Here is a 144,179-nt window from a genome sequence, read left to right on the forward strand (position 1 = left end):
AGAGGAAGTTGTTTTCACTGTATGCACTAACAGACGCATGGCTGTGCGGTAGAACGCCCACTCACCACGCAAGCGAAATGGTTTTCATCCCCACTCGGACCCAGAATTCTTCATAATTTATTTTATTTGCATTAGGCTTGCTTTTTCGGTCATGCACAAAATGACTTCTCGCCCACAAACAACCACGTGGACGCTGATGCCAATGCCCGCGCCGTCGCCGGAATTTTCGCGGAACAACCTCCTAAACGCTATCGCGTTAAAACAAGCCTATCAACACTTTCTCAGTAATCTTTCTGTAAAGCGTGCTTTTCTGCACTTTGTAAAGTATTGCAACAAAGCAAACCGTGGATCACTTGAAGTTTTAAAGGAAGATCGGTATTCTTTATTGCCCTTTCCATTGTTGTGCATCTTTTATCTCCTCTATTTATATTTGTTTCGAGCTGAAATTTTATGACACCTTGTTTGTTCTGTTGTTTTTTGTTCACTACTCCTTCAAAACCTCCGTGATACACGGATCTCGCTAGAAGCTAGTGCAATAAGAAGAAGCTAAAGAGGTACACCTGAGAAGCTTCAAGATGATCTCCTTTTTAAAGACAACAATCGGGAAAGGTTAGCAACGCTGTTTCCCAAGAGGATCAAAAAGCACTTTTGGGTAGATCATACGGCCAAATAATTCGCCCTTCCACTCAGCTCTTCTGTGACACCCTCACTACATCTCTCACCCTCCACTGTTGTAAACATGGCTTGTGCAATGTAAAGGAGATGTAACATTAGTTGTGTGCTCAGGGAGAAGTGTGTTGATTCAATACGGCAACAACTGAAACACGCAACACTTTTTGGAGCGCAGGGGGTGATCTAAAGCTTTTACTACGCTTCCCAACAGCCTTTCCAGTTCAAATCAATCCCTAAAAATTATTTTTTTACTGTCCTCGGCACAGCCGTTAGAAGCTGTAGGATCCACTTACGACCAAGCTACCGAAAAGCGCTGAAGTCTTTTACGCAGCATGCTTGCGCCATTCATCTGAATCATGCGTACGAACTAAAAATTAGCCGCCATTCCACGCTCAGAACGCGAATATGCAGCGACGCTGGACATCCACGTTCACAGCGCACAATTTCACACATGCCGATAAGTGGGCGCATGTTTCAGTATGACTTTACAGTACTTGTAAGGATAATTTCTTTGTGGTTGGCCTGGTAGCAGGCTGCGATTGGTTCCGCGATAACTTCAAGCAATACGAATAAACCTTTTCATTGAGAATTGTACTTTCGCTGTTCAGCTGGTATTTTTAATTTCCATGGTCTGACTACAGCTGTATTAGAATGAAGTAAATGCATTGCTAGATTGGTTTTCCTACTTGACATGATAGTGTAGAACACACACGATAGGATGGTAGAGCCGTATGACATTATTCGAAGCCTTTTGTGACGCGCAAAACAGACGCAGTCCAATCATCACCACGAACGCTTGGAAGGGTATTCCCATAGTTCATAGGTGCTTTCTCATTCATCAAGAAGTTTTTATTTTATTGCTAGCGGTGTGATTTTATTTATCGAAACCAATAGTGAGCTTTGTGTCGTCCTTGATTGCAAAAAAAAAAGATATCCTTTTTGCCTTTGGTTGTGAAAGTGCCCCTAAACTACGCAGAGGTCGAAGTTGAGGGGTATTTTTGCAGTTGTGCATGAGTCTGTTCAACTCTCCGCATTCCCTTTCTAAGCGCCTGAAGTGCAATTACAAGAGTAAGTATATGCTAAACATGAACCATGCCTGCGTCTGTTGTTGGTTTGGGTCTGTCGAAAGTGGTGTTTTGTGTTTACGCCACAAAATGTTCGGACCAACGAGAGGTACATAGTTTTGCTGGAGTAGAAAGCGAAGACATTCAACAATTCGTACCTTCCCCGTTGATTTTTGCAGAAACAACGCATGTGTAAAACATGGACGTATTCAAAATTGAGATGTGGCAATATGCTCGAGAACTAGCAAACCTAACGCAGAGAGTTATTCTCACATAATAACTTCCATTCCACGTGACTGATTGTTCTTGCCATGGTGCAAAACGGTGAGAATCTGAACTTCTGCAAAAACATCTACCCTTCCATACCGAATGGCGTGTTCCCCCATTACACTATGTTTTGTGCCGGTTCTTGCCTCCAAAATCCATTGCTTATTTCTGCCTCTTAAAACAAATTTTTCGTTTTGTTGTTAGAGAAAAATCTGTAATATTATGATAAATCACTAATTTCAGCCTGAAAAAACGCATATGCAGTACTTAAATATACAAAGGCGACTGCTATAAACTCATGATAACCCCCGCTGAAAATATGTCCTCTACTGGTAGTGTTTCCATGATGCAAGTTCCCGAGCAAAATATCACCGCCATATCCACAGTGTGATTGATGTTAGTGCAGCTTGCTCGGAGGTGTGCGGAGTGTTTCTTGGCGATATCATTTGTGCAGGAAGGCTTATTAACGAGCCGGCGCACGTCGAAGGAAGCGTTGTCGGGCATGTTCCACGGCCGGCACTGCACAGTGTTGGCCACGCCGACCAGCACGTTAAGGAACTGCCGTTTTATGCCATACTGGGCGCTGCCATGAGTCATACGCCTAATTGTCATAAATGGCAGATGTCAGGTGTTCTTCAACAGGGTTCAAAGCAGGCAGGTGAGAGGGCTTGGGAGGATATAGGTAGCCGGAGCGTAACACTCATCGTAGGAACTTGTAATGTGCTGCCATGCCTATGAAAAGACGAAAATGAAGTCGGCGAAGTCGCGAGGAGGCCAGTGCATGGGCCATCAAAAATCGGCGCCTTCGGTGGCGGCGAGCCATATAGTGAACATTGTTGGAATCACCGGAGAGGCAACCGGAGCTGCGAATTTGAGTGGCGATCCGAGAAGTGTACACAGGCAACACTGGTGTAAACGCCGCGGCTGACGTACAAGGCGCGAGCACAAGAAGCTTGCCGAGCTATCTCCGAAAAATGCGCCAGTGTTTCACGGACTGCAGTGGCTAGAAACGTAAATACGTGTACTGCTTGGGTCTAAATTTTCCCGTTTCAATCCATGAGTACTGTAGTTGGTAATTAGCCACATGTCCTATAGATTGAACACAAAGTTGCATGGTAAAGCCGACACAGCAGCGTTGGCAATAAAAAAGGGGGGATTCTGTTATTTTTACGCATGACTTTGCAAAAGCTTTTGCAGCTTTTACATCACGCAGGCAACTTGAGGCCTTCAGATAGAAATGGATGAAAACAGCCCATCTTTCATCAGCAATATCTACGAGTGAAACGACGACCGAAACAACGCCTCTTCATCTCGAGCCCCCATACTTTTCAAAAATAAAAAAAATTTGATTGATTGATTGACAGATTGCTTTTTATTGATCGACATATTGATATGGTCTGTATGCCGGTTTTAAATAAAGAGGTGCTTCTGCGAAATGCGAATACGGAGTTGTTAAAGACGGCGTAAGCATCAATATTTACTTATTTAAAAAAACAAAAGAGCCATTGCAATGACCAGACATATTCAACGGTTAGAACAAGTGATTCAAGGCCATGAGCGACTGGCGATAAAGTGACTTCCGAGCAAGGGGCATTTAGAAAATGGGGTGGTCATAACGGGAGATTCGTGTCCCGCTCGCATTTGAGTCATTCGGGACGTCTTTCGCTGGGGTGAACACATCTGTATAGATGGAATATTGACGAAAAGTTGGCATACACACAAAACATAGGCGATAAATTTATGGTGCAATAAAAAATTGTACTATCATAACGCGTATACAGTGATGAGCAGAAAAGTTGGCATACACACAAAATATAGGCGATAAATTTATGGTGCAATAAAAAATCGTACTATCATAACGTGTATACAGTGATGAGCAGAGGCCTTGAAAAAAATAAAGTCTGTAGTTCAGCATTTCGGAGAAACTGTAGCGCTGTACCATGTTCCCGACTATTTGCAGGCAATATGAAGGAATGGATTTTTTTTCTATTTGGAGAGTTATAGTGAAGCCTTTTGTGGATTTTATTTTAAAAAACAGACCCACAACACGATGACAAAGAAAAAAAACAACGTAAGGGCCATCCCTCCAATATCTTAGTTCTCATGATTCGGCGCTGTTTTCAACAAAAATCTCAAGTAAATTTCCCAAATTTTCGTTCTTGTAAATTTTGCACATTACGCAGCAGTATTTCGTTTGAAATTTCAAGGACTCAACATGCGTGATAATGAAGCGAGTTTTTTTTTTTTACAAAAATAGGCCGAACGTTAAACGATGGGTTATGTCATATTCGAAGTATTCTTAATGTCGTAGTGTTGGATCACCCCCTTCTTTTAGCGCTGTTTGAAGACGATTTAAAATATTTTGTGCATGCTGAATATAATGATACTGAAAGCGACGACTTGCGTTCTATTATTACTATTGTTACGGTGCATTATCGACAGAAGCAAGCGTGGCACTTTGCGAAGATGAAGAAGACGCCTGTGCGTTAGGCGCTTGCGCGAGAAGCAACTCAGCCATCTTGTTCGGCTGCCGATTCTCGGTGGACGTTATCCTATAAGCCCAGACCTCGCCCCGTCACAATATCATCCCATATTAATAGGAGGATAATAATCAAATGAGAGTTGCCTCACAACACAGATGATTTTTTTTGCGTCCGCCGCGAGATTCTGGAGAACCGACGACGGGGATAATAACAACTACAGACTGTGTCTTGCACCATGTCCTAAAGCAGAAAGGCTGCTTGTTCTGCAGTTCGAAATAACGATGTCGAAGCTCAATTTATCGTGCCACTTGATCCGGCGTAACGGCAGGAAAGTGCTCCGGGGTGACCCAGTTAGGCACGTGTGAGAAAAAAAACTATAGCGTTTCATATTTTTTCCCAAATGATACCCACCGGAGGATCCCTCTTGTTCCAAGATTTAGAGGGAGTGAGCGTAGAAATCGCCACAGTGGCAGTGATTAGTTCATGCTCTAGATCTCAAGGCTTGACTTTTAGGGGAAAAAACTGTAAAGCAAAGAATAAGATTAAACAGCGTTAAGCTTTCTCTCTCTTGACGTAGAACAAAACCTTTTCAACCGTGTCTCAGAAGTGTAGGGGAAAAATACAATCATTAGAGAAGTGCGCTACAACAGAGGAAGTATTCGTGCCGCACACGCAATTGTCAGCACTTCACAAAGCTGCGTACCCAGTTGAAGTCACGTAGAGGGCATTCTCGCTTAGTACGAGGCAGTTAGCCTGTTTCCTAAGTTTTTTATAGGTTTCACAGATACCACTAGCATACGTTTTTTTTCCTGCTCGGTTTCTTTCTTAAGGTTATCTTTTTAAACAAAAAAAAAACAAGGGTGGGCGAAAGAAGCTGTACTGAATGTCTAATGAAACAAAATAAGTTTCTACTTACCTTTTTCGCTTTAGTGCAGTGTACTGAAGCACCGACATTTCAACACTGGCGATCGGAAGTATAGCATGTCAGAAATCAGAAAAAAGTTTAAGTTAGCTATGTATTAGGTGCACATCCGTAGTCGACAGCTTGAAAACTTTCGAATTGAAAGTTGTAGAAAAAAAACTGGAACAAGCCGTGATGTATACATATATATTTTTTCTTGACACTTTACCGAACTTCGAGAAGTCGCTGAGCGGACCTGTCAAGATTGGAAAGACTCGCTAACATAGTTTGCTTTCGTAACCATCGGGGGCCAGTGTCCTATTCAAGTTAGCCATGGAACAACGGATATATAGGAAAAGTAAAAATTTGTTTTTCAAGATTTGGTCGCACAGCTTTTCCATTATGTTGATTTATATCAATATAACATTAAAAAGGTGATTGGGCGACTTTAGGTACTTTGACCTTTATGATTCGAAAGCAAGCTACATAAAACAGCCTATATTGCATCGACATAGCTCCGGCTTCACGAGCAACAGCACACATTTATCGAAATGTGACTGTCATTTTAGGACACGTTAGCGCTGTAATTAAGCTGGTGACAATAGTGGTTAGCTTGAATCACGACTATGCATATGATGGACTTATTGTAACCGCAGCTAATTTAAATACTTTCTGGCAGCCAAGAGTAACAGAGAATCGTGAAAGTATTCATGTTTATGTTGAATTCCAAACCAAGTTGATATTTCCGCAACAATAAACTATTTTTCCAGTAAGAAAGAAGTAAATTCTCCACTATGTGAATTTATTTATTCATTATAACAACCCAAACGACCAAAGTAAATTCCCAGTCTCGACCATGGTGTGCGAAAAAACTAATTTGCAAGTTTGAGCACAATAATATATCAATGCTCGGCAAGAATGAGGAGGCAGGCTACAAGTAAGTATTTTGCCCGAGAATCAGTGTTCTACATATTTATTTATTTGGATACGCTAAGGGCCCGGAAGGCATTACATAGGGGGGGGGGGGGGGGTTATAAAGAATGAAATATAATCACATATCAGGCATACAGCAATTGAAAAGGAGAACTGGAAATATAATGCAGGAACAATAACATTTCACAAACAACCAATCACATTTACCAATAACCAATAACCTTTCACAAATGAACACAATCAGTGATCACATGCAGTATAAAATACAATGCAGGGATCTAATGAAAAGTGTTATCGCTCTCGAACGCGAGTGGAGCGCTAACTGAAAAAAACTAATGATGGTTGATAGTGGCAATGCTAGATGACAGTAAATTCCGTTGATCTATTGCTAGTGCAAGAGGTGAATTCCGGTATTTTATTGAATAATAAGTGGGGTTTAACGTCCCAAAACCACCATGTGATTATGAGGGAGGCTGTAGTGGAGGACTCCGGAAATTTTGAGCACCTGGGGTTCTTTAACGTGCACCCAAATCTGAGCACACGGGCCTACAACATTTCCGCCTCCATCGGAAATACAGCCGCCGCAGCCGGGATTTGATCTCGCGACCTGCGGGTCAGCAGCCGAGTGCCTTAGCCACTTGATCATTACGGCGGGGCAATTCCGGTATTTTTTTCTGGTATTTTTTTTCAGTGTGAGCAAAAACTACCTTATCTTTATTATAGGCGTGGTCTAATCTAGACGAGATGTGGTTCGCGGGTATAATATGCGATCGCGAAAAAGACGCGCTGCTATGGTAGAGGGCGGGAAAAAAAGAATAACCGGGCGATTATTCGACGCAAGATGAATGACTGCATATTAAGAGTGCTATTTAGTTTTGCGAAACTTTGAAATCGAGACTAAGATCATAAGACCAACCGGGCTGCTTTGTTTTGGACCGCTTCGAGGTGATTAGACAAAGTGACATGATGTGGATGCCAAATAATAAATGCGCATTCTAATGCAGTACAGACGAGGAGGAAGTCTAGAACCGCAGGGCGCGCTGGGAGGCGGCTCTGCTCAGCTCCGCATTAGAACAAGTATGGGCCGTCCAGTCAGCTGAGGAAGCCGCCCGAGACCAAGGGCTCACGGCCGATGCCCAGGACGGGGTTCAAGCCCGCCCCGATTTATCATCGCTGGACTCTTGATAAATGTTGTTTCTCTCTCTCTCTCTCTTTCTAATGAATGATGAATGAGTGAGTTATAGGCAAATAACCTTGTGTCCCGGTTCGCGAGATGAAGGCGTCGTTTGAAGACGCCGAGCTTCCTTGGGGCGTTAGAAGTTCTGTACTTTATGTGGTTATTCCATATCAAGGTCGAAATAAATATTACACCTATGTATTTATGTGTAGACAGTGTGCCCATTTTGATATTGTCAATTGTGTATTAGTTGGTCGGAGAATTAGCTGCCGTACTAAACCTAATGTGCTGTGTTTTATCTGTATTAACTTGCATCTGCCATACAGAGCACTAATCTGTTAGTTTACTAAGGACCTTAAGTGAATGATGCCGGTGCGAGACGTTATTTTCTTGCATATTACGTAGTCGTCTTCAAACCATCTGTTAACGTCGGTTGATATCCCGTTGATATACCGTATAACAATCAACGTCGGTTGATATACCGTTGATGTAGATCAAGAACAAAAGAGGACCTAGCACTGACCTTTCTGGTATTCCTAATAATAAGTGTTCGCTGTTTGAAATATGATTTTGAATTTCGACAAATTGTTTTCGGTTTGTTAGAAAGTGTTCAATCCATTTTGTTGTTTTGTGGTGAAGCTGGAGGTTACGTACTTTTAAAATCAAGCGGATGTGAGGGACGCGATCGAATGCCTTCGAATGCCCGAGTTTCACGTGCGTGCGCTCACGCTTCTTGAAGCGACGCGAACTGTTCAGGCCTGCTTCTAGGATGGGCATTGACTTACATCTTTTGGCGGCTGCACAAACGTGGATACCTTCTGTACCGTACCTTGAGCGTCTGTTGCCACGATGGCGTGTTTGGCAAGCTATTCCTTTGTTGGTATTTCCTATTGTTGTTGTTGTTGTTGTTGTTGTTGTTGTTGTTGTTGTTGTTGTTGTTGTTGTTGTTGTTGTTGTTGCGGAATCAACCGTATGGCAAAAGTGGGCGTATTAAAAACTTCCTCGAGCGCCTAGACTCATGGGGTGTCATACGGATGTGATTCTTTCTGAGATAAGTTTAATTAATACATTAAGTCATGTCACCACAAAACACTTGAACTAACCAGACACCGTGGTGGACTGCGATGTATTATTTAACCACATACACCTGTTTTTATTTAAGTGAGGAGAACTTAAGGCGCCCGCAATGTCGTAAGCTGTCGTGTGCGGTTTTCTATCGTCTCACATTAGAAACGACTTCTGGGGCCTCCTTTCTTTTTTCTTCATGTTATCACTTGGCGACACACCAGCTAAACCATGTATATATACGCATGTATAGCGTAGCTACGAAATATATAGTATAGAAAGGAGGAAAAAAAGTGATGAGGAATGATTTGAGACTGAAGGGAAGGAAAAGGAGGAAAAGAAAGTGAGCATAGCCATGTAAAGGGTCACCCTAGCAAAGCCATGTATAACATTGCTACGTTTTGAATACTACAATTAGGGGACGGGCAAAGAAAGTGGGGAAGAGAAGGAGCAAAATCAGGAGGTTACAAGCTAAAGCAATGCATAGTAATGTGTGGCGTCACGCAGGCAAAACGTGTGGAATACAGCGACAGAGAAAAAGATAAAAGAAAGCCAGCGAGCTTAACCAGACAAGGACTCCGGTTTGCTAGCGTGTGCTCGGAAGGTGGAAAAGGAATGTAAAAGAATAAATGAGAAGAGGAAGAGCTTTTTTTACAGTAGGGGAAAAAAGTAGTGACTTGAACACTATCCCAGCACTAAGAAGCAACGTTCTCCGCAAACAGTCACAGTTTGTCTCTAAGTCCGGTTGCTTGCAGGAACCGCAGCACCCTCACAGCGGCTCGTGATGCAGACTGGGTAGGCCAGGACCCAAGGATTTCGTTCCCTGTGAGGGGGCTGATAGCAGAACCATTCAGAGTGTAGAATAAGAAGGTGGATATTATTTTTACTTCAGTTTTGGCAGAAAAAAAGTGTCTTCCCTCAATATTAACCGAATTGTTGATACCTTGTGCCATCGCGGTCCCTAGCATTCGCGTACACATAGTCTAAGCTTATCGAGAATCTCGTGTTTAGAGCTCCTGAGTTAGAATTTGAATTTGGTGGTTTATATTACAGGAAAGAAGACGCATTTTGATACGTTGCGGAGGACCACTGAAAGCACTCTGAATCCCGGACGCTCTGCACTAATCAAAATTAGAAATAGGATATCCTACTAAATGTCTATGTTGTTGCGTTTATTTAAGCGCGTAGTTGCACTACGAAATATTATCTGCGTGGAATTCGTCAGCACGTGAAAAACAATTGCTAATTTGAAAAAAATGCATGCCTCATCGTAGCGATTGCAAATTCAAGGGAGCGCATGCAGTCATCAATTTCTTGTCGCAAGAGGAGTGGTACTTGTACTCCTCTTGATGATGTTATTTATGCAGCAGCACAGAAAAGCAGCTTTTGTCTGGCAAGCCTGGCAGACGTTGCACCCTAAAGCATTTACACCTGCTAACGACACATTGTTGCTAAGCTCCAGCAAGAACCAATCTATGCATTCACAATATGCTAGTGGTGCAATAAAGAAGCTTTTGCCGGCCGCTGTTCCCTTCATGCAAAAGATCAAAACATGTATCCTCGTGGCTTTTCATAACCCTCAAACATGTGGCAGCAATCGCACCGTATAAACCACGGCACTTACATTGCAGTATAGGTGACTCTGCTTGGTACATTGAGGAAGTACTATAGGTTTCGTGCGTTAGGCTCTCCAAGGTACTTATGTTGCAAGCAATAGGAACCATGTAATTACACAAAGGCGAGTATTTGGGCAGGATATAACCAACAAGAAACCTACCCATCACTTAAAAATGCTAGAGCCTCCCCCCCCCCTCATCCATTTTTTTATCAGATAAAACTAAGAATAATGATCAAAACAAATTTTGTGGCACCATCCTAACTTGTAGTCACGCTTCTGCGATGAGGGTGACGAGTCGAATGGTGCCGCTGTAATCCCGCCTCATATGACGCAGTAGCAGCCGAGTGTCTTGTCAAAGTGCTTCTCTGCAGCGACTTTTATACCCTATCCTTTCTCCCTTTATGCTGCATTGCCAATAATATTGTTTAACTAACTCACTGTGACAAAACCTGCAATAAAACGCAGCTCGTTGAAGTTTCTGCGAAAAGCCTGAGGACGCCGCTAATAAGCCGTGGCCCTCATTAAAGAGTGAGAAAATTATTATCTCACGTTTATACGCCATATGGCAGTAGTAAAGTTACGAGTTCAATAGAAAGCAAGAAATTAAAAACAAAATACTCGAATAGCATACACACACACATGCCCGCACATTCAATATCCTCTACCTCAAGCATGTCCTAGCCTACCTTTTGCCGTCTTTATTCGCACAGGGGGGACTAAGGCAGCATCGCTGTAATAACCCTACATCCTCCTAGATTATGTCATACAACGTTCCCGCAGCTTTCACTTCTTGTCGGTTGTTATGCACATATGCACAACCAGTGTCTTCAAAAAGCAGTGTTGCTGGTGGGAAGAGTGGAAGCCGCGGAGAATTTTTCGACTGCCTTGGCCGTACACTGAAATCACAAAGTCTACCTGTGCACAATACTGTGTGAACAGGGGACACAATCTCTATTTGACACTGCCGGAGTCATGTACAGTCATTTCTCCTCTCTTCCGAACTGCTAAGGTATACGCAGGCTACACGGCAGAGGGGCCAACGTTTCTTTTCCTGGTAATAAGGGCTGCAGCGCGAGCACGGAGGTGCTAGAAGAAACGTGAAGCGAAAGGCGAAAGGCGAGGCAAGGAAAGCGAAGAGGACAACATGAGCGCTGATTAGCAAAGAGGACAACACGAGCGCTGTGCACCATGAATTCCAACCAACTAGCCTAAATAGCCGTTCTTCTTCAATGCGTTTCTTTTCCCTGTTTCTTTTTTGATGTCTGCATATTCATGAGTGCGCGCGCTTGAAATTATTGTGATCATAGAACACGTTAATCAGTTATTGGAGAAGGTAATACTGTGACACTAATTGTTTCTCTGTTTAGAATCTCTATCTACATATAATCACCTTTCTAATATAGGAATCGTTCTCTAACAGTATATTTATTTTATTACCGTGGTCGGAGGGCACTCCTCGCAGTAGACGCGCCATAGTAGGGAAGTTCAAGCGGAAACAATACTGATTGTTGGCCTAGTTGGTACTTGCTTAATGACATGCTTTGGCCGCAAATAACACACACACACACACAGAGTAAAGGAACACTCAACAACAAGCACAAGCGGCACTTCCAACTAAGAGATTGTTTGATAGCTGGATAGCATAATGCTGTGTGAAGACTGCGCATGTCTGTATGTTATTACTTATGTCTGAATTTGCACCCGGTATACTTTAGTTGGAAGCGCCGCTTGTGCTTGTCGTTGAGTGTTACTTTACTTTGTGCGTGTGTTATTTGTGGCCAATGCATGTCATTATGCAAGCGGGAAGTCGCAGAGCACACCACTGCGAAGCACATCTCAAAATACAAGTTGATTAGAATTCACGCCTTGAACAACCGCCTAACTTTGCAAGACTCTTCAAAATCCACAAAGGGTCACTGCCATTTGATCCGCCACGTCGCCGCTTCTGAATATAGATATCTACTATTCTTTTCGCATTGATTCATTCGTGACGAAAGTAAACATGGTGAAGCAGTAAACATGGTGAAGCAGTTCCAAGAAAAGGGACCAATTTTTCCTGATGTGGCACATCATCTCCGCGTCCCAAGTTTACTTTTGCATATCATATGAAGTCGCAAGCGGGGCGAGTGCATATTTGCCCGTTGGTGAAAGCTATTGAAATGTGATTACCAAAAACGAATTACCGATCTCAAGGTTCACCTCATAGCCCGTTTCAAGAAGTAGCAGCTGACTTCTTTGTGTAGGAGCGACATTTTGCGATGCCGTTCTCGGCTTATCCCTAGAGACGTTCAGCCACTACTTTATTTTTATATTCTTCCTTTTTTTCAGGAACCCTTCTGAAATATCCCCATTCATCAAAACATTTCGTCGCCAGACGGAGGAAAAAATGTATATGCGACACTAGAATAAAAAACTGCGACGAATTTCTCATTTTTTTAGCCCAACACTCCAATATACTTCAGTGTTCGACTTTAGCTCTCGCTCAGTGTGAAAAATGTGGCAATTTATTAAATCATGAACTGCATAAAGCATGGTCGGCTCTTACACTTTCTAATCCCCATCTTCTCCATCACGTTGACGCACCCATTGCGCTCCTCTGTTTTTACTTGTTTGTTTTTTGCTCTCGTTTCCTTTGATTCCCCTGTCTTGTGCTGAATGCACACTTTGCAAAATATGAAGCAGCCGCTGCGACAAACTTTTTTTTTCCCAGAACGCGCTCGTGCGTGCCAGCATTCCTTCGCTCGACCAAATCGCCTCTGACAATAAAGCCTCGTCTAAGAAACAATTCTTTAGATTTTTCAAATGTGTGCCTTTTCCCCCTTACTATATTATGTTTTTTTTCTGATATGTTTTTTTCTGAGGACGGCAGCACCAGTGACATCACTGAACTGTACAGGGCGAGTAGTGAAGACAGCGACAAAGATTTCATCCGTGCAGTGAAGCGTAAAGCTAAAAGAAGAATGGTCGGCGCGTCTTCGCCAGCTAGCGTCTCTACCGTGAAGGCGGCGTGCAGTTCTGAACGCCATACCATACTTTTTGTTCCTGTCGACTCTTCGATCAACCTGAAGAACATGAACAGGCAAGTGATATCAGCGCGTCTCGAAGCTATCGTGCCTAAGGAGATAAAGGATATTAGACTCAACCCACGGAACAATATCCTGGCCATAGACGTTGAGCACCCGGCTGCGCTACATACCCTGCGAACTGTCACTGAGCTTGGAGGCATCTATCTCAGAACTTACATTCCGCAGGATAGTGACACGACGACAGGCGTCATTTATGACGTTGATGTTTCCATACCGAACGCAGACCTTCCTGTTCTGATAAAGCCAGCTACTGGGGCAACGGACATATTGCAAGTATGCCGGCTTGGCAAATCCCGTTGCATCAAGGTGACCTTCAAAGGTGATTGCATCCCATCACATGTAAAGGTTGGTCATTTTCGTCACGTTGTCCGACCATACATCCCAAGACCACTACAATGCCACAACTGTCTAAAACTGCGTCATGTTAGTGCTGTATGCAACAACAAGCAAGCATGCCCACGTTGTGCCGGACCCCACAAAGCAGAGGCTTGCCAAGCAACTCTCCTAAAATGCAGCAACTGCAACGGCAACCATGAGACCTCGTCCAAAGACTGCCCAGTACTGAAGAAAGAGAGGAGCATTCTGAGACAAATGGTTAAAGACGAATCCTCACGAAAGGAAGCGGTAATGGTTGTTCAACGACGGCGTTCCCGTCAACGGCGGTGCTCGAAGAAAAGAAAAAGCAGTCCTGTGCCGAAGGTGCCTTCACTAATGCCGCCACCGCCACCACCACCGCCGCCACGACCACAGAGGCCTCCCCCGCCCCCGCCACCAGGTGGGGTACGTCCAGAGGTACCGGAAGACACTGTGGCGCTACAGAGAACATCCGGCTCTGACTGGCCCACTTTACCGCGGGTACACGTGTCTACGGAACCGCAATATCGACAGTCAACAATGAATATGCCCCCAGCAGGCAGTCTGTCCGCCCAAGAGGTACAAGTCTTTTATGTACTGAGGTCGTTCATGAGTGTTATTCGCACTCTATTGGATAGTCTACAGATCCCTGCCGCTAAATGCGTGCTGCAAATCTTGGACACACTAGAACCAGTTCTTGCCGGACTTCAGTAACAAGATGGCGCACCATAGACCGCATCAGCCTTTCCGAGAAAAGTCAAGCGTGCTTCCATGATTCAGTGGAACGCAAGAGGTCTACAGTCAAGAATGCCTGAGTTCCAACAATTCATTTTCAAAAATAATTTTCCCGTCATCCTCATTTGTGAACCGCATTTTTCAAAAATACCTCGTCTGTCGGGCTATGAATCATTCGTTTTTTCAACGTGCATTGAGCGAAGTCAAGTTGCTGTGTACATCCGTAAAGAACTCACTTACGTTCTCCAAAGAGTACATTCTCACAATGGAAATCACTACGTGTGTCTATATGTTAAAAAGAAGAAGTTGTCGTTTACACTGATAGGCGCATATATAGCGCCGTCAGGTCGACTAGATCAACAAATCTTGAATGGTATATTTGCAACGACTCCAGCGCCTTGGATATTGATGGGTGACTTCAACGCCCATCATCCATTGTGGGGAGGCATCAGGACAAATCGAAAAGGCACGGACCTAGTTGATCTCGCATCAGAGCACGGGCTTCAGGTGCTGAACGACAGCAGCCCTACTTATCTCCGAGGAGTAACTCACAGCAGTTGCCTGGACTTGACATTAGTGTCGCATAGCATTGTCACGAAAGTCCAAGGGTTCACAGATATTGAAACACGTGGCAGCGACCATATCCCCACGTACGTGACAGTCAGAGGTTTGGACGATTCTCTTTCCCTTGGACATTCAAGACTTATTGACTGGGAAGAGTTTCAGATATTAGTGGAGAGCAAGTGCATTCACGGACCACCGGAATCCATTGAAGAAGTGATTAGTTGTGCAATGGAGACTTCCACGAAGATAAGTTCGAAAGAATTGAGACGCACGGCAGTCGACCAAGAGTTGGAACAACTTAGAGCGGTCCGCTGACGTGCCGAAAGACGATACAGACGCACGAAATCTATCTCTGACCTCAGAGAATCCAGACGCATTCAGAAAAAAAATGCAGCGTCGAATGCACAAACTTCATGAACAACGGTGGAAGAATTTTTGTGACTCGCTAGACCCTCGAAAGCCGTTGTCTCCCGTATAGAGGACTCTTCGAGGTATTCACTCGCATCCGCAACAAAGTCACCCCTTCGCCGCTCTGGCGTTACATCAACGTCGCTCACAGCTTGATGTTTCTGGGGAATTTTGTGCAAAGATCGCCGGCGACATCTCTATACCGATTGATCTAATGCCACAGGATGTTCCAGTCGCACGAGATCAGCAAATGGAGGTTGCGTTCACCATTGAAGAACTTCATGCGGCATTGAACACATGCAGACGCTCATCGTCCCCAGGTCCGGATGGAGTGACCTATACTGCCCTACGTCACCTAGGCCCGAAGGCACAGCGCTGTCTCCTGGACATTTTCAATAAGTCTTGGCATGATGGAATGGTGCCTGATGAGTGGAAGTGTAGTCACCTGGTGCCTTTGCTGAAGCCCGGAAAGTCTTCGATTTGGCATCATACCGGCCTATAGCACTAGCAAGCTGCGTTGGCAAGGTCATGGAGAGGATGCTGCTTACACGCATGGAATGGTACCTGGAACATTATAACATCTATCCTGATGCTATGGCTGGTTTTCGACGAGGTCGGTCCTCAGTTGATAGCGTTATTGACTTAGTGACCTCTGTTCAGCATCAGAAAGCTCAGAAGCGGCTGTCGGTAGCTCTGTTCTTAGACGTGAAGGGTGCTTATGACAACGTGACCCACGAGGCTGTTCTCAATGCTCTTGAAGCAGCTGAACTTGGAGGTTGTGTCTTTCGATGGGTAAGAAGCTACCTCACAAAGAGATCTATGTTCGTTTTAACTGAAGATGGGTCTACGAATAAGTATTTCACAAGTCGTGGGGTGCCACAAGGCGGTGTTTTGAGTCCTACACTTTTCAATCTGGTTCTCGTGAGGCTCACTGAAATGCTGCCACAGACGGCTTATGTATCTCTCTACGCCGACGATATCTGCATTTGGGCCTCCGGCGTGACACGACCTCAAGTGCGCGCAAGAATACAGAAAGCGGCAACAATGACATCGACATACCTTTGCCAGCAAGGTTTGACTATCGCCACAGAAAAATGCGCAGCGGTGGCGTTTACACGCAAACCGATGTCTTTCTACTCATTGTGCATCGATGGCAGATCAATCCTATATAAGAGCACTCATAGATTCTTAGGCGTCATCGTAGATCGTGACCTAACCTGGAGCCCGCATGTCACATACCTGAAGAAAAAGCTCATTGGCATTGAGAATGTATTCAAGTTCGTCGCCGGAAAATCATGGGGCCCATCCGTGCACTCCATGTAGCAGCTTTATACAGCCCTCTTTCTCGGAACTCTCCGGTACAGCCTTCAGGTCCTGTCCAACACGTGCAAGACTAACATCCGTGCACTGCAAAGCGTACAAGCCCAAGCACTTCGGACATGCCTTGGCCTTCCAAGATGCTCATCGACAGTGTCAACTATTGTTATTGCACAAGAACAACCAGTCACAACGCACATCATTGTCGAGACGCTGAGAGCGCACATTCGGCATTTATCACGGCTACCGTCACATCATTTAGCGTGTTTGACAGCTCGGAGGCCCCATTCTTCGTACTGCGGTATCGTGACAAAACATCAGGACATACTACCGCCTGGCTTCAAACTTACCATGCATCCAGCAACTGCGCCATGGAGTCTTCGTCAACCTGACGTGCGCTTATCAGTTCCTGGAATCTTTAAGAAGGCACGCATGTCAACGCTAGCCCTGAAGCAACTTACTTTGCGTCTGTTGGACGAAAGGTACTTCGACCGCATACATGTTTACACCGATGGCTCCACTAATTCCAACAGCTCCACAGGAGCAGTGGTTGTTCCATCTGAAAATGTGTTGCTTCAGTACAAGTTTTCTCACACCACGACGTCGACAGCAGCAGAACTTGCAGCACTTCAAGGTGCAGTAAAGTACATTCTTCACCAGGAACCTAACCAATGGGCCATCTTTTGCGACTCCAGGTAAGCCTTACAGTCACTACGGTTTGTTCTGCAGCACGGGCTACATGAACAATCAGTATATCAGATAAGGCACGACTACCACGAAGCGCTCGCGGAAGGTCACGATATTGTATTTCAGTGGTTGCCGAGTCATTGCGGAATCGTTGGCAATGCCCGCGCAGATGAAGCTGCTCGATCGGCTCATGACCAAGACCAGCGCACGCCCATACCACTCTTGAGAACGGACGCTGCAAAGCTACTACAATCACTTGCTCGCCGTATATCTCTCCTACAATGGGATACGCAGGGTTTTTCCAACACGCACCTGTATTCGATCGACCCAAACTTGCAACTTCGTTTGCCATCCGGGTTCCCACGATGCGCTGAAACTTTACTGTGTCGCATGAGGTTGGGCGTGGCATTTACGAATTCGTACTCTCGTCTCCTTGGAATGGCGGGCACTTCGGCATGCAACATCTGCGCCTGCGAGGAAACGCTTGAGCACATTTTATGTCATTGCCCAGCATACCAGACTGAACGACGTATTATGGAAGCCAAGCTTTGTCAGCTGGATTCCCGGCCGCTTAGAGAAGAGAAGATCCTGGGACCTTGGCCGACGGCTTCCCATACGCGCAAAGCCACGAAAGCCCTCTTGTACTTTTTAAGGAACACCAAACTTCACGACCGCTTGTGAAAGAACTGTGCGAGGCCGTGCTGTGTAGTTTCGAGCTGACTATTTATGCTTCTCTTTCTTACTCCTCTTCTTTTCTGTCTCTTTTCGTTCTATTATTCCCCTTTTCCCCCACCCCAAGTGTAGGGTAGCCAACCGAGCCAAGCTTGGTTAACCTCCCTGCCTTTCCTCTCTATTTATCTCTCTCTCTCTCTTTTCTGATATTGAAGGTTTATTCATTTGGTAGTTCTGATGACAATGCGAAGTCTGGGACGTTCGTACAATCACAATCTTTATTTAGGCGTTTAAATACCGGAATTTTGTCCTTTGAAAACATTCAGATTGGAAAGTATAGCGTAAACAGGCGCGTTCAAGGCGGGGACAAAAGAAAATGAACGGACATGTATGAGAGAGGCGTCGGACAAGAACGACATACAGGCCGTTATTATTTATTGTACGCAAGTGTGTATTGTCCTTCATTGTTGCTTTCCCTTAGCTACCTTGTGGTTTCGGAACGCTTTACAACAGACACATCCTTTCATTTTTTTAGCGAGCATTACCTGTTCTTTTGCTGAGCGTTCTTCTATCTTTTCTTTCTATGGTTCTACGATTCGAGCGTAAAAGTTTATACATTGGAAACCCTCAAAAACGAAAGTTTTCAAGAATGATATGCTCGCGGCAACGAAGAAATTTGGTCTTAGGTGAACGTTCATAAAGTTCAAAAGAATCACCCCATCTCGACAGCGAAGAGATATTCAAAAAGCACCCGCTGTAGCGAAAGTTTCAAGTAGGAATATGCAACATTCTTTTAACCCACGAGAAAGCTAAGAACTTATTAAGTTGGACAATTGCAGCCCAACTCACTCAACTAGTCGGGCACACACTTCTCCACCAACAAGCATTGCTTGGTGGGACCTGTACATTCGGGCGGATGATGATCATAGCAACGAGACATAAATTTTTTTCGCTGGGTACAGTTATTCTGCGAACGCTTGAGGTAGAAACTACATCGGCACACGATGTTTCAAGCGACGGCACCCAGATAAAAATGAGGTTATGCCAACAGAAATTCTGAAAGTCACATGCACTTCTTTCTGGCACACATCTCCGCGCGTGCACGCCGAAATCTCCCATGCTTTGCTTAACGTGTCGCTTATTTGGCTCTTTGAAATGATGCTGTGTCTTCTTGAAACACGTAAATTTTTGGCGCTTCAGGAGAAGTGAAGTTGTTCAACCAGCGCTTGTCCTGTTTTCTTCTCTTCTGTGTTTTCTTTTGTGCGCTGCCCTAGTATTTAAATGTGTTATGTGCATCTCTTTTCACACTTCCCATGTGCTCACAAAAACGTTGTATTTCACATTGCTCTTTCCCTGTCTTCTCTCTCGCCTTCTTCACAGTTTTCTGCGCAGGCCTATTTACTGTAGCTGATCGCTTCTCAGGGCAGCTTTGAAGAGCTTCTTTCTCACGCTTATTTCTTTTTGAGTTTGTCCAACCTTCTCGCCACCGTTAATTTCCTTTCTTTGCAATATCTGCAAGACCTCATTGCTGCGACTCCTTTGAAAGAAGATTAGGTGTGCTTGCAACGAGAGAGCGGAGCGAGAGCTGCTTTCGCATATTGTCTTCAGAGACCGTATGCTGAACTTGGCACAGACTGATGCTACCGCTGTGCTCGACGGCAGGTTTGTTGCCGATTACGGCATGAAGCCGGCTAATAGGAGCAAGGATCGATTTCCTAAGAAAAAGCTTTTCGGGAAAGCATGCATACAGTTCATTACCCCCGAAAAGAAACAAAAAATGAGCAAGAGACCAGCACAGCCATGTATAAATTATACAATTGTATAGGAATGATTCGGTAAGGGTCAGATAAAAGGGTAAAAGCCTAGTCAATCCAGGGTTAGATGGGTCCTCACCAGCGCTGCTGCGACTCAACTACGCACGACTTCATGTTTGCTGCGCTATTTTGTTTTTGTGCTGTGTTGCGACTAAGCAGTATTTATTTATGAGTATAAAACGAACACCAAAGCAAAAAGCTTTGTTAAGCCATGTATATGAGTTTAAGTATTGCGCTAATGACGAATATTTGAAAGTTAATCTGTCAGTGGCACCATGGAAGTTCTGTAAAACGAAAGTACACCCTCATAAAAATCGAATGCAATCTCAAAAAACAAAAAGAGGCCAAAGTTGCATTCTTGAGCTATTTCACATCTGTCCTGTCTGAGATACAATTATAACTTCACGAAAAACACTCCTTTGCCGCTCTTTTTATTCAACCAACATGCGTGGTGGCTAACAAACTACCGACAATCCACTCCGTGTAATTTTCTCTGGGCTAACTCATCTAACGCTGGAACAATACAAAGAAGACTACTGAAAATCATCTGACGCAACAAGTTAGCGTAATCAGCGGTAACCCTCTTGCTCTTTTCACTTGTGTATTGTCGCCGGTAACACTGACACATATTGAGAGGTTCAATGTCCCTGATTTGTGAAATCATAGAGGTGACAAGTGAGGAACCGTCATGAAAAAGAAGAAGACTACTTGCTTTTTCTGATACAGATACAAAGCGAGATAGATTAGGAATGGTCAAATGTAAACAGAACTGCAGACACGCTGCGCAGACTCAGCGCCTATGGAGCCATACCGCTGAACACCACCGCATAGATTCAGTTCTCGGCCACGGTGAATCTATTGCGTTGAAAGCGTAGTTCCATATAAATCGTATACCGCATCCGTTTTTGAAACAGCGAAGCAGTTTCACTTTGGCGTTCTGTCGTTTCGTGTCAACAAGAACGATCATCGTCGTGAACGACCTCCGTCTTTCTAGCGCGTGCAACGCAGGAAGTCGGCCTTCTCACGCTCTCTTCGTCAACTTTTCTGTCGTCTCCTTCACTCTCGAACACATGCGTTGTGTGGAAGCTCTCCCGCATTGCCACTTTGCCCGACGCGAGCTAGAATAACTTGGATTGGCGAAAAAACGAGTGCAGAGAAAGAGAGAAATGATGAGACAGAAAAAAACAGAGAAACAGAAAGAAAGAAAATAAAGAAGAAAAGATAGTATACCGAGAAATAAATACAATAAAAACACAAAGATAGATAAGAAGAAAGAAGCAAACACAAAGTATAAAAACGAATGTGGGAGCAAGACTAGCGAAGGAAACGAACAGCAAATAGAAAGGAGAAATAGGGAGAGGAAGAAAGAATGGTGAGAAAATAAAAGCATAAAAGGAGGGATACAGAGAGAAAAAGAAATATATTTAGAGAAACAGACAAGACAAAGACAGGAAAGCATAGAGAAAAACGAAAGATGAAAGAACAATGCAAAAAGAGATAAAGAACAAGAAGAAAGGCCGCCCAGCTCCGCGATTCTTTGAGAAGTAGAATAACTAGTGCAAAGGTGCTTTTTTTTGCATGTCTTATAAAAAACGCTTCGTAATTATTTAGCAGCTCCCGAATAAGACGTGCCGTGCAACACATACCGAATGTCAAACGTTGGAACGTTTCATTTAAATAAAAAGAAAGCTTAGCCTGCGAAAACGTATCTACTCATTGAACCAGCAATGCTCCCCGTGTATAGTTGCTTGTCATTGAGCAGCGCGGATTCCCCTTATGTTGCAGTGTCACCTTTGTTCTCGAAGGGCTCACGATGCTAACGCATCTTTTGTCTTAAAATGCCATACGCACCATGTGTTTCGCAGTTTCCCTTTTATGTGTCCTCCCCCCGTTAGACTGGAGCTGACGTCCTGTGACGCCGAGGGTGGCCATCGACGCGAAACGACGCCAAATAGTCGAGTATACGCGGTGAAACAGTAGACTGCTGATGCATTCTTCAGATCTCCCAGCGTGCATGCGAGCGTGGCGGAGAGCAAACATTCACGCGTTTCGCCTTCCGTAATGGCGCAGATGCACGCTGCCAGACAGGCATCCATGGCCGTCAGTCTCGCTCGTCTCGTGACACGCAGGTATTGCTGTCGATTTTCGCGTATTCCAAAGATTCTTTCCTTTTCTGTTGCAGCATGTTTTCTCAGGTTTCTTTTCCCGAATATATACCGTGCCACCGTATCGCCCTCTCTATCTAGATGCGAAGCTGCACGCACGACGTCACGCTCGGGCAAGCACACGCATCTGTAGCTCCTCACTTTCGATTATAAGCATCACATGTTTGGCATTGCTGTTTCAGTTCATTCGCCCCTCCTTTATTTTAATTTGAAAGCTCGCTAATTTTTATATCAATTTTTCTCTTCTTTATTCATCTGTTGGCATTGATGACTCACAATCGTGAACACTTACGCTGAAAAGCACTTCCATAATTTTCTGTCACGTAAGCAGTTAGTGGGAGTACGAAACTACCGAACGATCATTGACAAACAGACGCGCAGTATAAGAGAGGCACACGTGTAACCGTATAAATACGCATCGCTTACGTGTGCAAACGAATGGATCGAGCGGCAACGCTATTCTGATGGCTTCGCGCACGCAAGAAGCCTAAAATGCAAATGAAGATAGGTTATTCGTGAATCTCTGCACTTAGCGCCAGTTCTTTCTTGTCATTGCTTGTCGTTGTCAGAGTTGCCTAAAGCCCCAGACGGCGATTTCGTATGCGCTTATCGTCTAGTCATGTGCCGTTTTCGTCCCCTTACGAATGTTCTTTCATGAAAGCAGGTCACCTAAACAGAGATGCTATGCGATTCGGGCACATGGGGACAGAAACACGAGGGCTGGGAAAGGAAGGGGTCAAGTTTTCGCGCTTAATTTTTTTCTCGCATGTAATTGGCTTTTTGCTTTTCACTTCGTTGCGAAATATCAAAGGGACACCAAAGAGAAACAATGAATTAGCTTAGATGAATAAACCGTGTTTCTCGTGAAGTTTACGCCATTTGTTTATTAATAAAGAAATGAAGGTTGAAGTGCAATTTTTTTTCATTTCCCACCTCTGCACATGGTGTCACGAATTTCCGAATGCAGTTTTCGTAGTTTTGCGACATTGCCAATGCGATATTTTCTAAACTTCAAATTTCAAGTCAATGGCCTCCTAAATGCCGTAATGCACTTCATCTTTATTGAGTAGGAACTGAGTAAGGCCTAGTAGCTAGGATGTCACATAATGTGATAACATGGAGTTGACAGCGTGTATTTTTAGGGGGAGTCACCACCAACATTTTCTTTTGGGGCGCTTTCTTACTTCCCACTTACTGACAATCTTCTTGTCTCTTTCTCTTCTCGGTCCTCTATCTTATCTTTACATTCTTCTTTCCCGTTTATCCGGCCTAGAATAGCCAACCGGGCGTGTACCTGCTAACCTTCTTGCCTTCTCTCCTGTTGTTGTTCTCTTCTTCTCACTTATAGAGGTATTTTTTTGAGGTAACAGGTGCTTTGGTTTGACAAAACAGTAATTTAATAATACGCAAAAAATTATTTTTTGTTTGTCGTGTTCATTAAAATGTTGAGGAGGCCGACCCCGTCCCAAGTAAAAGACAGTTGTAATGACGTCGCTTTCTAGCCGGATTTATTACTTTTACCTCCTTGCGCTCGCATAAGCCAGCCTTTGCTGGCGCAAGTAGGTCTCTGAAGTCGAAAAGCCTTCTGTCACTGTCCCTATCGCCCCTGCTAATTGTACCAAAAATAAGGAGCCATTTTGAAACTTCATCTTGTCTTCCTGATAATTTTAAACCACCAAACCCCCTAAAAAATATTTGTAATTATTCAAACTGAAAAAGTGGAGACGAAGCTGCAACAAATTGCATATAATTTTTTTGTATTAGTTACGCAAAATAAAATCAGTGTGCACAGAATTCGTCTGTATTGCGTAAATTGAAGAAACAGAAAAGCTGCATGGGTAGGGCAGGTAATGACGTTGCTTCTTCAGGGCAATAGAATACCACACCCTCACGTGACTAGAGCTGTTTACCGCGCCCTCCTAATCATTCTGTAGCTCCGCCATTGATCAAAGGTTGGTCAATAAGTTCGCAATGGCCGGATGTCGAAACCCGTTGGTATACTGTAATCCCTGGCAGAGTCATAGAGATTTGTTTCATGACTAGCGTAAAACCAAATGAACTCCTAGTTTACTCAAATCATCGAACAATGTCAGTCAGTTTTGGTGCAAGTAGCATTACGCTGCATGAGAGGCGCAGTGATAAACTGCGCCAAGTTCTCTGGTTACCTACCGTCTTACAATGTGCAGAAAGCATTGTTTAGAGAACGTGTGACTCAGCAAAAGGCTGCATATAGGAAAACAGTGAGAACAGTTGAAATATCAACGCTTGAATTCTTGAATTCTTTGTATCGATGCACAGCGAAATATTTCTATCACCCTTTCCTTTTAACAAGTCTCCTTCTTTTCGCACTTTCAGAGCGTTTTGTGCAAGGTGCGGCACGTACCATAGATCAAAGAATGAACGTGGTTCTGTCTTCTATAGCATAGGAACTCACATAGAAAGTATCGAAAGCCTCAAAAGACTTGTATACAGTTAAAGCAGGATAAATAATAAATCCCATTTCTGCAAAGCTCCAGATCAAACAAAGACTTATCTATTATCTGTTAGGTATGTCTATAGGATTCAATAGTGGAATAAACATGCATTATCGCAACTAACTCTGCCATTAGGAGCAGTTTAAGAAATTTTTTTAAAGAGTATCCGAAAGAGTATCTCAAAGACGTGCTGGGTACCTTGGCTTGTGTCGAGAATGGGTACGCAACTTCTGAGATTTGTGGCAGAAAACATAATTTACGGCCGGTTTTGGCATCTGCGGCAGAACATTTTGTGAAGCTGCCATCGTATTGGCTGCTGTCTGCATCTTGAGCGCCAACTTTCTCCTCATGATCTTGGTCAGTGAGACCAGCAGTGGTCACCTTGGGCTCTACCGGCGCCATGACCGTAGGCGGTTCAAGCATAGGCGATGCTGGTGTCTCCACTTGCCTCAGTAAAGGTGATATTGGGGCTGGCTTCTCTAACTGAGCTGTATGAGGACTGGTATCAGCCTCTTCCACTGTCATGATGGCGTCACGTACCGGCACGGGTACTAAGAGCAGCAGTGGCGTGTCGCACCTGCGTCTGACGTCATTCGTAGGACAGGCGGAGAAGCTTTCTGCCGCGTGGCTGGAGGGCTCCGAGGAACCTTTGAGGTGTTGATCCACTTCGGTGTGCGAATGTGGGTGCGTCGGTGAAGGGCAATGCAGCACAGTCGAGATGATTCTCCGCGGCTGTTTCATTGGAGGAACGCCCTTCAAGAGGTTCGACTTTGGTAGCGGCCTCTGGCCGCAGTGGAACTTGCTTCGGTATCGACAAAGTGTCTAACTTCTCGTGTGGTAAGCTGCAGCGCACAGCTGCAGCCTCGAGGTCGAAAGCCTCTGGAGCTCGCTCCTCGATACCGACCAGGTTGGACGGGTGGTGGTGGAGAGGTGGTAAGGATTACGACCAAAAGCAGCTATGAGCTTGCAGCTCCACTCCGTCCATGACTGCTGCTTCCAGCCTTCGTACCGGTGCCACGCCGCTGCACCTTCCCGAAGACGGTCTATGGCCACATACCATTTCTGAGTCTCTGTCCAGGCCGCGCGCGTTGCTAGCGCGTTGACGGTTGTCACCCAGCTGTCGGCGTCGATCCGGACCCTGTGGAATTCCGGTAGTTCGCAGACGGCTGGTGATTGTGGGGTGGCAGGTGGCAACGCAGAGATCACCGACACGAAGCAGTCGAGCTGAGCTGGTGTGAGAGCTCGATGAGAGAAGACCGAAGCTGCCTGCGTTGCTCTGGTGTGCTTGCCTCAAGGTCGTATGAGGCAGCTACATCCAACACTGCGTTAATGTCACACAATGCTGGCAACATTGTAGGAGCTCGCTCGGCGATCAACGCTGTCAGTTCGTTAGTCTCGACGCGGAGTAGCACGATGGTACGCCGCAGGTCCGCGGTGCTGTCGGGCGTTAAGCCCGAAGAGTCGGTGATCGTGTTCTTTGAGTAAGTAGCAATTGCAGCACTCACCCCGGTGAGGTCGACGAGCAGGGAAGCCTGGACGGCGATCCGTGGCGGCTCGTTTGTTGAAAGAGTCCCGCAACGGGAATGTAGGCCATGGGAAACTTGAGCGGCATTTCCAAGGGGCAGGAGTCGGTGCGGATCCCTGCCGTAAAACGGTGGCAGCGTTTCAATCAGGTCATGACCTAGAACGACGGGGGAGGCCTGGACGCCGTCCACAGGTGGTCTGAAGGCTGGCTGAAGCGGCGGATGGGACCCCATCGCTAAGGAAGCGTGAACGGCGTTCCTTGATGGAGAAGCCCGTGCTGCCGACGAACCACGAAGACACGTGCCGGTGGCTTTCTGCAGAGGGTTCACTTGTCGGACTGTGCCATTGTATATATATATATATATATATATATATATAAATATATATATATATATATATATATATATATATACATATATATATATATATTATATATATATATATATATATATATATATATATAACTTAGAAGTGCTGAATAAGGCATCCAAGAAGTTTTGTAAAAGTTTAAACTTGGGCACAACGTAACGATGCTTTGACGTTTATTTAAAAGGAACTTACCACTACTAGGTTTCACACTTCTTTAGTAATAAAATGCGGTTTATTGCTATTGTGCATAGGGCACACTGCTATGAGTAAATGTTTGTTAGCCTAGTAACATTGCTGAACATATTTTCGCACGTCAACTTATTTTGTTAAGAATGTAAAAAGCGTAAGTTTGAAGTGCCGAAGCCGCCTAAGTTGAGTAAATATAAACTTAGAAATACTATATGGTGAGGAATGGAGAAGAGTACACTTGAGCAAACTTATTGATGGCAAAATAGTTATAAAGAGTAATGTCATTTTGTAGAAGGAAATTGTAGCAGATAAAGCGTTACACACTGGCAGGGTTTAAATAAGGTCTGTGTTATGAAAGCGATTATTTAGGCTACGTGATTTACGTAGAGGAGATTTATTTGTTTCGAACTTTCCAGAATAAAGTTTTACGAAACTTCCGCTTCAATCTAGGAACTGTTGATAATATCCATATTCTATCAATATCTACGTTTTGTCAAGCTTTATTAAAATCACTTTGGACTGCATCGTTATACTATGACGTAACTACGTCTCACTACCAATGTCATGATATAAAATTGATCTTTAATTCTTATATTGTTGTCATTTTTGTATGGATCTCTATAAGAATTTCAAGCTTTCGGCACCCGTATCTGAATTTCGGCACCCGTATCACGCTCTTATTGCTGAATCGTATGACCTTTTTTGGAAAAAAATAACACCGTGGTTAATTTACAAGCATTTCTTAGCGAACTTCTGCGACTTTGAGCGTATCTATCTATCTATCTATCTATCTATCTATCTATCTATCTATCTATCTATCTATCTATCTATCTATCTATCTATCTATCTATCTATCTATCTATCTATCTATCTATCTATCTATCCGCCTACGACTTTTAGCTCTCCTGACCGTTTCGATAATGGTATCGATACCAAACTTGGTATGGCATAACATGACTTTATGAGGAACATATTTGACTAGTCACAACATGAAAATCACAACATGTATGTCAGGAATTTTATGATTTACATGTCATGGCCCTGAAGCTCTTGCGGTGGTTTCGTTTATATGGCATGCTGCAAAACTGGTATGGTATGACATGATTGCGCAGCGAACACTGAAAATTATGACATGCTTGTCATGTAACAACATGACTACATTCCACGCTCATGATGCGCTCTCGGCCGTTTCGCTAGCGTCACATATACCAAATTTGGCATTACGATACGTGAATGGATGACGAAGTTATGTGACTGGTGCAAACATGATAATAATGAGTTGCGTGTCATGTAACAACATGACTACATGCCACGCTCATGATGAGCTGGCGGCCGTTTCGCTAGCTTCACTTATACCAACTCAGTATTACGGAACGTGAATGGATAACGAATGTGTGATACTGGTGCAAACATAATAGCCATGAGATGTGTGCCGTGTAACTACATGATTATTTGCTACGCTCATGATGCACTCGCGACCGTTTTACTATCTTCACAAGTACCAAACTCGGTATTACGCGACGCGAATGGACGACATAGATAAATAACAAATCTAAACATGATAATGACGACATGCGAGTCATGTAACAACATGACTACATTCCACACTCACGATGCGCTCGCGGCCGTTTGGCTAGCTTCACATATGCCAAATTTGGTATTACGAGACGCCAATGGATGGCGAAGGTATGTGACTGGTGCAAACATGATAAACATGAGATGCGTGTCATGTTCTCACATGACACGCATCTCATGTTTATCTACATGCCAACTACTAACTGCTAACCGGATGCCACACTCAAGGCGCCAATACATTTCGACGTGACACGGTGCGCGTGTCGCCGGCGTTCATTTCGTCGCGTAACGCCGGCGTTGCCATGCCAGGCGCCAGTCCTGCAATATACTCGCAGGCGCGCGCCGCGCTGCGTTGCTTTGACTCATGCGCGTTTCAACTTGTCCGACGTCCATCCGTCACGAAAAGAGGGAGACGCAGTGTTATCTGGGTAACGTATCGGCGTGAAATGCAGCATGTCGCATTTCGTGCCGGTTCCCTTCGAGCTGCGCCGATGGACGCTGGTCACTCCTGGCGTGAGAGTATAGAGTGCTCGCATGTTGCTAACGTAGCGTCGCTGTGCCCAGCGTGTGCGTGCGTCAATGCTACATTGCAGTATATTCGGCCCTTCATGATGTGCTCGCGGCCGTTTTGCTAGCTCCGCGTATACGAAATTTGGTCTTACGTGACGTCAATGGAGGATGAAATATATGACTGGTGCAAACATGATAATCCTGATACGCGTGTCATGTGAGAACACGAAAACATACCATGCTCATAGCGTGCTCGTGGCCGTTTTGCTAGCTCAACATCTACTAAACTTGGTACCACAAGACGTGAATACATGACTAAGGTAAACGACACATCCAAACACGATAATCATGACACTTAAGTCATATACGGCATCATTCACCCCCACCTCGTAACGTTGTGCCGATTCTAAAGTGACATATCAACATTTCTCTTCGTGCTTCGCATATCGTCGATTCCCGCTGTACGTGGGATCTGCTAATTTTCTATGATGTGTTCATTGTTTTGTGCAAGCGTGCAAACGCAAGGAGTAAACCTATCCCTTCGAACATTGAGCGCACAGTGCAGTAGTTCCGATGGAAACTTTCATGTGACTGTTAGTCAACTTCTTGTGGGGAGTCTATATGGAATGATGAGGCAGGTATGATGAGTGTTTGGGCGAATACAATCAAAAACAAAACCAGAAATTATAGAGCAGAATTTAAAAATATATTGGCCCCGTATCTGCATATTAATTTGCAAATGTCGTCGAAAGGCGATAATCTTGCGTGTGGGGAGAGTGAACAAAACATTTATTTGATGTTCTGCGCAAGACAATCGGTGAATGGTATTCTGGAGGCGCTGCGTTGGAGTGCCTCAAGCGTGCAGCGGAGGCGAACGAGCGCATCAAGTAACGTCACACTTGAGACATGAGTGCCATCTGGCAGTTATCTTGGAAAATGAAGTGCGTGGCTCTGAGACGGGTGTGCGCACCAGTATCAATGGTGATAAGTTGTAGAATGCAAGGCGGCGGGTAGATGCCACCACCATCTCGTCTTAGCAAAGCGTTTGATTTTAATGTTATGACTAGTCACTTTGCTCGTGTCATACAGTCATGTTACGCAATACCAATTTGGTATCAATACCATTATTGAAATCTAAACAGCCAGGAGAGCTAAATGTCATCGTCGGCCAGACAAACAGACAAACAGACAGACAGACAGACAGACAGACAGACAGACAGACAGACAGACAGACCAAAATTTTTGCGTCAAAGGTCCCCAAGAAAGACTACCGTCTTCAAAAAACCCGGGGCTTCTTGCAACTATGCATAGCCGCTTGATTCCTCTAAGCGTAGGTGTGAGCAGAAATCTTCGGAGAGGGACAGGGGAGGATTTCCATAGCAGGGCCATGTCCTCCCGTTTGCCTAGTCTAAACAAAATAAAAAAAACAAGCAAGCTCCGCCATGGATGAAACGAGTGAAAAAGAAGTAATGATGTGCCTCTCATTTCTGCCTGCCACAGGTCCTGCCTTTACGGGAAGTAAAAGCGGAAAGAAAACTGTTTTTTGAATGAACCATCCTGGTTCCTTGGTCACCGTTATTGTCAAAAACTAGCAGTTGTTACGAGTACGAATACAACCAATGAGGGAAGGTGATTAGAAATTGGGCTGAAGTGTCTATGCGCCTGATCTTGTAGCTGGCTTTCATGAAGGTGGCAGGGTGGGGAGCGAGTGGGAAGAGCGCTTCCTACTCTCGGTGGCGCGAACGACTGACCAAGTGAGTGTCGCGTGCAGCGCCGGACGAGCGCATCGAGCAAAACAACCGGTGGGCTCCCGGAGCTTCGACAGCGTCGATAGAGTGCGGGCCCAAGGTGCTTCACTCCTAAGAAGCATGCGTATCTATATACCGGTGCATTTACAAATGCTTTGAAACGCCCCGCAGTGTGAAGTTATGGTACGAAATCGGTGCTTTCTTCAGTACGTCCATGCACCCCTCGTATGTGCTCTTATGCGTGTCAGATGAAAATTATGAGAAACGTTTGGCGATAAAGTATAGAGAGAAAAAACAAAAAGGCTTGAGAGCAGGAACTGAGTATATACGGATCAGGCTACAATTTATGATGTACTACGAAGTAGATGGGAACGGCAGCCTGTTGGTTCCACTCCTGTAAGTTTACTTGCAGCAACAAAATGTTGAACACTTCTTCGTAAGAAACTGATGGTGAGCCTGCAAAAATCAAACACCTCGCTGAAATCCCTCATCCCTGTCTTTTTTTTTCTATCTTACGTCCATTGACCCTCATCTGCTGCGTATACAATTCAGCGGCGTTCATGCGTGGCAGTGATATATGATGCCAGACGAGAGCTGACACCTGCTTCTATCATTCAAACCCACACGCGTTTCCCTTCATGTACCATATTCTCACCCACCCTCCTTTTTTTCACTGTTCCACTTCACGATATTGCACTTGTTCGTCCAATCTGTCACCCCTGTACCACCTTCTCAGCCACCTCTAGTATTCAACAGTGTGCCCACTTCCTCGAGTCTGTGTGCTGCACACTTCTGTAAACTTACCTGAGCAAAATAACACAAGAAAAAAAATACTCGCGTAGGCCATTCATTCGTGACGCTGCCGCTTGAGGGTGCATTCTATAGCAAAGCCCTAGATTCATGTCTTTATTTTTAGAGGTTTACACAGAGTTTCCAAGCAGTGAGGAGAGATATCTGAAAGTGCGGATGAGTCTGAGCTGTCACCATACTAAGAAAACCAAGTCATTGGTCAGCGTTATGCGGTCTCGCCCCATCTTCCATGCCTCTAGACATTCCCCAAGCCTTCAAGCATTACGAGAGTTTTGTTTTGTTTGGCGAGGACACCGACGCTTTGAGAAAGACTAGCTGTTGCTTTCGGTGTGGTAAACACACCGCGCCACATCAGAAGGTTGGAGGCCCTATACAATACGGCATTCTCCTCTCGCCAAAGCATGAAGTTTTTGAGTTTCACGTGTTGCTTGCAGACATGCTTAGGAAAAGTTGTTGACACGTGAACAGACTTGAAAGTGACTGTTGAATCTATTTACCTACAACTCCTTATTAGAAAGCCGCTGCAATTACACGTTAATATTTGCGAGTTCAGTTATACAAAGGAAAAACACACGTATGGCATTGGTAATAATTAAAATAGAGAGGGTTGAAGTAATTCCCCCCTTAAGTTCTCAGGCGAACCCGTAACAATAGGGCAGGACAAACAAAAAGAAACATTGAAAAAACTAGGCCATTATGTGACTGTGCAAGGAAGCTACGCCTAGGTAATCTCACTAGTCAATCATTTGGAGACATATAATTCACATTACTATACAAAACATCACTGTTCCACATAAAATAAATAGGGTAGAAGAACTTCAAAAAAAAAAAACAACAACAAAGAAATTCGCCACACCCCACGTATCTCCAGAATCGATATTATACGAAGCATGCGCATGGAAGCTGACTGTTTTGTAAGTTTTTTGTTCGGCAAAACGTTACGAAGTTGAGCTGAAGATATGTTGTACAAATGAACGCGCTAACATACATTAAACAGCCACCTATGTTTTACATCATTAGTTGTTTACAACTGCGCAAAGATGCCCTCAGAAACATCAATATTAGCATTATCAGAAGTGGTAAGCTAGTATAAAGTGCTGCTGTATATATATATATATATATATATATATATATATATATATGTATATATATATATATATATATATATATATATATATATATATATATATATATATATATATATATATATATATATATATATATACGGATGACATGCGACCGCATTTGATGTTAACCCGACGTGACGGCTGTATCGCAGTAGTACATATCTTAAGTTCATGAAATTGAAAAGCCAGCATTGCACCCACCATAGATGTTTCGCGAACATTAGCGTACATTTGAAAGGTGAAAGGTAGTAGCTTGCTCTCTGTAGTATACAAGCTATTTACAAAGGTAATTGCTAACAGAGTAAAGAAAACATTAGAATTCAATCAACCAAAGGAACAAGCAGGATTTCGAACAGGCTACTCGACAATTGACCACATTCATACTATCAATCAGGTAATAGAAAAATGCTCAGAGTATAACCAACCACTATACATAGCCTTCATAGATTACGAGAAGGCGTTTGATTCAGTAGAAATATCAGCCGTCATGCAAACACTGTGGAATCAGGGCGTCGATGAAGCATATATAAACATTCTGGAAGAAATCTACAGGGGATCAACTGCTACCATAGTGCTTCATAAAGAAAGCAACAGAATACCAATCAAGAAGGGTGTAAGGCAGGGGGACACAATCTCCCCAATGCTATTTACCGCGTGCCTACAAGAGGTTTTCAGAAGCCTAGAATGGGACAAGTTAGGGATAAGAGTCAATGGAGAATACCTTAGTAACCTGCGATTCGCCGATGACATTGCATTGCTGAGTAACTCGGGGGACGAATTGCAACTCATGATTACGGAGTTAGACAAGGAGAGCAGAAAGGTGGGTCTTAAAATTAATCTGCAGAAAACGAAAGTAATGTACAACAACCTCGGCAAGGAGCAGCGCTTCGAGATAGGTACTAGTGCACTTGAAGTTGTAAAAGACTATGTCTACTTAGGGCAGGTAATAACCGCAGAGCTGAACCACGAGATTGAAGTAACTAGAAGAATAAGAATGGGGTGGAGCACATTCGGCAAGCACTCTCAAATTATGACAGGTAGATTGCCACTATCCCTCAAGAGGAAGGTATATAACAGCTGTATCTTGCCGGTACTTAGCTACGGAGCAGAAACCTGGAGACTTACAAAGAGGGTTCAGCTTAAATTGAGGACGACGCAGCGAGCAATGGAAAGAAAAATGGTAGGTGTAACCTTAAGAGACAAGAAGAGAGCAGAGTGGATTAGGGAACAAACGGGGGTTAAGGATATCATAGCTCAAATCAAGAAAAAGAAATGGACATGGGCAGGGCATGTGGCGCGTAGACAGGATAACCGCTGGTCATTAAGGGTAACTGACTGGATTCCCAGAGAAGGGAAGCGGGTTAGAGGGAGACAGAAGGTTAGGTGGGCAGATGAGATTAAGAAGTTTGCGGGTATAAATTGGCAGCAGCAAGCACAGGACCGGGTTAACTGGCGGAACATGGGAGAGGCCTTTGTCCTGCAGTGGACGTAGTCAGGCTGATGATGATGATGATGATGAAAGGTAGTTCCGGGACACGGCATCGCTCTGTGGTAAAATATTTTATTGGAACGCAGAATGCTGGTTCAATTCCTGCTGGGACAATCAAATGTATTCTTTGTATTCGTCCTGTCAACTCTGCCCATGTCCGCCTTTTTTTAATGGTCAAACGTTAAAATTATCTATGGGTGCTGCCACCATTCTATGACAAACATAAACTGTCAAACACCTGTGGCACATGTCCGCATACCAGTGGAACATATCCGCCCCTGGGTATATGCCACTGTGTTTACAGTGAAAGCTGTTATGAGATCACAACTCGGGTATCACGCAGCGGCGTAGTTGTCTGCCGCCACCGGTGTTCGTAACCACATCGAGCGAAATTAGAAAAAAAAAACCTAGTACCAATGACACGGTGCGGCTCGAGACCGGGTCCGCTGGGTGACAACTAAGTATTCTACCGCTTAGCTACGCCAGTGCTCGGCATTTGTTAGCAATCTTGCCTTAGCCAGGCTTGATGTCGGGAAAACAATTGCTTTAATATTACTTACAAAATGTTTTAGAACAGCGAAAAAAACCCCAAGCAGTCATCGCTCAATGCGAATAGCGTAACGAGTGGGTCATCCAATGCTCAAACGCATTACGAAAGCTTGTTCTTGTTCAGCTATTAACTGTGGTGCATACCCACTTCAAGAATATATTCTTCATCGTCGTGAGCCACTGCATGAACTATTGTCACAAAGTTCCTCGCAATAGTTTAGCGGATACCACGCTTTTCTGAAGAATGACAAAAAAGCATAGCGAATGCCCGCCTATTATTCTAAAGAGTTTATTATTAATACCGTAGTGAGCATCAAGCAAGTGTTACCCAATCAGTGTTCAAAGGCTATTCTAGCTTTCCCTGTGACTGTGCTGTGCCTTCCGCGCTGGTCTGGAGCTTTTTGGAAAGTTTTTGATGATTTACGCGAAGGGATTGTGACATTATGCGTTACGTGACTGGCGAGTCGTATTTGTCGAATCATTTCACCTTCCCATACTAATTTTGGTTTACCCATTTTCTAGTAAAAGATGCACATGTAGAATATATACATGTTGTTATGGTGCCCCGGACATGCGCAATAATTGCTTTTTAATTGACAATCGCACAAGTATGAACGCTAAATCTTGAGCAACATTGGTGGGCGCTGCGGATGGGGTCGGCCGTTTCAAGAATCCGGTGATGTTAGGAGTGGACAAACACACAAATGTACAGACTGACCAACAGACAGACAAATGTACTGACTGACCAAGAGACAGACAGACAGACAGACAGACAGACAGACAGACAGACAGACAGACAGGGACAGACAGAGACAGACAGACAGAGACAGACAGACAGACAGAGACAGACAGAGACAGACAGACAGAGACAGACAGACAGAGACAGACAGACAGAGACAGACAGACAGAGACAGACAGACAGACAGACAGACATACAGACAGACAGACAGACAGACAGACAGACAGACAGACAGACAGACAGACAGACAGATAGATAGATAGATAGATAGATAGATAGATAGATAGATAGATAGATAGATAGATAGATAGATAGATAGATAGATAGATAGATAGATAGATAGATAGATAGATAGATAGATAGATAGATTAGACATTCAATATGCTTACAGTACGCGAAGAAATGCTCAAAAATAAAAATTTATTCTATAAAAGAATTTGCACTGCTCCTACAAATAACCCTCGACGAGCCTAAGGGTGACAGTTTAATACCTCACGAATGAATTGCCGCAAAAATATCTCGAACTTGTCACGTATGGGCGCTGTTACAGCAATTTGTAGCAGAAAGCCGAGCGCTCTTTCACTTCTGTCATCCCGACTGGCGTGCTCAAATCTGCACAGTGGAAAGAATGGACGTAGGCACATGTCATGGCCCTCGGAATATACCCTTATCTTTTTTTTGAACGTGTTTGCGTATCTTCTAGTATAATGACGTGCACACAGCAGGCCCGTGGCTTCTACAGTGACTAAGCAGGTAAAGAAACTTAAGTGCGCTAAGCGCTCACCTAGCTCTTTGTCTACCTGGTTTACATCGGTTTTGTCTAGTGTCTGCAAGACCTACACATGCTAGAGCGATACAGATAGCCTACTTTGCAGCTGGTTCAATGAGTTAAAAAAACATGTTTTGCAGGCATTAGCTAGAGACCATGTCTGGCAAGACATTTTACTCACGGGGCACGAGAAAGACGGTGGACAATGGTGAGTATACCTGTAGCTTGGAAAAAAACCCATATACAATAAGGTAGCTTCCATCCATATCACGAAAAACACAGATCTTTCTTAAGTATTGCGAGTGCCTTGCGTTCGAACAGTCTGAAAGCAAGCACATGTTTTGATTGAACACATCAGATGCTTCTTGCTGCAATCACACATTGCGTACATAAACAGGGGTGCGAAAAGGTTTAAGTTATAACTACACGAAAAAACGTGCGTACCAGTCATGAACAAATTAACATAGTTAAGGGCATATTGCGCATCCTGTTCATCGGTGTCCTTGTTTCTACAGTTAGGTTTCCCTGTGATTATCTTAGTGTGTGTAATGCATACAAACACTGCTAAAACGACACTTGTGGAATAATCCAATGAATTGCACTGTAAATTTAGTAAGTCCCTGTGCAAAGAAGAACCATGCAGGTGTCATTATTTGCGAAAATTTTAAACTGTCACACAAAAGCGATAAATGGAGAGCGATAACGGTTTTCTGTCCTCAAAATACTACATTTACACCAACATGAAGCAGCCGCAGCAGTGGTTGCTTCCACTGATGGATGAAAAAAATGTAAATAAGTAAGGAAGGCTACAGGAAATTTAAAGTTCAAGATAAAAGTTGAAGGAGTGCACCCTGGCGGAATGGTCGAGAGGAGAGAAGTTAGAAAGACTGTGCGAGAAATTTAGCGGCATGATTAAGTGTGCGTGCCTTAGACTTTATTGGCTCATGTTCGTATTTAATCATACTCCACTAAAGACCACTGGAACGCGGAGCCAGACTTATACTGTGCTGATAGAACTAACGCCTGAGCGAAAGGCTCCTGGGGCCGAAAACGCAGAGGACATAAAGCAATTAGCAAAGTTGACGTCACCGTTGCGGCAAACATCACGACTCAGGCGATGCCAATGTGGTCGTATTCCTGGCACCCAGGAGCGTTGCAAATCGAATTGCGAGCATTACCATTTCTGCCGTCCCCGTACTTAACATGAATTCGCCTAGCGAGAAGCGCAAGAGGGACGTCGAATCGAAAGCCAGTGGTCGAACACCTACTGAGCGAAAAAAAAGCTCGTCATCGAAGTTAAGCTTGTTTCTGCAAGATAAAACAGCGCAAAAAAGCGTGCTATTACCACCGCCACCAACAAAAATATACGAAGAATTGGAGCGATGGTCGATGTAAAGACGGTGAAGTAAAATAAAAAAAGGGGATGAACAAAGTGCGCACAAAGAGAGGGACCGAGCTGTTTTGTAAAAATAAAAAAAAGTAGGGAATGTCTCCAAGAGACGTCGCATAGTGATCGATTATGGTTGCTCGGAGAGACGCACCACTGCGCCATACCCTCCTTCTTCGTAACCCGCCTTCCCTCGAGCCAGACTGTCTTACCCATGTGACGCTTTCCGGACTCTCTACTTGGCCTCGGGTGGGGTTAGAGAGATGCGTGACAGCGACGATGCCCAGACGTCACATGAAGAAGAGTGCGTCATTTTCTTTCGTAGCTTCACAGAATTGGCGCCAACTTAATGGTGAAGCTTTCCTCGGCCACTTCCGGCGAACTATTGCATACTCCTGCGATCAAGCGATCAAAAGCCCGCTTCGCTGCTTGGCGTTACCCGTCCTTTCTGAAAGAGCGCTTAATCTCTGAAACGCCTTCCTGCCTCGTTGCCCTCTTGATATGTTTGTCAACTGTCCTTAACCCCTTCTCTGCAGCCTCGTTCGAAAGAGGGCCGTGAAAGCAAAGAAGTTTAGAAGATGCGCTAGCCTCCTTAAGCAATACACATGCGAATGAGATTGAGGTTGAGAGGAGTAAACTAAGAAAAAATTCCGCCATATCCACGAAGTGAATGATGATGAGTGGGCGAAGCTCCGGAGGTAAACCTGGTAAATCATGAATCCTCTGTACATTTTGCCCACTCGATTTTATTACATCGCTCCCCCTAGCGTACGTCGCCGCACTAAATCGAACGATTGCCTTCAACCAATGACACGCGCCATATGTGACATCATTCCTATTTTATAAGATCTCGCGTCTTTCATCAACTACAAGTACCGCTTTCTAGTTTATAACATCTTGCATCTTTTCATCATCAGCTACAAGTACCACCATCTAGTAAACACTACAAGAACTAAACGAGAGGTGGCTACATACAGGAGACGGTACCGCCATCTAGTGAACACTGCAAGAACTAAACTAGAGGTGGCTACATACAGGCTACAGGGGACGCACAGCCCACGCCCTAAGGAGCTTCGCCCCTAAAAAAAGGCGGGATGGCTGCATTAGAGGGATTAGTGAAGCGCGCTTACTTTGCCATGTACAGCTTCATTAACAAAAAATGCAGGGGAGGGGGTTAAATTTGAGCTCCACTAACGTAACACCAGTGTAGGGGGGGAAGTACTGCTGACTGGGCGAGTTGGTGCTGTATAAAAATGGTATTGCTTTAACGCGGCTCAGTTGGAGCGTGAACAAGACGCTACAGTTAAGAAAGGAAAAAAAAAAAGACGATAGCATGAGCACTAAGCTTCCAACTTTTGTTTATTGCGTGACCCTACAGCCCATGATATAGGGTTGAAGCAAGATTTGTGTGCTGACAATGCATCTCAGAGCAAAACCTTCACTCTTTACTACTTTACTCACCTGCGGTCCACTAACGCATCATAACTTTGCAGATAAGTTTCAAGAAATGGCATTTGAAATAAGGCTTCACCATAGAGGTACACGTTTGTGTATCTGATTTAGATAAAAAAACGTGAGCGCCTTAATGAACTTTGTCGGCGGTTCTGACACCGTTGCTTATACAAACAATGCTTCATGGAGTAACAACGAACTTTGGGCTCCTAAAATGTGATCTAAGGTCATTTTGTGAGTAATGAGATTCATCAAAGTTTTGTGGCACATGTCCGCTAATCATAGACCATGATGATGACATGACACGCCTACAAGCCGACACCCTAAGGCTAAGGGCTGTGATATTTTCTGCTGTAGTTGAAAAGAACAGCAGTGGCTTTGGTCGATAGTTATTCTTGTGATTTTACGAATATCATTCCGATTCATACATCGACTGCGAATAAGAACAAAAAGAAGGTGCAAAGAATCATTGCACACTTTCTTTTTACAGTTATTTTTGTCTAATGATTAATACTGAAAGCCCTCGAAAAATTCATACAATAAAATCTTGGAAACTCTTCTAGTGTAGTTATGAAACATAGGCTGCGAGCACATCAACAACTGTCACTTTCGAGCCTTCTTAGACAATTCTATGAGGAACCCTTCCCTCTTTATTGTGTATATATATATATATATTTATATATATATATAAGACGCTATAATCATTGGGAGACGTGACCTGGCTCATACGTCATGTTTTTTCCACTCTGACTTCTTCTTTCTCATCCTCTACCATCAATCACTGCCTTCCTACGTCACACACACACACACACACACACACACACACACACATATATATATATATATATATATATATATATATATATATATATATATATATATATATATATATATATATATATATATATATATTGCAATGTTTGTGAACAATAATACAGGACTATATATGTATATATGTGCGTCGAAAAAACAAAAAAAAACAGCGGTGTTACTCAGATATCTGATTTCAACAGATCTGTGCGATCACCTGTAGACGATGTGGTCTCCCAACTGTGCTTATAACAGCATTCATCTCACTCTTTCCTTATGTCTCTCCTTTGGCCCCTTCAATCATTTCCCCAGTGCACGGTAGCAAAACTGACGTGTGCCTGGTTAACCTCACTGCCTTTCATGGCTTCTCTCTCCATAGAGAAAAATGTTTTGCAAAATTGTTTTTAGGAAACTGACAGTGAGAAAAAAACTTTTTTTAGGTTGCTATTAAGGACTCTGGAAGGAACTTTGCAAGTGTTGGCTCATGTGAATTCAACAATATAAATGTCGTAAAATTGTCCTGAGTGCTTTTGGAATATTAGGCGAGGCTTTCCACCGATCCTGCAATCCCGTAAGTTTTGATATATACGTATACATTTGAATATGAGTAGTTTCTATGGTATGCAAGATGTTAAACTATGAAAAAAATGCTTTCCTGTTTTTCTACTCACTGATGAACAATATCGACATACACAAGCACACACAAGCACATTGGCGTATAGAGCTTGCTATTTCATAACAAGCTAACATCGCCGCAAGCGAAGCACTATTGGCTTCTGGCGGTCGAAGCAAAACTGGTCTGCAAAACTACCGAATAGCGACGCTACCGAACGATCATACTGATGTGCTTCTCTATTGAATATTCATTACAAATGTAACGCTCTTCACGAAACCTCTAACAGAAAAACAGTTAATCTATTTCCTTCCTTCCTCCTATTTTCATTCCTTCCTTCCTTTACTGCCACTTCGTTTGAGCTTCGGTTGAACCCTGCAACCACATCCTCATTTTTCTACACTCGATCGCTTTCTTTACTGAGAGCTGAGCTCTTTAATATTTTCGCTGTACCGTGGGTAGTGCGAACATAAATTGTTGTAATCCCGCACCACAATGCACTCGCTTCGTCCCCTTGAACTTCGCTTTCACTCTCACTAACCTGCATGTGCGGAGTTGTCTAGCGTAAAATACGTAGCAAAACTAACACTGCCCGCTTCGTTACACAGTCGAAAATAACGTAACATCACGTACCAATTAGTGCCGGAGTACAAATCGCGTAAAATCGCGTAACAACTAGTCACGCGTCTTAACATCACGTATTATTACTTAATGACTTGTCACGGGGCTAAAAATCACGCAGCACCTAGTCGCAGGACTAAAAACATTTAACATCTAGCAGCTACTCGCATGACCAAAAATCACATAACATCACGCTGTATCCAGTCACGTGAATTTTAGACACATGATAAAACACACAACAGCACCGAATAGCCATTTGTGTGACATGTACCCGCCATAAAAAATACAACATTCGGTCCCGCGAAATCAGCTAAGGGCTTTCGACAGAGCCCATGACATGGCCGAGAAGATGCACTTCCCCGTGCTGTCATGGGTGCGGATAGCCGATGTCGCCCCCTAAAGGGGAGTGAGCGTTGTATCCGGATTCAAATAAAGTTCTTTGCTTGCCTGCTTGACATGTTCCGGCCAAGAGCCACATAACAACTGTAGTCACGTGACCAAAATCACATCACGTAATGGGCAGTCACGTGACCATTCTAGCAAAGTCTAGCCATGCGTAATATTACTAGTAAAAACTCATCGTCTCTAGCAAAGCAGTGACGTTACAAGTAAAACTTTACTATTGTGCGTACACTAGCTCCGCTGATGGTTTAAGCTCTCCGCCACCAGTTCATTTTGCTCACTTTTTTTCAGAAAGAACGAAAAAGCACATCCGAAAATTGTCCAAATCGCTACAACAAAGCACCATCCTCATTCCAACTTTCTTGCTGGTCACGTCCCAACGGCAGACAATTCAACCCGACGTTTTCGCAGGCTTTCTCTAAGAACGTGGTTGTGGAGCAAGCAAGAAATCACGCAGTACCGTGTCTGACTCACGTGTTATGTGCGCTGCGAATTCGCGCGTTCTACTAGCCATTTCTAACGAAGGAACAATGAGGTAGTCATTGGCGTTTTGGTGCTTTTTTTCATTTTTCGTTCTGCTTTGTTTCTTTTTAAATATTCATTATTTTTTGTCAGCCTAAGCTAACCATTGTCAGTTTGTTCACGTTTGCAACTCAAGAAGTAAAAGCACCTTCAAGTGTGGGATACCTGACCACGCATGTGCATTTCGCGTGAACCCTGATACGCATCTCTGTAAAAAACGAAAACCACGTGCGATGCGCATCGCTGTTCGTACAATGGCTCTTCAAAAGTCCTTACCTCGGTTGTTTTAGTTTGCTTTAAATGCTAAGCATTTTTTCTGTGAACTACTGGCACTTTGAGCTTTTCGATCTACATGCATAGTTATCTAGCTGCATGCATCCGGGTGCTCTCGGGATTGCCTGCATAGCTTGGTGCGGGCCAAAATTAGCAAAAAAAGGGCTAAATGATTCAGCGAATACATCTGGCTGGTCATGACATCGATAATGTTATAATCCCGTCACGTATGTCGTCAAACCCTTCCCTACAGACACAAACGGCACATAACCAAAAACCACGGACAGTGCAGGTATGTGCCACATGTGATTGACCATTTTGATCGGAGCAGGAATGGCGAGAACCAACAGCGGTAAATTTGAGATGTGAGAGCGTTAATACAAACAGGAATTTGTCAGTGTTGACACAAAGAATGCATTGTACAAATATCAAAAAACGAAGCACAAATCCGTCAAGAGTACCATGCTTACAATCGCAAAAATAATGCATCATATACTGAAGTTGAACATACAACACAATGAAAGAGCAATGCATGCCCTGGTGGTTAAACTTTTCTAGATTTCACTTCTATCTCATCGTCATGAAAAGATCCGGCAGTAAGTTTTAAGTTAAAAAATGGAAAAATTTTCATTCGGAATAAACCTCATACCACTTTATTTAACACTCACAAAACAAACGTCGCGAATCTCAAGAACGAAAACCATTCGAAGCAGATCAGAAGCTTGTGCTTCCCATATTTCCCAAAGTGATATAGCGCCACTGAAAGAGACCGCTTAGATACCGATGCGAGATTCCCCTCTAGGTGTTAGAGCCGAAAAATGTATGATTTTCGTCAGAAGGAGCGCGGTCAGCAGCTGTCATTCGCAGTGGTGTAGTGCACGCCCTCCAGTCGTCATCATCGACAGCCGCTCGCATCGGGTACGCCAGCACTGCGCATATGCGCGCGCTCGTCTATGGCAATAGCTGGACGGGGCACTCTATTGCGCAAAGAATACTTACCGCTGTTCGGGTATCATTCGACGGCTATAGTACACGACAAAAGATACCTGTACTGCATTGCTTTCCCGCAAGGCACAGCAGCCTGAACATTTCCTTCAGGCAAAAAATAAATGCTTTTAGGAAATGAAGAAAATGTCGGCAGATCCCACGTGCCTTGGAATCGACGTTATGCGAAGCATGTGGAGGAAAGGACGCCACATTGCAATTTTTTCTTGAGCGACACGTCACGATATGACGCTAAATTTATGTACAAATGTTGCACGCACAGACATATGTTAAATTGTTGCAGATGTTTATATAACCAATTGTTTGCACTTGCACAACGATGCCAACCAGAACATGCGTATTAGCAGCACCAGAAGCTGATAAGAAGCGCTAATGCTCGCGAGGATGCTGGTGCTAAACAATGCTACATAAATCAACCTTAGCGCATGGCGACTACCCACAATTGAGGTTAAACCGACGTGACGGCTGTATCAAAGGAGTACCTATGTAATGTTTATAAAATTGGGTAGGCAGCACCAAAACCACTATTGACGTTTCACAAAGACTTCAAAAGCAGTTCTGTGCTAAAATGATTTTTTGCCACGCAGAATGCTTGCGTTAGCTTGGACCCTGACATTTATTTTTTGCATTTGTCGGGTCGACGCTACTAATGTGGATATTTATGAAGGCTCGCGCGTTAAAATTGCTCATGTATGTTCTCGGCGTTTCTCGGTAAATACTAAGTGTCAATTACCTGGGGCACATACCCGCATACCAGCGGCACATACTTGCGCGTGGGTATGTCCCACTGTCTGGCGGGAAGTGTTTGATGATGTACGCGACGGCATTGTGACATTACTCATGTCTTGACCAGTGTGTCATATTCGTCAAACTACCTTACCCTCCTATGACAATTTTGGTTCATGCCAAGGGGGTGACCACGACGATACCCAAACGTAAGCGACTAGATAGATAGATACGCTCAAAGTCGCTGAAGTTCACTAAGAAATGCTTCGTATTTAAAAAGTTAATCTTTATTTGAATTCCTCACCTGTCCATCGATACGCATTTCCATAATAAATCCACTATGGCCAATCCTGTGACCAAAACAGTCACCCGCTTCGAAAAAGACGGATCACCGTACAAGCATTGCTTGCCGTCACTCGAGAATTGCACTTAGTGAATGAAAGGAGTCAGGAATTTCGCTGAGCCACCTTCTCGACAGTGAGGTCGTCGGTGATAGAGTTGTAGTTTGAAAGAGTCCGACAATGACCCGAGTTACTTTAATGCAGCCTCTACCACCGCTCCTGCGTTAATGTGGTCGGGGTTTTGGTTGAACCTTATATCGAGTCTCGTCATCGCTCACCAACACTCGGGAATATGAGCATCAACGAAAGGGCTTTCCTAAAAATAAATATGCAAAACATTTATGCTAATGACTGTAGATGAGTACAGGAGGCGTAATGAAGGCACGTCATGCTCGGGCAGTTTCTGAATAGGCGGTAAAAAGAATTATCATCTTCATATACATTATCTCTGAAAGAGCAATGTTTTCCTTACTTGCAGCTTATTTTGCCTAAGCTAGGCTTCAGAACAGAATTCAGCAACGTTCGCAAAGCAGACCCGTGTTTAATCCCCGACACTCTCGGTAGTTGGGCCTGCTACTTAAATGTGGTAGGAACAATCAGCTCTTCCTGTCAATGGTTGCAGTTCCCATAAGGCAATTTTACGTAGTGTTGCTCGTCTAAGCCATTCATTTCAGGCGATAAACAAAAATCCGCTTTCCTCTTTATTCGGTTTTTTATTACCAACTGAAAGGAAAAAATAAGAAGCCCAGGAATCGCAGAAGGTTTTCTCCAACACAGCGTCCCGTCGTCTTTCATGTGAGCTTGTAACTAAAGCCCCTTTCTTACCAGGAAAACAATGAAAAGAAAATAGGAAATGAAAGAGTAAAACTTCTGCATGATCATTGCATTGTGGCTTTTTTTCTTTCTGTAATTTTCTGCAGGCAAACAACCTCCGCAAGCACTTTTGGGGTCCACATGAGCCACAATAACTTGACCTTCTGTAAGCCGTGAAACGCGATAACTGAGCCGCTTTATAAGGCTTTCTTCAATGGCTGCGCTCAAATTTTGCATAATGATGCCGGCGATCTATCTTCTGTCCTGGGGTGTTTGCCGACTATACATTGCCTTGTCAACAATTTTTTTTATTTAAATCTTCCTTGTATAGAAGGCGTCTCAAGCGCTAACGACCACGGCATTCCCATTTCTGTGTTGCCATCACCAGGCCTTGTTGAGCACACAGAAAAAATAACGTAAGGATAGATTCACGAGAACGAAAATGACTGCACTCATTTTTTTTCCCACCGAATCTTCATCTCAGCTAGCCAAAACGCTTCCATACGGATGTAGTGGTGAAATAGACATGGATTTTTTTACATCACGCTGATTTATGAGTAAGCAAAACTTCACGTACTTCACTTGAAATGTTTTCTGTTATAATCAAGCCACTGACCAAGCCGTTACATAATACATTAAAGGGCCAATCGACAGGCTCCGAAACGCGCAGTAAAAGCTCGCGCAATTTTCGAACGCCTGACTAACCTCCTTCCAAGCGCAGTGACGTCAACTCAGCGATCGGCGACGTTGACTTCATTACTCTTTGTTAAGACCTGGTTTAGACCAATCGACGAGCTGCGTGCTGCGTCACGTCGCTGATTGCCGAGTTGACGTCACTGCGCGTATAAGGACGTTGTTCACGCGCAGCAAAAATGCGCGAGCTTTTCCAGCCCGTTTCGGAGCCTGTTCACTGGCACTTTAAGATATCATATCAGTCGTGTACTTTTTTGTATGCGGTAAGTAATCTCCTACGGAACAGGTACTTGATCCCGTAACTCGTGAATGCTTACTCGGTCAGAAAACACATGCTTTAATTATCTCGAGCTCCGCTTGATATCGACAGAGATTTGTGCCAAAAAAAACTGGTTTTCTTTATTCTACTATCGGTATGACGCAAATATTCTATATACCTCAAATGTCACTGAATCATACGTGTCGAACCTTACCGAGACGGCAAGCACTCTATATTCGCATCTTGCGCTGCTCCCGACAATGGCAACGGCTTTGGTATAAGGTTCGCACATAAATTAAAGTATGCATGGTAATATTGCTCCAAAGGAACATCTTATTGTTGACTGGGGTCAAAGCTTTCTCTCTGTTTCAGGCAGCTCATTCAAGGCCTTGTCTGGTTATTGTGCCACAACTATTTTCTTATTTCTTACTTATTAGATGCGAAGCATTTCTTTGAGTACTGCAGGTACTTTTAGAGTCAGTCGGTCGGTCGGTCGGTCGGTCGGTCGGTCGGTCGGTCCCTCCATCCATCCATCCATCCATCAATCAATCAGCTACGTCTGGGTGCTCTCGTGATCACCCATTAGGGTGAACCAACATTATCAAGGGAGGGTAAGGTGGTTCGGCGAATATGACTGGCAGGTCATGACATTAAGAGTGTGGCACATACCCGCGGGTGGGTATGTGCCACAGTTATGAAACTATGTGCCACAGGAGATTAACAGTTTGTCTACCGAGCATAGGCGAGTGAAGGCATAGGTAATTTTAACTCGAAAGCGTCAAGAAAGAAAGCTGAAAAGAGCAGCATTGGCCCGACGAATACAAAGAATTAATTTCAGGGTCGCAAATAAATCTAACCCAATGATTTTGTTTGGAGATCAAGTATTTTACCACAGAGCCACGCCAAGTATCGGAACTGTTAAAAAAAGACTGTTCGGGCATGCTGGTGAAACGTCAACTGTGGTTGCCATACTGGCTATTCAATTTTATATTATAATATGTATAATATGTATTCCTATGTTACACTCGTTACGTCGGGTTAGCGTTAATTGTAGTTAAGCACCATTCACTGAAGCTGATTTATGTAGCAGTGTCTAAGGCTACCATACTTGCGAGCACAAGCGCTACATATCAGCTTACCACGTCTGGTTTTGCCAACAATCATGTTGCTGTTGGCATTAAAACGCGAGTGCTAACAACTGATTATATAAAACATAAGCGTCTATTGTATATAGGTATGTGCATGGAATCGTTTGTACGTCTTTTTAGCGCCATTTCATAACGTCTCAATAATTACAACACAATGAACTTCCCTCCGCGTGCTCCACATCACAGTGATACCTAAGGTACGTGGGATCTGCTGAATTTTTATAGATGCAATATGTATATGACCACCTGACTGCAGATGCAACTTAGTGTCTTTTCTGTGTGTCTGTGTTCGTAAAAGCACACGATGAGTATTTTAGCGGTTAATGAGCATGTTTATTTTGTAAAGTATGTCTTTGTTAGATGATTGAATGCCCTGTATCAAATTGGTGGGTATTGCAATGTAAATGGTGGAGGCCTATAGTGTGCGATGTGTCTCTCGAAGAGCAAGTCAGAAAAAATTTGTTCTCAAGCGGACAATTCAAGCTATTTAGTGAGGTGAAGGACCGCTGATGTACCCTTTTTTACAACTGCTCTTCCAACTGAACAAGGCAGAGAGTCGAACCTAAGACCTCGTTTTATAACTGCATCGCGCAGTGACGGACCGCTAAGGAAACGTGATTGTCAAAGGGGTGCATTTCCCAACGCGCTTCCAGAAACGCAAAGCTCTTTTAGGCTCTGAGTACCGATATCAAAAAGAAAAAAGGGAAAACTCAGTAAAGAACAGGATTGTATCGAAGAACGAAGTACTGTCTATAAGTTCGAAGTGGGGTCGACATATTTGCAACATTTGATCGTATTAACAGATTGTTAGCAGTGTTGTATTCTCTTTAATTTATTTTGCCATTTCTTGCTGTCGTAGACTCCACTTTATTGCGCAATAACAGCAAAATAAACCTTGCAGTCAAACCGGTATCTGATTTTTTAAGACCACCATCTTCAAAACCCGTTGTCAGAGATCGCCTCTATCATGTACCTGTATATTTTCGGGATTATTTAGAAAAACTTTCGTTTTTGAATTCGTTTTCTTTGTTTCATATTTGCAGAATACTATTTGGCTGCCGATTTTTAAAGGGCAGAAGTGTGGTAGCCCCGAGAGACATCTACGAGTGCTGGTTGCAGCTGTTCAAATTGCTCTTTTCTGGTTCCCTTTAATGCACTGCACTCGACTTTGTGTCTGTTTTTTTTTTCACTTTTTCTCTCTTTCTGGTTCTCTTTTCAACATGAGCAAGCTCATAAATTGTTGTGTGTGTTTAATTCTATACTTATGTCGAGGTAGAGCCGATTCTTCGTAACAACCTGTTCACTGCAGTCTCGCCTTGAAGTATAACAAATAAAAAGAAACAAGAGAATAGAGTTCATTCAATCTTGCTCGTTTTTTTCTCTCGTCAACAGTAGTGCCTGAACCACTGTGTTTCCTCTTTCAAGAGAGTATCTGCTCGTAAAAGGAAGCCTAAACTCGAAAGGAAACAAGAAAAGCTCACTAACCGCTTTGGGCGAAACGCCAACGTCATCTTTGTGATCCACACTGATGTGCGTGCGTTCGTTCGAGCACTCACGCGCGGCAGTGCGAAGTGCTGACGACTGTTTGCACATGACACACAGAAGCTCTCGGGTACAGCCTGGGCTTCTAATAGATGCACTTCTGATACACTGTCGATACTCATTCGAAAAAGAATCGTCCTGCCTCAAGCGAAAAACGCTGTGACGCTTTCGGTATTTTCCACGCTGCTTTGTTTTGTACGTTCTCGCTGAACTCTGAAATTTAAGCGTGAGTTGTTGCTGTCCCAGCTGCTCATCTCTCCGTAGTTACAGTGCAGCGAGAAATCTTGTTTGCAAAGTTTCTTCTCACTACTGAGTAGTAGAAAATCACAGTTTTGGTGCTGATTTGGACGTACCCGTGCCGACGATACTTTGCCTTGGGCTCTTTGCAGCTTGAAGGAATCAAGCGGCACGGCTTAATCAATGAAAGCCCCGTCATATGAAAGAAGGTCTGGTATCGAGATGCTTTATGTTCTGAAGGGATAAACAACAAGAGGGAAGGCAGGGAGGTTAACCAGGCACATGCCCGGTTTGCTACCCTACGAACCCCCTTATGTTCTGAAAATAATGATCTAACCATAGGCCTCATGTGCGTGGAAGGTATGGAATTTTTCGCACTATTGCAAGAGAGGGAGATAAATGAAAGACAGGGAGGTTAACGAGAAGGGGACTCCAGCTTGCTACCCTGTGCGTGGGAGGAGGAAAAAGAGGCGTAAAAGAATAGAAGAGAAGGAAAGTTTGTGACAGTAGGGAAAAAAGTGTAGTGACTGGAGCACTATCTGATCACTAACAAGCAACGTTGTCCGCAAACAATCCAAGATTGCCTCTAAATCCGTCTGCTAGCAGGAAAAGCAACAACACCCTCAGGGCGGCTCGAGATGCAGACTGGGCATGATGTCCATGGACTTGTGTGAGTAGCATCATAACTAAAAGAGAATAGCATGCTGGTCACATTGGCACTGACACATATTTCACGTACAGAATTTAAAGCTGCAAACAATGCAAAAAAATCTAAATGCAAGACTCCGCGTTTTATGTTGTGAATTGTTTCTGAAGCATTCACCTTTCTGCCAATATATTAGGGGCATAAAATATGAGACATTCTTTTCGTTTGAACAAATCTACTTGACGAAAAAGAGACTAATGGCACTTGAACGGTGGTCGAAGAAGAATGCAATCCACGAGAACCAGTGCAACCATACTAACGCACTTTCCGGTTAGTACTTGAGAGCGTGACTGTGAAGTGTATTGCGCTGTACTTAATATTCCCGAAATTTGAACCAAAAAAAGTCTTCATTACCTAATCTTCTTCCTAAGTTTACGCCTTTTATCCTTCATTGACCTTAACAACAGCAGAACATGAAAAACAAACTTGTTAATAGCGACTGTACCCGCATGAGCATAATAGGTGTCATGCATAGTTATGACACACGCATACGTAAAATACATGCGTACAACAATAACATACAACGCTAGGCAGCTTCTTTTCCAAAAGTGGCACTTCTGCAGATGGAATGCAGCAGAATGATAAATTTAGGACAGAGTGCGTCATAGGAAAAAAAAACTGAAAGCCCGGCTCTCCAGCTTTCCGGGACAGGCATTTGAGGACGCGATTTTCACCGATGAGCAAGCAATGCGTCTCTATTTTGTTCTCGTGCAAGCCCAATCATCGCGAGCATTTCATTATCATTTGACAGGAACGTCTTTCATCTTTCGCCTGCATGGTTCATTCCTACGCGATACCAAATAGCGATGACGGTGATGCTACGTTCAAATTCTCATAGCGAGAACACTCTTGACATAGCTTAATACTGCACAGCATCGGACATGTCTTGTTCTAACTGGCGGCATGATGCTCGAGAAACAACTCGCAAAAAAAAAAAACCAGGTCTGCGCATTATAGGCGAAGCACAGTCACAGTGAAAGCTAGAATAGCGGCCTTTTAGAGCTCAACAACAACAACAACAACAACAACAACAACAACAACAACAACAACAACAACAACAACAACAACAACAACCTCAAACACTTATTGGGGAACTGCTGCAAGCACACTTGCTTGAAACCCACTACGGCATTAAAATATAAAAATTTATGTAGTAGGCCAGCATTTGCTGTGCTATTTTTCGCCATTCTTCTGAGAAGAGTGGTATCCGCTTAACACTGGCAAGGAACTTTATGTCAATTGTTTATGCAGCGGCTGGCGACGATGAGAAATCATGCCTGAAGTGGGTATGTGCCACAGTTAGTAGTGGAACAAGAACAAGCGTTTGTAATCAGTTGGAGCATTGGACGACCCATTCGTTATGCCATTCCCATTGTGTGACGACTGGTTGTTCTTTCGTTATTTTAAAATTCTTTACAAGTCCTATTAACGCGATTGGTCTCCCGAGATCAAGCCTGCCTAACGGAAGTTTGCCTACAAGTCCCAAGCACCGGCCTGGCTCAGTGGTAGAATACTGGGCTGGCACGCAGAGGAGCCGGGTTCGAGGTCCACTGTATCATTGGTAGTAAGTTTTTTTCTATTTCGCGCGACAGCGGTTACGGACACCGGCGGCGGCGGCGGTGGACAATTACGCCACTGTGCCAGACCGGAGTTGTGATCCATAACAGCTTTCGCTTTAAAACAAACTGCCCTTAGCAATACGGCTTTCTCAGCTCCGTCGTGTTTATAGATAGCTCGATCAAGAAGCATGCATTTGTGCGTTTGCTGAGCAGATTGTTTTTCTCGATCAGCTGTATATTAAAAATGACGTAGAATTGATAGTACTGTAGCCCTTGATTGATCTGTAGCCCTACGGCTAGTACGTACGGCTTGTCTGCGCACCAACAAGGCTGCCACAATAGAGACGTAACGCGCAAGCCATGAATTAACGAAGAAAATCAGTTTTAAAATAAAGAACATGAGTAGCCTTATTTTCCTGAAAGAAGGACGGTAAACGAGAGAGGGAAGGCAGGGATGTTAACCAGTTTGGCATAACTAGTATGCTACCTTGCACAGGGGGAAGGGATGGCGGAGATCAAAACAAATTTTGAAATTGTATTGAATTGAATTAAAATTGAAATAACAGTAAAGAAAGAGAGAGAGAAAGGGGGACGTCTCTTCGGTTCCGCAAGCGTCGCAAAGAGCGTTGTGGGCCATCCCTATTCGAAACGAATATGACTTCATAGAAGCCGCTTTTAGCCATAAGCGGCATAGCAGGGTGCCCTCTCTTTGGTGGAGTCCAGCTGGTATATTTGAAATCGCCACTACGCGTTAAGGTGATGGTGTCGATAATTTTGGTTTCTTGATCTAGTCAGTGTTGAGTGCGATCTCTTTTGTCATTCTTAGGAGCATGGCAGCAACATGAGGCCTTGAAAGGGTATGGACCTGGTCACCTTGTAGAGATGACCGGGTGGTATTGTCAGGACCTTCGTTACCAATCACGCCACAGTGAGTGAGCAACCCTCGAAATTTCACTTGGTGCTCCTTCTCGAATGACGTATGAATGAGTTGTCTTATCTCGAATACCACTTGTTCGTATGATCCATGCTCAGGGCTGATGAGAATGATTGTAAGGCTGCTTTGGAGTTACTGAACATTGACCATGGTTGTCGTTGTTCAGGATTTACAACACAAAGTGCAGCCCGAAGAGCTGAGAATTCCGCAGCCACAGGGCTTGCTGGGTTGTCGGTCTTAAAACTAGCGGTTGCCCCTCTCGCTGGCGCAGCCACCACTCCGGACGAAGTTTGGATGGTCTTCGAACCGTCGGTATAAATATATACGTGGTTGGTGCACTTCTCGAACAGTACAAGCAGAGATAGCTGTTTCAAGACAGCCGATCGATGGCAACTCAGATTTTGCTTTCCTAATTTTTGGTACACTAAGGTGCACTGCAGGACGAATCAAACACGATGATGGAACAGATGCTTTAGATTCGGTGCTCAAGCCTAGTGGTACATAGGCGGAGTAGCTCGAGATCGTTGCGTAGTAAGATGCTAACGGTCTTTCCAATGGCAGTGTTGCAAGGTGGTGGTTAGGAGCTCGAGAAAAACGCCTTATGTGAGCTCTCAAGGCTTGCGGCGCAATTATGCGTTTGTATCGTTTGGTCTATTATTTCCCTGAAACAGACGGTTATTCCTAGGTGGTTTCAAAGATATATAACACAAGAAGAAAAGATGGTTGTCTTTAGTACTATCAATTTTACGTCATTTTTATTATAAAGCTGAGCGAGAAAAACAAACTGCTTAGCAAACGCACAAATGAATGCTTCTTGTTCGAGCCATCTATAAACACATGCACATAAGGTTACGTGATTTCTCTTTCACAACAATTGGATATCGTGCTTGTAGCACTCATGCCGAAATTCGCATGTGAATTTTGGAATAAAAATATGATTATGCCTAAGGGTACACTTTCGAAAAAAAAAACATTAACGCCAACATCTCCTCTCAAGAGAATCTTTTACATCTCTTTTTTTTTTTTGCACATACGCTGCTGACAGCTGACTGCAATCCATCGCCCTATACAGGTTTGGAGTGCTCTTGCAATTCCAGTTCAAGTTTCTTATTTAACACGCAGAGCATCACCCTAGTTCAATTAATCTACATATTTTCCCAACCACAGTACCATTTTAATTTCCTTGATAATGAAAGATGATTAAAACAGGTTTGTTTTTAGACACATGTCTCTTCATTATTTTACATTCACTGTAAGTTATGGCTAACATTCATACAGAAAGCTTCTTGGGCTTTTCACTTGCTCTTCTAGTAGGAGTTGGGTCGTGGCCAATTTTCTTTGTGTTTGTTTTTGTATAATTTAGGTTTCAGGGTACATTATGCTTCAGGTGCCCTCACGCGCCAGTTTGCAGTTTTTTTTTACAGCTAGCATAGCTTACTGTTAGATTTAGTTAGATAAGAGACACACAAACTTTTCAACCAAATTTTTACTTTCTGTATACCTGATGTGATATTCGCGCGCACCGGTCAATGCGCCGCTATAGCATGCGCAGTAGGCACGTGCGATTCAAGAAAACAAACTCTTCGACTGCTTCTATTTCATTCACCTGGTTGTTGTTTTTTTTGGCTACCTGACGGGAAGCCATCACTTGACATTCCCTTCAGTGGAATGCGTGCAGCCGGCATTCTTCTTCAGATGTCGGCGCAGTGGCACGCTTCTGAATGGTGGGATAGCAAGCCTTAAAAAGTGCAGAAAGATGAAGAGCAACGAACTTAAGGTAGTCTCGCGAATTCCTTCGTCGCGTCAGCGTCTAGCATGAAGATGGCGACCAAAAGGAATTTTCGAACAATGCTAAAGTAATCCCCCAAATTATTCTTTGAAGTTATCAAACGTAAACGTATATAATAGATTAATCAAATGTTCTCGGCATGAGGAAAAAGCCAATCAAGTTACGTCGCATTTCAACTTTGTTGAAGCTTAATGACTTCTTGTCTGGCTCGTCTCAGCACAAGCGCTGTTAGAGAGGCGTAGAAGAAACTCGCATTGTTGCGTAGCAAGGCGTTAAGCTGTAGAAAGTCAAACATAACTATTTCATCTTCTACTACAAACATTAACGGCAGGGCTTTGTGTTAAACGCCATGTTTTAGAAATTCAGCTAATTAGTTGATATGTTTAAAGCTGTTTCAAACCTAGCGATGAAGTGCAAGTTAGTGACAAAATAAACAACTATGTGCAAAGGAAGCAAAAAAAGAAAGAACTATATGCTGTCTTATATACACTAATACCTGCGAGTAAATTTTTGTTTCCAGGAGATGCAATATGCCTCCCGAAACGAAGACATGTAAATAGAAAGAATGAACAGCTTTTCTTAGGGTACGTGATTTCTTTCATTTCTGGGGTCTCGTTTTAATATTCCAGGGTACCAATACTTCGCAAGAAATCTGTTGTACTCAACGTGAGAGCAACAACGTGTAATTCATTATGCGAATGTTTAAAACAGACAGCCGCTACTTCTAATTTGTGTAACACCTCCTTTTTCTGTTCACACTGGTTCTTCTGCAACGAAATTGATGGTATGGCCAAAAATAATATAAGCATATGTTATAGTAATAGTCTAGTGAAAACCTAATCTTCAGAATTTCAGATTTACTCAGAAAAACTTGTCATTTGATATGATTATCGGGAAAATTATGCCCTTCCCCTTGTTTCTTCCTTCCTCTTTCCTTCCTTTTCCAACTGCTGAAGACTGTTCTGAGCTGTATTGGGGGAATTCACCTAATGTTGTCATGCTATTCATGTGTGAACGTAATTAAAGAAATGAATTTAAAATTGCCGTTCAACAAACTTGTCACACTTTCAATTAAGTATTCTCCCGCTTACTGGGATTGACTTGAATAAAAGCAAACTTCAGTTTTCGCGTAAAATGCAAGTCTTCATGCTCTCGGTGAGACATCAATAAAGTTAAAAGAAAGCAGTTCATAAAGAATTGATCCGGCGTGTTGAGAAAGAGTCATAAATGGTACGTCGAGTTTAAATTGCGCGAAATCCATTTGGCAGTAGTAGACGACAAGCGGCAAGCCCGTCATGGTAAGCCTATCTGGTAGAATGCAATATATATGGAAATACTAACCACGTACCTACCTACCTACCTACCTACATACCTACCTACCTACCTACCTACCTACCTACCTACCTACCTACCTACCTACCTACCTACCTACCTACCTACCTACCTACCTACCTACCTACCTACCTACCTACCTACCTACCTACCTACCCTACCTACCTACCCTACCTACCTACCTACCTACCTACCTACCTACCTACCTACCTACCTACCTACCTACCTACCTACCTACCTACCTACCTACCTACTCATCCACCCACCCACCCACACCCCACCCACGTACATAAATAAAAATTGTCTTTGTATCTGCTTCTTATTTCACTGAAAATATCATCAACTGACGGGATAGCAAACAATGGAACAGATGCAGAACAACACAGAGACCCTCGTGGAACATTTTCCCTCTAGTTCGACGAAACCCTGTCGACAAAGTCGCACTGACACTGCAGTATTAATTTACAAGTAGTCTCTTTTGGCCGCTTGTGTATACCCTTCATATCGAATATTTTTTTTTTATATATCTTGCCTCGTTACCACTACTTCCATTGTCCAGCCTGCACGTAGGTGCGTGGGCATTAATTTACCTTCCCATTTTGGGAGATTTGACGCTGACAGATGAAGCACTTTGCTTCAATGTATTCCCTCATATGAAGTGATCGGTGCTAAGGAGAAAGCGTATTGAGGTGTGATAACGCTGCGCTATGCTATGGCTACTCAATGAGCACAAAAAACCTGACACTAAAATCGTACCTGTAGCCTTCATTTTGGCGTCGTGCATTGCTGATTAGCCCTCACCAGCCTTATGATGACGTAACAAAACAATATTCTCATTGTGTCGGGTAAAATCTTGCTAAGTTCGCTGTTGCGAATTCTGGGAGATAGCGGGGGCCTTTGGAAATGACGACCGTAATAAATTGCTCCGGCAACAACTCCGAGATGCAATAACTAGGCAGCCAGTCATTTTTTGTTAACAAAAATATTCAACAGGGGGGCATTATAATTATTCATTTTTGAGTTCCGAGTCTACTAAACATTTCAAAAAACACAAGGTAACGTCCTTCCATCGTAATTGAACAGTATGCCTACTCCTCGAAGACAGCGTATGCTTCTAATTCAAGTTAAAAAAAGAAGAGGTATAACAAGAATGGAATATTCATGAATAAACCTTCGGTTGGGTACAAAGGCGCTTCGCACCACGATCAAATATCTTTGTGTGTTGTTATAGCAAACTCATGCTTTGAACAGTAGATGCTTGGCTCACAGAAAATTCTGCATGCTATTCAATGTTTGCTCATTGGGTGCTCTGATCTGCCTTCCTGATAAACAATTTCAGGTGCAAAGGATCTGAGAGGCTATAGCTTGTCGGCGTCTTCTGTCGTGACGGTGTGTCATGTAGTCACAATCCAGTATAAAAACGGGTGTGTACCACAATGGGAAAACCCACTACACGCCAAGGGTTCGATAATTAAGAAAAAGGCAGCACTCAGCCACTCTACTAATTGACGACGTTACTGCAGCAGAGACACCCTTACCTGCATGCCGTAGGGAACTCAATTTGGGCATATAGGGAAGACGAAACACCACCTTAGCATGAGCTACATTTCGACGCAGTTTTAGAATGATGTTCGTGGAGCGGTAACAACCTCACCTACCTGCCCAGTTTCAGGCTTGACGCCACTAGTTTCTCATCAAAGGAATCTCTCGCGAAACGCTGCGTGTTTTCCTATCTTCGGTTTTTATGTTAGTGAGCTTAAAACGCATTTGCGACATCGCCCCACCGTGGTGGTCTAGTGGCTAAGCTGCTCGGCTGCTTTCCATCAGGTCGCGGGATCAAATCCCGGCTGTGGCAGCTGCATATTAGATGGAGGGAAAAATTCTCTAGGCCTGTGTGCCCAGATGTGGGTGCACGTTAAAGAACCCCAGGTGGTCGAAATTCCCGGAGCCCTTCACTACGGCGTCTCTCAAAAACATGGTGGTTTTGGGACGTTAAACCACACATATAGATAAAGCATTCACTAGATGTTTCGATATTTAGGGGGAAACACTGCAGGGGCGAGGCTTGTACTGTGTGCGTTGTCACAGCTACAGTATATGGGACAATACTCGGGTAAAGTATCCTTGAAATATTTCTAAGACAAAAAAAGGGTTTAACCAACGCCTTAATTATTTCCTTCGATGCCAGTGCGAACGCGTGCTTCTCAAACGTAGCCGTCGGTCCGCCTTAGTTCAGGGAGTGGTCGTGATGCGACGCTACATGATGGCTGGCGCTCCTTGCGTCACACGGGCATCCGAGCGCTTTCCCCCGTAGATGCGATACACGTAAGTCGCACTCCAATATCATACATCCGTCAGATTTGTTACGCCGTCCTCCTCCTTTGTGGCTCGAAGAAATGCCACCGCCTCATCACAGTGCTTTTAAGGTTTGCGTATGCCACAGCGTTGCAGTGACGCTTCCCCATTGGTTGCCCGTATAGCATCACGAACGGTGACACGCTTTCTCAACACAGCGTATCTTTTACAGAGCCAGCATGACAGCCAACATTGTGAACTCGAAGAATACAAGAGGACGCCCCACGGATCTCTACACAAATGAACAACATATTACTTGAGATTATTTCTGTCGTCAGGTGCTACTTAATGGGTTCACTCCCCCATGACTGCAAAGCACACGCGAAGGCTAGGCGAGGGGCGAGAGCAGGAGAGGGCTAGAGGAGAGAATTGTGAATGGCTGGATTGGGTGCATCCGGTTGGCATTATAGAAATTGAGGAGGTATATTAGTTGACTAATATCAATTATTATTGTGACGGAACAATATACAGCAGCTATAAGCACAAACTCTTTATACCAGTCGGCGACTTCAACGTAGGCATTTTGAACCTTAAAACCTAGCTTCGCCCACTCGTAATACTATTTTCGTAGAGACGCGTAGATTTTTTTTGTAATGAGATATTAGGAGCTCCCACGTGACCCAAGAATGAATAAACAAGTGATTGGTGGGCCTTCTAGGCAGCTCAACTCCTCTTTTCGATTAATATTTTTCAAACCACCAATCAGCTTAATGCAATTAAGCATTAAATTCACGCACACTCTGGAAATTCATACAAATGAGTTTATACTAAGTAGAGATGGTGGCGAAATAGGTGGAGGTTGGGGGAAGGGGTAGAGGATGGTTGGGGATTACATTCAGTTTGATAGCGCGTACTAGACAAAAAAGTCTTTGGCAAGGAAACCATAAGCGCCAGCCGGCACAGGCAGCCACCACACTAGTTTCTGGTTAGCATGAATAAGCTTTTACGTGATCAGTGCATATCAGCGCAACCAAAAGGAGGGAACAAAAGATAGGAAAGAAAGCGCTGATGTGTCCTCTCATTCAACACGGCCTACCCTACAGTGTTGTAAGTATTAGGCTTTCTCCCTTTATATCTCGTAGCTAGCACAAACAGTATATACAAGTGGTATAGCAGCAGATGCCACCATCCCGTACTTTTCAGCAGCCATGCGTCACCTGATCTTCTCTGCTGCGCCGTGCTCCCACAAAGTGAGAAGGAGGGAGCTCTCTCAACGTCATCATCGTCGGTCGTTTCTCGTCTGGGCTTGGAGATTTGAATTCTCTTGCGGTGAGGCCAGAACCGCACCTTACAGCCCCTTCACTCCCAACTCATTATTTGTACACGAAAGGAGGTTCGTGCTTTGCAAAAAAAAAAAAAAAAGAAACGAAGAAACATGGAGTAAGCTTCGCATTGGGCAAGTAGTATGGTGAGAATGTATGCGAAAGATAATAAAAAGAACGCAAAGGCATCGAAACTGCGGTTTTGAATCATGACACACGCGGTAGGAGTACAGCGTGCATCAACCTGTCACCGTCGTCATCTCCTCGGGCAGCGCTTGAATTCACATTCTTAGTGCGGACGACGGTGGTCGCCCCGTGTGTTGACACGTCGTATTGGGAAGATCACCTCAACTGTGTTGGGCTCCTGCCGAGCATTTTCGTTCTAAATCTTTGGTGGAAAATGGAAAATAGGGGGAAAAGTGTATTTTCATTGGGACCTTGCGTTATTATGCATGCCCAGAGTTGAACAAAAAAGAAGTGCTAGGGGAGTCCGAGGAACCACGCCGTTTAACCCTGAACAAATTATTTTTATTTCTAATCCTGACCTATTCTTCTCCGTGCATTGGCCCAGATTCACCAAACCACAAATAGTATTTGTTCAATCGTTACTTGAGCCCCTAAATGTACACGTTCGTGATCTGATTCCTTTAACTGAGCAACGAAATTCTCCAGAAATTGTTTACCATGATATCTTCCCAACTCACGCTAAGCTATTACCTACAGGCATTTTAAATGGTTTATTGCAGGACCATTTAAGTACTCTGCCAACAAATGTCATTATAGCAACGGACGCATCTCAATCACATGAAAAATGAGGCGTTGGAATATATTGCCCCGTACTTGATTGGTCATTTTCACTTCGCTTACCGGACTTTCTTCCTGTCTTTCTGGCTGAATTCATGGCAATAATGTTAGCTTTGCGAAAGGTAAATATTTCCATTCCAGTCGTAGCAATCATAACTGATTCATTATCAGTGTGCTCTTCTCTGTCCGCATCTGGTCACTCACCTATAGTGAAACTTTTTAAATCGTTGATCCCCTGTCATCTCCGAAGTATTCATTTAATCTGGACACCAGGGCACAAAGGTTTTTTGTTAAACGAAATAGCTGATTCTCTTGCGAAGGCATCCCTTTCGACACCAATTATTCCTATTTTCCCTCTCACAGTATACATTACGGTGGCGCGATTTCGCACACTTAAAATCAGGCAAAATTTATCTGACCCTGCACTGACGGCTTCTCCAGAGTACAAACACTTGTTATTTCCCTGGCGCAGTGAACTGACTAATTCAAGGATGATGGAAGTTGTCATCACGAAATTTCGTTGCCGCGTTACCTCCCTCAATTTTTACTTGCATAGATCAGGCATATTGAATTCCCCTATGTGCATTTACTGTAATCAAGAGGAAACGATCAGTCATTTTTATTACATTGTCGCCGTTTCGATTTATTCAGGCAAAGCATACTAACACCACCTCTTCAAAGACTGGGCTTGCAACTATCACAACCTGATCTTCTTTCATTTGGAGCCTCTACACTGGGTTTCAGCCACAGGGATGTTTTATTCGCCGTTCAAGAATACATCACTGCGACTAAACGATTTTCTTGCTAAATTTTCGTCTCACTATTTTTCTTCTTTTTTTTTCTGCAAACTTGATACCGGTATTTCAAATCAAAATTAAGTTACAAAAAAAATTGGTAGGAATGACGCAATGCTGAAAGTTTAGGGCAAATTCACCTTATAATCGGCCAATCCCCTTCTTCGGGTACGAGCCATTTGCACAGGGAAACAACAACAACAACAACAACAACAACCACGCCAGGTGCGTGGTCGCGTGGGTTGGGCTGATATGCCAAAGCTGGGGAACGAGATAGCACGATGGGGTGCTGCTGCTTATTATGCGCTGTGAGACACTCTCCCTGGCGCTTCACAATATTGAAGTGACGAGGATCTGCATGGCACCCGCATGGATATCGACCTGAACAATTTTTTGCTAGTTCCTTCTTCTGACATATGGGCCAGTACGCGAAGAATAGATCGTAAAGTACTCCCTTTTATTTCTTTCGTTCTCAGCAGCTGCCATCTGTTATGTTTGACAATATAAGGCTCTCGAGAGCCATGTTGTTCGAGGAAGCATTGTGCAAGTACTCACGTGATCTAATGCTTGGAGTATGTGCACCCAATTATCGTGGGACATGATGTTCCATATTTGAACGACTACTGCCACGTTGAAGCTGACCGGTGGGGAGAAGACATCTCCAAGGTGACGTACAGCGTACATAAAACATAGGCGTAAAAAAAGCGCTTCTTTACATGTGAAAATGTTGAGCCATGCCTCCATGTTCTCATTAACCAAAGCGCATTGTCTTTCTAACTGTACTCTTTCTTAGGGGTTTTCTTCAGAAATGTGGAGGTTACAGAGATACTTATTCAATAGGAAGGGCGATCAGCCCCTTCACATGTATTCAATCGGACCTCATCATCTGCTCGGCGTCCCTCTGGTGTCTGCGCGCACACGTTCAGCAAGCATATGGTAGCGCCGAAAAATATAGAACATGCCTACACCCATTCACGCTGCTGCCCTCGACTTCGAGTTTATTGATTGATTTTTGGGGTTTAACGTCCCAAAACCACCATATGATTATGAGAGACGCCGTAGTGGAGGGCTCCGGAAATTTCGACCACCTGGGGTTCTTTAACGTGCACCCAAATCTGAGCACACGGGCCTACGACATTTCCGCCTCCATCGGAAATGCAGCCGCCGAAGCCGGGAATCGAACCCGCGACCTGCGGGTCAGCAGCCGAGTACCTTAGCCACTAGACCACCGCGGCGGGGCAATACTTGGAGTTTATAACGTCGTGGTTGTGGGCTTTTTGGCCCGTAAGCTCTAAACTCACGCTTGCATTTGTTTTAGATTAATGTTTAGCGACTTCGGCAGCAATGTAATTTAGACTATATTGAGCCATTTCCATGATTCGTTTTGAAATCCTTGGTGCGTTAGCCTTAGCCGGCGTGTTTAAAGAGACAGCGTGTCATCGCCTGTAATAGACAAGCATACCTGATGTTTTATCCTGATCGTGAGATGGTACACCAAGCCATAGCTCAGTACAGCATTTATTTGTTACTGTGAGTGCTTTCGGCGAGCTTCAAGGGCAAGTTCAGATCGAAGTGAGTGGTCGCGTCTCCATGGGCGCTGTCAGGTAGACCAACCTGAGTGCGTACAGTCGTCTGATAACCGCGGATTTCGCTATTAAACTAATGGGCGACGCATGAGTTGGTGAACTGTCTATACCACTAAGCAAAGGAATGATTAACTATCTCTCATGTGCATGGGTGCATTCTCATAATTGTAATCTTCATAATTGTATTGCAAAGAATATTGTTTGATGTATTCTTAAGATTGTTTCGTGAAGAACAGCTTGAAATTCCACGTGAAATGTTACCCCTCACTTTTGCTTTATATTACATTGTAACAATAAAACATGCAGTTGTTAGCTAGCACTTGTCCTGTGTGATTCTTTATATGGCTCGTATATTTTGTGCTGTTTTACCATTAAATAGTTTTACGCCGGGGTTAGCCATGGTTCTGTCACGCATTACCGTTATTGATATGACATTGTAAAATATGTACTAACAGATTGCAAAGAAAAAAAATGAGAAAGAAAAGATCCGGAGTGGGTCGTCGAGCTGGTGACCTCAAGCTCCCTAGCACGCGACGCTGACCACTCAGCCACAGAACTACCCTTCTCTAGCATGTAAACACCGAGCCATTTATATGCACCATGTAGCGCTGGCCGTCCTAGTTCGGCAACTTAAACGCGTTTTCATCAATAGCGAGATAGCACGACGTGCTCGCATTGGGTGCGCACTCTATAGGTCATCGTGTCGTGCTATCCCGCGCGTCACCGTGCGAGCGCGACTCCACATACCGTGGTCAAAGTGCGTATACATGCTCTCAAGCGCGCGGTGGCTCACTCACATACGTGGTTATCTCCGGATTCGATTAGGTGATGATTTGATTGATTGATATGTGGGGTTTAACTTACCAAAACCACCATATGAATATGAGAGACGCCGTAGTGTAGGGCTCCAGAAATTTTTACAACCCGGGGTTCGTTAACGTGCACCCAAATCTGAGCACACGGGCCTGCAGCATTTTCGCCTTCATCGAAAACGAAGGCGCCGCAGCCAGGATTCGACCCCGCGATTTGCGAGTCAGCAGCCAACTACCCTAGCCGCTAGACCACCACGCAGGGCTATCTCTGGATTCGGGCGTGTTGTACATCTTGTGCTTCGACCGCAAGTTTGCTTGAAGCAGCATGCTGCTTACACACGAAGAAGTAAGAATTGTGACCGTTGTGTCGCACTCGTTCAGTGTGCACTTGTGCTTTCATTTTATGAGTCTTTCCTTCTGTTTGATCAGCATGCTTTCAGTGTCCAGCTGTAACAGTTGTGTTCCCGCTATTGTCCTGTGTACGTTCATTTTATGCGTGCTTTCCGCTTGAAGTGCGAGCTGCGAGTTTCGAGCTGCTTGCCGTTCTTCGCATGACATTGCAGTTTGTTACTGCAGCAGTCATTCCTTCACCCTTATGGCAAAACAATGTACAAAGAAGGCTCAAGTAACTTTGCGAGGACACGTTTTAGTTTTGTGTTATACTGATTACTAAAAGGAAGGACCAACCACGTTTTCTTTTCAATTTTTTTCACTGATAGGTAGTAAACACGAACATACTGACAAGCCATCCCCGTCTAGTCAATATGCAGTTATATTCTCCGGCTGACATACACCTAAGACAAAACCTGTAGTCAGTTTAGACGAGGCCTCTCTGCGTTTTCACGTCGTCTTTGGGTGTATCCACCCGACATTGTGCCGTGAAAGTAAAACAGAACCCCTGTTCACCATGCCAAACACGGAATGTCGTTCCCCAACCAAGGACATCAGGGTTTCTTTATTTCTCCTATCGCTAAGAACCATGGCAGTAGCTAACATACAAACACGACATGCAAGAGAATCAGGTGAAAAGAATGTCAGCTTGAAAAAACCTATAAACAACAATCTTCACTGGGCAACTGTGAGGCTGTACTCACGTAGTGGTGACTTCAGAAAAGCCTGCTTAGAAGAAACCTCGATGAAACTGAAAGCGAACGCAAAACCGAAGGAGCGTGCCAGAAAGATGGCTCTCAAAGAAAGGCAGCTGCTTGGATTATACGCGTCCCTCCTAATGCCCTGTGCGATATAATAAACAAAAATTCATGCTTTTCAAGAATGACTGAGCGTCGAACCTGTTGTACGCATTCGCAGCCTCTGACGGGGATTTCTGCTTTCTCAGCAGCCACCTTCAAAGCAGCCGTTTTTCGAGTGATCACTATTGGTGATAGCCTCACCTTTCAATTTAGATTTCTTTATAATTATCCATTTCAATAACAATAAAATCTTGTGAAGGTAACAGCTAACGAAATCTAGCTTTCGGACCGACCATCATGGCCGGGCCAATTTTGGGTGCGATGGTCGCATTTGGGTCAAGGCTCGTTTACAAGTTATGGTGAAAATGATCGTAAAGAACCCATATGGCGTAGAAATTTGCGGAGAACTCCACTAATACATGCCTAAGAATCATATCCTGGTTTCGTTGCGTAAAAAGTATTATTATTATTATTATTATTATTATTATTATTATTATTATTAGTAGTAGTAGTAGTAGTAGTAGTAGTAGTAGTAGTAGTAGTAGTAGTAGTAGTAGTATTTAGGTCGAGGTATTTTTCCTTGAGTGACAATTTGCAGTGTAACATGCAGATCGTATATTTATTTCTCGAACGCATACAGTAATTATATATTGCCTGACTGAACACTCCAACTTGTCGAACCCACACCGGTGATTATGTGACCCATCTTCATATATACGCAAATATAACCGCTTGGCCAATTACAATTTCTTTATCGCAAGAGTACCAGCGCTGATCTCAGAGCCTAGTCGTTTGCAATTACAGGTAAATCAAGGATGTCTGTCTTCAGTCGATTAAGCGCGTTGCAGTGACTTGAGCTCGAGCATATCCAGAGGAAAAAGCACACGCGCGTGCTGTAGCTATCTCTTGCACGTTGATTGAAAGGGCCTTACCAGTTTTCTTCAGGAAAGAAAATTAATGTCTGAAATAAAAACTGCTCTTGGTTTAATTTTGCCGGTGCCTGCAGTGGACCTCATTCTTCTCGCCCAGAAATTATTCCAGTGACTTGTACTGTTTTTCCTCCATTTACTCTGTCATTTTGCACACCACATACCCGCTGTAATGAGCCTAAAGCTTGCTGCCTGCCGCGATGAAGTTAAGTTGAAACCATTGGCAAAACCAAAAAAAAAAATTGCCCGCAGCTTCCCTCGGGGGAACACTGAGGAGGATGCGGAGCATATAATTGGTTAACGGGGTGTTAAAGTGCGACTTACTTGGGTCGATGGCTAAATTGGTTAACGTGGTTGTGAAATGGGGTGTTAAATTGCGACTTACTTGGGTCGATGGCTAAATTGGTTAACGTGGTTGTAGGAGGGGGTGTTAAATGAGTGAACACGTACACACGTATGCGAAAGGGCGGCGCTGGTCGAAGGGACGTCGATCATTGTGTTTGTGGATTCGTTGGAATTCTTTTCACCGCGACCTTGGACGTCGACGCGCCGTACAAACCAACCGACGAGCGGCAACTGAGCGAGCGAGCGCCGACCTTGAGTATATATACAGCTCGACGGCGCATGCACTGTCAGCTGTTGAATGTTCTCGAAGCGCGACGCCACATGCGCGTCCACTGGAGAATCAGGAGAATTGTAGATGTCGAACGCGGTGTGTAGAGGAGGAAGGGTGCACAGATTGTGGAGGAGTGAAGCACGCGCGGTGTGTAGAGGAGGAAGGGATGCACAGATGGTGGAAGAGTGGGCGACGGCGCATGCGCGCGCGTCAGCTGTCGAATGTTCGAGAAGCGGTGCGGACGGCGCACTACAAGGCGCGAGTATAAGATGCTCCGCATCTAAAAGGTTGGCTTCCCAGGAATCATGCCTAGTCGACCAGCTGACGTCGACCTGTGGATGCTATGGTTCATTTCATTGTCCAAGATGCGCTGAACGAAATAAATTTGGTCGAATAGTTTTGACACACTTGGGACCCTTTTTTCACAATGCCTAATGTATTACTTTTAAAATTAGAAAAAAACTAAAGAAAAGTACCCTTCTACGTTTGTTTCCCATCTTCACCGTATGCGGGAAATCGTCTGAAATTATATTGTCGTATAGTGGCACTCAGAACACCGTACCTCATTCGATTCATATTTTTTTTCTTATTTTGATGCACACTAATTAATATAGCATAATCGTTACATTTATAGACGTATTTCTGGCATAGGAGAGAATTTTTTCACAATACAAGTATATCTACTAGATTTCGCAAAGCTACATCGTTGTCTACAGGCTAGTCTCACTTGTCAATTCCGCATCCATGGCATGCGTGCGGACACTTCTGTGCTTTGATATTTGCTGCCCCGTTTGACTATGAGAAAATGAAGACAAACAAGGCTACCGTCGTTGATGAAGAAAAGGAAGAGTAACCTAAAGCAAGGCAAGAACTGCCACTTGCGTGGTTTCACGAGCAGTGATATCAAGTTAAGCGTTTAACTATAAAACAAAATGCAGCACATAGTGAACATACGTACAATATGCAAAATTTGCGTCGCATTATTGGCCGACATACTTGCTTATAGGCACCGGCACAATGACCTCAATCAACTATTGAAATGATGCATTTTGTTGGTTTTTGTAAAGCGTGCTTTGTTGCAAGAATGGTGTGTACGCCAGCAGAGTAGGGTGGCGAAAAAAAGTAAAAACCCACGTTTGTGGTATTCTTGCTTTACGGTATCACAAAACTGGTGTCACTATGCAATGTTCTTTGCCAACGAGCAATAACTAGGTATGTTGAACCTGGCACTTTCTCGACTCTGTAGGCATGATGTAGAAACTGCATACGAAGTAGTTACCGTTCGTCAATTGGCTTTGCATTTTTACACATGAATAAAGCTAACAGGCCCAAACATCTGCGGCAGCTCTTGTACATCTGTTGTATGTACGCCTGAACATAAGCGCCTACGCATGTCAGAAGCTCCTTTTTGTTTGCAACGTTAATCACATGTTATACAAGAATAAAAGAACTGGGCTCTATCTGAACACTAGTATAAACAAACAAGAAAAGGTTCTTTCTTCCCTCCATCCAACATTTCTTCTCCTGTAGATAACTGCAACACCCTAACGCGATCTTCTCTAGTGCATCATCACATGAGGCATAGGGCTGACGTTTGAATTCACAGTGCAGTCATGCGCCACGTTCAACTGACAAAAAAGTTGTCGGGCGCCTTATGTGAGCACAGGAAACGAACTAAACATGCAGGCTAGCTGGGAAAGTTGTTGATGCGAGCAGACAACCAACGAAATGAGATGAGTAGAGCGGAGTGTAGAAGAGGCACGTGTACGCCACGCGGCAGCACCAGTGGATGAATCGGTAATTGCAGCGGAAGAGAAGTCGTATGCACGATGTAAGAACAATGCAAACAGGAGTGTCATGGTGAGTGCTGGTGCTAAGAGTTGGGCGTGCAAAGTACACTCTTCTCGGTGTTGCGTAAATGCGTTGCGAAAGGGGAGCAGCGCCACTTATCCCTGAACGTCGCCTCCATAAAGCAAGATGAGTGGGCGTTTTTGCGTTAGCCGGGTGGTTTTCTACTGCCGTAACGCCTTTTTGTTATCTTTATTCACTTTTATCAGCTAACAAGTCCAACTGAATGACTTATTAACGCAGAAACTAAGTTTCTTGCTCATGGAAGTCATGGTGAATTGTGCAAGTGGTCAAATTTTTAAATGGTACTCGTGTTGAAGTTACATATTATGAAAGCGCAGATAAGAACGAAAAATATTTGTCTTCTATCTACAATTAGTTGGACCGAAACGCGAATAACAATTTAGGAGTCTGGCCAAGTTCATACGAAGTCTTTCGAAGTTTCAACACATCGAAACAGGGAGACACGAAAAAAGTTACACCAACTCCCACTAAAAGGAACCACGTGTAGACGCGAAGCAGCGGGCGCTAACACTTACACTGGCGGCGGCGTTGACGCTGGCGCTAAATGGGGCATTCGCGCAAACGAGAAACCAGGGGAGGCGCAGAGCACTCAGTGACGAACTGATGTTTCCTAAGGAACATGCGAATCGCTGATAATGGGCTAAGAGAGAAAAGACTCCGACAGGACAAAGAGACCCACAGTCGGCTTTCGGTTAAAGTGCACGTTGGGAATTTTCTTTGTTAAACAACGCACAGGAGAAATCTCTCTCGGACACTACCTTTGAGGTGAAGATCCAGTGTTTATATGTACGGGGTAGCCAGTGAACGGTTGTGCAGCACGAGCAGTCTTTTTTTTTTCAATCAAAAAACTCGTTAGCAAACGCTGCCTACGTCGGCGTTAAGAGGCAAGAGAGGGGGAGCTTCGGAACGAAGGGAAGAGGGCGCACATGTATAACAGGGGCACAAACGCTGCGGAGAGGGTTGTGTAGCGGAGAGTTGGAGCGAGCATACAAGAGGAGAGATAGGAGAAGGGGCGAGTATGCACTGTGTGCCTGGTCACGCCGCACACCGGATTGAGCTCGACCGTAAAAAGCTTCGCGTCTAAAACATGCATGCAAAGGTCCAATGCTGCCTCGTTACACAGATGACGAACATGGCCTTGCGTGCGCGTGTTTTCTGATATCTTCTTCTGGCACGCGTAAGAAACAGCTAACAATGATAGACGACGAATCAGCTCTTTGATTTGGATATTAGAAAGTTACTATGATCGAGTGTTCGTATCGAGTATTTTAGCGCGAACTAGACGCACAGAAGTAGTGAAAATTTCAACAAAAAATCCTTCGTTGCACACGGTTGTAGGCATAATAAAACACGTCAAACTGTAACCCTCTCTTTCACAAGTTGGCGCACGTACTGAGTTGGCGCACGTAACCCCCTTCTCTTCAATGATGTAGAAGCGCGCACCTAAAGGACAGTGGGAGACTTTTAAAACACAGAGCAACCGAAGTTTTAGAGAGGCTTGATGTCTTGGTTGTCTTCTGTCGTTTCGCACGACGGCTGTTGTTCTCGCGTGCTACGTTTAGTGTTATCGACCAGACGTGTCTCCTGCAGCGTCCGCGTATTGACTTTTCAGTCCGTTCTCGATCGAAGCAAATTAGCGAGCGTTCGCAGAGTTCTAGTATGCTAAAGTTGCTTGTTACTTTCAAGCGCCAAAGCCAAGCTTGTACAACGCATTCCACGGTTGAAACTGGATTTGTCAAACAACATAAAATGCAGACCATTGGTGTAAGGCCACGGCTTATTTCAGACAGTGGACGCAAATTCTTTAGTCTAAAATCTGCGTAATAAGGGGTGAGCATTACTCTTTAGTAATTAAAGAGTTTTCAAATAGGGCGCCGGAAGTTTAGTGTCTCAAAGCGCTATTTATGTGCTCTCTTTGGAACTAGTAGGAGCTAAATGTTTACGAGTAGAATCTGCGGCGCTTCGGACATTCTCCCTTTTCCATAGGTCACTCTAGTCTTGGCCGAGAGCCCTCGCTTTAGCGGTTACCGCTATGTTTGTTTGGCGCTGGAGCTTATGGAGGAAGGCTCTTGCTCTTCCCGATAAATTTGAGAAATTGTGGCTTTCACACGAAAGCAAAACGTTGTTTGGGACTCGCCTCACGCTTGCGCAGTAGGCTCAGTGCTGTTTTTTGGGGGCCCTAAAGCAATTCGTGTCCAAATTGAAAGAACTTCCTATTATCCACCATGCAGACGAGACAGTTTTCATTAAATTGAAGCGTCTAAATCATTAAGGATTTATGCGGGTGCATGTATTTATCTAAGTCAAGTACGAGCCCATGGTTCAATTGTAAATCTTACATTTAGATGATCTAATATAGAATTAATGTAAAAACACAGGGCTGATTGCACTCAAGTGTAACCATGCGCTTAGAAAGTTAGGTTACCTGTAACTCACATTACGTTCAGTACCTCTCAACATTCGACTTCTTACTTATGGAACTTTGGTTCGTCTAGTATTAGATTATGGGCTTGTTGTGTGTAACCCACACAACATTTCTGACATCACCAAAATAGAATCTCTTTAGAGGAAAGCCGCACGTGTTCTTTATTGTCGCTATGACAGCTATTTTTCACCTAGTTTCCATCTTCCGATTCTTCAGCTTGCCAGTCTCTGTTCTCGTCGTCACGTTGAATGTTTGAAATTTCTCTCTAATTTAATTCACTGCCCACGATTCTTCCTACTCAGCAAAACGTTTATTTGATGTTCTGCGTAAGAAAATCGGTGAATAGTATTCTGCAGGCGCTGCGTTACAGTGCCTCGAGCGTGTGGCGGAGGTGAACGAGCGCATCTAGGCACGTTAGACACAAGTGCCATCTGGCAGTTATCTTCGAAAGCGAAAGCGTGCAGCCCGCGGAGAAAGATGCGCGCCAGTCTCGGAGGTGATAAGGTGTAGAACGCAAAGCGACGGTCAGGTGCCACCACCATGACGTCGTAGCAAAGCGTTGGAAACACCCTTTTGAGCATCGCGTTGCACTGTCAGCGCAGCGAAATTAAACGCTACATTCCTTAGGTTTACTTGTGTGTGCCTCAAAAAACATCGAAGCGTTGTTGTGGCGCCTCAGATATGCGCAATAATTGCTTTTTAATTGACAATCGCACAACTATGAACGCTAAACCTTGAGCAATATTGGTGGGCGCTGCGGATGGGGTTGGCCGTTTGGTGCCGTACGAGGTATCGTTAGGACGGACGAACAGACAAATGCGCAGACAGACAGACAGACAGACAGACAGACAGACAGACAGACAGACAGACAGACAGACAGACAGACAGACAGACAGACAGACAGACAGACAGACAGACAGACAGACAGACAGACAGACAGACAGCTGTATCGTATACATATCTCAACGGCCGAACAACAGAACGGCTACGAGGCAAAATCATACAACACTGCGGAGACGTGAAAACTTTTTCTCGATAGATGTAAGATGCGGAAGAGGCTTGAGGGAAGGGATCGTTTGAATGAACTATAGTAACAGGTATATGCATTTTGCCGCTTGCAACAGCACGAAAAATGCGAAAGTGAAGCAGGGCGCGTTTCTCAGAAAAGGGGCGGGCTAGCCAACGGCATTCATTTCAAGAGTGCTTTCCATGTTCCGGTTCATAGAGAGTTACAGGATCATCCCGAAAAAAAAATGAAGCACCATAAAAAGGGGTGAATCCATGACAGGAAAGCTGGACCGAAAGAGATTGTATTTCCTTGCGCGTGGATATTTTTTTACGCAGTTTTGTAAAATATGAGGAGTGCTCGTTCGTACTCCAAGGGTGGTGTCAGTGATCACATATAGCCTCCGGGGTTGTTCACGCTTGCTGATATCTTTTTTATGCCTAGAGTTCGCTCTGAACAAACTGTGGGAACAGAAACAACACAGATAGGTATGCAAGGATTGTCAACCGCTGCATATTTTACAAGGCGAAGCGAGAACACGCTATGTATAGCCTTGTGATACAGGGCTTATGGTGTGGTGCTGTGGAAAGTGTGCGAGATGCAGGTCGGGAGAAGCGTATGGGCAACACAGTCGCAAACTATGCTGCCAATTTTCATGCTTGAATCCAAGCATACGATTGCTCTATTTGTCTTCATTTGTGATCGCCCGAATGTAGAAGATAGCCGGGCTTGAATTAGAATGGCTGTATAGGAAAAGCTTTGTACTCAAGCTCAATTACCACACAAAAAAGTCTTGACGTGAAGTTTCTTAGCATCATCATTAGTAGTGTTTTTTTACCAGTTCGCGCTTGTCTATTGTATTCTAGTGTCTATGTTTTAACGTATGCCGTCATACCCCGTCAAAAATGAAAAACAGTTGTTAGGAAAAAGTCTATTGTGATATGAAGAACCAAGGACGTGTAGTGAGGGCTCTGTCCTATAGGTAAAAAACTAAATCATTTTAGCAGTCTTGAAAAAATAAAATAAATTAACCAATCTGTGGCGTGCAAGTTGCTTCTAGGGCAAATCCGAAACTTGTCACCACGCTGGGCACATAAGGTCCATTGGTTAGCACTATTTACCCCGAGATTTATCATTCTTGTCATTTTCGACTGGGCCGTTAAGGACCTGAATGTCTTTGTTGGCTATTGCATCAACAAAACTCCGTGAAGGTAAATACTTAGTGTACTGCGTTTTTCTATTCTAAGGAAGAATCACATCCTGCTTATGTATTATAGATACCGCAATAAGAGAAATCCAGATAGGGAGTTTTTTTATTTCTTTATGCTTTTTGACACCAAGGTACCTCGTTATTTCTTTTATAACTACGTGAAACATGTGAGAAACGATTCATTTAAACACGCAGTGCCTTCACTTCACGTTTTTATCTACCAGTCTATTGAAAAAGTCAGTTTGGATGGTGGGCGAATTCTCGATCAAGGCTTAAGAGTTTGTGGTTAATCACAGCTCCTCTAGGTGGACAGGTAGTTTGCGACACTAAACAAAGAAAAAAATATCACCATCGTAGAAAGTGATCATTTTGCCTCGAGACGTGCCAAAGAAGGGGGCTTAGTTTTTATGAATATTCAACCCACGCCGCCGTGCCCTGGTGGTACCAATGAGGGCTAGAGGACAAATCTTTCTTGCGAATAATGAGTGTGATAAAGTATGCCGAGCCACGCCCCATGATGTGTCAGCATATACGTAAGGTACTTTCACTGATCCGTAAACCTCGGCCAAAGCGCCCTGTCGGCGGTACTTCGGGACGCTTGTAAGATGCACCGTTGTGAGGACATAGGACCAGTACTGTCATACTAAGTACTGTGGCGCTGCACTGCATTCAAGGCAGGTTGAAACTTGGCAGCCCACCAAGTTTGGCCACTTATTGGCTCACGCTTAGTTATTCACGACGCAAACAATCGCGGGAGAAGCAGCGGCTGAAACGACGTCGTTCAGCTCACGAGATAATCCTTAGCGTGAAACAAGATGGCCGCCCTGCGCACTGCCTCTTCCGCTGTCCCGGAGCCAGGTGGTTGTGATCACTTGATATTGTTGATATTGTACCTAATTATGAGGTTAATTGACAACTCCATGCCGAGACTAACCGCTTACGATATGGTCACTCAATGTTGTAGCAACCACCACTGTCAAGGGATGAACTTTAAGGCAACCGCGGCTGTAGCTTAGCGGGCAATATGCGGCTGGTCTGCCAACTTAGAGGGTGCGGGTTCGCGTTCTGGTCACACAAGTTAAACATAGGCACACGTTAAAGAATTCCAGGTGGTAGAAATATAATGCCGAGTCTGCCTCGACGGCATACCTCGTATTCATATTGTGATCTTGGTACGCAAAACATGACAAATTATTTGCCGCTGGTATGACGTCGTGTTATTAAGGCCCTGTTTTATGAAACCTTCTTCATCAGTACACCAAAATTTTTATTTTAGTTGATATTTCTTAGCAATGTGAGCTTGGGCGATTTCTAGTTGCAGGAATTTTTTCATTCGCAAACGCAAAAAGTGTCGGTACAAGCATTTTCGAATTTCTAATGAACAGAAATAATTGAAAGACTGCGCCTGTGATTACGTAATGCACCATAAGAAGGTTTTCGTCTCCAGTACGTATGCAAAAAGTGCCGGTTTCACCGCAAAGGAGAAGGAACCAACAAATAGTTTTGTTATAATAAGTGAGGTAGGCAGCTAACATTCTGGATCAGATCTGTCGTAACCCTGCAAAACTCGGGTGTAAGATGATACGGCTACTTAAGGAAGAGCAACATTTTTTGGCAATGACATGCTGACACGCACTTTCGCATTTTTCGCCTCCTCGTTCAAGGCCTCCCGAGGCGGAAGCTATCACACGCGCCTTCTGAATGACAGAGTTTCTTGACCCAGCTCGCGCACTTTTACGCGATGGTAGAACATGCCATGCACGGGAAGATGTTATCAATTTGGACTGTATACGAGACGTGACGATGACTACAAAAACCTGTCGAGAGCATCCGTATAATAGCTATCACAATAATATAGCTGCATGATTGATACATTCCGCCCACTACGGTGGTGTGTGGTTTACGGTGCTCCACCTTGAACTGGAATGTCAAGGCATCAAATGCGGGGCTCGGCGGGACATTTTGGTGGCAGTGACATGCTGTCGGCCCAAGTATATTTAAAATCTGTCCACGTTACGGAACACCTGGTGGTCGAATTATTTGGCCCCCTCCACTACGCCGTCTCTCATAACCTGCCTGCCTGTCCGCCTGCCCGCCCACCCGCATTTCTATCTATCTATCTATCCATCTATCTATCTATCTATCTATCTATCTATCTATCTATCTATCTATCTATCTATCTATCTATCTATCTATCTATCTATCTATCTATCTATCTATCTATCTATCTATCTATCTATCTATCTATCTATCTATCTATCTATCTATCTAGCTGCCTACGACTTTTAGCTCTCGTGGCCGTTTGGATAATGGTATCGATACCAAACTTGGCATGGCATAACATGACTATATGACAAGCATATATGTCTACTCATAACATGAAAATTATGACATGTATGTGATGAATGTCATGATTTATATGTCATGGTCTTGCTGCTCTTGCGGTGGTTTCATTCACATTACGTGTTGCAAAACTGGTATGGTATGACATGATTGCATGGCGAACACAAGCGAATGACTCTAACATCAAATCAAATTCATGACATGCTTTTCATGTAACCACATGACTACATGCCACGCTCATTATGCGCTCTCAGCCATTTCGCTAGCGTCACATATACCAAATTTGGTATTACGGTACCTGAATGGATGACGAAGGTATCTGACGGATGCAAACATGATAATCATGAGATGCGTGCCATGTAACAAAATGGCGACATGCGGCGCTCATGATGCGCTCGTGGCCGTTTCACTAGCTTCACATATACCTAATTCGGTATTACGTGACGTGAACGGACGACATAGTTAATGACATATCCAAACATGATAATCACGACATGCGTGTCATGTAAGAACATGACAACATACCACGCCCATACCGTGCTCGCGGCCGTTTCGCTTGTTTCACATATACCAAAATTGGTATCACGTATCGTGAATAGATGACGACGGTAAACAACACATCCAAACATTATAATCATGACACGGAAGTCATGTACGGCGTTATTTATCTCCACCTCGTAACGTTGTGGTGATTTGAAAGTGGCATATCAACCTTCCTCATTCGTGCTTCGCATATCATTGATTCCCACTGTATGTAGGATCTGCCATTTAAAAAAATGATTAACACGTGTGCGCTTCCTCCTGAATTCAAAAGAATGCGCGCGTGCCGCTCCTCTAGTCCGACCGTGGAGGTGGCTACTTATTACTACTATGACGACTACTACGACTACTACAACTACTACATACATCACGGACGCACGACCCACGGCTTAAGGAGCTTCGCCCCTACAAGGCGACCCTGCTCGACACAATGATGCCACATTTCTAGGAACAGCAAATGAAAGCATTCATTCCGCACAACTGGAGAGGTGAGATTTTACAAAAGTATGTATTTGTACCAAGTCGCTTTAGGCTGTAGCCGCTTACGGCTGTAGCCAGTAAGCGGTGACGTTGTTTTGGATCAGCTTTAACAGCAAAGTGTGTTCGTGTTGATTTGATGTCAAGCAGCATGAAAAAAAGAAGACGAAAAAGAAAAAATAGTGACACACTATGCACCCACATTCAGTTGTTTCGCTAGTGATTATCTATTCTTCAAATTTGGAAGAAGCAACGTCATGAAAAAAGAAAAGCAATCGTAACCCAGCCCACAATTCTTTCACGTCGCCATGTCGCCATATCGCCTTCCAGCCCACGTTACCATGACGTCAAATCACGTGAAGTCACATAATGACATCATCACACGATCTCATCGCTTGGTGAATGGTAGGCACATCACGGAGGCAAAGCAAAATCAAATGAGGTGCCTCCGATCTTGGAGGCTTTAGGTACGTCAAGCTTTCGTGGGGTAGCGGGGTGGGATCAATACGTCTAGGGCGTACTTGTACACACTACAGGAAATAAGTAAGTGATCACCATTACAATTATTTCCCTTAAAATTTATTTGGTTGAAGGGTTCAAACACGACCCCATTTAGAAAACTAGCTGAATAATCACAAGAAATTATTACTGTTGCGCTACTTTCCTGCGAAATTTTATTACCGTAAAACATTATCACACGCCATTTATCCTGGTTTTGATAACAAATTCAGCGCTCCACTAGATGGGCGCGTGCGTCCTATCATAGTATCTGTACCTTGCTCATAACATCAACTTTCCTGATTTATGGTTTCAGGGAATGTTTGGTGCTCACTAGATACCAATTTCGGTTAGGTCGCTGCTCCTGTGATGGAAGTGTTCAACCAGCAGCAACGTGAGCTTCCCATAGGTGACGGGGATAAGGACGACCTCCATGCGGACACTTTGTCCTGCGATATTAGCCATAGTAAGGAGCTGGCTGCGGAGTCTGACCAGCTGCAAGTAAAAGGTACGCACTATAGGTCTTGTGTGCCATATAAGAACCCAGTGGCGTGGAAACCATTAAGCCATTGAACCAATTTTTCTTACTTTAAGTAAGCAGTGCTGCCTTATTGACCGCGATGAGCCGAGAAAGCGGCCTGTGGCGGAAGCCAAACAGGCTACCCGAGCGGCCGTAATAATGCTGGGTCTTTCTGACTAACCTGTATTGCACGTTACGGGAACCACCGAGTAGGCGTGCGGTTTTCTTTGTTGTTAATCATATACTGCTTCGGCTCTGCGGCTGTTAGTCGTCATAGCAGCGGTACCAGGAACTGATGCTAGCTAGGTGACGTCTATGTTCATGAAGAAGTTGCTTGCGGCTGAAACTTGTACTTGGAACAATCCAGAACTATTTGCGCGTCCGGTGTAAATAATTAACAATTAATAAATAATTAAACAACACAACAAAAATATTATTTCAATACTAACTAAATGAATAAATAAATAGATCAATAATGTTTTTTGTGCACGATTACAAAATTCTTAAGCAGAAAATCGGAAGCATGTTTTATGGAACACTGCGGCACAGTTGCAATCACGTTACTGATGCGGAAAGCTTCACATCGCATGTTTGCTCTGACGTCCTTAATACCTTTAAAAGTCACCGCTTTTAAGCGACCTGAAAAAGAGGCAGTCTGCAAAAATTACATTTTATGCTAAGTTAGCTTGTGTCACTTTATGCTAAGTTAGCTTGTACCCTTTTTTTGCGGAGTACAAAAAGGGTACAAGCCTTAAGAAAAGGCTAATGAGCTTCTATTTCCTTCTGAGAATGAGCATAACACTTGCGTAATGAAGTCTGCCTCTAATCTCATTTCTTTAGCTTTGCTGTATTGAGAAATATTAGGCATGTGACAGTAGCTATAAAAACACCAAACTAAGAGGTCATATAATGAAGTAAGCTGACGTGCATGTAATTTCATTAGAGCAACCAGGAGATGGTCACCAGAAAAACAAAATACAGCTCTTCTTATCCAACTTTGAATGGCCTTTTCAACGCTTTTATGCTACTCCACGGAAGATGTTCAACTTTCTTTGTAAAGCCGAACAGGTGCGAGAAATATTAATTTACCATTTAACGAATAATGAAATCGTTATGTAAAATAACACCATCTAAAAAATTCAAGGATCTCCACGATGTGATTCATGACGAGTAGGCAAAGCTCTGGGTATCGCATGGAGGATTAACCATACGTTGCCCTAGCGTTACTCCATATAACGTAGATTATATGTCATAAAGTGACAAACCGTCGACGACAAAACTTCGTCCTAAGGTCCAAAATTTGCAAGTTGAGGTCGTCGACTATTATGAAGGGTTTACGCTTCTATGCGGTTTATATTGCTCTATCACCATTAAGATTAACCTCAGGATCTTGTTACACTTGTTTTATGTCTCACATTCACACATTTTCTCGCGATAGACACCATGGAAGTAGACGGACAAGCCTTCACTTTATACGGGGCTTCACTCCAAAAGCACCGCTAAAACATCGTATTGAAATTTGAGTAGTCTTCTACTCTAGCTATTTTGCGGGACAGTAGCTAGTGTGTTTGCAATCCAGAGGGCTGCATTAGGAAATAATTCATTTCTTTCAAGAATGCACCTCATAATCAATGCCTTGAAAGCTTTGACAAATATTAGTCATTCAGGCCTGGTCACGTAAGGAACTGTCGGTATTTGACGTTTTGAAAAGAAGAAACCGGAAAGGAAATGCACATGGCCTTTTTCTTGATGTCAATTGCCTTTGACGAAGATAAGTCTATCATTGGAAACGTTCGCCATTTTCTCTGCGACATCTATTTCTGTTCGTAAGACCTCTAATAAGAGAGGTTCCCAATCTTCAATTATCACTGTGTTTATGCTCGAATCTGGTATTTTATAACAGTGCTGGAAACTTCGCATTCCCCCATGGTTGTTTCACTACGCTCGACCTAAGCACTAACTAAATTTCTATTTTTGTTGGTACACGCTTGTAAAGAGTTAAGTAGCAAAATCAACGAAGCAGTACCAATTGAAATGGCATTCACATGAAAGGAACATGAATAGATAATAAGGCCCTTTGGTTTGAGAAGCGGGAGAACTGTTGTCTGGCGAAGAAAGTGTGGTTGTGAATAATGAAACATCTGGGAAACCGTGTGGTATACGGATGCGATGTTTTTGTATAAAGGTGCATGTATAGCGTCTGCGGTTAAAGCGATGCAGCCTTGTTCTTGACCAAATCTCGTGGATCTTCATATGTCAATAAGCTGCGCTAGCTTGAACTTTCTTGGCATTATCTGTTATGTATGACTCTAGAGGAAAGGCTTCAGTGGGCATATGCCCGGCCCTCTGTTGGCTGAGAAATGCACAACGGGCCTGCTAACACTAGGTGCCAGTGTCATCTACATATTCCCAGGCAGTTCTACCAGTGTTGAACATTAAGCTCTGACACACTACTGGCGTGTCGTGTCGACTTACACACGTGCGGCAAGATAGAGATGCAGGTTATGATCGACAAACCAGTTTCCCTGTTAGTGCTTAGAACCACTGACTTTCATACGACATGCCGGGAAGCTTTTCCAAGCTACTGACCTATAACTCTGAAGTTATCTGTTTTAAGTTGTGCTTCAGACACGTTATTAAAAATTTTATGTAATAGCACACAAAAAACGTGAGATGCATGATTAGCTATTGTCTTATGAATGCGATGGTTATCAGTTATCAAACAAGCAAAAATGATCAGCCGTCACCAGAGAAAAGTAAATGAACAACAAGTCCATTACACTATATCTCAGTAAAAAAAGAGCCGCAGTGTGTGATACCAACGAAACAAAAAAAAAAGAAAGTTGAAGCTTTTGCTGGCATAATAAATAAATGTATATTAACTTTGACAAAATGTTAATGCTGGCGGCTACAAACTACTATGCGATGATGAGGATGGTTATGAATGGGCTACTGTAGTGGCTTAGTGTTTACGATGCTCAGCTACTTACCCATAAAAGGTGGGCTTGATTACAGCCGTGGTAGTTGGATTTCAAAGGCAAAACGCTAGGGGGGGGGGGGGGGCGTCTACAGCGCGGTTTCAGGACAGGTTAAAAAATCCTATCTAGCCAAAATTTTTGGGATTCTTCCACTGCGCTTTCTCTAGCTCCCTGGCTAGCTCTAGGAGTTGAACCCCACAAACTAACTACGCAACAAACAAACAAACAAACAAACAAACAAATAATAATGAATCTGTGCAGAGATAAACATTACTTGAAGATATAATGGAAAGACGCAATGATGCCGAAATGTTTGCACAAGAAGACAAACTTGCGCAACAGAACACGCTGCATGCTAAATCATCAACAGACTTGCCATGGCGGCACAACCATACTTCTCCTGAAAGAGGCATGGTCCCTCGGGGCCTATTAGGTGTGAAAACAAGAAGGTGGAAAGTGCATCAATAAAAGTAAATAATAGAGACCCACGACATATCCGGCTATACGGGAGAAAAATGAACTCTCCACACGCGACCGCAATAACCACCAATCCAGCCATGCGAAGCCACGCCGCCTCATTTTTCTGAGAAGCTTGCTCACAACGTTTTCTTGTTCATTGTGAAAACCTGAACTCTCCCGCTGTTAGGCTTTGTTCACTTCCATGTTACACCCGACATTGATGAAGTTCACGATGTTAAACCACCCTACAATTTAATTTGTGTAATGAGAAGTGTGGTGTGTGGTCTGTGGACGTGTCGTGTCAATTTTTTTTTTCTGTTTACACCTGTACTTTTCCTAGTAGACCACTTTTTAGATGTAATCCCAATTGAAAGTCCTCGGTTGGTAGATGCCGGAATCGTTGGTGGATAAGGTGGAAAGAATAGTGGATATGGTGGAAATATTAGTAAATATGGTGGAAATATCAGTGGATATGGTGGAAATATTAGTGGATATGCTGGAAATATTAGTGGATATGGTGGAAACTGTAGTGCACATAATGGCTGATGACGGCGAAGGCAGAAAAAATGATGGCAGATGGTGGTGACGGTGGAAAATGCCGGCTGATGACGGCTAGAGTGGAAAAATGGTGGCAGATGATGGTGGTGGTGACTTCACTGGCTCTTATTCGAGATCATAGACACGTCAATTCGTATGCTTACTGAACCAATATGATACACAATGTTTCTGGCACACTGCATTTGTTTTGGGCAAGCTGTTATGCAGTTGTTCCTAACAACAGAGCAACAGTGGTGCGTTGGCATGACTGCGCTATGCGTTGCGCGAAAAACATCAAAATCAATTGTGTGGGCTTATCGATTGAATGAGCATAGAAGCGTCATAAAGCCTGAACTGATATCGCCCTTTGGAAAGAGCGAGAAACGGATAATAAACATGGCAGTAACCGCCGATAAACTCTACCTGCTTCTCAGGGCAGGTTTTGTTTGACATTGCATAAGTTGTTGCCAGACTGAGAGGGTCAGTGTTGCCAGATTGCCATCAAATTTGGTACAGAAATTCGCCCCTGTTTTTGTGGCTTCCTCGCGACAATTTGGTGTCGTCCGCGGTGCATTGTTGCGTAATATTTAGTACAACTTGTGTAAGCTGCCGATACATAGATCCTTGTCTCCTGTACTTTGTAGGAAAGAAGAATACGTAGCAGGAAGTTATTACCTCTTAGTCTATTACGTGCCACAGAAGGAATGGATAAGAAATAAACAAGAAGAAAGACAAGAACGTTAGCCATATCTAAGAGTGCATGGCAACACTGGATTGGAAAAGAGGTAAGGGGAATGAAAGATTACAGAAAAAGTAATGTTACAAAAAAAAAACACTAGTCCTGCGCGGAACGCAAAGCAATGTCACAGCTAAAGTTCAGAGAGTGGCCTTTCAGAGTCTTTTTTGAAAGACTCGTTGTGTAACTATCACGCACGCTAGCAGAGTACCCACTAGGCCATTAATCATTTTGTAGTAGGCAGGCATTCACTGTGCCATCCTTCGTCGTTATTCGGAGAAGCGTGGTAACTGCTGCACACTTGCAAGTACCCTTGGGCAATTTCTTTGTGCTGTGCTTGGCGACGAAAAATTACAGAAGAAGCTTTTTTAATCCCCCGAAACATCCAGAGTAAGTATGCGCCACAGTTAATATGTGAACAAGATCAAACTATTGTGAAATATTGAAGTGGTAGACGACCCAAACTTCGCGCATTTCGCATTATGAGACACTTAATTGTTCCTTTGCTGTTTAGAATTCTTCACTACTCCCATTAGCGCGATTTCTTTCCAGATATCAAGCCTGCCTAAGACCTATTTGCAGAGGAGTCCCAGCACCACTATTGCTGAGTGGTAGAATACTAGGCTGGCGCGCAGGAGCCCAGGTTCGAATTTCAGTGTGTTTGAAGTTTATTGTATTATTACGAAAGTACAAGCAGCATGTTTATTAAATAATACCGGAGGAGGTCCTTGTTTTAACTTGTACTTTTTCTTCTTTAGTGCGATAGTGGCTAAGAATGCCGATGGCGGTGACGAACAACTACGGCGCATACGTGAACCGTGTTGTATTCTCATAACAACATTTGCTGTAAAAAAAGACCAAAAAATGAAAAATTATGAAAGGAAGAATAAAACACTGCTTAACGTCTGTCTCTAAGACCTCTTGTCCGCAAAAAACGCAGAAGTTCTCTCATAGTCTTTGGTGATGAGGACATACTCGACCAGTGCCCCAGAATCCTTTGTTCAGAAAACGGCCGATTATCAAGTGGATCTAACTAATGGGTACTTTCCAGTGCGTTAGTGTATGCCAAAACTGCGGTATGATTATCAGAGACACTGAAATGGACGGCTACGGAAATTTCAACCATCTGGTGTTTTTGAGGTGCACTTTCAGGTGCACGGGCCCCTAGAATTTCGCCTCTATTGAAATGTGACCACCGAGGCCCACGTGGAATTTATTGCGTTCGGGTAAGCAGCGAAGTGTCATAAGTATTGCTCCATGGCGGCGCAACATAATACAAAGTTAGGTTGAGAGTCTTAGCATCCACATAAGATCCTAATGGCAGAGATTAGAAGCTGAATATAATAAATATGACTGAGAAGTTGATAGCGAACATAGAATGACACACGCTGCGGTATTCCGAAATGGTAAGTGACTTCGAGGCTGTCAAGGGCTGGCAAGGTCGACTTCACTTCGCTAATACTGACTGCCAAGAGGCACGGCAGATATGGTGTGGCATGTGAGCTCAAGAAATTTCTGTTTGCCCTTATCTCGACACATCGTTGGTAGCGTAAGAAGCATCAATTTTCCATCTGCAGAAGGATAAAGCATATGGAACTGCAACACACACACACAAAAAAAAAACTGTACAAATTACGAAAGATCAGCGTGGGGCCAAAATATTAGGTGACGAAATTCACGAGAAGATATTTGGTGCTAAAACTAGAGCTCGAATTTTGCATATATGGTCCAGTTTTCTTTTCTGGGCAGTTACTGCGGCATACCATCTTTTACGGTTTGGTCCTTCTGCGCACTTAAAATATATTGGGCCGGTGATGGCGTTGCTATGATCGATGGCACCTGGAGGTCTCGTAGGCCAAATGACAAGGTATTAACCTCGTTTAAATGTCGAGTTGAAAGAAAACTTGCTTCATTGGGACTAATTATGGTCCAAAGGTAAAAATAAGGCGCCGTTCAAAAAAACATAGAAAGAACAAAGACGTTTCGGCTTCCATATGAAGGCCTTGTTCACAAATCAAGTAATCTTACTTCATTTGTAAACAAGGCCTCCATATGGGAGTCGAAACGTGTTTATCATACTATAGCATATGGAATATGCATAATAGCACTATAGAAATGATGCCTTATAATAGCTTAAATGTGTGTTGTTGTATGAAATCAAAAGTAACCTGATGATTGGTAGCGCACATATTTTAAATACGTGCGAACAGTTTCTGAAAAAAGCCCACCTGTCCACTTTGGCAGTGCACGCCCAGAGGTAACCACAGCGTGCGCTAACAAATCGGTGAAGCTGAAGCAGATAGAGGAAGCTACTTTTCACAAAGGCGCTTCATGACTTTTGAGGGAAGATGTCCTACATTGAAATAAGGATAAACAACGCTATTGGTTAAGACGAATGGAATAAACAGGTGATTGGACTGCACTTCTAAGTGTCGTATGCATTCCTTCCTTTTGTCTGCCCCGCCACAGTGGTCTAGTGGCTAAGGTACTCGGCTGCTGACCCGCAGGTCGCGGGATGAAATCCCGGTGGTGGCGGCTGCGTTTCCGATGGAAGCGGAAATGTTGTAGGCCCGTGTGCTCAGATTTGGGTGCACATAAAGAATCCCAGGTGGTCAAAATTACCAGAGCCCTCCACTATGGCGTCTCTCATAATCATATGATGGTTTTAGGACCTTAAACCCCACAAATCAATCAATGTTCTTTTTGTCTTGATTTCTCGCACAATTTACTCTTCTTTCAGTACTATTTAATAAACCAGACAAATATTTATTCTGTCCTTGTGTCTTCGTCTCCTGATATTGACATTTATTACGATGACAATCTCTCCACGTGCTCCACAAGAACGAAAACACCCAGGTAATAATAAACACTCCGGAGAGACTTAGAATAATTATGGTTTGTGTTCTTTGCAGCTAAATTAAAAAAAAAACGTCAAGTCTCAAGCATGACCAGATGACAAAGTGGAAAGAAAGGGGGCGAGGTGAGCGGCCCCCTCCAATTTTTTGAACTCGGCACTCCCACTGTTAATCCAGCCCTGTAAAAGAGTCTGTGGTTAAGGCACTGTTAGAATAGTATGTTGTTATGCTTGTTGATGTTGTGCGGACTACATTGAACTCACTTCCAGGAATGTCGGTTTAAGGAATATTTCACAGTAATGAACTTTAAAAAATCTCCGGTTGTTGCATATAATGCAAAAATCTTTCATTTAAACAAACTGAACTTAGTTTGCGGACTCGTGCTCATTTTTTAGATCAATTAAATGAATTTGCGCTGCATTTGCAGCAGTTGACGAGTTCTTTTCTTTCCGATTTTTTCGAAATGCTACCAGGAAGCTGCGTCGGGAGCACTTGCACTTTATATCCTTCCTCAACGCTTCTGAGCCCGCATCACCTCACTCATACGTGGTTCAGCTTGACTTTGGCCCGTTACGCTTTATTTCACGCTCCGACAGAGCAAAACAAAATTGTTTCTTTCTATACTAAGCTCAACCCAGATTCGCTCTTCTGTCATCTACATACGTTGAGTAGTAATTCACTTTACTCTCAAGGGCTGACGTGGACTTAAAGACCATAAGACTGCGTCCCACAGAGGTACTTAGCGAAACTAGAGAGCTGAAAGAGGAGCTCAATTTTACACGAGGTGGATATGAAGAGTCGCACATTGGCCTGGGCAAAGAAGACTTGCTGCGTGAGAGACCGCTCTATCTTAGCTACCTGACGCTTATGGAAAAATCACCAGTGAACAGAAGCTCTAACCACTCTCAGCGCACTTGGCCCCATTCGTTCTAGCCCACAGGCGTCTAATTTCACCAACTCGATACCTCGTTTTTAATCTAGCCATTTCAAAGACGCCTCAAGCCAGCAGTTTCCCCCGCAGTCCACATTTCTTGCGTGCACTCAAGATTATCGCGTTAATCGAAGTAAGCAAGTCCTTTGGTTTAGTAAAATGAAATAATGAGTGAGGTTAATTGGACTCGGGAATGCAGTAGTATCCTAATCCCTTGGTTGTTGGACTTCGTCTTTCTTGGGCAGTGCGACTTTTTACGCTTTTGTCTATATATCCTGTAGGCACAAAGCACTGCTAACTTGTATTGAACGCATTAGCATCAATGCTAGTCATTTAACATTGGATGTTGAAGTGACGCCCGTAGAGAAGCTTCGTTTAAAGGAAGTTTTCCGACGGGATACAGGTCGCGAGATTGAATCCCGACTGCGGCGGCTGCATTTTCGATAGAGGCGAAAAAGCTGAGGCCCGTGTGCTCAGATTTGGGTGCACGATAAAGAACCCCAGGTGGTCGAAATTTCCGGAGCCCTCCACTACGGCATTTCTCATACTCATAAGGTGGTTTTGGGACGTTAAGCATCATATACCAATCAATCAATCAATCAATCAATCAATCAATCACTCAATCAATCAATCAATCAATTAATCAATTTCTCGATGAGATAACTTTTCAATGCAGAGAAAATTATTGTGATGCATCGAACATTATTATCGCTAGCATCAAAGCATAAACCTTGGAAGGAATTGCAATGCCGACGAGGACAGGAAGGAACACAGATGCAGACAGAGGACAGGACGCCTTCCTGCACTCGTAAATTTTGCACTTTCAAGTTTTAAGATTATGAACCATCTATGCCAGCAATGTATTCTATTAGCTTCATAGCGTTCTTCGCACGCAATCCTACCTTCTCACCCACCCTTTTCTTTCTCTCTGCCCTTTCCAGCCCTAAACTTCATCATTCCGTGTTAGGGCGGTGAACTTTCAAAACTAAGTCACCTGCTGACCCCGTAATTTCACTCAAATATTCACTTAGAGATATTTTCTAGCACTTCCTTGTGCACTTACTAACCCTCATCTCGTCAGCACTCGGCCTCGTATTATACTCAAGCGGTGCGACTCGCTGGCACGCCCGATAAAATCGCGTTTTACGAAAATGCGATGGAATTTAATATCGCTTGTCCAGCGACATGAATGAGGCCCCAAAATGACCAGAAGGTTTGGTGAAGAAGAAAAAGAAAGAACTAGAGCTTATATCAGGACGATATAAGCGTAGGGCTAACCCTTGGTGAAGTGCTGCCGGCTTTCTTTTATTTTTCTTGCAGTTCCTTCCTCAGCGTGTGCATTAGATATTCCATTAGCAGACTGAGATCCCTGCTCTGTGCAAGCCGGTGTTTTACAGCCAAGCCAAGATGTCCTCCTTCCTTCCACTTCAGACGTACACTCTCTTCCTGTTTATCGCCGTCATCATGAGCTATGCCTTTAGACACCTTTATCTCCTGGGCTTAAACCTCTGATGATGCTCGCCCAACCCCCTTTTATTGTAGACTAGCTGGGTGCCATTTTTACCCTCTGGCCTCTCGCCACCCACAAAATGCACTCCTTCATTATCGATTGCCTTGTACCTTGGTGCCTTTTTCTATTTATCTTTACCTCTTGACTTCGAGTGCACTTGGTTATGGCTATTTTTTCATCAATTAGACCCCTGACCAGAACCATCAGATTTTTATTCGAATAAAAGAATCTGTCATGAGATTGAGCAACAAATGAGGAGTAGGCTGCGGGTGCACTCATGAGAGAGATCTTTCCTTAACACAACTTTTATGTGTGAGCTTCGAGTCATCACTTTGTCTTCTCTGTCGGAAAGATTCAGAGGAAGCAAACAAAAGACCTTTCTTCTTTTTTTTGTGTGTGGCTGGCACCATTATTCGGCAGTTAGCTTTGCGAAGCGCATTATAGATGACTATACATTCCCCGGCCCCATTCGCCTTCTGAAGGCAGCTGAGTGCCTGTTAAGCCATGTGTTCGTATCTTTTTTGTTTATTGAGAATCTGATACGAAATATAACAGCATGAGCCGATACGTAGCGTGGTAGACGTGACAGAGTAATTATTGTATGGTCCCTTTCGGCTTCACTGTATACTACATTGCTAGCAGAGGGAAACCCGAGCTTAAGTGTGCCTTTAATAAATAATTAGTGGTTGTACCCCACTGTTTCTACAAGCTATTCATCTAAGTTCACACCAGCTGCATATGTCGACAAACAAGACGAAACGTTCCTGAAATGATTTAATCTACGCACAGCCAGCGAGCTCATGCATGCATGCTGTTGATGCCACCATCTTGAGAAGGCTGCTGCAATGTCAGGTCTGATTGGCCCAGAAAGACATGACGACCTATCCGGTGAGTGATAAATTCTATATTTTCATAATGGAGCTTGACCATGTCCAAAATAGCACTCCTCCCCCCTTCTTCCCACGCGCCTCATAGCAAATGCTGGAAAAAAGAAGCAGCTGGATATACGCCTGCGTCCAGAACTTTTCTGTTCCCCAAACAAAATAGAGACCCAAAATAAAATAGGAGTGATGGAATGGACTGACGCCTTGTGCTTGTTTATTACCCACCTCCTATTTGAAGTGTCGTCCCGAAACTTCATTTTGATTTCCTGCAACAGCCCCATTTTTGTACGAACACGTTTAAAAAGACATACAAAGCAACAACTCGCCAACTTCCAATCAAGGGAACAGGGAATGTTTGAAGCGAGAATAGAGCCACACAAAACAATTCAGAGCTGGTGGTCTTCTCCATCAGTAAGGAGATGAGATGTACGCCAGCTGCTGCCTACACACACGTGCGACGCACGGAACCACCTGAAATCGATTGGCATCGCTCGTACCGCTCCCGATCGAACCCGCCGGTGCAGTCGATACGTAGCGCTTGTCGCGACCACTGATACCGTTCGTCGGCTGACGACCGTGTGGATCTCCGCTGCACGCACACACACCTCCGACATGAGAGAGGCGCACCTGAGCTACTCCTGTAGTACACAGCACGCTCCTTCCTTACTCCACGCCCTTCTCGTCCAATCTGTTCGCAAAGAAAGCGAACGCCGACGGATCACGCATGGTCGCTTCTTGTGATGAAACGAGCTGCCACCGCCGGTCTCACGCACAGTTGTTTGGCCACGTTTGGAGGCATCGACCGAGGGAGAACGGCAAAAAAATGGTACGGCAAGAGAACGTGTCGCTCTCTTTTCCTGCTGCACTGTACGTAAATGTGCGCCTCAAGGCCAACTGGTGAACAGGCCTGTTACACTATCATAAAGGTGGTTGCGTGAAAAACATTGTATAGGCAATATTAAAAAAAAAGCTTGCTACCATCTCATTAGTACTAATGAAAGGCGCACAGAAACCGACTGACAGCTTTCCTCGCATTATCTGCAATTGCTTTTCCGTCACATTCTACTGTTCTGCCTCACCGTACACGGCGGCTGGCTTCGCAAAGTGCGTGAAGACTCCCGCAAAAAACAGTCGTCATGACAAAAAAAAAATATTGAGCGGCGTATCACTACAAATAATGAGAGTATAAACAACGCTTCAGTCGCATTGCTCTTCTTTTTGCACTCATTCGAAGCTCCATCGAATAACTTGAATAAAATCCCCCAAACGATCACGCAAATTGTACGTGTGGCTTCTTTATCATATATATTTGTGTTAAAAGTTCTAAGTTTCTACTGCAGCAAGAGTGAAGATTTGCAAGGACGCTGTCTTCGCTTAACAAAGTGAGCCTTTGAAGGGCTCAACAGGAGCAGCTAATGGTACTAGTTTTTTTTTCTCTGCAATATCTACGCAAAAAACATTTTCAACTACACGAGGGGCCTGTACAACCTGAATTGAGTCTTGTGATACATCGTTTTTGTGTATTGCTTCATTGCCGAAGTAACATGCATGCTGTCTGGAACACTAATGCTCGTCGATCACGCCTAACAAATACATACGCTGCGTTAGCGCTTGTGCCTTTCTTTTTCAATGTGCCAATAAAGAGCCAGAACGAGATAAGAAACGACATACATACGCCGCAATCTTCCTCCACTCTTACAAGACACGACATCAGCATTCCTTGGTCGATCTGCTCACGTTTCGTGACCGGCGCAAAAAACAGGATGAAAAATTGCGTCGCAAGTTACGACAAAAGCAGCCAGCGCAAAAAGTGAATAACAGAAAAAAATAAGAGCGCGAATCACAGAGGCTCTGGGAAACATATGGGCGGAAACAAGCTCTGTCGTCTACGTGCCAGCCTCGCCGGTCTCCAACTGCGCACAGAACGAGAACTTATGATCCGGAAAGATGCCGGGGTTTCGCCGCAGCCGCCGTCGTTCCGGTGACTTCCCAAGTGGTGCGGAATGAGCGGAGAAAAGCATTGTTTTTGAAGTATGCGATCTCTGGCGCTGACTGCATTCCCACGAGAAGAACGCCGCAGTCTCTCATTTGTCTTCGTTATTGGCGAGGAACCCACGCGCGCAATCTGCCCTCGCTGTGTAACCACGCGGTTTCGTATAGCAGGCAGGCAAGAAACGTCTTTCTAACATAGCACGATAGCTTCGCCAGTGTCTATCGATGTTACGCTTCCACTAAAGCAGCAAAACTGTGCCACGCGTGCATTCTGCCCGCGTCATGTAACCACGTGATGGTGTGCAGCGGGCAGGCATAAAATGCCTTGCTGACATATTGCGATAGCTTCACAAGTGTCTATCAATGTTGCACTTCCGCTAAAGCAGCCAGATGGGGCCACGCGTGCATTCTGCCCTTGTTGTGTAACCACGTGATGTTATGCTGCAGGCACGCATAAAGTTTCTTCACTAGTGCCTATCAATTTTACACATCCGCTAAAGCACATCAAGTAAATAAAAAAATGTGGCTCATTCCTCTTTCTAGAAATCGGTACAACACAAAAGTGAAACATGCCTCCAAAGAAGTATTTGAGCATGTATTTTGCATCGTTTCACCACAAGAGTGAAGAAGTGAGTGCTACAGCAACAAATGGCGAAGTGAAGCGTAGAAGGGCTACCAACACTAAACTTGCAGCGAGCACCTGAAGCAGAAAGCACGCACAAAATGAGCATACACAGAACGAGCGCCGACTAACTATTACAACTGGGCAGTTAAGAAGCGCGTACTGAAAGAAAGACGCACGAAACAAACGCACAAATACGAACAGGGCAAGCGCGAATAAATGCCACAATTCCTAATTCTTCTTGTGTGAGCAGCATGCTCCTTTCATAAACGCGGCCGTGGCGGCAAGCGAAGTGACCTTTTTGCTCTCCCGAATCACGAGTCTGATAAGCACGTGCGCAGGAGAGACCACGCACAGCGGCCATGCTCCGTGTAGGTGGCCCGCAACCAAATGCTAGAGGCGGCGACCTTGAGAGCACGCCAACGCGAGTATGGCGCGCCATCTTTTCAGAACAAACTGTTTATTTGGCCGAACTTGTGCCCGATACAGGAAAAGTCAGATTACAGTAGCGCACTGGCATTAAGGTGGAGAGCAGAGCGTCGGCCATCGATCAACCGACGAGTGACGAAGCGCGTTGGCATTTATGCATTTGCTGTCAATTATTCCAGTCTTATTATAGGTCATCGCGCAAGATTTGGAATGATCTCGAGTGTTCGCGTCTGCGTATTCTTAACAGAGCTATCCACAAAAATTGTGAAACGTCCTCGACCAATGAGGTGCAGTTTTCGCTAAGCATTCCTGACAGGCTTTGTGGGCGCTAATCAAATGAAACATAAGTGAAAATAAGAAACGTACGTGGCAATATATCGAACCAAGGCACAAAAGAATCATTAAATGCATTAGCAAGGTCAAACCCTTTCAGTTTGTTGCCTTCTTTTAGGTCCGTCGTTCTTTCAAGCACAGTTCCAGTTATCGAAGCAAGTGTCCTCCAAATTTTATCACGGCGTCCTGCAGATGACTGGAAGAATAAAATGATAGTGCTTCGTGGCAAAATTTCATTGTTTTGTGACGTTGTTTCTTCATTCTTTAAATGCTTTTAATGATTTCAGTTATATAGTTTTCATAAATAAACTGCACAACCCACCTGTTTTGTTTATAGGCTCAAGCAAGCGCCTCTTTATCCACAGCCTGCGATATCTTTTTCTCTGCTTTAAATTTTTTACTAGAAGACACGCATAGTGTGTATCCTTAAAACATTGCAAGAACTTGTCATAAACCGCATCTGCACTTTTTTAACTATGCACATGATTCCATGTGGCACTGGTAATTAGTTCTCAGAATGCAGACAAGGTGTTAGTATTTGCGAGCCGATAACAGGATACTTCATGCGCTTTTTATGCTTTTCAGTGGCTTTAGCAATGAACACAAACACAAATGGTTAGTCACTAATTGTGTAAGCCATAACATAGAGTTTCACAGAAGACCCATTAAGGTGAGCGATGAACAAGTCCAATGCCGTAACTCGCGTAGGCAATGCCACAGCATTTGGCAGAGATGAATAGTGAAGAGAGATTCAATTTCTAATTTCTACTTATTCTGGATGATCATATTTGTGTACAGGTCACTTTTACGAACTATTAAATAATTGTTGTTAAACAACTTAGGCTATTAGATAATTTTTATTGTTAACTAATTGAACAGACAATCTAAATATGGTAAGAACAGCAAATAATTTACCGATGGTGGCCGGTAGAAAGCACAATAAATAAAACTGCTACATTCAACTACGAAAGTGCCATGGTGCTCATTATTAGAACCAAATTCAAAAAGAAGCTTGGAGTCAAGTTTCAAACCAGCATTGAAACACCTCTCCCACGTCCATCCAGACAGTTCATGTAAAACGGTTTGTAACAGAAAAAAGTTATGCACATCTTCTGAAGCAAACCATGTTGCCGAAAACATGAAAACACCAAATACACATTGATTTCCTCCAAAAAAAAAACGGTCAAGTTCATGTCTCTTGTTTCCACCTGATCTAAGGTTAAAATCTATGCAACTGTAGCAATTCGCAATGTTGCTCTGCATTATAATATTGAAGTTTGAGGAATTTACTCGATCCATGAAAACAACACAGACATGAAACGTTGTCTGCCTAAATTCATGTGCAGGACAGTTTATCAAGGTCAGTCGTGCAGCAGGTGACAACCGCAGGCTCGTTCTCTGTCTTTCGAACAAAAATTTTCCCGTTCGTATGCCGCGCGAAGCGATAATCATTTGCACTTGCTCATTCTCTTCAGTCACGTAGCAGTTCCCGGTTCTGTACAGTGATGTTTTCACAGATTGAAACGCCGGCACACAAAATTCATAACAATTTGTGTTTTTCTACCTGTTTCGCAGAGAGAGTTCTCAAAATCGGACGATTATTCAAGGTACCTTGCCCCCCCCCCCCAAAGGCAATCTTTGTACCACCTCAACATCAGTAGCCATCAGCTCTAACAAGCTCACAGATTTTACTTCTTCATTTAGCTTTCTGATGAGATATTTGTTATCAGTGACTGATATTACATGCACTTCAAGGTTAAGATCCCTGATGCGCCATTCAAAATCGTTTGCAAACGCTTTGAGTTACTGAGTATCGCCAGTAAAAGAACTTGTTGGGTTAGTTGGTAGAACATTAAGAAAAGCTAATTTGAGCGCAAACACATGACACATTTGCGCACACACACACACACCCAGGCATCAAACACACACATCGCTCACGTCGAGCAGTTGGGAGTAAACGCTGTGCGTGTTTGATGCCTGGGTGTGTGTGTGTGTGCGTAAATGTGTCATGTGTTTGCGCTCAAGTTGGTTTTTTGAAAGTGTATCACTTGCGTCTACATTTTCTTCAAGCTAAGACATTTTTTTTCCAAGTTGGTTAGTTATTTTTCCGGAGCAGTTTGACGACTCAGAATGTCACCACAATCTTCAGACATTAGCCGAATTGAAGCTTTTACTTCGCCAACCTGCTGTGGCAAGCTGGTAAGCTCGTCTAACTTGCGAGTTATCCCTGCCAAGACGAGCGAAAGGTTGGTATACATCACCTGACCTTTTGCTGTATTAGCGTCTGGCGCTCTGCACGACACACATCACTACGCCCTACACCCAGTCTTGCCTTTTGTTTTATGCGTTGCTTCACTGCAGCCAGAACAATCACTGAGATGACAGCCGTACTTACATTTGGAGTCCTTCATTAAGCGTCCGTCCACGGGAAGGGAGTCTTCGCAGGACCGGCATTGCGTCGTGATTGGCCCACCAAGTGTACACGTTGTGCAAAGAGTACCAAAGTGCGAGATAACTTGACACCGAAACAAGTATCAACACGGTGGTAACAGGTGTGGTGGTGGCAAAAGATACAGGGTAAGACATCTCATAAGTCAGAAATTCACCTGAGTACACCAACTTGCTAAGGATAGAATAAAGATGTAAAGGTAGTGTCCTTTCAACACAACCGTCACCACCCGCGTGCGCTGGGTCAGCTTGACCGTCACGAGGGTAGCCAGCACAGCCAAGATGAACAAATGTACATGACGTCAGTGTGAGCACAAATTCTTGAAGCCGGTGCAGCAAATTCGTGTTGAGTCAAGCTGAAAAGAGTAGAATAAAGATGTAAAAGGGGCGTGCTTCCACCCCCACCGTCAAACGCACAGTGATTTCCGCAGTTAGACAAGCTTTTTTACTCTTCCGTCAGCTGTTCTCTGCATCAGTCTAAGTTTGTGTTTTCGCAACGAATTTTGCTGTAATAAACAGAAACCGAGTGACAATTCAGGTAATGAAAGAGGCACATGATGACAACAAAGCGGATTGCGAGTATAGTAAAGCGTTTCGCACTACGAGACTACCAGCGAGTTAAGGGCCGCGGTTGACTAACAGTTCCGAGTTTTAAAATAATCACGACTGTTAGAGGGAGATCAGTTGTACGACTATCGTGTTTCCTAGTCGCACGCGTACATATATTGCGACAGTGCCTGCTGACAAAGAAATGCACTTATTATTAAATTGTCTGTCGTTCGCGTACAAATATTGCGAGAGTGTCTGCTGGCAGAGAAATGCACTTATCATTAAATTGTTTACCGCCAAGAGTACAACCAGTGTATGGTCTGCACGATAGTGTGCTGCTCCGATTTTTTCTTCACAGAATGGGGTTTGAATTGGTAACGTTTCTGCTATTAATGATACGTAGCCGGCACGACATGCTCCAAGGGACCATTAAAATAGAAATCGCCAACTCAAAGTTCTAGTTTTTGCATAGAATAGTAAACTTATGCTCCGGGACAGTTTCATTAGAAAACAAAACTAGTTTCTGAACTCAGTGGAAGACAATGCTTTGACGAGCACAAGTACCGTTCACAATTGAAGGTTGGAATGAGACCCGGTACCATTGACTTTACTATGTGAGTAGAATGAGGAAGGTACGCCCTATAGAGTTAGTGGGCTCTCTCCGTTTGAAAGCTTCGAGAATGTAAACAGAGTATACGCCTATCTTTTAGGAAGCAATCAGGATCTTGGTCTAACCTTCTTTCTCGCTAATTGATGTAATAGATTTTCTAAATACCACGTCTACCGGATCTAAAAAATTACTTGAGAGCAAGATGCCAATGTTCGCTCATAATTGTGAGATATAACATCTTTCCGAACAGTTCCAAACTCAGTACACCACAACCTCCCTAAAATGATTATTCCCCCTTCCCCTTTTCTGAAAAAGGCTTATATATTTTCCAAATTAGTACAAATATCTAGTTCTCGAGGTGGTACGAGACATTCAACCCCTTAAATAATAAATTATCAAACAATAATTCTCTTTTGGGGTGTTAGCACCAGCACCTCAACAAAAATAAAAGTCGGTCAATAAACTTCGATCACGTGCTGCGTGCATGATATCTCTGTAAGTAGTGAAGCAACAGCTAATGCGCTAAAGCACGACGACTCGTGACAAACAATGCACATGCAGAAGATATCGAACCAGCGCCTCCTGTAATTACTCGTTGCATGCTGCCATGCTCCCTGTATACGTGCCCGCTCAGACAACACCCCGCTTAATTATGCTACTAATTTGTCTCTCAACTTGGTCATGTTCTCTTCGATGTCGCACGCTCAACTGGTAAAACACGCGAGTCAGTCGTTTTGTACGGGACAAACTCGTCACATTCTCTCTAATTAGTAATAATTCATCTTCATTAGAGAGATAGCTGTACCGGGCAACGACCCTTGCCTTTTTTTTCGTACCTTTGGATGATGATTTGATGAAGAGAGACCACTTCATTGTCACAGCTACTTGGAGCAGATGGCTGCCTCCTGACATTTTTGCAAGTCAATTTTTATTTACCACCATTCTTTCACTTTTGTTGTCATTTTTTTGTATGTGTGCCGGGCTGAATAGAATTTTCCGCATGAGCTGAACGCCTTTAGAAGCGCTCGAACGTGTAGATTTCCCGTATGGTCATTGTGAAAAATTCTCTGCGTATAATTTCTTACACACGATTACAATTGTTGAGTGACTAGAGATGTTAACATTATCGAAAGGCTAAAACAAAACAAAAAAGCAAGGAAGTGCCTGCTTAGTAGTGAATGTTTGCTACAAAAAGAAAACTTAGACGAACGAATAATCTATAGCGCGAATAACTTGTTTTTAAAAAAACTCCAACGAGAACGTTTCAGTTGTGTTCTTGTCTATTGTTATCCTTTGTTACTTGTTCCTGTGATGACGACAGAATGAGGTGAACATTTTAATTTGGTCGCATGGTGCCAGTTATTACGGGGATATAATTTCAATGTTGTTTTGAAGAGCGAGGAAAGTGCCATAGAACAATCAGATAAATGTATAAGGCAAACAATACTTTATATACATATCATGCTTTATGCGAAATTCTTAAGGTTGACGAAGCCTTCAAGGTATGCCGAAGATTATAGTCGTTTATTCACAACGTTTTTGTTTCAGTCGGCACTTCTGAAAACCTCATCGACCAAGCGTAGTATAGTTTTTAATTCACTTAAGACTATTGGGTGAATAAGGTATTCCGTTTGAAAGTTTTGGGTCACCGTTGAATTATAACAAAGGGCGCAGGAGATTTGACTGACTGTGTGTACCTCCGCACACCCTTGTCTGGCATTCATATCGGCCAAACATTTTTGGCGTTTTGCATGCCAATAAGATTACGAGGCACCCTGAAGTAAACACACTTGTATGAACTTTCAACTGTTAGAGTTATGACGTGTATCTAATTTGTGTTCACCAAGTTCCTTCATTTTGCCGCCACTTAAGTACAGCTGCCGTGGCTGGCAAGAGACCCTGCGGTAATACACCAAAATCTACGAATGGGCCGCATTGTAGTGCGAGAACACTTACATCAGTGACAGTGAGCAAAATATTTTTTCTTTTGCGTGCGTGCTAGTGCGCGTGCGCATGTGTTCGTGTGCGTGTGCGTGTGACTGAAAAAATGGTGTACCTGATAATTATTTGCCATTGTTTCTTGGCGCAGCCTACACGTCGTCGCTCTAGAACTGTCCTATAGTCGAGTTGAGTTTCAAAGTCCTCAGCTAATTACCTGATCTATTGATATGTGGGTTTTAACGATCCAAATCCACCACATGATATAGAGACGCCCCTCAAATTATTGGTGTGGTTGTTTTGTAGCACGTTTTCATGTTTATACCAACCATGAGAGAGAGAGAGAGAGAGAGAAATAGATAAAAGAAAGATGCATGTAGCTTAACCTAGAAGAACCGGTTTGCTATCCTGCACAGGGTTGGGGAAACAGATCGGAAAGAGGTTAGAGATAGAGATACATAAATTAAATTAGAAAAAAAATTCACATGCGCACACATTCACGGAGTGCCGTTCCCAGTCGTTTGAGCAGGCCGGTAGAACGCAAGAAGCGCAGGAGCGCCTTCACAGCCTTCTTCTGTGACATAAAGTCCTGTCGGTAGCGCAGGATTCTTTCTTCCAAAAGAGTCTGGTTGTCAAGTTCACCTAGTGCATTGCAGAGCAGCTGTCTCTGCGAGCAGTATTGTGGGCATTCACACAGATTGTGCCAAGTTGTTTCGTCACTGCCGCAATGGTCGCATGCAGCAGTGTCAGTCATTCTTATGCGGAACGCGTACGCATTCGTAAAAGCGATGCCCAACCATATTCTGCACAGCATAGTAGCGTCTCGTCGGCGTGATTCTGGAGGAATTCGAAGACTGAGAGTTGGGTCTAAGGTACATAACCGTGCATGTATAAAATGTAACTCGTTCCATTGCGACGTGGTGCGCTTGCGAGCAAGCATGTGGAGTTTCTGTGCAGCGTCAGTTATGGAGTGCGAAAGTGATAGTTGATCACTTTCAATATGGGCAGAATGGGCAGCTCGATCGGCCAGTTCATTGCCAATTATTCCGCAATGATTTGGAAGCCATTGAAAGGCTATTTCATGTCCTTTCTCATTGACTTGGTGAGTCTTTTTTGTAACCTCGAATACAAGCTATTCATATTGGCCGTGCCGTAAAGGTGATAGAAGGGATTGCAATGCCACCTTTCAGTCACTGAAAATTGTCCATTTTTGTGGTTGTTGATCGCTGATGAATTGCAATGCGGCACGAAGAGCTGTGCGTTCTGCTTCCGTTGATGTCGTAAAGTGGGAGGCCTTGAATTTTCTTGTCATGTCTTTTATTGGTATAACAAATGATGCCGTTGAACTCTTCTGTAAAACAGAGCCGTCGGTGTATACGTGTATACAGCCTTGATACATCTCGTATAACAAGAGCAGAGCAAGCTGTCTATGAGCAGGTGACGACAGATCTGCTTTTTTATGGATGCCAGGTATAGTTACCCAGATGTTAGCCTGAGTCAGGCACCAAGGAGGAGTCGAAGGCCTGGTGGCGGGTGTGAAGCATGTTAGCAAAGAATCGCGATATGTGGTTACCCTGTGGCAAAATGACAAACATGGTCTGTCTGCAGGTAGAGAGGCTAGGTGGTGGCAGGGTGTCCGGACAATATGCCTTATTTGGGTCCTGAGTACCTCAACGTAGATACGTGTCGTGATGAGGTGGTCACCAGCGATTGCTATAGTAGCCATTGTCGACGCACTACGAGGCAAGCCGAACCAAATCTGGAGTGCCTGGGACTGAACACTCTGTAACGTTCGTAGGCTTGTTTTGCTTGCATTGGTCGATGCCGGTAAGCTGTACCACAGGAAACCGAGAAAATTTACCCTGTACAGCTCTAGCATTGCACTGTGAGACATTCCCCAAACCTTCCCTGCAAAGAACTTCAGTATATTAGAGATGTATAATAATCGCTTCTTCATGCACGAAACGTGATCGCTCCATCATAGATTCCTCTCAATTATGACGCCCAAAAACGTGTGCGATCGAACGTATGGTACAGTTTTACCATTGATGCTTATAGTGTACTTATCCATAGGCTTTCGTGTAAAAGCTACGAGGGCGCATTTCTTGGAAGAAACTGCTAAACCTCTATTTTGGAGGTAACGTAATGTTCCAGTGGCAGCTTTTTGAATTCTCCCTCGCAACTGCAGGCTTACTACAGCCGATGCCCAAACGCAGATCTCGTCGGCGTACGTTGATAGCCTGACTGTGCTTAGCAGATGCTGCGTGAGAGCAATTAGCGTACGATTGAACAGCACAGGGCTGAGCACGCCACCCTGGGGGACAACCATGGTGGCTGTAATGTGGAGAGGTTTGATCATCTTCAGTGCTCACAAAGAAGGATCGCAATGACAAATAACTACGTATCCAGCAATACATCGACTACCTACTCCTACATCTTTGATAGCGGTGAGAACAGCTTCATGCGTAACGTTGTCATACGCCCCTTTGACGTCTAGGAACAAAGATGCGCAGAGACGCTTACGGCCTTTCTCGTATTGGACGTAAGTGACCAGGTCGAGTATGTTGTCAATCGATGATCGACCAAGCCGAAATCCTGCCATGGCATCTGGGTAGATGTTGTTTCACTCCAAGTACCACTCTAGGCGTCCCAAGATCGTCATTTCCATAACTTTGCCTACACAACTGGCCAATGCGATCGGACGATAAGATGAGAGCTCCAACGGTGACTTGCCTGGCTTCAGAAGTGGAACTAGGCGACTTGTCTTCCAGCTTGTCGAGAGCGTTCCATCTTGCCAGGATTTGTTGTACAACTCTCGGAGCAGGATTCTCGCGCGTTCACTCAGATGACACAATGCCCTATAAGAAATTCTATCGGGCCCTGGTACCGACGTGCGTCCACACAATTATAGGGCTGCTCTGGATTCAACGATGAAAAAAGGCATATCCATGCGGGAATCCAGTGTTTGTGGACAGTTGGTCGAGGGCAATAGGCTATTGGGCACTGCGAGTGGCCCAGATACTCTGGCACAGTCTTCTGCCACGTCAATGCCGCGTCTCTGTTCAGAAAGTGGAGAGCCCTGAATGATGACCACTGAGTGGGTTTTGTGCGGAGTCCCCGTACCGTCATCCACAATTGTGATAAATGTTTTCGTGGGTCAAGCGACTCACAAAAAAATTGACGGCAGATCCACGAGGTGAATTATGATGAGATCGGGCGAAGCTCCTGGAAGTAATACCGTGAAAATTTCTTCCGTTAATTCACCTGGCGATATGCGCGCTTCCTCCCCGCTTCCCATTGTCGAACGTTTTCAAGATCTGCTTCGCGACGTTGACGTGCTGCCTCGGCCTCTCGTTCCCGTACGGAAGAATCTTGCCGACGCTGACGTGCCGCTGCAGCTTCTTGTTCACGTACGGCGGGATCTTGCTGACGCTGCCTTATTGATGTGGCTTCTTGTTCCCGTACAGCAGGATCTTGCCGATAGTTTTACGACTGGCTTAATCAGCTTCGTGGTTAAAATAACTGTACAACAACCGTAAATTCACCACTTCAGCATTACTGCAAACAATATTTATAGCCTCATTTGTGAAAACATATTAAACATCGGATTATGTGCGTAAGACTCAAATACATTTCGCTCCATGTTTCCTGATGCAGCAGCGAAACCAAGTGGTTGAGCGAAATAGTATTTATTCTTGTCCTATATCCAAGTGATTTTCCGAAATACTCAGAGTGACACTTCTTAAACATAGCATTAGTTTCCACCTTACGTAGAAAAACCAGCTATTACAGTGAGAGAATTCGGACGAACTATGGCAGGCAAAAGTTAGCACACCTCATTCCTTCATTTCTAAACTCAAGCAGCATGGTTATCATCATAGTGCACGAAAGTCGTTCAACAACAGTTTTTTCATTCATTTGTGGGGTTTAACGTCCCAAAACCACCATATGATTAAGAGACACCGTAGTGGAGGGCTCCGGAAACAACAGTTTTTTAAGAAAGATGACATGTCAAACATGACATGTATGTTTTGTTCTTCTGTATACGATTGCGAATCTCGTGTACTGTCAAGGAAATGTAATGCGCCTCAAATTTGTGCAAGCCAGCTACGGTCCTATTCACTTTGCGATTTGTCACTTGTTAATACCTGGTCAAAACTACGACTGTATTATTAAAGGTTTCTTTGGTGTGTGTAAAAAGTGCATGTATAAGTGTCTTAAAATTTCTTGTCTCTTCTCCCTCTGCTCTCTCTTTATTTTCGTTGTATCTTTTTTTCTTATTTTTTTCTCTCGCTGTATTGAATTTGTGTTCATGCTCTAAAGATATACTGAGTGTTGTGCATTATTTTCTTCTGCGCGGGGATTGGCGCTTTGTCAGGCATTTAGTTGCTTTTTCGCCCCTCCCTTCTCATTAAACCATTGGATAAAGATGCATGCTTCAATGATGAATAAATTTCAAACTTCAAACATTAAGCTTTCTCGTGGATGCAACGTTGCGAGGATATCATAGGCTGTGGAAGGACAATGTAGTTATTCCTTGTCCTTGGCTAGTTATTTATAAGCCACTGTACTTGAAATTTTTCACTTGGGCAAAAACATAAATGCAGGGGTATTATAATCATCGTAGATCCTTGTCCCCAAAACTAATGCTAGCGTGCGCGAGCATAACTTTCTAGTCAACTCAACTTTTCCATTATATGAACATGCAGACATGACGAGGAATATGTGTCAAGTCCTGTTGAGATCGCATAGCTAGGTTGAGCTCTGACGTGATCAGTAAGGCAGATTTTTGAGTCCCTGCGATGCAACGCATTCCTGGCATATACAAATATACGAAGGAGGGAGGCGGAGCCTCACACTATAGACGAATGCTTCCACAGTGGTATATAGATGACAAAGAACGGGGAGGAATTGTAGAGACTGTGAAATGGTCGCTGAGAGCGTAACTATAGTTGTTCATTCCAATTACCGAAGATAATGCCACCTTCTGCGCAAAGTACAAATTACATAGAACTGCTGCTGCTGTCGCATCTGGGATATTCCGCCTCTCTTTGCGCAATCTACCCCTTAACGTATCAGAAGCTTCTCAAAATTTTTTTCCCTTAGTCAAAGGAGATTCATCAGCTACGTGAATATCACAATACGCTATGAAACGTGCGTGACAATTGTCAGTTATGCTGAAATCGGTTGTAGTCCTTGTATTACTATTCAAAGTGTCTGACCTGCTGTGACTATATTGGTGACTGACAACGGTGACTGCTGTGACTACGATACACCATGAACGTTTTCTTTTTCATTTGTTTCCACTGGCGCAAATTATAGAGCCCCAACTTCAATCTGCACTTTGTGTTTCCCCATGCTAAATTTCTATACAAACGTGACAGTGGCAGCACAATCGTAAATTCAATGACAGAACACTCACGTGAGTACAAAAGTATCCGCAACTATGACGATACTGCTGGGCAAACTTCTTTGCTACTCTGATTATAATTTTCTAGACTGAATTTAGATGCGAAACATCTCTTACGCCGTACGTAAATGCGTTCGTTCGACGCGCCGCAAAGCGTTCCCCCCGATTCAGATGTGGGAGCGCTGCCAATATGACTATACCTCATAGTGTGTAACGTCAATGTTAAATGGTTATATGAATGCCAACTACGGCAAAGTGAAGTGGAAGCAGCTGCTGAACAATTTTAGAATATCTCGAGATGTCGAATAACAAGTTCCAGTAAAATTAACAAAAAATAAGTATGCGATGAAACTTAGGATTGTATATTTTTCGTGAAGTAATGGCATTTGCAGAGAACGTAGTTTGGAAAAAGTAAATTTTGCTCGACAGATTCAATTACCGACTTATTTAACCATAGAAAATGTGGCTAGTTTGTAACGATAGGCGCCGTATTTATTGAAATAATAACTTCTTAGTCCAGAATAAAATTGAACGAATAACTGTCTCGGCAGCCCTTCAGTAAAGGAATACAGGGTGTGGTCTGATAAAATTAAATGAAAACAAAGATGCAAAAAAGTCCAGCCAAACAGGCTCTCTTTCGTGCTGTGTCGACAAACTACCCATAGGTTTTTTTAGGGACGTCGTGCTAGAAATGCAATCATGTCAGCGGCTACAACTTAAGGCAATGCTGACAAGGTGCGCTGTCAGTTGGTGCACATATACGATGACCAGTAATATTCCTTGTAAGGTGGTCTGCCATCTTCGTAATCATGGCTGTCACGTATAAAGAGGTGAGTATGCACGTGTAAGTCACTGCAGCCTTCCCGAAGTTGAGCACAGAGCTTCTATGTGGAAGAACGACAAAGTGACGGCTTCTACAAAATAGTGCCACGTAATCTTATTCGTGGTGAATAACCGACACCCCACTTTATTTTTCTACCGGTGTTTCGAGCAACGTGAGCTTGTCCGTGTCGCCCCGATGGACCCTGCAAGATAACTCCGTATCGTCTACTCAATATGCAAATTCAGTTTTGAAATTCCGCTGGGCTTTCCTTTCTTTCGAATATTTCTTACGGTAATCAAGTCAGTAGGTGCTGCCAGATTATGCAGCTTTTTTCTAATACCTGGACCCAGAAATAATCTATCTCGAAGCACCCGCTTTTGATGTTCTTTTTGGGTTTATTTCTGAAGATGTTATACTTGTCACGTGCTCCCAGGCAATTCAAGTGATTTTTATTGAAAATGTATCTTTCGGGCTTTTGTGAAAATTGAGTTTGTGTTTTCTTCGTGCGCCTACGTATAACGTATCATTAAACTAGAGAACATCTCTCATCTGCTTGTGGAACACGTTCAACTCGACAATAACGTGCCGCTGTTTGTATTCAAGGTTAAGGTTCAGCACTCTTTCACAGATATAACTGTCGTAGCAACGTCAAAATTTTTATCTAAGAAGTACCAATATTTGTAGAAAAGAAAAAACAACAAGACACACGTTGGGGGTACACAAAGCATGCCGGTATTATTAGGGAGTTTTAGAATACCGTTTGCAAGCTTTGCGGGCGTTGCGGGTGCCATAAGGGTTTCAGAATAGCTTAGAAGTGTGGCAGCTTGGGCTAGTTGGTATGGCATGACGATAGTTATAGCGCGAGAACAAAACGACGACACAGAGACAAGAAGCGCTCGTGAATAGCGCTCGTGTCTTTCGTGTCCTTCTTGTCTCTGTGTCGTCGTTTTGTTCTCGCGCTGTAACTATCGTCTTCAGAATAGCGTTTGCCCTGCTGCGAACCGCAAAGCACGATCGCAGCGACACCGTAGCCTCAAAACTAGCGCTTGCGGGCACATGCGGGCTGCCATCACCGCATGCAATTTCGAATTTTCTGCGTGCAGTCCGCAAACGCGAACGCCGACTCACGTTACGACGCATGCGCAGTGGCAGTGACCGTACCGCAAGGGCTCGCGGTGCGCTATTCTAAAGCTCCCTAGTGTCTTCTTGCGACGCAAGCTCACGCAAACGTTATTGCCAATCAGTATTTTGTCAGACTATGCAGAAGTTCTATCAGCAAGTAAAAACAAAACAAAAACAAAAAAGATACATTTAAGCAGGTGTTTTTTAATGCAGCAAGAATGACTACCAATTGCTGTTCTTTCAATAAAAAGGTATTTTTCTCAGCACATCAATATTTGACTAAATCATTAAAGAACTCGAAGAAATTACATTCCTTTCTTCATATTGTTATGTTCTTCACACACACACACACACATATATATATATATATATATATATATATATATATATATATATATATATATATAAGGGAAAGAAGTGTATACCTAAGGGCTCGTTTTTCCGTGTTCTAACACAATAATAATGAGATCTAACAGACAGTAATGTCAAGAAATGTACAGGGCAAGTTATTAGAACCAATGGAATGTAGTTAGGAAGAAAGAAAAGTGAATGAAAAAATAACCAGCCGTTAGCAGGAATCGAACCTACGACCTTCGAATAACGCGTTCGATGCTTTAACCACTGAGCTACCACAGCGGCCTTCGCACCATCCACTTTTTTTGGGTTTATATGTAAATTTAGAAGTAAGAGTGACAGTCAGCGCCATCTATAAGCCAAGCGACGAGTGTGAAAACACTCTTTATATATATATATATATATATATATATATATATATATATATATATATATATATATATATATATATATATATGTGTGTGTGTGTGTGTGTGTGTGACGTAAGAAGGCAGGGATGGTTAGGAGAAGTAGAGAAGGAAGAAGTCAGACAGTAGAATAAACATGGCGTATGAGCCAGGCCACGTCACCCATTCATCATAGCGTCACACGAGTTGACAGGATGGAGACCTGCCTGCCCCTTCATCAGTCACTCATCATCGACGCAGTTCCCCAGAAAACGCCCTGACCATACATTGACTACCGAATCATCGCCTTGGAGGATAACAACCAGCACCATGACAGAACCATCGACTGACCTCGACATCCCCAAGTACACCGGATCAGCGGACGACGGACCCGTGCAGGACTGGTTCAACCTATTCGAGGTCCACGCCGCCGCTGCATCCTGGTCGGAACGGGAGATGGTTACGAACTTCAGCGACTACGTCACCGGTGAGGCATTCAAATTTTACCGTCCGGTGCACACACCCTCGACAGTCCAAACAAAACAGAACGCTCAGATGCATCGAACGTCGCACGCTACCAGGCGCAAGGACCACTCGCAGTGAACAGCGACAAAGAAGCCCCTGAAGAGCTCCCTGTCATTTCTACGGCACCGCAGAATTGGCAAAATTTGCAGTTCAAACCTAGTAATGCCATGTCACCTGTGGTGCCCACATGCAGAGCTCAACAATTCATGAATCGAACAAATTCAGAAGTACATGATACATCAAACCTCGTACACAGTTGTCTCTCGGAAGCGTGCGTAATAAACCACGTCACCGAAGCCTCTGAAGAGCCTGCTAGCAATGATGATGCATTACCAACTATGCCCGACAAGCAAGACACCAATTCACCAAGCATCAGCTGTCGACAGGACGCGTCAAACACCGAAGGAAATGAATGCCCCATTCCGGAAGGGGCGCCGCTACAGCCATCTCTTGAGCAGCCTCAGCAAACCAAGCAAAGCCAAGTTCATAAACCCATGCTACAACAAGAGAAACTGCAACGAGGGCATCGACGAATGCGAAATTCAACGGAAGCGCACTCACATATAAAAGAACATCGGAAAATGAGATCTCTAAACCAAAGACCGATTCAAGACGTCAGGCAATTTCGCACAAAGAAAAGTCACTAGAAACACTCCCTGCACCTGCTATTACACCAACTGCACCACCACAAAAAACGCCGAGAAAGACGCAAAAGCACTGCTTGCACACCGCAAGCACTCAGGCACTTCGTCACAGTCGGTCAAAAAGCACGAAAGCAAGAAGCACCGGAATTGCACCATTCACGACGAAAAATACAACCCCGACGACGTACGAGCCGCCGATGCAACAATGCATTCCAACCTTGCTCAGTCCCCAGAACAGTTCAAGCAGTATTGTCAGTATCCATGTGTAGCCCGATCTGTCCGGAACGCAACAGTCAAGCTCGTCCACCAGAGTCGTCATAAAAATCACCGGACTGCTCCCTCGGCCTTGAAGATTTAGTGAAATTGTGAAACTCTGTCGGGACGTCAAACTGTGAATTTGGCCAATATTTTGTTTATTCTCTGCAATTTGTTGTAGCTTCTAACCGGTGCCATCTTTCGGGGGGAGGGGGAATCCTGTGACGTAAGAAGGCAGGGATGGTTAGGAGAAGTAGAGAAGGAAGAAGTCAGACAGTAGAATAAACATGGTGTATGAGCCAGGCCACGTCACCCATTCATCATAGCGTCACACACACATATATATATATATATATACATATATATATGTATATATATATATATATATATATATATATATATATATATATATATATATATATATATATATATATATATATATATCACTTTACACCTGCTGCAATGGTAGTTCTGTCAGCATGTGTATAAAAGCAAATGAGATTTTTATCCCCGTCGAGAAAACAGGATTCCACGAAACTAACAGTTCTTTTATGGCGGTGACCACACTGGTGACCATAAGGACTACTAATCGGCCTATACATACAATGCTTTAAAGTCGAAAGCATATAACGCAAACAGCAAGACATCATATGTAATAGCCGGCATGTACGTAGCTTTTGAAGCAATAACTAAAAATAGCAAGGAAACACTCGTAAAATATTGGTAACAAAGTGAGCTGATTGAGGGACATGTCTGGGGGCAGTATGGCACTCTGCGAAATCAACCAGCGAATAACGTCTTAAGTATACAGACCGTAAGACCTTCACAGATTATAGGTGGGAAAAAATTAACTTGTCTATAAGGATGCAACTAAGAGCAAAAAAAGAAATTACAACGCCTGTTGGACTAATATAGAAGCTGCTAAGTGTTTGGACAGCAGGCGGACCAAATAGAAGTCGAGCATGATCGGTCACCAGGTGTACTTCACTATACGAGGAGCCATGTCTGACAGCTGCCAAGAGTCCCGAGTAACACTTCTTCGGGAGCTGTTCCAAGACTCTTTTTCTGACTTGAGAGCACAAGGAGAACCGGGTCCGTACTTCCCAGTGAACTTTTGCCACCGTTGTGGCTAAGTTGTTTCTCCTAAGTGACATCAAAGTGAAAGAAAACTCGTTACTTGGATGACATTCCTGTGACAAGTGCTGAGTTTCCGTGTGACACTCTTCTGCCGTGGTGTTTCTCTGTGGCCTATTCTGGGACGAACGACCTCATGAAGCTATGAAGGAAATTGAATCTTCTATTTGTTTTTGGAATCTCGATGATCGAAAATGACCGCACCGAGTGTCGAACACGATAAAAAACCGAAATTTGATGTGACACATGGGTGTATTTCTCACACGGCGTTAACGACCTTGACACAGTGTTTGCTTGTTATGAATGCCTACAACTACCGAAATGCCTCGTTAGACGAAAAAGTATCTACCATGCAGTCGAAGAATGGTGCCCTTTTTAGTGTTTTGCAAAACCGTGTAGTGTAAGGCTGTATGTTGGTCAACTATGCCGTTCCTGTGTAATGTACTGCTGTATGGCTTTTTACTTGTAAAAAACTAGAAGCAATTTCAATCAGCTGCATACGCATAGTGATGTATATGATATAGAAATTACCCCGTTGGTCAATTAAGACACAGTATCAGTAGATATGTTGAATGCGAAAACTTCTGACGAATAACGGCCTGTTCGACATACCGGGGCTTTTCTGTTTTCGCGAAAAATATCATGGTCACTGACGTTTACTCATGTAAAACGCACTGCATATCGCGATTTGCTGTGAGCTGATTCATTTGGGGCGTTACACAAAACACTATCCTTCTAGTCTAGAAAGCTCCAAATAATTTGATAATTGTGGAGCAGCACATAAAAGATATATTTTATTATATTAAAAAACTTAAGCGATCTTCTCTTAAATAGGTAAAACATGTGAATACTGTTGCAAATAACAAAAACCTACTCTTTGATTATTCGCGTAGTTGCCCGAGGATCCACCACTTTTGAATACGTTACTTTTTAACAGTATTGTCAGTGTTTCACGCTATTCTTATGGATGGTGATAAGTGGGCTTGACCTAGTATTTTCAACCACCATTCATTATCTGATATGAGGCTGATTTTATGGATTGAACTACAGGAAAGAGGGCATCAGAAGTTCCACCAAAGAGTGCGGTAACATTACTCCTAATTACCATAAAGAACCCCTGTATGAGCTTTTCGCTGAAAAAGTGCGCATACAGAAGACCCAGTATGTGGTGTGCGCTGTCACAGATAACAGAACACCTTAATTATGCTTGCTGGATTTCCAACACCAAAAGGGCTGGAAAAAACTACGTAGCTTTAGAACTTAGCTAAAGCGGCAGTAATGCTATGCAGTCGAAAGCAGTTATTTCCAAAATCAAATGTTGTGGGTAGATCAAATGTTGTGGGTAGAAATCAAATATTGTGGGTAGGGTAGGTAGATAGAAACGCTGTTCGAACGAACAGCGTTTCTAACAAACGCTATCACGGCGTTCTCGATACGATTCGACTATTGGAGAAACTCTCGCGCCGAGGGATATAAATTCCCGCACAGCCGATGCCGCGTCATTCGATCGCCGACGCTCACTAGCGTGCACGTCGTTTTGCCGGCCGCTGCTTCGCCGCCTGTGTATTCTTTCAGTTGTTAGGGGAGCACAGGTTCGCTCCAATAAACTTGTTTCCCCTTATAGACAACTGCGTCGTCCTTTGCTGCGTGACATACATACATACATACATATTAACACTCGTTTGCAGCACGAAGCTACAGGGAAATCGAGATGGAATTTTGAGAAGCAAAGCTCCTTGGTTGTCACAAAATTATAATCGTCGTCGAGGTTTTCTTTCTGAGAATTTCATATGTTTGCCTGTGCTTTTGTGCTATAAGCAGAGTGTTGTTCATATGCCCTTCCAAAACGAATGAATTAGATGACGCCACGCAAACCCAACAGAGACATACATCAGAGTGACATGAACCAACTGTATAATTGAACCTTCCCATGGAGATGATTCCGCCCTTTAGGACGGCTTCTTCGCTCAGTAGCTCATCCCGCTGTGGTCCCATTTCGGTGATGCACAAAAAAAGAGAAGGATGTCAACTGTGATAAGTCAGTGCACAATAAAGAACGCGAGATGGTAAAAATTTCAGAAGCCTTCCACAACGGTGTCCCTCATAGCTGTATATCCATAGCTAACTGAGGTAAACCCCGCATATTATTATTTTTTAGCCTACTCAATAGGAGTGCAGCAGCTTTTTTCTATGATACTTCATTTTTTCTGCCCCCCTTCCCATCTTTAGCAGTTCGAATGTGATAATTCTTACGCTTGTTGCACCTCATGACCCAGAAAGATACAAATGCTATGGCATACATGTCACAAAAAGAGGTCGTGCAGTGTCGTCTGACAGCCTTTCTTTAAGTGCAGATGATGCTCAGTGCAATATAGCTTTTCAGCTTTGTCCGCATATGAATGTCACCAAGACATCGGTGTAGAAACTACGTGGCAAGCTACATTCACGGATTCCACATTGCAATGTGAAATGTTTTAACGTGTATAACTTGCAAATTTCGTTAGTCAAAGTTATGTCATTGTTTGAACACCACGCTTATGGTGGTAAAAACAAGTGTAAAAATGAGGCTGTACGCAATGTCGGGCCATGTTAGTTCTGAAAACCACCTGCCTGTTCAACTTAAAAAAAGTTTGTTTCAAGCAAAAAATGGTAGAATAGGAAAACTGATCGAATATAATATTCAGGACATTGACTGTTAAGCAAAGCTGTATTTACACCGAGAGACTTCATCCAGCAATTTCTTTTTGTCTGCATTCTCGTCATGGTACTATAGTAAACATTCAAGAGGCTTCAGCAATGTCGGAAAGACAAACTGAAGCGTAAAAGATATATTCCTTGGATAATAAGGAAGGAGCCATGTTCGGAAGACTGCTTTCTCAGTACTGTATATGCGTGGGAGTTTTTGGTTTAACATTATCGGTCGTCAAAGAAATCACGGCCCAACGGAAAACGGAATTACGCTGTAACCATAATTTAAAGAAGGAAAAAAAAACAGCGAAGGTGGTTGCATGTGGCTGTATTAGCATATAGAAGAGCCCTGTCAAGCGATATCACAATAACACGAAATAAGGCAGAAACATGGATGCCAACACTACCTCTTGTCATTATATGTTTTTGACACAGGAACAGTTATTCGAGGTTTTCTTTTCTTGTACTGGTTCACTCATATTATTGGTGGTCACCGTTATTATGAACCCTAATCAGTAAAAAAAAGGAAGATAGCTCGGGGGCTAGCTGCTGCTGTCAGCGCCTTTATAAAAGTGAATTTCTCGGGGCCCAGAATAATAATGCGAATGCATGCGCTCCTGCCCACATTTGGAGAGCGTAGTGCTATTTTCATGCAACAGCTGTAGCTTTCTTGCATACCCAGCGTATACTTATGTATACGCTGGGTATGCAGCGTATACTTGCTATAGTTGCTATATGAAGAATTCTTCATATAGCAACTGCTATATAGTAGAAGGTGGCTTAATTATTCAGGCGATCTGTTTAAAGAAAAGTCTCTGCCTGACGTTATTGTTGCAATCCATGCTTTTTATCTGATGCCGGCGACTTTAAAATCAAATTTCGCGATGTTCAGCTATATATAGACTGAAAGCTCTCAGCATGAAGTTTAGCTCGAGATTTCTGTTGTGCTAAGATCATTTTCGGCCTTTGCGGAAACAGTTCGAAGCACCTTCTGTTTCGGAGTGTTAGTCCATATTTCTAAGGGCGCGTAGTATAAGCTGCATAAGTACGTACTAAGCGACTGTAAAAAAACTTTGCTTCCCACGGGCTGACTGAATGTCCATTTTGACGTTGGATGTTTCACAGGTATACCGGTGCTCCTCACCGCATGTATAGCAATGGCCCCACACATGGGCTGCCTAAGTTTTAGGGCGTTTCGATGTTCCAGCGAAGAATATAGGCTGTCACAGTGATGGCAGGTTATGGATGAATCGCGCCCAAGTATAAGGCTTGCGTTTATGTCGAGTGCCTCCAAGTTAACGGTGCCGATTGAAGAGGAAGGAATGCAATTTCTTAAGTTGTCCAAGTGCTTTAAATGGCAGTAAAGTGGAGCAGTGCGCTCTTGCTCCTCATGTTGACGTTCATAAAATAGCTGAAGTTCATGGGAAGATGAAAGCTCAAAGAGATGAAACATACGTGAGCACAAGGTGTCGATGGAGCAGACGTTTCGACAGTCGGACATTGCTGATTTAAGGGGTAACCACTTTTCTTACCGCTCGTGTTTAACGACTCATACGCATGCTTCTAACCCAAACAAAGGAGGGAAAAGGTTAACCATAAAAACAGCAGCGGTACGAAGGAGAAGCTGGTGCATCAGCTTTGTTTAGTCAAAAAGAAAAAGGAAGGATTCGTGATATCTGTGAAAAAAACGTAATCTCCGAGAAAGAAAGCAGAGGGTGGAGGTAAATTTGCAACACAATTCCGCCCCCCCCCCTCTTCTCCTCTCCCGGCTGCATTTCGATAGAGGCGAAGCGCTAGTGGGCCAGTGTGCTTAGATTCAGATGCACGTTATAAAACAACAGGGTGCGATAATTTTCGGAGCCCTTCACTACGGTGTCTTTCTTATACATAGCACAGTTTTGGCACGCAAAACCCCAGCAATGATGATTAGTTAGACTGGCAAAAAAAAGCGAAATTTATTCCTCACCGTTATGTAATCAGTTCAACGCTAAGCTAAGGTTCATCAGAAAAAATAAGCCTCTGTGAAGCTAGCCTTTTTGCGTCATCGCGAAACCTTTTTTTCTGTTGGCACAAGGTTCTGCAGTGCGTGAGTTTCCTAAAACTTCTAGGTAGTCTGCAGATGCCCAAATCGACAGTTCAAAGTTATCAGGCTGTTGATGAATGGGGCAACTTGTTTTTCTAACAGGTTTACTATAATAAATAGTTGACACCACAGAGAAATACTCTAGTTGCTACAGGTTTACCAGAAAAGGGCACTGTAGAGGTCGCCACCCTTCAGTCGTTTAGTTCGGCTGCCACTAGCATGTGGCGCCCCTGAGATTGTATATATTCCGCCCCGAATAAAGTGGGGAGGCCTTTTTCGTTAGCTGAGCAGCTGTTGTGCGTATCGTCTCTCTCCGCGGGCACGGGCCGCTCGTGCTCCGGCACGCTCGCGCGGCACCAGCGACAAGACATGGTGTCAGAAGTGGGGTGCATAACGCCCCCTCATGCCGAACTCGCCCGTACCGCACGACGATGGCCCTCGACGGAGTGGCGCCGAAAAAGCTCAGCCTCAACCTCCAGCCGCCCGCACCGTTCGACTTTGTGAACCCGAGAACCTGGCCAGCATAGCTCAGCCGCTACGAGGACTACGCTGTCGTTTCCGGCCTGACTCAAGCATCCGGTGACACGCAGGTACGCTCGTTGTTGTACTGCATGGGGCCGGAGGCCCGCCCACTTCTTGAGACGTTCTCGCTCGACACCGCATCACTCGCCTCATTTCAAGCGGTTGCTGCCAGCTTCACCGAACACTTCGTGCATCCGGCGAATGAACTGTACGAGTCGTCGCGTTTTCACCGGCGTGTTCAGTTACCCGACGAGAGCGTCGACGCCTACTACGCCGAACTGTGTAGAATGGTGAAGCGGTGCCACTATCCGTCAGCTGAGGTGAAGCAAAGGCTTGTACGCGATAGATTCATCGTCGGCCTCCGCGACTCGCGCCTTTCAAACCAGCTTTGCCGGAACGCGAAGTTGACGCTCAAAGAAGCATGGATGCAGGCCCGTCAATCAGAAGACGCCGACAAAGAAAAAACGTTGCCTCAAAACTGCGCAGAGCACTGCCGCAAGCTACACCTCGACGCCGTACGAGATAAGAAGTTCGCCTCTCGCCGCCGCAACTACGATAAGCGGCCTTCGCCCCGGCGGAAAGCAGAGCGCTCCTGCCAGCCGTCAACAAGTGAATTCTGCGGCCGCGCGCCACATCCACGTTCTAACTGCCCTGCTCGAAACTCCGTCTGCAACTTCTGCAAAAAAAAGGACACTTTGCGGAAGTGTGCCGCGTGCGGCAGGCAAAACAGAAGCTCGGCTCCATTCAGCTACACGCTGTCGGGACGCTCGCCGCGGCAAAGTTCGTCGACATCACCGTCGACATCACCGAATCGACCTTGAACTACACAGCGCAGTTCAAGGTCGATTCCGGAGCCGAGGTGTCGGCCGTTCCGAGCGACTTCCCTGCATTGCCGGCCAAGCTCGACCCCGTCAACAGCCTGCTCACCGGACCTGGCGGTCAGCCGCTGCGCGTGCTGAGTTCGTACATGGCGAGACTTCGGTGGCACGGGAAAATGAGCTCTCAGCGCTTGTACGTGATCCAGTATCTCACCGTACCTCTTCTTGGACTGCCGGCGCTTCAAGCTCTGGACGTTGTAAAGTTTCTCGACGAACTTCAGACTCCGAAAGCAACATTGCGTGCTGAGCTCTTCCAGGGATTGGGCACCCTCAAGGACGAGTACACTATCCTTCTGAGACCTTGCGCCGTACCCTTCTTCCTAAGTGTGCCTCGCAGGATTCCCATCCCACTATGCGGGGTCGTCCGTCACGAGCTTGACAAACTGGAGGAAGGAGGCGTAATCCGCAGGGTCGACAACCCAACCCCGTGGTGCTCTGGTCTCGTTGTAGTACGGAAAGCCGATGGTTCCTACCAGCTGTGGGTTGACTTGGCTCAGCTGAACAAGGTTGTCCTTCGGGAACGCCACATCCTACCAACTGTAGAGCAAGTCTTTGGCCTCCTTGGCGACGTAACAGTTTTCTCCAAGCTGGATGCAACAGCCAGTTTTCATCAGGTTAAACTATCTGCAGACTCCCAAGAGCTCACAAGGTTCATCACCCCATTTGGCCGATACTGCTTCTGCCGGCTCCCCTTTGGCATCACCTCCGCGCCGGAGTACTTCCAAAAACAGATGGCCAGGATCCTGGAGGGCCAGGAAGGAGTCGCCAATATGATAGACGACATTCTGGTCTTTGAGCGCACCCGCGAGGAGCACGATGCCAGACTGAACCAGGTGCTGTCTCGCCTTGCAAAAGCAGGCATCACGTTGAACCAAGACAAGTGTCGTTTTGGTGTCTCCGAAGTCTCCTGCCTAGGAGTCATCGTTTCAGCACAAGGCATCAGGCCAAGTCCAGACAAGGTCGAAGCAATCAAAGCCTTGGAGGCTCCAACCGACATCGCAGGTGTCCGGCGACTGCTCGGAATGGTGAACCATCTTGCCCGGTTTTTGCCTTGCATCTCAGAGGTCACAGCTCCCATCAGAGCACTTTTAAACAAGTCTGCGACTTGGGTGTGGCAGCATGAACAAAATGCTGCATTCGAGAAAATCAAGGAACTCCTGACATCAGACCGCTGCATGGCCAAGTACCATCCATCATACGCCACCAGTTTCGGCTGACACAAGCTCATTCGGACTGGGCGCAGTCTTGCTGCAGACACATCCCTCTGGAGAGCGCCGCCCAGTTGCGTTTGCTTCGAGATCAATGACCGAGACAGAGCAGCGTTACAGCCAGACAGAAAAGGAAGCGTTGGCAACAACATGGGCTATCCAACGGTTTGACGAATTCGTCCGCGGCATCACCTTTGATGTTGAGACAGATCACCTACCACTCGTTTCTCTCTTCGGCAAGATGGAGCTGGACATGCTGCCGCCTCGCATACAGAGGCTACGGTTAAAGACCATGCGATACCAGTTCCGAATGCTCCACGTGCCAGGAAAGCTGTTAGCTACGGCAGATACCTTGTCACGCATCACCCAAAAGGCATCCCTCCCCCTGGACACCGTGGAATTGTTTGTAGCTCAAGTGGTCAGCGGCATGTCAGAAGCCTTGCCACTAAGCCCAGAGGACGTGCGACAAGCACAAGAGTCCGATGGCGAATGCAGAGCCCTCACCTCCTTTTGCCAGAATGGTTGGCCACAGAAGTCCAAACTGCTACTGCACCTCTCCCAGTATGCCTCAGCAGCAGATGAGCTCTCTGTCTGCGACGGTGTTCTACTGAAAGGCGCCAGGATGGTCATCCCGCATTCTCTTCGGCCGGCTGTTTTGACGCTTTTGCACGAAGGACACCAAGGCATCAACAGGACGAAAGCTCTCGCTCGAGAGTCCATTTGGTGGCCTGGCATTTCGCCAGACATTCCCTCTCTGGTAACTAACTGCGAGCAATGTGCTTCCACTAGGGTGAACCTTGCAGAGCCCCTGGTCTCCACGGTCCTACCTGGACGTCCCTGGGAACTTGTCGGCATGGACCTGTTCCACCTCCGCAGCCAGACATTCATCTTGGTGGTAGACTACCACTCCAGGTACCCTGAAGTTGTAACCTTGAGGAGCACGACGGCTCAGGCAGTCATTGACGTTCTCAAAAGCATCTTTGCCCGGCACGGGATTCCGCGAGAAGTCAGATCAGACAACGGTCCACTGTTCTCTTCACGCGAGTTTGCAGCATTGGCGGCATCTTACGGCTTTGACCACGTCACCAGCAGCCCGCACTATGCGCAATCGAACGGAGAGGCGGAGAGAATGGTCAGGACCATCAAGGAGTTGTTTCGCAAAGCAACAGACCCTCATCTGGCCTTGCTCAGCTACCGGGACACCCCACGAGTCGATGGCTCCAGCCCGGCCCAGCTCTTGATGGGACGACCACTCCGAACCAAAGTGCCGGAACAGGACTCCCAGTTATGTCCTCACTGGCCGTCGAGGAAAGACGTGAGGAGAAAAGATGCAGCCTACAAGCAGTAACAGGCCGCTGACTTTTACAGGCATCACAGAGCTCAATATCTGTTATCGCTCCAAACAGGCCAGTGTGTCTGGGTACGACCTGATCAGGTCAAAGCTACAGTGCTTAGCCCAGCACGCCGACCACGAAGTTATGTCGTGGAAACAGAGCAGGGTGGCGTCCTACAACGCAACCGGCGTCACCTAGTGCCTTTTGCACCTCCTGCGCCAACGGTGGAACCACCGCCGTCTGAGGAGCAGGAGCCACAGCGAACACTGCCCCCTCTGGAACCCCAGCGAACTACTACAGTGCAACCACCCGATTCCCTTGGACTGCCCCCTGCAGACAGTGACCGCAGTGATGGTGTGACACGAACACGTAGTGGCTGCCGTGTTGTGCCTCCGAACCGCCTGAACTTGTGATGTGCAGTGAATGGCGTCCTCCGTCTTCCGTCTGGTCTTCAAGGGGGGAGATGGCGAGGTCGCCACCCTTCAGTCATTTAGTTCGGCTGCCACTAGCATGTGGCGCCCCTGGGATTGTATATATTTTGCCCCGAATAAAGTGGGGAGGCCTTTTTCGTTAGCTGAGCAGCTGTTGTGCGTATCGTCTCTCTCCGCGGGCACGGGCCGCTCGTGCTCCGGCACGCTCGCGCGGCACCAGCGACAAGACATCAGACACCAGCGACAAGACAGCGGATTCTTCCCACTACCTATTCATAAGGAGCCTTAGACGAAGCGTAATTCATCTTCTTTGTCAAAATACGCACCTGCAAGGTACAGCAGTAAATGAATGAAATACGTTTGACAATAAATGTCTACGCTTGCTTCACAAAATGCACGGTAACATGTTCACAAAAAACATGGTAACTATACTTCCACTAAGAGAGATGCGTCACTGCTAAGTGCCATCATACATCACCTGTAAGCATAAGTAAATTTTAAGCTTCCACTTCCATGCCCAGAAAAGAAGGAACACGAATTTACGACAACCTTCGAGATGAACGCCATTATGAAACGATTCATTTTAATAACTAAGCTGCAAATATAGCCAGAAACACGTAGTAGTGCATATTATAATTTTGTCTCGCCTTGCGCACTTATGCACTACTGCTTCTTTCACAAGCTTATTTTCTTATTTCAAACATCTCTCTGGGAATTCATGTTTATTACTAAGGGGAACCTGGAGCTTTCAATGGGACGATTGTACTTCTGTCGGCTTTCGGAGCAAGAAGTATTTTACCAGCGTCGTAATGTAAGTGACAGCTTCGCGGCGTTCGTACAAAGAAACAAAAAAGAAATAGATAATAGTACCTACTTTTGTGCATTGTGAAGACCGAAGTTCCACTCAACTCCTTGTGATTGTTTGGTTTGCGCTTTCCTGAGCCGACTGGACTGTATTTTTTTTTGCACACTTCGCGCTCGAATAAATACGGGGGTATACAATTATCTAGCATAGCAAACACTTTGTATCCCTCGAGCAAGATTGACATATTGAACTCAAAGTTGTTCGACAGCGAAGGCCGTTAATTGGCACCTTGGCTCAGAGAACGAACTGCGCGACCATGCTCTCCACATTTCTAGAATTACCTCTTACTGCTGTTTCGTTCGGTTCTAGTTCACATTTCCTACCTCACGGAATGTGGATAAATAAAAAAAAACAAGTATTGGAGCTACGAGGGTTCCTAACATTGGCGTAGATGTTGAAATTAGAATACTGGTGGAGCTCTCTGTAAAAAAAATGGCAAATATCACGTACCAGGAGAATCATTGATATGCGAGGCACGCGAGGATCTTTGCTATGTCGGTCTTTTAAAACGAGCACAACGTTACGAGGAGGATAGATATAGTACTCAGCAAACATATGTAAAAATTTCATGCTCATTCATGAACCTAGAAAACATACCAATGTGAGAACTTCTTGTTCAAAGTGGCGGAACGACGCCACCATTAAGTGTGCACTGCCACCATCAGCAGTGGTAGGCCAGAATTTCTTATCAGTCCATAATGTGGGCTATGTGAAACATAATAACATAATGTTGAAGCGTACGCTATATATATATATATATATATATATATATATATATATTTCGTTTTAAGTCAAGTACTACGAGATACACGAACGTTATGTGCAGCAGCCAATGTGAGAGCTTGATAACCTCCCTGTGCTCCCGTTTTTCTTCTTGTTCTCTTTTCTCTGCACGAACGTGGGCTTACAAGGAGCGTCTAATACACTATTGATTACACTGGGTAACTTATTGTCGCACGTCATGGAAGCACTCCCGTTTTAGCACAGGCATATATAAGTAGATCTTTTTGATGAGCAAGTCTATGCATGTTTTACGGAAGACATAAAGCTCGAACGAGACGAACACAAGAAGTGACATGATCAACCGCGTGTTTTTGCTTCATTTTGCTCACGGTGAATTTTCGTTTAGAGTCAAATTTGAAAGACATATTGGGTCTTTGGCTTTAAAATATTACTCCTTCTGAAGAGTAAAATACATGCGCTTGTCTCGAAGAGAGACATGAGTTTTGCTTCTTATAGTGTTCAGTTATTTTATGACCAGTCAATTTTTCCGAAGCTCTTCACTGGTCAAAGTCGCCTATCTGCCACTGGTTCATTAAAAAAGAAGTTAACAACAGACGGCAAGCATCGCTCAATATTTCTAGAGATGGGTAGTAGAAAACCTAAATGATTTAAAGAACCGTCGCGTTTAACATTTATAACCAAGGCCAGATGTGGCCTCTTCACTGGTTATTACACTTATGTGCGAATCGCTTTGGCGGCTTTTTTTTAATGATTCGCACCACTAAGGCAAAACAATTACCATACCAAAGTGCACGGATGCTGCTGGCTGGCTTTGGTCAAATTATCATCTTCATTTGTAGAATCATTCATAGCTGTGGAGCAGTGGTAAACGGTGACAGTCTGTGGAGCCAGAAGTCGTGGGTGCGACCCCGGCCGTAGTGGTCGTATATCGATAAAGGCAAAACATTCGAGACCACTGCAATGTTTGACGTCAGTGCACTTTATGTAACACTAGATAGCCCGAATTTTCGAGCTCACCGCTATGGCGTCTTTCATATATTGTGTTTTAGCACGTGAAACTGCAGATATCACTAGTCAATAATTTATTCTTTGCATAAAGCATTGTGGAAGACCGCTCTTCTATTTATCTCCCCCGTTCCTCCCCTCCCCTCATAAAAATAAACAGATGCAGTGTATGGAAGATAGAAGCTCGCGATAAAAAATTTGGAAACCAGGACCATGTGCAGGAGGCGATGCTTCGACAAGTGCATTTATTTTATTCAAGGCTGCATAAGTTGCCGGCTTGAAGACCATACCACTCGCCAGATCGGTTCCAGCAAAAACCCTCAGTTTACAAATTTTTCATCTAAGTTTGCCGGAGGGCTTTACTGTATAGCCGGGATGTCAAGAGTGTTTTTTCTGAAAATTATTGCCTTGGTTCGCCGTATGTCTCGCAGTGAAGCCTTCTATCAGGATAACCAAGTAATTTATCAAAGATGATTAATGTATACTTTCCGCGCACTGTCATGGGACAGCAGGCGATGCAATTAGTAGATAAGCAGCTTATCTGTAGGAAACCAGTGGAAAGCGCGTCTTCGCTCATCTACTATGATTTACCTCTTCTAATAATGCAGTTTGCTCGTCGTGCTAGTGAAGCAATGCTAGACGTAATATTTTTACATTTACTTTACTCTTTTTTCAGCTTGAGTTCAATTGCTATAATAGAACGAATAAGAATGTATTTATATTAACAAAGAACGTATTAGAAGATGCTATTTATTTTGCATTGGAGGAGTCTCTTTTAGAATTCTAATTCCAGATCGAAGTTTATATGCCTAAGTAGGAATATTTTCTCACCTTATTTACTAAATTTAAAATATCCAAAAGCTTTTTCTCGAAACATGCATGACCGCTATTGTTCTTTTTTATTACGACATTGAAATACGTCTTCTTGATTCATTGATAAATGGGGTTTAACATTTAACTATATGACTACGAGAGATGCCTCAGTGGAAGCATCCGGAAATTCCGACAACCTGGGGTTCTTTGACGTGCACCCAAATCGGATCACACGGGTCTAAAGCATTCTCGCCTCCATCGAAGATGAAGCCGCCGGAGCCGGGATTCGATCCCGCAACCGGCGGGTCAGCAGTCGAGTACCTTAGCCACTAGACCACCGCAGCGGGGCAGGCACGCCTTTTTATAGTATTCAGCTATTTTTGTAATATTTAACAATGGAAAGCACGGGCGATAACTGGTCTGTGCGTGCCTTTTCAGTTCAAGAATAAACAGTAAATAAATAAATAAAGGTAGAAAGAAAGAAAGAAAGGCAAGATTGTTTGCTCGCGGCGCTATCGAGAATGCTTATAGAACGGGACGTCGAACTCTTTCTACGTGAAAGACATCACACCTTTAAAAAAAAAAAAAAAAGCCATCACTCCACCGATTCTCCATATTCCTATCTGTCCGACATGTATTTATTTTTCTCTCTTGATGTTTTTCTTTAATAGGACCGTATTTTTTATATTTCAGTGGCTGTTTGTGTCGCAGTTCCTTCTCACTGCTTGTCGAAAAAACTTCTAATACTACTTTTTACCAACTTTTTTTTTTCTTACTGACTTAATGCTGCTCTTTGTGGTTGACTTGTACGACCAAAGACACGTTTTTATTCACTTTCTCTTCACTAGCAAAACTATTCGAGCTTTCTCCTTCTTTCTATTTTCCTGCTTGCGCGTCTTTTGTACCATCCCACAGCTTCTAACCCATTTTTATGCTTATTTGTTATACATTTTCTGATTCATCATAGCCACTCTTCAACACATCTTCCCACTTTTCCGCCTTATCAAAGACTTCGAGGACGAGTTTTTGTTAGCAGTGACGATGGATGGCCACTTTTTAGTTTCCACGTTTTTACAACTGCTATCTTACTCCTCTTCTGCCCCCTTGCGAACGGCCTTCATTAAAGACGCTATGTATCAAAAAACATATAACCGATCTTGCGCCTCCTGGCTGCAGATTTTTTTTTTGCATGCGTAGCACCGTCTAGGCGAGTGATTTGAAGTGGTGTTACTTTATGGCGACCATAACGCCAGATGTTGCTGTTCCCTGGTTGCGTCTACTGTACTATGCTCCTTCAATATCTATTTTAGGCGCTCCCATAACGACGCACAGGGGATTTGGTAAGACGATCTCCATGAGCTTATATGAATGAATGGGAAGCCAGAAAACAAAATAGCTTCACTTTTAAGAACATGGGCTTGCGTTTGATTAGTCTCATCCTTTGATAACTACAGACTAAACGTTGATCAAGAACTCTGTATATGTGCTCGTAAAATGTAACTGACAAACTGAACGAATTCGTACGAACCAAATGGCTTGAAAAAGAACGTGGAGGCTGGACTTGGAAAATTTTCAGATGAAACACACAATGAAATAGACTTCCCAACGATGGGTGTTATGATCAACTAGAGCGAGAGTGTAGCTTTTGTGTTTATAATTTTTATCTCTATGAGAACTACCAAATCATTTCCGCCATTGCTTGAATACTGTAGTTAATCGTCATTTTTATGCTCTGGGTGCTTTACACTTCTGCTTGCGATAGGGTCTCATTTAATTTCAAGATAAAGTCATGTTTTTGTTTCCCAAATCGGAAAGTTGAGTATGTCAGAAGCACAAATTCAACGCTTATTAGAAAAACCACAGTGCAAATTCTGAACAAACTCTTGAGTTATCGGCACATCACTGAAATCTGCTCTCTTGTTTCAGAAAAAAAAACAGCTCAAAAGCAATATCTATCAGGGATATACGAACGCTACATTTTAATGCAGTTTGTTGATAAAGCAACAGCATTTGCACTACGCTTCACATTCCGCGAATAATAAAACTTATTGTTGGGGTTTCATGTCCCCGAACCCTATCTATACGCACACAGTTCTGAAGTGTTTTGCGCACCACCGAAAATGTGGCCGTCACGCCTGGGATTCGATCCCAGGACCTGTGGTTCAGCAGCAGCTTGCACATTTTCATTTCTTCTCTCAAAGTACACTATGTATTAACACACTGCTTCCTGCTCTTCCTGGGTAGAAAAAAACAACGTAAAATTTGTCGGCCTCAGCAACCATGTAGTCATGTTTATCAGACTATACACAGTCTGTTATTGAAACAATAAGTTTTGCTTCCAGCGCCAGGCATTGTTTGTACAGAAAGTTCTCGATTTCGTGACGTCCGTATGTGGTCTCACGTGAGCCTTTAGGATAGGAGAGCTCTATTCACTAAGGTTGAATCAGATAAGCGACGCTGAAGGGGATGATGCCGGAACTATGCCCCTTCACCGGAACTTTACTCAGGTTGCTTTCGTGAGAAGGATATCCGGGGCATCAATCACTCTGCGATACTCGAGAACAGCGAATTTTTTGCCATTTTTATTTTAACCTTTCCACTGCTAATAACTACAGTCGCTCAAGCATTGTAAATTATTCACACACCAGAATTCATATCACTGTCGAAATAGGAGAAATAATAATAATAATAATAATAATAATAATAATAATAATAATAATAATAATAATAATAATAATAATAATAATAATAATAATAATAATAATAATAATAATAATAATAATAATAATAATAATAATACTAATAATAATAATAATAATAAAAATGATTATTATTATTATTATTATTATTATTATTATTATTATTATTATTATTATTATTATTATTATTATTATTATTATTATTATTATTATTATTATATAACATAAATCCTTGTCTACTACTTGATCTTCCTAATAATACTAGTATTATGATTATACTGAGATAAAAATTTATTGGCCCAAGGGTATGGTAGGCAGAACCCCTGGCTTCACTGTCGGCTTGTGTCTTTTCTTATGTGACTAAGGCATTGAAACATCCTCTTACGTACATTAATCTATCTGATGGAGTTCATTGTGTGATATTATCCACATTGCGTGATATTTTGCCCAGGTTTATTAAGCAAGTTAAATGATACTAATTACTCATTACCGATCTGTGAACAAAACACACAAAATAGGCGAGCGTAAGTTAACAACAAAGCATTGCACTGCTCTCGTACGAATTTCGCTTCAATATTGTTTGCTTTCTTTGCACACTTGTTACTATCTGCTACGAGCCCAGGCCTCTTCATTGATGTCGTTTCACTGCTTTCAGTTTACACCTACCGACATACTCCATCATTGCACAAACACTCGGTTAGATAAACTTGTCGGTGCCGTCGTTACATCGTGATTTTTTTTTCCTCCGTGGTCTTGTATTTCGCGAGTTGAAATAACACTACTTACAAAGAAAGCAACGTGAATAAAAAAAAAGCCTTCTTGCATCGTCGTTCCGCTGAAACGCGTTATGCAGTCACGGATCTCACACAACCTCGAAAAGCTTGAACACAACAAATAAAGAGCCCCCCTTTATCCCTCTCTTTCTCTATTCACGAGAAACAAAGACAAAGAAAACTCAACCACGTGAAGCAATTCACATCCCCCCTCCCCCCCAGGTTTCGTGCTAGTAGAAAAACCAAGTGACAAACGACTCTTTCATACGCATTGAGCCAAGTCGGCTGCCAGTCAGTGTCCAAATAAAATCGCCGAAACACCCAAGTTCTCGCCTCTCGTATTTCGGGCCCGCTGTTGCTCTGTCGCACTCGGGTGGCAACGGACTAATGCGTGCGGACGTGGTGTTAACGTCACCTGAAGCATGCCGAGATTATCGGGTGACGTGGTGCTGCAAGGTAGAGTGACCCTGGATGCCAGACTTGGATTAGCATGGCTGCGAGGCATCACGTCTACTCTGGTGTCGGGCGCTTACTTTCAGCACCCGCTATCGCACAAATGCACCTGCTGGGCAACTGCATGATTGATCAAATGTACTTTTGAGCCTCCTGTTTTGAAACAGTCCAGTATCCAAGCGTATTTCCGATAATATCCCCAAGAGAGTTTACAACTGGCCCCGTCGCGGTGGTCTAGTGGCTAAGGTACTCGGCTGCTGACCCGCAGGTCGCGGGATCAAATCCCGGCTGTGGCGGCTGCATTTCCGATGGGGGCGGAAATGTTGTAGACCCGTGTACTCATATTTGGGTGCACGTTGAAGAACCCCAGGTGGTCTGAACTTCCGGAGCCCTCCACTACAGCGTCTCTTATAATCATATGGTATTTTCGGAACGTTACACCCCACATATCAATCAATCCATTGAGTTTACAACTGGTTCCAGTGATGACCCTTTTCCAGCTATCGCTGTCACTGTGCTGTGCTTTCAGCGCAGGCCTGGAATTTTTCACTATGAAGTGAACATTCTGGCGATCAACTGTGAAGTGCACATTCTGGCAAATTATGGCGATGAACTGTATTTATTATCTCTACTTGTCACCAACGCTCCTAGTGTAAACTCGTGTTACGTGTGCCAATAAAAAACGTACCCTGTTAACTTTTCATGCTATCTTTTTGATGCCCGATTGCTTATACCAAGTGCTGGGTAACAAATCGGACACTTGTCTGGTCAATCTCCCTGCCTCTCCTCTTCTTGCTTTCTTTTTTATCGTGAATAGCGTAGAGTAATAAATTTCAGTGCAGAAGCAAATAAGCGACTGAGCCCGTTACATCTTGAAATAAAGAGAGAGGAAAAAATTATATTTACACACATGGCGTCTCGTTGCAGCGATTGGCCATGATCACGGTATAAAGGTGTGTCTTGTGACAATAAACCGTTTGTTAAAAGCGATGGCACATGTTATGTCTATCGAAAAAGGAGATAAGGCGCGAAAACAACACACACAAGACGACCAAGGAAGTAAACACTAATGAAGACTGCCAACTGGAAGGGGTCACAGCGCATGCGGAGGTACTCTTAACATCTAATCGTGTACGCATTTGGTGCTTTTACTAATACGTTTGCTAAAGAAAAGTTTGTACAATGCACCTTTCTGAAAACGTCCGGATATGGTAGCTAAGAAATATACCTAATGTCGAGACCGTTTGCCACAACTGAAATCACTTACCTCTATGTGAACGAACTAAAAGAACCGTAAAATCTTTCGAAAGAATTAACCTCAATACTTTTTTTCTAAATGAACTTTGGCACAGTGTTCCTGGCTAACATGTACGGGCTCCGACACTCAACCTTCCTCAGCAATAACAAAACAAAAACTACATAGAGACAGTGCCCACTCAACGATAACGGCATTGGCAGCGCATTCTATGGCTGCGTTGCAGATACACATGTGAGAAAATGACTCTCGCAAAAAAAAAGAAATGACACAAAAAATTGAACGATTCTTCTTTCCTGTAACAGAGCTGTCGATAGGCCACCATAGGAATGCTATCGTATTTCGTTTTTTTTTCACCTAGTAATAACCACAGCGGTACACATTCCTCGCATCGTAGTCAATCTTGTTTGTGTTTTCATGATTTGTTGCAACTCATTCTGGGCATTCGCGTGAAAATTGTTTTGTTGATAAAATAAAAAAAAAACAATCTGTTTCCCGGCTTAGAAAATTAAAGTGTGTATCTCTTCGTAAAGCAACCTGTTCAGCGAGCCACTGACTCGCGGATGCTCTTTCAACTGTGTATTTGCTCGCGAGCCAAGTCAGAGGCTCGCTGTTGTGTGCCCTGCTAGAGAAGCCGAATTCAATTACAGCAAAGTTCCCTCATCAAACAACGCGTGAAACGAGCGAGGAGCAGCCGCTCCGCGCGTGACTGCAAGACTTCTCTTCCACAAGGCATGCAGCGGAGAAGTTTTCTCTCCTTCTCTAACACGGCTATCTGTAAACTCGTGCTGCCGTGAAACATATTAGCATTGCGCCGCCTGTGTTTGCGTGTTCTCACATTGACCCTGCTCTCAGTGAGGTCACTGCACAGAGTACATAAACACTGACTGAAACGCGGATATTTCGACAAGATGCAAGAGCTTGGGTGTTTGTTTTCTTTTTTCTTTTTTAATAAACGCTTTAAAATTCGGTTTCGTGGCGAAATTTTAGCGTTAGAACTGAGTTCAACAAAACGTTTTCAGAGTATTCTGAGACAAGCAGAAATTTTCTCAATGCCAAGAACAGCAACATTGCAGAAACAAGAAACAAACATATTTTACGGGTAGTTGCAGCGGTGAGTTTCAATATCACTCTTTTGCTTAACATGTCAAGATAGCAAACTGCATGTTACTGCATGTCTCGCTAGCTGCGTGGAAGAAAGTGCTCATAACTGGCAAGATATGAGTCACGAAACCATTTGTTATCGCATTTGAGTAGGTCTCTTTATGGTGTCCACACTGTCCCACCTTGAACCTGCCGTGAACTTAGAACGACTTGACGCTTGTACTAGTTGATGTATCACTCAAACTCAATGCGAACCATCTGCCTCGAACTTCGCTTTTCGCTTCAATATTCACTGCGCCTTTTCATCGTACATTCCACTCTCGTGGCTGCCAGCGCTTCTCAATGAATTCTTGCCCCGACTGCATGCATCTGTCACCAGCTATTCTGTGGGAAGGAATCCATTAGTGAATGGTTGGTTCAGCAGTTGTCATTAGAGAGAACTGTGATTTGTCCGCAGTGAAAGATTAGCTAGGGCTCGGCTTCCATTAGAATGGAGCCTCAATGCGGTCCATATATCTGAGGCTTGAAACAGGAAACAAGAGAGAAAGAGACAGGAAAACAGAAAAAAAAATGATTGCTTGATTTGTGGTAATTGACGTAGATTGAACGAATGAAGTCTTTGCGCGTGAAAGCATGACTAATAATTTTATCTACATGATTTTGTACAGGAAAAAAAATAAGGCATATTTTGAAGTTCAATAAACAACGTATATTGCGTAACTACTTGTGGTTCATTCGGACGTGTTTAAAAAAGTTCATTACGCTTGCGCTGAACATGCAGCACAGTCACAGCACAAGCCGGAAAAGTGGCCTTTCTAAAGTCATTCTTAAACACTCTTGGAGTAACTCCTATATGCTGGGTTCTTCCATATAACGCCCTCTAACTATTATGACATAGTAGAGACACATTGCTTTGGTTGATAGTAATTAGGCAAATCAAGTCAACTTCCTGCAGTATCTCGTGCGTGCACTGAGTACGTTGTGCGCCCAGGTGTGGATTCTCTTTGTTCTGCATTGCATATGACTTCTTTTTTTCGTGAAGAGTGAGTACTAGTAGACGGTGAGTAAATGCTGTATTTCCCTGAGCTTTAGAAACCGTAAAACAAAAGGAAGCGAAGAGAAAAAAATTTCTAAAAAATAATGCAACCAACAAAAACAGAAAGATTACTATCTTCTTTAGAATTCAATTAAAAAAGCAATACCGAAGACCAGAGTGAATTGTGGTTAAGAATGGGATTCCTGATTGCTTCCTCGTACAGAGTCGTGTGTCGCTTCATTCTGAATATACGGGACGTTAATATTATAGGACGCCATTTTCTATGGCATTGGCATGCGGACAAATGTGAGAAAAAGGATGTGCAATGCACACGATCTTCAACTTGAGATACACAACTTGTGGTGTTATTATTTTTAACTTGAGTTTAAGTACACTGTAGGAGAATCAACTGCAAAAGAATACACTGTAATTCTTTTTAAATCCAGGATACTACAAGCATTTGAATCAAACGTTTTTTTTTATTCCTTTCCTTTTCTTATTGCAATCATAATTAAGGGCAGTGTTTATGTAAAGAGACATGTTAGAAGGGACGGCATGCTATGCTAATCACTTGGAATTTTTAACAAAAATCAAGCTAAGCTTGAAGCTCAGCAATAAAGTTAGTACAAGGAAGTGCAATAAAAATCCCCTCTTGGTTTCAGGGAAGGGCCAACAGTTGGAAGACATTCAGTGACACGCTAGCTGTTAACAAACGTCAGAACGTTATAACAGCGCCCATTGCTAGCACGTTGATTCATAGAATTGAGGAAAAAAACAAATAAGGTACAAAGACAGCGGGGACGAAGCAAAGAAACTATCTGAGAGGCATGGATGTAACTGTTTATATATAGAAAGCACGCCAGCTGTCAAATATGGTAATATCATAGCAGAAAGAGACACAGGGCAAAACAGGCATATCATCATGTGTAACTGAAACGAAGTTGGTGCATGCGCTATAGGTACAGCCCTGAACCAAGCTGCAAAAGCATCGCGGGGCACATGAACCCGTGTCCACGCTTCATGTACGCAGAAGAATGGGCAGCACACAATATAAACTTACTAACGTGTCTTCAGGCTATCTTTACAAATTATCGCTTCCTTTTCACTGAAATCTAGTGACGGGGCACTAAAAAAGTGCCTACTTTATTATTTTTTACGTGACAATTGTCTTTTTTTTTCTGTGCGTGTACTTGCCTTGTTAAAAAACAAGGTTTGGCTGAGGAGTGGCACACCACCACAGCACTTGTAAGTGCCTGCCAAGTACCATGTTGCTGCTGACGGCCAAGTGGTCATCAGGTGTTTTAACGATCGTGTGTTTAGCGAAGGTGTTTGAAAGATTGTGCAGTAGCCTGTGTCCTGCAGTAATAATTGGTGAGCAAATATGACTAACAGGTCTCGCCAATTTACCCAATCTTGTGCTTAGTGCAGCCACGTTATCCTCGCAGTATGAACATTTTTTGCCCATATGCCCACATGACGTTTACTTTAAAACATGCCTTCTACATGTGAGTGAGGGAAGCAACTTAATTGTTGATGAGGCATACTAGGTGGGTGAATTAAAGAAAGAAAAGCTGTTTTTTGTTGCAGAATTTAGTTTAATCGTGGTCGCACTAACTTTTTTTTTAGTGCTTCAGATGATCTGTTGCAATATCTTGTTGCACTTCATTGAAAAATACTAGGCCGGGAAGGTGAAGTTTCTTAAATAGCAAACAGTGCCCTCCCATGACTTCGCTCATATATTTTTTAAATAAAGATAAACCGCTAGCATTGTAATATGCACTACTTCTGTCGCAGCAGCCTGGGACTCATGCGTCAGCTTGTTTTGATAGAGCCGCATGGTCACTCATATACTGCGTTTGCTTGTGCCACCGCTGCTATTACAGCAGAGAAGACTATGGTAGTGGCAGCTGTCTTTCATTTTCTCAAAAAACAGGACACTCGCGTATAGAATATAACTTTGCGGGCAACTGCGCAACCTTCATACGCACGCGCACATGAAAAAATGCATACTGTTTATATGGAAAGCTACGTCCACTGCAGTGCGGGGCGTCGCAACAGCGGTTGTCTGTAAATTTATTGGTTTCAATGGAGAGTGTCACTTGCAATCCAGTGAAATTGATATGTATCGCTCTCTTTTTCTTTCCATTGCAGCAATGGCTTTATGCAACCAGCCGCGAGGCGTCGCTGCGCTAAGACGCCAATGGTGAATCCATATTACGTAGTCAAGTCGGTATGCACAATTCTATCATTTTTTTGTGTATGTACTCATTCGGCTTCTTTCTCACTTCGGCAACTCTCCACTTTTTTTTTCGACTGCCCGCGCAGCTTAGAATGCTTGCGTAGAGGAGTGGAGAAGGACCTAGACTTTAGAAGAAAAAGGTTGGAAAAAAAGTGAGTGAGTGAGTGAGTGAGTGAGTGAGTGAGTGAGTGAGTGAGGGAGCGAGCGAGCGAGCGACACATGAACATATATCAATACAGAGAGTTGTGTTTCTTCTAGCTTCCCCTCCTTTTTTTCCCTTAAATGACAGAAATGACTGTGATAGCTTCTCGAGTTCTCTTAGTTTTTGAGCTTACGCATTATGTGGTAATATTAAATAACGAACGAAATATAATTATCAAAAAGGTCAAAATGAAGTTGATTAAAATGACAGAAAGGATGAAGAATAGGTTCTTTTTTCTTCGCAAAGAACACTGGTGTTAACAGAGGGTGGACAATGGAGAAAGTGTACTAGCACTATATAAACACAGGCCATGATTTGTTCTCGGCTCCTTTGTTGATTAGAGAGAGTGAGCAAACAAAAGAGACGGTCTGTGCGCGCATAAGGTAAACAAACCCGGCACATAACTACGCAAGAAAAACACCGTGTGGCTCTTTTTTCTCATGTGTATGGTAATATGAAAACCGAGCGTACACGCTACTACACCACCTCCTCCTCTGGAGAGATTTACACATGCATACATCTCGATCTAGCTAGAGTACCACATACGAACAGTCGCAGGTGCAAAGGCAACACGCGGCGACACACGCTGAGTGATTTGATTGATTTGTGGGGTTTAACGTCCCAAACCACCATATGATTATGAGAGATGCCGTAGATGGCGACACACGCTGTCCATGACAGTTGCACCGTTAATATTAGGCAGATTGCTTTGAAACCTCTATGAAGGAGGAGGAGGAGAAAAGTAGTGGGAACGATAGAGCAGGGAGGTTAGCCAGTTCTCAGACCTGCTAGCTACGCTGTGCTGGAGATAGGGGTAAGGGAATAAAAAATGACAGAACAGAGATGTTAAAAAAAGTTGGCCCCGTATCTGCATGTTAATCTACAAATGTCGCAGAAAGACGATAGTCTTGCATGTGGAGAGAGTGAACAAAACATTTATTTGATGTTCTGCGCAAGAAATTGGTGAATGGTATTCTGGAGGCGCTGCGTTAAAGTGCCTCGAGCGTGCAGTGGAGGCGAACGAGCACATCAAGTCACGTCACACGTGAGACATGAGCGCTATGTGGCAGTTTTCTTGGAAAACGAAACGCGTGGCTCTGAGATGGGCGTGCGCGCCCGTCTTAGAAGTGATAAGGTGTAGAACGCAAAGCAACGGGTAGGGGCCACCACCATGTCGCCTTAGCAAAGCGTTCGAAACACTCCGCTTTTCGTGCGAGCGTTGCATTGTCAGCGCAGCGTGATAAGCGCTACAGTCCTTAGAATTATCTATGTATGCTTTTTCCAGTAAAAGACGCACATACAGTATATATACGTGTTGTTATGTTGTCTGAGATATGCGCAATAATTGCTTTTTAATTGTCAATCGCACAAGTATGAACGCAAAACCTTGAGCAACATTGGTGGGCATTGCGGATCAGGTCGGCCGTTCAGAGTACCCGGTAACTTTAAGCGTAGATTAAAGATGCTCGTTTGATGGTTCGATCCACTTGGCTAAAAGCCCGACATGTACGGGACGGCTTTATGTTCTCCCATAGTTGAGTACCTAGTACTCTAAATCGTTCCCACTTTTTCTAAACACACAAACAGAATTTACAGACAGACAGACAAAAATGTTTACGTCGAAGTTCCCCAAGGAAGACTTCTGTCTTTAAAAAGATCAGCAGTACAATAGACGACACTGTTTACAGTTTGTCTTTGAGACCACTTGCCCGCAAGAAGTGCAACAACGCTCTCATTGTCTTGCATGCCGAAGGTTGTCTCGGCCAGTGTCCTAAGACCCTTTCTTCCGACAATGGGGGATTGTCAATTCAATCTAGAACTTTCGAAAGTTATCTTCTTGTTACACTGCAGCGAGGACACTCACAAAGAAGATGTGCAACAATCTCCGCGCAGCCACAGTTGTCATATGCCGGGCTGCCGGCCTTTCTAATTTGAAACGAATAAGTATTCGTAAAGGACACACCGAGCCAAACATGACACAAGAGCGTCTATTCATCTCTGGTTATTCCAGACGGAAGACAGAGCTGTAGGTGTGGTTCCTAGTTATGTAGACGGGCGCTGGTAAATGCTATAGAATTCCACTGAGCGAGCGTCACTTCTTGTGCAATGAATTTAAGCCTTGTAGCGGTGTCTATTATTGATAATGGTATAGCTGCACAAAGTGCTAGCATCGTGAGCAGATTGGGCTGCTTCATCTGCATGGTTGCTTCCATCGATGCCGCAGTGGCCCGGTATCCATTGATACACAACGTCATGCTGCTTCTACATAATGCGGTGACGAAGCAGTCTTATGTGAGTGACCAGCTGTTCATTCGGCTCATGAATAACCATAATAGGGCAGCGGAAAGTTTCTTTAATTGCGAAAAATATATTATGTGCAATCAGCTGGCATTCTATTTCTCAATAGAAGGGTTTCGGGAGTTCATAATGAGGGAACCTTAAGGTATGAGAGTGAACTGAAAAAGAAAGAAAAACAGTTTATAACGCGTTTTCTTTTTCACAGGATATCTTTGGAAGTGTTAGATGGTGTATGGAAGGTACATACGTACATTCGTCGTCCAAAGGCATTGTATACTAGCGGTATCGTCGATTTTTTTCTTGTTTCCGGTGCTTGCTTGAAGAAAAACAGTTACGCATGATGGCGGAAAATTGCCTTCAACGGCGGGATACACTTCATACACTACATGCACAGAGATGACGAATATTTTTTTTCTTCTCTGCACAAAAAAATTAGGGCTCGTATTGATTCGAACAACAGATCATGTACTGATCTATATATAGTTGCAGTTCGTTTATGCTTGCGTTATTTTGTTTGCGCTGTTTTGCAGAGGGGGAGAGGTTGGGAGATAAAAAAGAAGACATGAAGGGGAAGAACAACTACAAATTTCTTTTACAAACTGAAATAGGCAACGGCTGAGCATTCATTTTCTTAAATGGTTGCTCTGACAATCTATTTTGAATTTCAGCTGCACGTATGCAGCTTTGTGAAGGGCAATTAGCCAGCAAGAAAAAACAAAAAGCTAAATGTAGTGCGCATTAGTTAGAAGCCACGCTATGTAACCAGCAAGATGCGATGGCACAGAAACATCAAATCACAAGGATAATCAGCAGGAGCATGCAAATGTGTAGATTGAAAGGTATTTGCGCTCTATGGTTCACAACAAGAGCAGCAAAACCTGGACTCAAGAAGAGCTTGGCCGATCGCTTTCATAGCCTCAATGTATATAGTCTGCTGCTTCATTGCTTCGTTCAGGCGTGTTTTGACATAAAGACATTGAGAAAGTAAGGTTTTTATGTAAAGCCTATTACTCACAGAGTTCAGGAGTGCATGTAAAGCCTATTACTCACAGAGTTCAGGAGTGCAGTCGCACGCGAAACCCCAACACCTGCGAGCGCACAAGGTATCCAGTTCTTAAAAGTGCGACGATCACATGCGTATTACAGCAGAGCTATGTTCCAGGTATGCCGAGAGAAGCAGAAAGAAAATTAGCATCATCATGAAGTGCGGCGCACTCAATCACCGCCCATTCATTCAGTGCAGATGGTTATGTGTATACTTAGAATTAACTTTATTCATGGCACAACGAGACAATTGAAATTATCTTGCTGGTAGCTCGAAGGGTTGTGGCCAGCACCTAGCCACGATCATTGCCTGTTTGTGGTAGCCAGTTGCTTCCAGGGGGGACTCCGACGCCTCTGGGTGGAGTCTGGCTGTGTTATTTTAACGGCTGGGTGTCCTCGCATCCACGCACAATGTGACTTCGGGTAGCTTTGGTGCAATCGCAATGTGTAAAGTTTTGTGTAGTTTCCTCTGAGTTTATTTTAGACAGCCAATGAGGGCTGGGCAAGGAATAGGTTTGGATTTGCCTTCTGATCGTAGCCTGTTTCCTTGTTAGATGAGTATGCGGGACCGAACTTGTTTTGCGATTCCCTCTGTAATACTCACTGATTTTGTCACACGTGGTGATTTCAGGCGGGAAGTGCAGTGCCTATCAGCACTGCTGTAACACAGCTTTGCACGACTTGCACGTTTTGTCCTCCTATAGACTTGTTGCAGCTGCAGTAATTATTATTTTTGTGCACCATTTTTCAAGAATTGATCCCTTCTCGATCGTGGCCTTCTCGGCGATGAGCCGCCTCTGATACTGCAATGTGAGCTTTTATCGAGGTCACTTGTCATTTTGTGCTGCCATGTTTCATTATTGCCTGGATACGAATGCATGACCATCGTTGTTGCATGTAGCAACAGAAGCGTTGCGGTGCTCAGCACGTCCCTAAAGGTCCAAGTGCCAGCATGCAACAAAGAAAAAGTTTAGAAAAAACACAGCGCAATGTGAAAGAAAGAACGATAAAAATTGAAAGAAGAACGAAAGGTAGCTGGTCAGGCCTGCACACGCCATTACTCGATTCACCCATTTTCACGATGGCCCAGGGATCCTTTTTTTTTTGTCGCCTGTTAGTTTCTTCTTTGGTTTCCCCAGCACAGGCAAACCAACCATAACATTCCTTCGTGACCTCTGAGAGTACTACCTAACGACAAGCTATTCAGTTACTCAAATTGATCCGTTCGATTCATTTCGATACTTTCCAGCACAAGCGGTCACCAGCCACGTACATCAGCATCAAAAAATGGCAAAAAATTCGTTTTTACTGTAGGCGGTCAACTTTGTGCAAAAGTTTCTGGCTTACGTCTATTCTTTTATTATGCTGCTTCTTCACTCACACCCGTGGGTAGACACTCGTTGAGGAATTTCGGCATTCTTGTCGTAAGATTACATTGTGTTTCCAGCTTCAAGCCCCGTTGTGCTGATGTCTTGTCATGTATTTTTGTTTTCATGCAATCGCACCGAAAATTCCTTTCCCTATCTGACTTTCACTTTTCTTACAGGCCACTATGCCAACGTAGAAACGGCGTCCAGAAAGTTTAGATTTGACAGAAAGTCTTCTGCTTTATCTTTCTTCTTTTCGTGAAGCTTTGAGAGTTGACGAAGCGCATGTTCTCCTGACAGTTCCACCTTGCCGCCGCAAAGCGTAAGAAGTTTTGGCACTCTATGCGAAACGACCCACAGAAAAAACAACGGTTTAGCCAGTATAGCAAGTTGAAAAAGGAAATAAACATACAAGTTTCACACGTTACTCTCAGAGTTGCGACCAAATGTGCTCACACCTAATTCCGGGTTTGATTCTTTCAACCACCCAGTTCCTGCGAGCCATTTATTCTTTTTCGGCTGCTTTTTTATTTAGTGCCCTTGTTGCTGCTTTGTGGGGGAAATTTGAAAATTTTTCGGTTTTCATTCGTATATTTATTTATTTAAGCTCCAATTTTGCAACGTAACCGCGAACAATGTAATGGGAAAGAACGAATCGTACTTCTAGTGGCCCAGTAAGATTAAAAAAAATAAATAAGAACTTGTGTCGATACGGAAGTGAAAATAAAGGTTTGAAGCTTCAGGACAAAATTTCTCGCGGCATTTCGTCATGCTTGGTCTTTTTTTTCTTTCATGTTTAGACACATTCGTCTTGCCGAAAAAAAAAAGAATAGGAACAAATGTGGTGTTGTGGAAAGTGCCAGTTTCAGTGTGGGGGCCAAGAAGCGTCAACAATGCGTAAGAAGTCAAGAAGTGTGATGTATCACCAAACATAGTGTTACGGGTGAGAGATGTTTATCGTACAGGCGGGATGATAGATGTTTGCAGCAGTCAGGCCTGGCACAGTACACATTCACTTCTTTCTCCTCTACCCAACTTCAACAATAGTCCCGTATCATTTCCCCGTTGCACACGATGCCCACTGGGCGAGTCAGTGTCGCGCGTGGTATGGCTTCGACCGGGTGACATGTATGACGTCAGTTTTCGTGGAGCGATGGCCAGAAGATGTGAGCCGTGATATCACGTACGTAACGTCGCTACGGCGCGACAAAACAACGAAGGGACCTGCATAGCGGGCCAGAAACTTTTGATACAAACCACTCTTGCGATTTCGAGTTCACAGCCACACCATATCGCCTTCGCTGTACGACACATTTCGATGTCGCTTACCGTAGCAAGCCTTTGAACGGTCTTGGGCTGCAAAAGTCCGGAGACGTGCGATGCGTCGTGCCTCCTCTGCGCGACAGAGTGTCTCTGCAAGGGATGAGTTTTCTTGCTCTGAAAACGGGAGCATTGTGTCGAGGGTAGTAGGCGGCTCACGAATGTAGAGAAGGTAAAACGGGCTATAGCCGGTGGTCTCTTGTAGCGCAGTGTTGTAGGCATAGGTCATAAACGGTAAAACGTCGTCCCAGTTCTTATGCTTCGATTCAACGTACATAGCGAGCATGTTAATGAGCGTCCTATTGACACGCTCAGTCAAACCGTTGGTCTGTAGATCGTATGAAGTGGCGTGGCGGAACTAGGAAGCAGACCGGCGAATCAACTCTTCCACGACGTCGGCTACAAAGTGCCGACCATGGTCGCTGATGATGGCACGAGGGGACCCATGCCGGAGGACGATGTAGCGTAGCAGGAAGTCACAAACGTGATCGGCTGTTGCGGCTGACATCGCTGCGGTTGCAGCATACCGAGTAAGGTGGTCTACGCAGACTATATTCCAGCGGTTTGCAGTGATAGATCATGGAAAAGGGCCCATCAAGTCAATACCGACGACCTCAAAGAGAAAACATGGAGGCGGTATAGGATGGAGAAATCCTGGCGGCGCACTTGTTGGACTCTTGTACCGTTGAAAAATGCTCGCAGCTTGTCACGTATTTAGATGTAGCCAGACGCATGCGGGACCAATAGAAACGTTTCAGTATGCGGTGATAGGTCTTGGTGAACCCCATATGCCCAGATGTTGGATCGTCGTGCATAGCTAGCAGCACGTTGGGTCACAATAATTTGGGGACAACCAAAAGTAGGCGGGCCCCCTTTGTAGCCGCTTGTAAAGAATGTCATCCTGCATGACGAATAGGTTCTGATGCGGCTTATTGACGGCAGATGAGAAAAAAGGAGCCAGACTACGGTCCTGACGTTGTTCTGTACGTAACGCTTCCAAATCTGGAAAACGTTAGTCAATAGCGGCCAGACAGTCGTCTAAATTGTCAGCGTCACATTCAGTCGTGGGAAGGGGAAGTCACAATCGGCAGTCAGCGTCCGCTTGGCGGCGGCCACTCTTGAAGCAAGCATCAAAGTGATATTCTTGCAAACGGAGCACCCATCGTGCAAGACGACTGGTTGGATCTCGTAGACCAGTGAGCCAACAAAGTGAGTGGTGGTTCGTGACGATGGAGAATCGGTGGCCATAGATGTACGGATGAAACGTGTGCACGGCGAAGACAGCTGCCAGACATTCTTGTTCTGTAACAGTGTAATTTCTCTCAGCTTTGCTCACAGAACGGCTCGCGTAGGCAATGACATGTTCGGCGGCGCCGTGACGCTGAACTAACACTTCGCCGATACTGATTCCGCTTGCGTCACCGCGAACCTCAGTTGGGGATGATGCGTCGAAATGACGAAGAATAGGCCCAGAAGTAGGTAGAAGCTTTAGCTGCGAAAATGATGACTCGCCCTCTTTCGTCCACTTGAAGCGTCCGTCTTTGTTGCGCAGATGAGTAAGAGGCTCAGCAACATCGGCGAAGCTAGGAAAAAAGCGCCGGAAATATGAACACAGGCCCAGGAAGCTTCTGAGTTGTCGTAGTGAACGTGGTGGAGGGAAAGTGCTGACCGCGGTGGTTTTGTGGGGATCAGGCCGAACGCCGTGTTCGTCTACGAGATGGCCAGGAACTAGTGTTTCACGATCACCAAAATGGCACTTCTTGGAATTCAAGATAAGTGCTGCTTTCTCAAGGCACGTGAGAACGACATCAAGTCGATGATTGTGTTCTTCAAACGTGCGGCCAAAGATTACAACGTCATCAAGATAGCAAGGACATGCTTCCCATTTTAAGCCACAGAGAACTGTGTCTATAAAGTGCTCAAACGTGGCTGGAGCGTTACGTAGACCAAATGGCATGCCATTAAATTCAAATAAACCATCTTAAGTTAGAAAAGCCGTTTTTTTTAATCAGCAGAGTGCATAGGTATTTGCTACTATCCCGATCCTAAGTCTACGGAAGAGAAGTACGAGGCAGAGTGCAAACAATTGATAATGTCGTCGATGCGGGGCAGCGGATATACGTCTTTTTTTTTGTAACTGAGTTGAGCCGCCGGTAATCTACACAGAAACTCCAAGACCCATCCTTCTTTTCTACAAGTATAACTGGTGCTGCCCTGGGGTCAGACGACTCTTGTATAACTTTCTTAGACAGCATTTCTTCTACCTGCTCAACAATAACTTTACGCTCCGACGGAGATACTCTGTGTGGTCTCTGACGAATGGGATGGGCGGAACCAGTATCAATCGCATGACGAGTGCGTGAAGGTGGTGCAGAATATCTACGGCTATTGAGTGCGAAATCAAAAACGGATGCATGGTTGGAGAGGATCCGAACTAACGCTTGTCTCTTCTCTGGCGATAGCGACTTATTTACCGTATCCATTAATATGTCATCACTAGGACAAGCCACATCAGACGCATTTTTCTTTTTCCTGTCGTTGCTAATGACTGCAATGTTAACGTTGCTCCTGACGTCGAACTCAAACACAGCCAGCCTCATTCCACCAGGCAATACAATCGGCTTGAAAGAGGAGTTGAGCACCCATACCAAGGCTTTGCCGCTACTTGAAGAAATCACGCAGTGCGGCACAACCACATCTTTCTTCGCACAGTTCAGCTGGATTGGGTGAATTATACCGTAAACGTTATCTGCTGTGGTACCTAAAACATCCACAGGCACTTGAACTATCGATTGGGCCGGTAAAACTATGTCATCAACGACGGCGATAGGTGCGATAGGCTGTTGGCATCGCGTGGGTTCTTCACAAAAACGAGACAGTAAAACTTCACCAGCTGCGCAATTCACAGTGGCTCCACATTCTTTCAAAAAGTCTATCCCCAGGATAACGTCATGAGTAGAATTAAGAAGAACTGCAAAAACTGCCTTAATGTTCACTGCCTTGCTATCAAATTAAATTGCCAGAACTGCAAACATAGGTGATATTGCCCTGGCGTTACGCCTGCACTGGGTATTTTTTTTTCCAAAGCATGTAGTTTGAACACCTGGCGTGGCTTTGTTTACCCATCGTGATTGGGTTCGATTCTTGCTCGGATCGTAATTTTTATCTTGTACAATCGTTGGGTTGATGCTCCTTACGTTAATTCTTCTTAACACTCTCGCATTTAAATTGCCAATGTCTGTCTTCACCTTTCCAGATATATTGCCAATCACCTGTTACGCATACCTGCATCACGTGGCCCGTGGTGTACGAATACGTGGCACACGTGTCGGGAACAAAAGGTTCGATGACGTACGCGACGGGATTTTGATTGATATGTGGGGTTTAACAACCCAAAGCCCAGACTATGATTATGAGAGACGCTGCAGTAAAGGGCTCCGGAAATTTCGACCACCTGGTGCTCTTTAACGTGCACCCAAATCTGAGCACGCGGGCCTACAACATTTCCGCCTCCATCGGAAATGCAGCTGCCGCAGCCGGGATAGGAACCCGCGACCTGCGAGTCATCAGCCGAGTACCTTAGCCACTAGACCACCGCGGCGGGGCACACAGGTGCTTCACGCCCCACTCGCTGCTGAAGATGGTCAGCGGGATAATCTTGCCACACTGCCCTATCGGGGGGTGACCTTTGCATGGAGTCGTGACCTCACCTCCGTTTGCACGGAGGTGAGGTCAGGCCTGGCACAGAACACATTCACTTCTTTCTCCTCTACCCCACTTCAACGAAAGTCCCGTATCAATAGTAATAATTTCGGCCTCTCGTATGTCTAGCACAACCACCTTAGGCAAAGATCAATTGTTTGTTCTATATATATCATAGAAGTAAGCGCTTCAAGCGCAGCAATAGCACAGGTGCTGGAGAGAAATTATGTGTACAACCACTTCCGTGATGGTACAAGACATTCCTTATATGTTGCAGTAAATAAATTAGAATTATGTGTTCTACTAGTGTGCACTCTTTTCGCCCTCATTATTCTGGCTCCCTAGGGCGCGAATAGATTGATCTCGGTTGAAAAAAAAACATTTTCACTTATCGGCTGTGATAATATTTTGTTTTTCGACGACTTCATTATGAGCTAAGCGAGCAAAGGATGTAAAGAAAGATCATATGGAAACATACTCAAATATACAATGACGCAATCAGAATAAGCAAGAAGGACGTTCCTGGCAACTGTCGCTGAAAGGGTCAGAGCACCTGCCTGCTCTTTCAGAAAAATAGAGCAGAAATAGGCGATCAAAAAAGGACGGGTAAGCGTTCCAAGCAACATTTTCTTTTACTTTTTAGGGCGCTACGTTAGCTTTTCTCCGACAATTTGGGACCAGAGGCGGCTATTTTTTCGACAGTGCAACGCCAAGATGTATCTTGTGCATAATAGGTGTTGTTGCTAAATCGCTGTGTAAGCACACTCGGCTTTTGTAATTGATTCGAAGGTAATTACATAAGTGCGACATCGAAGATACAAATCTTGCAGCGCATTCATCAGCTCGCCCTTACATACTGGCATGCTGCACTGAACAGGCGAAACAATGTCGAATTTAAGGCAGAAATCTCTGTGCAAAGTGCGCTGCGCAGCCAGTGGAGAAATCCTACTTATTGGTCCGTTTCAACCAGTCGGAGGATCTTCGTACTTTAATTTTTCGTGTCTATAATCTGGTCGTCAACACGAAAAAAGCTGTCGCCACCATTTGGACAACATACAACGTGGCAGATTGAATACTAATGAAGTAGACACGCAGTGGCTTCTTTGGCATGTATGTCGCAAGAGGCCAGTGACATTGCGCTTTTTCGTATGTTTGTTTAGCCTATCAGTCAGCTTGTTTTCGGAGCGGTAATCTGTCTTCAGGAAGGTTGCCAAACCACATTGCAGTTAAGCAGAAAGGACATGGCAGCTTTTTCACCAGCTCTATGGCATTGATAACAAGCTCGGCGAGAACGTTGTTATATTCACTTAGGGTTAATGAAATGACGGAGAGACAAACAATCTTGTTTCATTAAATTATGCTGTTAGCGAACAGGTTTTACACGATTTGATGCGACTAATTATAGCGCTGCTAACGAAACTCTGTGTGTCGAGGTTGTACATAAAAAAGAGCACCCATGTTCCCGCTTGCTTTGAACGGTTATGCATTAAAAAATAGAAGGTCACTCACGCCAGCTGGTATATAATAATTCATTCTTACACAACGCCCTTGGCCGAAACATGCCGACAGATCTCATTAGCAGGGTCACTGAATGCTCCTACACAGAACTGGTGTTTGGTACAGAGAATACTTTTAGTAGTGATAAAGAAGTCCCCATTCTGACGGAATGCGCTGCAGTGTGCGAACCATCATAGCTGCTGCACTAAGGTCTGTATCAGCAAAGTTCTTCCGGTGGAATTTGCGCGTCTGCTAGGTAAACTGTTAGGCTCACTTTCCTGTCTCCTTGCTTTTTTTTAATAGAACGATGCACACAGAAAAAATTATGACATTTATATAAAACTACAAGTCCCAGGTAAAATCAAATTCTCAACCTCATGCCTCTTATTTTCTGCTTGCAGCGGTAGCGATGCGTTCCGGGAATTACAACCAGACGTTGGCGCGCATTTTCAATAATTAACTGAACACACCGCTAAGTAAATACGGACTTGTGCTGTCAGTAATCAGATCTCAGTTCAATTATACACGAAGCCCTCAGGAATTTGAGGCGACGTGGGCTAACGCTTTTGTGTTCGTGGTTTATTGTATTATTTTCACGTATTGTACTTCCATTGCCATTTGCGCCTTGACAATCAATCAGAAAGAGGGACAACTAGCAGAAACTTCGCACGCATATAATCCAGCGAACTATTTGTATGGCGGATAATTGCCTCAAGCTTTGAGCTTTTGTGGAATCACCACAATTTTTGCCAGCGGAATTGATTAGGTTGAAGCTTCATATTTATTCATTTCAAGGGATGAGTTTATCATCGAAGTCATCTCTGCTTGCGGCACATGTGACTGCCACGCACAACTGCTTTCTAAAGGGTGTACTTGATTTTCTATGAAAGCTCTTGCACGATAAACACTTTTATGAAAATTAATAAAAATACCAGTGAAAAAGAAACAACACATTCGCTAAACCATAGACACTGCTTAGTTGGCATTGAAAATCCAACTTCCCAACTGCCCGCAGTTGACAACGAACTAAAGTGGAAATCCAGTGTGCGTGGGTGCGTGCGTGTGTGCGTGCGTGTGTGCGTGCGTGTGCGTGTGTGTTTGTGTGTGTGTTTATTGACCTCTGGTGGACAGAGCGGGAGTTTGGGTTGAAGTGGCTGCAGTATGTGAGCGTGCGAAGCGCTCCCGCACGCGCTTCGAACAGTAGCCCACCTTCACCACTTTTGTCCTACAAAGATACCGGGACAATGGTCTCTTTGTAAGTACAATAAAGCTGGAGTGTACCCCCTTTTGCTGCATTGAGTTCTTGCAGCGTCAGCTATCTATCAATATATATATATATATATATATATATATATATATATATATATATATATGAGCTCAAGTGAAATATCATCTGCCCTCCACAGCAGCAGCAAGCCCTTGGTTGTCACCAGTCGATCTCGTGGGCAAGAAAGACAGCTCGGTGTGGTTCAGCGTTGACTACCGCGGAAAATAAACAGAAAGGGCGTATATTCCTTGCTTCGCATAGATGATGCCCGATTTTTCACAAGGAGCGGAATGTTTTCCCAGTCATGACCGTCGCTCGGGTTATTTGCGAATTCCAATGTGTGAAGATGACTAGCAAAAAAACTGCCTTTGCCACACCCGATGGACTTCACGAATTAAACGTGATGCCTTTCGGACTCTGCAATGCGCAAGCAACATTTCAACGAATGATGGACACTGTTTTGCATAACCTTAAGTGGAAGACATGCTTAAGTTACCTTGACGACATAGTCATATTGTGCTTGAAGTACTTTGTTATTCCCGCTAAAAACATTCTTGCCGGTTTCACAATATTACGATACGTTTTATTTAGCCAAACGCTAACTTGTTATGTTGCTTACCTTCATTAAATCTTATACCACTAGCTAACTTTAGCGTTTGCGAACCACGAGATATTCATAGCTACACTTTATATTTTATTGGGCCTGGCAATATACTTAGCACCCTGTTCTTTTTCTGGTATTCTTGCGTTGTCGTTATAGGCGCTTGCCAAAGCCAGTATATCAATTAATTGTACAGCCTTCAAACACGATTGCACGTATTGCCGAAGTTATAGCCTGCTCTTCTTTCGGTGGTCAATTTTGTGACGTGTGATAGTGAGTGTGCCCTGTGTAATGGGCACTCGCGCGGAACATGTCGCACTGCTTCTTTGTCGCTGCAGTGGCCACGTGTTGTGGCATCGACCATCACACCCTCTCTTGCCTTTCTCCTTCTTCCCCGTTTCCGCTTCTACATTTCATCCCCGCAAGCAGGGCAGCAAATCGGAAAGCACGCATCTGGTTAAAATCCCTGTTTTTGCTCTGAGTTCCTTTCAGTTGTCTTGCAAAATGAGCATATATATATTGATCGACATGTCAAGCCGAAAAGGTAAATGAGCTGGCACTTTCGCAGGCAAAAAATATACAAATTTAAACATAATTTTGAGCTGAACTATACACTGTGTTTATTGGCCTCAAACGGTTACATTATCCTGAATATCATAACGTACCGACGTACGTTATCATAGCCTAATTTTACGTGATCAGAGACAAGTGAAGACATGTCTCATTTCATTATTGCATAGGTTCTTATCAAAATCAGCGCTCCAGTGGAAACACGCTTGGGCGGAAATAATCAATGACTAAAAATAATACGCCGACCACAAGAAGATCCTAATGCAGTGGCTTTTTGAGGAACACAGCAGCAGCCTTGTCTAGAAGCAAGGCTTCCATCGAGACGAAAATACATTTTTATTCTATTGCAGTCAGCGTCCTCTTCTTGCTATTTGGGTTTTATTCGTTTCACGCGTAACTACGAAAAAACTCCTCTTGGAATCAAATAGGGCGATTTTGACATTTGTTTTGACAAGAAACGATTTTATAGAAATAGTAAAAATGGCTTTAGAAATGGTGGATGATTGTGCACATAGTCAAGTATATTTGAGCGAAATAAAAAGTAATCAACAGTCAGTAATATATAGGCCACCTGTGATCAATATTGTCAGATGAGTCACACCGGAAAAGATAAGTAAAACCTCCTAAATTCATGTTTCGATTTCATTGAACAAAAAAATGATGTTGCACTAGTGACCTGAACAGGCATGGGCAATGTGAAAACTCTGCGAATCAGAGAAGTGAAAATGAAGTCAACTGTGACGGTGTCACGGCAGTTATGCATCGTAAACACGTTCTGTAATAGCGGAGGAAGTAGTACCGTACCTGACACCGTTTTCTATATTGCGATCGATGAAACACGGCCGGCAGTATCAAATACGTGACAGAAACTACTTGTACAAACGTGATGCCGTTAAAAGTACACGTGACAGCTGCCGCGTTTTCTCACTTTGAATGGTTGTACAAAAACGAATGCACGTAGCGCTACACGCAAAGTCGTCTTGTTTTCATGCGATAATCAGAAAAGAACAATGTACGCATATAAATATTTTTTTCTGCGAGTAACCGATAATTAATTGATTTTGTGGGGTTTAACGTCCCAAAACCACTATTTGATTATGAGAGACGCCGTAGCGGAGGACTCCGGAAATTTTGACCACCTGGGGTTCTTTAGCGTGCACCCAAATCTGAGTACACGGGCCTACAACATTTCCGCCTCCATCGGAAATGCAGCCGCCACAGCCGGGATTTGATCCCGCGACCTGCGGGTCAGCAGCCGAGTACCTTAGCCACTAGACCACCGTGGCGAGGCAGTAACCGATAACCACCGTTCATGTTGGTATTCATGATGTTGATGGCGTTCTTTTTCTTCAAGAATGAAGTTGATTCGTTGAATTTGTTGAAACGGCTGATTTCAACATTAGACAAGGGTAGAAACGTTTTGAACAGGTACATATAATAATATTATCTGGGGTGTTATG

General features: G+C 43.9%; 1 protein-coding gene across 1 annotated transcript; it reads left to right on the forward strand.

Annotated features, from left to right (window-relative positions):
* The first annotated feature begins 112,103 nt into the window (after positions 1 to 112,103).
* Positions 112,104 to 114,109, forward strand: LOC142802804 (uncharacterized). The gene is made up of 2 exons (XM_075887851.1): positions 112,104 to 112,623; positions 112,704 to 114,109. The coding sequence occupies exons 1-2, from the start codon at positions 112,104 to 112,106 to the stop codon at positions 114,107 to 114,109; spliced, it is 1,926 nt and encodes a 641-aa protein (XP_075743966.1).
* The last annotated feature ends 30,070 nt before the right edge of the window (positions 114,110 to 144,179 follow it).

Source organism: Rhipicephalus microplus, chromosome 3 (assembly GCF_043290135.1).
Source record: "Rhipicephalus microplus isolate Deutch F79 chromosome 3, USDA_Rmic, whole genome shotgun sequence".
NCBI classification, from domain to species: domain Eukaryota; kingdom Metazoa; phylum Arthropoda; class Arachnida; order Ixodida; family Ixodidae; genus Rhipicephalus; species Rhipicephalus microplus.

Coding starts and splice junctions, on each gene's coding strand:
- LOC142802804 (XM_075887851.1), top strand. CDS start 112,104: ATGGGGCCGGAGGCCCGCCCACTTCTTGAGACGTTCTCGCTCGACACC. Junction 112,624..112,703: donor CTCCTGCCAGCCGTCAACAA/GTGAATTCTGCG, acceptor TGCAAAAAAAAG/GACACTTTGCGGAAGTGTGC.